The sequence below is a fragment of the Grus americana genome, chromosome Z (genome assembly GCF_028858705.1).
Source record: "Grus americana isolate bGruAme1 chromosome Z, bGruAme1.mat, whole genome shotgun sequence".
In the NCBI taxonomy this organism is placed as follows: Eukaryota; Metazoa; Chordata; class Aves; order Gruiformes; family Gruidae; genus Grus; species Grus americana.
The window spans coordinates 40618027-40752908 of record NC_072891.1 but is presented as its reverse complement, the minus strand read 5'-3'; the positions used below and the strand labels follow the sequence as shown (position 1 = coordinate 40752908).

General features: G+C 39.7%; 1 protein-coding gene across 1 annotated transcript; it reads left to right on the top strand.

Annotated features, from left to right (window-relative positions):
- The first annotated feature begins 40102 nt into the window (after positions 1 to 40102).
- TMC1 (transmembrane channel like 1) lies at positions 40103 to 112863 on the top strand. The gene is made up of 20 exons (XM_054809942.1): positions 40103 to 40273; positions 49263 to 49328; positions 49461 to 49833; positions 56361 to 56501; positions 71930 to 72020; positions 73277 to 73358; positions 80120 to 80226; positions 81507 to 81605; positions 85414 to 85556; positions 88298 to 88442; positions 90472 to 90666; positions 97725 to 97904; positions 98124 to 98276; positions 99690 to 99818; positions 103442 to 103509; positions 106405 to 106644; positions 109170 to 109295; positions 111207 to 111285; positions 111390 to 111525; positions 112480 to 112863. Exons 1-20 carry the CDS (start codon positions 40234 to 40236, stop codon positions 112746 to 112748), a joined length of 2862 nt encoding a protein of 953 aa, XP_054665917.1. The 5' UTR covers positions 40103 to 40233; the 3' UTR covers positions 112749 to 112863.
- The last annotated feature ends 22019 nt before the right edge of the window (positions 112864 to 134882 follow it).

Below are 134882 nucleotides of genomic sequence, written 5' to 3'. Positions count from 1 at the left end.
GGCATGCTCTAACATGGGATATTTATTGCAGGACCTGCAACTTCAGTCTGAACAGATAGAAATTGTAATAGAAAATATATTATACAGAAAGGCTGCATCAAGAAGCTACCCGTGTATTTGTAACCAACACGCACAATTACCCATGGATGAAAATGGCATTTTAAGAATGCAGAAGAATTACCCAATTAGAGAAATCTTTCAGTTTCTGTTACAGGAAGGTTTAAACAGCAAAAGAAAATCTCAGATTTTGACTTGCAGTTATTTTCTTTGTAGGTTGTTGTTAGGGTTTCATAAACAGACTGCATGAGATGTAGCAACATTCAGGAAAGCCTGTTTTTCCTCCGTAACGGTTCGGTCATGCCTCCACTAGCAGAATTCTGTCCCTGTACTTTTGTGTAGTTTTTCCTTCCGTTTTAATAGCTGCTCACCATCCACCCCAGCAGCCATGCTGTTTTATATAGAGCTGCTTTGAAAATTTTTGAAGATACTAAAAACTGCCACCTTTGCCAATCTGCTCCTTTGTTGTGGCATATGACAGGAATGATGTGCCAAAAGTGGAAACAAGCGGAAAGAGACTTAAACATATAGAGAAGTTGCCAAGGGCATGCCAAGGAGGTAATGCCATGAAATGAGACAAAGGCTGCACATTTAAAAAAGTTTTCTAATTTGGGAGCCAAAGAATTGGTGGAAGTCTGTGTGCAACTTTTGTAAAAGGACTTGAAAGCAGTGCTGAATATGTGTCAGGAATAAGATTGGCCTGGCAGTAGAAGGATAGGTGAGCTAATAGATCTTTTCTCTCTTTAATTCTTATGATTTGTATTCCATCAGTTGGCACATGGTATAAGGAGAGGAAACTCGGTGCCTGCCAAATTGATGCAGTTTTACGGATGGGATTGTTTTCAGCAGTTAGTTCATGTCTGCCAAGAACCACTTGCATAAAGTCCTTAACTCATCAAACATGGGCACAGTTCGGTGTGCAGGGTCTCATTGATACAAAGGGAAAAAAACAATCCATCTTTTCAAGAACTCGTAGTCCTCCTTCCTAAAGTGTGCTGCAGCATTTTGTAAGCAAAGTGGTTGTACCAGCCCTGTAGCGTTGACTCCTTGCACTCAAAAATCACAGGATCTCTAAGCAGTTGTGCAACTGTAATATACTTTGGCTTCTTTGGATGTTTGTTCTGGCTTTAAACTTTGAGTGTCCACAACATTTTTACTTTTTTCTTCTTCAGGAGCAACAAAGGCTAAACTTTTTTAGAAATAGCAAGGATTGCCATAGTAAATGCATACACTGGTTAGTAAATATACATCGTAAAATCGGACATGATTCTGGGTGTACAATTCATGTACCTGCATGCACAAAAGAGATGCTTAGAGGCCAAATTAGGCTGTTATGTAGACTTCTATGCGATTTGGAAATGCAGAATAAGAGCTATAATTTTAAGCATGGACTGCTGGCAACCCGGTCAGTCCTTGTATTTTAACTTGTGTTGATGGCAAGAAACATTATTCTGGATCACTGAACCTGACCTGAGGATGGGGAAGAAAGAGTGAAGTCACAGGATGGGATAAGAGCCTGCAAGGGTGTGCAGAATTAGTTGGCATTTGTACATCAGGCACCTACACTTCAGAGAAGAGAAGCCATTGTCACCCACGCTGATCTGCATGGTACCCGGTGGGACTGGGAGTCTAACCACAGCTCCCTAACGACTCCTCAGGGCCAGCTAGGGATGCGGTCCTGTTGTAATAGACACTGTGTGACACAGCTCGGGTCATGTCTGCCTGGGTGGCTAAATCCTAGGCCCAGCATCTACAGCATGCTTCTCAGTCTATTAACATGAGATGCCAGACAGACAGGTAGCATTGCATCTTTTGAGACAAAAGAAGACATGGCTAAGTGTGTTATAATCATTTATTGTCTCCCAGGAGATGCCTCTCACTCATGTCTAGAAATTCTGGCCTCTTAATATTCAAGAAATGTGCATATTCAAGCAGTGTTTACTTTCTCAGCAGGTCCAAGGTTCCGCTGCTGCAAAATTATCTTGCAATGACAGGGTGTTTAAATGGACAAATAGCAGGCAAGGAAGTAAGCAAAGTCATCTGGGTCACTAAGGTGGCGATGACTCCTGTCCTACCCTTCCATCAAGCTGCCGGCTTTTCAGGTTTTGAAATAAACTTATTTACTGACTCTTCTGTAAGCTCAATGTCCATGGATTATCTCTTCTATTCATCTCAGGGCAGATACATGTGTCAAAATTTTTCAGTTTCCTATGCATACTGATTCCAGGCTGAACTAGTCTGGATGTTAAGTATACTTTCCAGGCATTTCAAATTATAATCTCGTCATTAAATTCATCTGGAGAAAGACAATAACAGGAAATAATCACACGAGGAAACTTTACTGCACGGAGGACAAAACATCTCATTAAATCACTAGCTAAGATCTGTGTTAATGTTATTTCTCTTTTTGTGGAGAAGTGGATTTTTTTCCTCCCCCTTCCATCCTTCTTCTGTGGAAGACTGTCCTTCTGCATGTTGCAGTCCTGGATAGACTTTATCCATAAGCAGAATGTAAGGCTCAATCTTTAAACCCAGCTCTTCTGTGCAACATAGAAGGGATATTGAGGCTGATTATTCATTAATAATTTATTTCTCCCTTGACAGCTATTTTTAACACAAACTCTGCAAACACTTGAGAATATAGAGCAACCTAGAAAATGAGTTGTCCCATTGAAGTTAAAGCGATAACTTCATGAATAAAGTAGGCTCATGATACTGTCTACAGACTGTGCTCTGTGACATGGGTTTTGCAGATATGCAGCCTTAAGTCCTGCTCTGAACAGGTTCTGGTTAGAATGAAGCGAAAGCCAATTTAATCCCAGTAAAACTACAGCTGTATCCCTTCGAGGTTTGAAAATTGGTCGGAGACTTTTTGGAATTTTTTTTTTATTTATTTTTCCTGACCTTTACTGGGCCCTGACACAACAGGATGTGGAAAAGCAAAACATTAGGTCAGCAATAATTTTTTGCACCATTTTGCTTATGTTGAAAATTATTATAAAATTTGCAAGTAAAACCTCTTCAGTCATCTCTTTCCACTTTTAAATTTGGAGCACTTCTTTTGTAATACATCCACAATAAAATCTTTGGTTTTCAGAGGTCATTTTTAACCAGTATAAGTAGTCCTTACGGTCCTAAAAATATTTTGGAAGTCTGCTCAAATCCAAAGCTTTTCTATTGAACGTAAAAGCAAGGCTGTACTCCTTTAAACCAAACTTATGAACCATCAACAGAGCTCACTGGTAGGAACTATAATAGCCATCTTCAGCTATTTAGACCAGCAGTTTTCCTATTTAAATAGATGTAGTAAAAGTGATGATCTAGGCTGTAGGCTGACCATGTGTACAGGTGGTCCAAGGACTGGGGACCTTAAGGCACTGGACAGCCGTTTCCTGGGATGTGGCTCTGGAGTCGAGACACCTCAGCTTCTTGCCATGGCTTGCCTCAGCCAAGTGCAAGGCATCAGCAGGAGAAAGGAAAATGTTTTCCCCGAAACCTGATTCTGGCAACTCTCAGGACTTAGAAACTCTGCGGAAGAAGTGGCAGCCTTTGGCTGAGTCCTCAGAGTCTTGGTTTGCAGGTATAAATTTGAGGTTCTCAAAACTATTAGAACTGCTGTCAAGGCCATTGATGCTGTGAACTTTGTACAAAAAGCAGTGGGGAGAAACTTGGGACTCCTGTGGTGTAATGCTGGGCTAGTACTAGCTAAATTGTGGACATGGTTTTCCAGCTCATGCTCTAGTTTCTTAAGATGGTGAAGTTACTGTAACACAAGGGAACGGAAGATGATTTAAAAAACCCAAACAGAATTCATTCACCAAGCTGCAATGTTTGAATCACCAGTGCCCTGTATGACAATATCCTCCACCTAATCCATTAGGGTGTACTGACTAAATCGGTGCATGCACTTAACAGCAAGTACCGTCAGTCTGTCTGCAAGCAGTGAGTAATCAGTATCACAGATATGACACATCCATATTACTTTGTAAGAGTAATATCTTCATCCAATGTGAACACACTGACTATGTCATGTTAACCTAGTTAATAATTAGTCAAAACTTGTTTGTGCCTTACCATATTCCTCCTGAAGCAGCTCATTGAATTAGCCTGCATTATAGATATTGACCCGTTATTTCTCTAATACTCACATCATCCCTTGAAATAACAATAACAAAGTTCCAGTCTTGTAATGAACATTAATTTGCAATTGATATTGTTGAACAACCAGTTCACTGTCCAAAACAGCTTCTTTTTTCATAGTTGGATTTATTGCTTTTGCTGTACTGAAACTCCTGCAAGTTGCTATTTGGGTATGCTCAAATGAGATTTCATTGCAAAGTAGCAGTTCAAACAGAATAATGTCATTTTGACATTTCTTCTGGAAAAATCAGACATTAATATTTTTATTTGGAGAAAATGTCATCTTCATTGAATTTACGTTCTCAATCTGGGAAGTTTTCAGCAGGAAATTTGGACCAGCTGAAAAGAAGACAAAATTCTTATTTTTCTCCTTTCCTTCCAGTAAGGAATGGGCATCAGGGAGTATTTATTTCCTTCCAGTGATATACATAACTTTAAGAGTAAAGGAAAGAAGGTACTACCACAAGTGATAGGAGCATTTGTGTGAAAAGGTGGTTTTGCATTGACCTTGCTGTACACTGAACTCAAAGACTATTCTCACTTCAGCTGGCAATTAGTTACAGCCTTTGTCCTCCTCCCATTAAAATTTGGGTCATGATTTTGCCTGCATGAATAAACATTTCAAGTGTAACAGTGGAACAGTGGTGTCCTGAGATGTTCTGATCTCAGGAAGAAGATATCTGTCTCAGGTAGCTGGAACCAAATTCATTCAGCTTTTAACTTGAATTAGCTTCTGAGTTCAGTGGTGAAGTGAGGTAGACATGAGCAGACTGATTCTCGGTGACCTGTGCTGCAGCAGGAGCAGACCATGAGGTGGGCTTAGAGCATTACAGGAGTTTTAAGTAATTTGACATACTCATTACAGCTCACCTTTAGTACTGGGATGTGAGAGGTTTATTAATGCTGTGAAATAATTTTCTGCCTGTGCCCACTTCTAGTGTTTTCCTTCTTAAAATTCATAACGAAGACATGTTAAAAGAGACAGAATATCTGCAGAGGAATGAATCTCATTGATGAGGTCTTTGAATCCCTGCTACCCAGAAGTCGACTTGCAAAAAACTGATAAAATAGTTACATCCTGCAGTTTTAGAAACTGTTTAAAGCATTCCTTCTAAGAAGTTTTAGAGGTAGGCTTTTTTGTTTTGGGTTTTTTTGGTTGGTTGGTTTTTGTTTGGTTTTTTTTTTTTTACATTTATGCAGGGCAGTTTCACTGGGCACAGTGCTAGTTTTTCTGCAGCTTTCTCTGAAGTACTCGTTTCCAGCAACGAAGACGTCAGTGAGAAGGTGATAAAGTGACATGGGCAGAGAACGAAAACAGGGGAGGGAGAAGAGATGCTGAGGAAGATAAGCACCCTTCCAATTCCCCTTGTTTCTTTTCCCTTCAGTAGCTGTGAATTTGCAGGAAACAAGTAAATATATGAGAAACCCCAAAATAGCCTGTCCCAGTCGCCTCTCCTTGTCTTACTCGTGGGCCGTACCAAATGTCCGGTGCATGAACGTGACCTGAGGGGGATGTGCAGGCTGTTCCCCAGGACCATTCCCACCTGCCACCCACGTGTTTCTGATGGGCTAAAGGACAGGTCTCTTTGCTTGGCTGTCCCTGTGCCAGCCCCTGGTAGAAAGGTGCACGAGAGCATGTTGTTTTTTGATGGTGGTAACTAGGGAGTAACCTTAGCCACTTGCATCTGCCTCCAGCTCCAAAACATGTGACTGGTAGAAACCTGTACGGGGTTCGCAGGGTTCAAATAAACAAGTTTCAGCTCATGCACTATATGTTAGTCAGCTGTCTTGAGGGAAGTTATTTACAGCTAGTTCTGCCTACCTCTTGGCCTCTCTAGCCTTCTGCCCCCCCTTCCTCAAATTCTTGATTAATTTCCAAGGTATGACTAATGCATTTCTATAAATGCTTTGGGCTTCACACCCCAAGTCTTTTACTTTGATGATTTGTTTCATCATACTCCTGTTTACTAATGTTTTGGTCAACAAGAGTTGTTTGCTACCTGGGGGGAATGCAAGAGTAACAATGGTTTAAATTATTGCTAATCAAGTTCCAGCTGCTACCTGATGGGAAAGATGAGAGATTTATTATTGTTTATTTAATCCTTGTGAGACATCAGATGCTTTGATGATGGGCATCAAGCTAAGAGCTCAACTACATAAACAGTGAATGAGATTAAAGAATGGTGGTATTAGGGATTAAAATGTAAGACTGTACCCTTCTGCCAGTAAATGCAAATCAGTTGTCAGAACAGTCGCAAACACTTTCTGTTGTTTCACTTAGACTTGTCTAGGCCAGCATTCATCAAGAGATCTACCACTGTTACAGCTTCATTACAGTGAGACTCAAGCTTTATAGTGTAGGAGAAATGATGTTATTTAATCATTCCTAGCCCTGGTTTAAATACCATTGAATCCTGTCTGGTAAACTGGGTGGCAGGCAGCACAGGAAAGCTACGCTGAAGAGACACAGAAGAGAAGCTGTCAATACTGGAAAATGGCCGGCTGTGGTGTCTCCCATCTGCAGCCAACAGAAAGGGCAGGTTGGGGTCTGGCAGGGGTTAGTAGCTGGTACGAGGCATCTGGGGAAGTGCAAAGGAGCCCTTGAGCTCCCTCTAACCCTTGGAGAGGCTCCTGTGGGTATGGGGTGATGGGTACGACTATGAGTGTGATCTAAGCTGGAGTTCAGGATCAGGGACTGGAAGGGTCACTAGGGCACTTTATATTCTTCTTCCTCTACTCTCTCATATGTGGCTGAAGTGAGAATCTTCATCCATCCAGCATGTGCATGAACATTTGTATTCTTTCTGTGCTCTGTCACCCCAAAAGACATTGAAACCTCGCTGAGTTTTTCATAGAGACACGATCATTAACATGATTGTATGGAGGTCCACAATGTCATGGTGAAGATATTGTGCCGAGAATATGGACAGACCAAAAACTTGTGGAAAAATTAATTAATTTCAACACAAATGAATAATGTGTTGAAAGTCATCTATCCAGCTGAAAAAGCAGGTGGGCATAGTCTACTAACAGGAATTTTGCATTGCTTCTCTAATCTCAGTATAGGGAGATACAATACTCCAGGGAGGATCTGATGAACACAGGAGAGAAAGCGAGTGAGTCTGGAACCTCAGCAAAGAGGAAAAGGTTTTAAAGACCACAGTAATTGACAAAAAGCACATTTCTGCTCCTGCCAAGATCCAAAAAGATCAGAAAGCCATTACACCAAGAGGGTTTACTATGCAACATCCCCTTTGTTGCAGCTGCTGTTTTATCAGTTGTCATTCCCAGATATGAGCAGGTAAATTCCTTCCAATTTTTACATTTCAACTGGCAAGCCCTAATTGGCTCAACTTTTCAGTTATTTCTTTGCAGACATCATAGAGCTACTAAGTAAAGAACACTGTTAATAGCAAGTGAAGCTTCATTTGCATTCTCCAAAAAATGTATTAAAAGCCAAACAGTGTTTGCAAAAAAGGAACTATAGTGAAGTCTCTGCCACATCTACCCTACCTTGTTATTCTCAGAGGCAAATCACCCTCAGATAGGGTACCCAGACATGAGAAGAGGTGGATGATATGGTGGGAGGACCCAGAAAGGCTCTGGAGTAAAAAAGGGGCAGGAAGTTATAAAGAGAAATAAGCAAGTATCTGGCCACATTGCCGTTCCTATTCTACCTGAATCATCTTTACCTTCCTCATCTTTACAGGTGATTCTATGAAAGCCTTGCCTATGGAGGAAAGATGTTCCACTTAATCAACTAGGGACAAGGGTCTTATTTTGTTCCGAAGGATGAGGCTGTGAAATGTACTGTTAGGATGTCTCCAGTCTACTTTTTCCTCCTTCCATTTTGCATCCTTGCTTATTTCTCTTTGAAGTAAGTCTTAGTCGATCTAAAGTGAGGTGCAGCCTGGATGGAGTATGAACCACTTCAATGTTCAGCTGCTTTGATCTCATTCCCTGTGGGCTACAGAGCTGCAGGAACAGAGGTTATTTCTGGCCTATTAGTCTTGGCATTTTATTCCACACGCATTGTCATGACTTCCATGGGAAGTGGGTACTTTTTGGTGTAAGCAGCAGCAGCAGCAGCAGCAGTGCCATTTGGCCCATAGTCTGTGGAATAGTGAAGTAAGTGCATTACTTGAAATTCCTTTGTCTTTGTGACCTGGGCAGCCCATTTTTCAAGTGGCTTTGTTCCTTCCCCTTTATACCAAATGACACCTAAACTTGGATTGCTAAAGCAGTGGAAGTGCAGGGAAAAAAACCCAACAACCTAACCCCCCCCCAAAGGAAACAAAGTGCTATAGTTCAGCATCACTTGGCTTTTTGCATAACTGTGTAAGGACATCTCAAAAGATTGCACAGACAATTCCACTTCTCACTGATCAATGAAAACAGGTAGCAGAGTTACCTGAAGTAAAAAAGTGCTCCCATTTTCTGTAACTGCATGTTATCGCACCAACAGCTCTAGAAGATAAGCCTCGTCTTGCAGCCTGTACGCTTCTGTGTGTTTGTGTTATCATGACTGCATATGGCGCTTTGGCAAAGAAAACAGACAAGATGCATGGAAAGTAATTCCTCTGGGGTCTAAAACTTACCAATTTTCTTTCTTTCTCTTTCTTTCTTTCTTTCTTTCTTTCTTCCTTCCTTCCTTCCTTCCTTCCTTCCTTCCTTCCTAGGTCACAATCATGGATGTGAGTTGTTAAGAGAGATGTAAAGGCATAGAAGGTAAGCATGTGAATCAATTCAAGAAGTTGTTAAACAGACGACTAGCGTGGATGAAGGAGTAAAGATTTTCTGTGAGATAAAGTGTTTTGTGCAGCCAGAAGGGGGAAGAAGAGCTATCATAGTAGTAATCACTTTCTACAGAGCAAATTTGAAAAGGGAACAGAAGGTGAGGGCCGCACGTACTTGAACATCACACAGCAAAGCTGGAAAGTTTCAAACAAAGGTAACTTCCAGATAAAAGACCAGGGAAACAATTTTGCAGTGATGAAGGACAACATGGGTGTAGAAGAGGCTTGAAACAGATTTGTTGTTCAGACATAACTAAAGTCAACAGTATAGTAGTCTGTCTTTCTCCCATAGCTCAAGACAATAACTCAAGACATAGAAAATGAAGTCTGAGTAGGACTAACAGTCATGGGAGATCAGCAGAGAGATAGAAGTGGAAATCATGTCAGTGGGTGAGAAGCACTGGCTGAAAAAGAAAACTGAAAACCCTTTGGTGCTTCGCTGAGAATGGGAGAGGAACGGGTAGGAGAACCTAATGAAGAATCATTGCAGTCACTTCACTGCATCTTGTCACGATGGACTTAGTTCTACTTATTTCAAAAGTAGTGCAGAAAGGAATGCCTGGATTAACCAATTGCATCTATGATTAGCCTTATGTTTTTAATTTTTTTATCATAGATTCTGCTAGAAATATTATGATATTATTACAAATAACTGCTGAATTGAAAGATTCAAGGCCAGGCTGGATGGGGCTTTGGGCAACCTGGTCCTGGGTCTTTGGGGTCCCTTCCAACACAAACCATTCTATGATTCTATGATTCTATAATTCTTTTGGAACAAATAATTATGAAGTTGTTAGAGGGGAGAGAGAGAGAAGGGGGAGAGATAAAAAGATACTAGTTCTAACTGCTTGAACCCTAATAAGAGTCTTACACTTGTGTGAAAATATTTATTAGTGTTTTTGTGCACTCCATTATATTACTAAGCTATATATCCTAATGGTCAACTCTGTTGTTTTCTGGACAAGAAAGGATTGCCAAATCAGCCATTTATTGATGGTAGTTAGTAGGATATACATATTTTAAGCTATGTAAAGAACTGTAGTGTACCACAAATGTTTTCAAGAATAAATGGGCTTAGACTGCGGTCTCCTCAGGGTGGGGATTTTGTGGTTTATGCTGTGCTTGCCTTAAGAAGCCTTTGTAAAGTAACACGTTCACCTGTGGTGCTACTGAAGTACTTGTAAATAATCATCTCTGTATCTTAGTGAACCTTTTTTCATCAAAGACTTCTGGCTATTAAATGACTGAGTTACTTTATAAATATGTCCTACTCTGGGGAGGACTTTTTCTTTTCAGTAGTGAATTCATTGTTCAGGATTCACAGCCTTGAGGACTGCAACTATTTTGTCTCCCACAGAATGATGGATAATGGAAAACAGTAACTGCTAACCCTACCTGCTTGTATTTTTACATGGTTGTATTTTATGGTAGTGCTCTGACCAGCTTTAGTTGATAGCGAGTGACTCTCTGGAGGTGCCTACAGTATACTGTCCTCTTAATTTCAAGATTCTTTTTCAAGAATTGGCTAATCTATAAAGACCTGAAAGAAATGGGTTTATATTATTGGGGAGGACCTTTTTTTCTGTCAGTGCTTTTTCCTGACATTTGTGGTAGGTGGAGTGCTTTGGCCAGCACCTCCTGGGGTCCATCATCCGCAGAAGCTCTGGGTCATCTAAACTGGGGACTGATCACTTCTGAACATTTCTCTGCCAGATGAGATTATTGTTACCAGCTTTTTGCTACCATCTACCAAGCAAAGGTTACCATCCAAAGGCTTGTGCCAGTAGAAGGGATCCCATGAGATGTGAGTTATCCCTGTCAGGAAAAGTTAGGTAGGTCAACTCAAACCACCTGGCTGGATAAACCAATTCTGAAATGGACAAGGGAGTGCTCCTGTAATCCTTTTTCCAACAGTGGTTATGGCTGGCAGAGGATGATAACAACCGATCGTTGACTAGAACACTCATTTGCCAGCTAAGCATCTGTCTAACCCCACAGCATATTTAGTTTATTTGGGTTTTTTGCTTTCCCTGAGGGATCTGTGCATCAGGTATACCAAACAAGAGCCTTCCATATATGAACTATCCCCGTATGATGTGCATTTTCTGCAGTCTTCATGACAGCTTATTCATACTTACTTGCATTTGCCATATTCAGCCAAGCTGAGAATGAAACCTGAGATAAAACACTCAAGTAGCTCATGATGGATTTGCTTGCCAACACAATGCTTGCATAAATTAAATGCAGGCTAATAATTTGTGCATTTGAAGTCTTAGAAGAATGATGGAGGGAGTGATGTAAGAGCTGAAGTCCACATGGAGACAAACATATTTTTATCAAGCAACCACTTACCATCACACTCAAGGCTGGGTTTGCTGAGAGTCTGGGCAGGGCAACAAATAGCAGAAGCAATAGTTTCAGTATTTACCCAAACCAGTCATTCTGAGTTTGACCTTGGGGCCCTTTCTGTTACCATTGCTTTTCTTGTCAGTGTTAATAAACAGTTGCGTAGCCCAACGGCCCTGATAAACAGGCTATCATCAGAAGGATCTGGTATCGAAAGTATGAGTAAAGATGAGGAAGATAAAGATGATTCATGTAGAACAGGGAGGGCAATGTGGCTGGTGGCTGTCATCACTGCATTTCCACTGTACAACATATTGCCCTGGGCAAAAAGCATGGCCTTTTGTTACCAATATTAGCCTGTTTCATTCTGCTTAGGTCTGTTGGGTTTTTTTTGCTTTGCTGCGTATTTTTGTTATGACTTTAAAATATTTCTTAAAACATTGGGAAAAAAAGAGTCCTAATACAGTACCATACAAAGACATTACCTCATGGAGGAGAAAGAAGGGATAGTTGCTATAGCTCTCTGTTCGATGTTAACCTTATCTCAGAAGTTTGTCTCTCAGAAACCAATCATCATTGTTTATTTGATGGTATGTTGGGAAAAAATAGGTGTAAGGCACAAGGACATTTTTAACTGCTGTAGATGATTTCACTGGATGCCAGACAGCAGAAAAACAATTAATTTACATTGTTACATTTTCTGGATTACTAGCTATAAGAAGCACCCATTTTCTTTGCAGTATGACGTTAGATTCAGTTTCTGAACAGTAGATAGGCAGTATTTGAGGTCAAAACCCCAATTTGTAGTGCCAGTTGTGTAGCTTTTGTCCTCTTTAAGGTGCTACTCGTTGCTTTATTGCTGTCTTACTGTGATCACCCTTTTTCTTTAACAGTTCTCTTTCCTGCAGAGTAAATAAATAATAGATCATCTGGAAATTATATTTTCTCTCCCTGTCCTATGTGTAATATTTAGAAGAAGCTTCAACATCTTTACAGTTTTTTTCAAATTAAAGAACAATCTGGGTTTTCAGAGTGTCATTTCCTTGAAATCCTTGAGGATATTCAGTTTTGCCACTTGGAAAAACATGTACACATTTTCAGAAGACATGCATAACAATTTTCAGGGTTGTTGATTGGAACTGTTTATAACTGCAGTTGTTTTGTGGTATGTAATCAGATTACATTTCAAGTTTTATTCTGATTTTTTTATACCACCTGTTACAGACCCAAGCAAACAATAGAAAAAAATAAAGTAGTTCTTTAGCCAGTTGATCATGATTACATTTGCACAGCAAAAACTTTTCCTAAATAGTCCTTGGGAATGAAAGAAAAAATGTCATGTAATGAAAGGTAGTTTTCATAAGGAAATTTAAACTGTGACTTGATGAACATTTCTTTTAGCAGTGGTGCTGTTGTTAGAGGATCTTAATGCCTTGCATTTATTCTTATCCTGGTATACCTGAACAACCTTAACGCTGCCATTCGTTGTCACAGGTGCAATGAGCACCCAACCAAATGTGCCTTTATGAATGGATTTAGCTCAATATGGTTACGTACACTCTCAGTTGTAAAGATACAAACTGTTTGTAAGGGCATGCAGTGGGTTGGATTAGGAAGCTCATTTGGGTCAAAAATTTGAAGAAAGAAAAAAATATTTCACAGGCAAATCAGCTCTATGAGCTGTAGCAATTGAAGGGGTGAAGCAAGGTGCTTCAAAAGAAATTGTTATTTTTTTAAAGTCCTTCAGCAGATTAATTTCCCTATGGCTGAATTTTGCCCTAATACTTAGTAAGGGGGTTTAAGTGCATTACCAGCCTATTTCATACAGTGATTGGGATAGTTTCTGTGTCCCTAGTGAAATATGGTAGGACTAGCCAATGGGTACCAGATACTGCCTGGAAGCTCAACATGCTTCTGTTGAAACAGTAAATGGTAATGTTTTGACATACACAGTCATGTAATTTCCTTGTCGGCTTTTTTGCTTGTGTGCCCAGTGAAGGTAGTAGACAACACACACTTCACAAGATTTCAGCAGACCCTTCTGGTGTGAGCAGGAGTGAATGGGACCTTGTCCAAACCCTGTCCCAATGTGTCTCACTGCCTCCATGCTGTCATTGGAAGGGAGGTGTCCTTCACAGGGGCCTGAGTACTTCCATGTCCATGTGAACAGGACAGAGAGAGCACAGAGTCCTACCTGCATGGGAATCCCTTATTCTACCCCGCTCTTGCAGGTTTGCTTGTGATTTCTGTTCTCCTGAAGCTGATTAAAGACAAGAAAAACGGTGTTACTCCTTGGTGCCACAAGCATAGGCAAATAGTGTAAAAGACTAACATGATGGAGACAAAGGATATTATGCTGATGCACTTCAACTGTTGTAATTATATATATCAATATTTCATTATTTGTTTTGTGATCCTTGGATGGAAGATACTTAAGAAATATGGAGAAAACGTAGCTATTCTCCATCTATTAATGAAGACTGTTGAGGTGAGGTAAACTTTAACATTCTGTAATCTGTTTCCATAACTTCCTTTTCCCTTTCCAAGGAAAAATAAAGCCTAAAAAAGTTGCACCTGCTGTAATATACGCTCAGCAAGCTAGAAAATGGGACCTGCTCTGCCAGAAGTCCTGTAGCACGTTCATTTTACCCTGTCCTCTTTGCCTTTTCGGTCTGCCACATAACTTATTAAAAGAATGATTAACATAGCTGAGGAGTGCTGTTGTTGTCTTTGACTTTTTCCCCCTTCCATGACTTAACGCCTCATTCTAATAAACTTCTGAAGTAGCTTTGAAAACCTGCCAAGAATTCTTCTGTTCCATGATTAATAAGTCTATTTTGGCAGGCACACGATGTCATGCAGGATTGCATTTAGACTGGATGTATTCAGATTTGATTGTGAGATCACAGACACAGTGTAAAATTCCTTGAGAAAATTTTTTGCTTATTTTGCTGCATGCTGAAAGAGACACACAAATCAGTATCTGCATTTTTAACTGGGATTGCTAACTGATTCCAGCCATTATAATCAGAAATCATTCTGAGGTCCAGAGAAAGTCCTGAGGGTGTCTACCAGGGGAAGTTGCCTCAAACTGCCGCCTGAGAGTCATGGTGGAGGGTGAAACCTCCAAACACAGCAGGAACTAGGGATTTGCTGAGTAAGACTTCCCAGGTTCAAATGAAAAGCTTCTTACTCTGCCTCCTGCCTGTGTATGTTCTACCCACCATGGCAACATGGCTTTGCACATCAGTTAGCATCTCTGCGGCTGTTCAGTAAAGGTTTTCAAAGAATTCATGGAGCTCAGTGTCACATTAATTTTCACCTTCACTACTTACTGTGTAGAAATTACAGGGAGGAGGATGCGGGGATGAGGTGTTGACACAGTTTGTAGCTCTGCCTTGGCTCTTACTTGCATTACAGGGTCCAGAAAGTTGTGTTCCTACAAGTGCACAGCAATCCCTCCTTTCTGAACAGGTTCTTCAGTAAGTGGTGCCCACCTCTTCTGTCAGGTTGCAAATCTGAGTATGGATTTCTGTGAGCTAAACCAGAGACACATGGTACATAGCTGTTTGTTAGCAACTCAGTATGCAAAGTTACTCAAAACAGATTTCAGCCTGGATTGCAAAGGTCTCTCTTCTGTCCTTGGCTTGACTACTCTGGATTTTGAGCAGGATTCATGAAGTGTGGGAAATGGTTATAAAAAAACCCCCAACCTGACATCTAGGGGTGGGAATGTTTTTGTGGACAAACGTGAATGAACAGGCTTTTGAGAGAGATTCTTACCCTCACAACCATGTAACAATTCTAAAGCCTGTGTAGTTGAAAACCAGTTCAGTGACTGAGTTGATCCTGTTCTTAAAACAAAAGGTAAAGGTGTTCTTTCTGGAAGCTATATTCATAGAAAGGCATTTCAGATGGCTCTGGAGAATAAAACATTGGAAATTTGCTGTGCTTTCTAATTCACAAGAACACCCTTTGTTTCAGCTGTTCTTCTCCGCTGGCTTAAAAGAATGGCTAAGTGTATAGAACTTCATCCAGCACTGCTTTTTGCTAAACGATGGTTATGATCTGTACATTCTGTACAAGTTTCATTTGTTAAATACAGTTAGGTGAAATGCACAGTTTTGGGTCCCGTTTGATGCGACTGCTTTGGCAATGGGACTGTGATAGGAAGGATGTGAGGTGCTTCAATACTAAATAAGCTTACTATGAGGATATGAAAGGCTTCCTTGCTTGTGTTGTGCATTTGTGGCCCAGAGAGTTGGAATTGTCATGCAGTATTCCTCAGGTGTGCACCACTTCCATACTTTGCTAGTGTCCTTACAAAGTGTGCCCTGTGTGGATGGCATTACAAAACAGATAAAGCTTTAACAATTACTGTGATTTCAGTGAAATACACTTTGGGGAAATTTGACAAGTTGTTTGTATGAATATTTTCACGCACTGGAGGTTTATAGCTGCAGCTATAACCAGTTCTAAAACAGGATTACAATTTGGGGATAATTTCTCCTGCGTTAACTCATGACTTGGTAAAAACAAGAAAACAAAGCTACAGCTTTGGTCTGTGATATCTGAGTCAGTGGGTGGAACAGTTTTGTTTATAGGTAGAATATTTTATTTAAGGACATGACACAAAAAAACGTAAAGTTTTTTGACTAATAGGTGGAATAATTTCCTTAGGATGCTGATGTGAGTGAAAGGAAAGCAGAACCCTAACTCTGTTTACCAGTGGAAGATGCTTACAAAGGAAAGCTGCAAAGTAGTATAGCTTGATAATTTCTGCATTTTCTTGCTTTTATTGAATGGGGAGGAGGAGGATAGTGTGGGGTGAAACTCTTAACATCCTTTTTTCCAGGCTCAGTAATGCCAATCACTGTTCTCACTGTCAGCTCTTCCCACACAGCTGATGAGGGACAACAGGAAACTGAAGGATAAGGTATTCAGAGCTGCACAGTCTCTGTACGGCTCGTGCCACATGACATTTTGCTATACTTTTCAATATGGTAAAGGACTCAGCCTTTTCTTTTTTTTTTTTTTTTTTTTTTTGGTATATTGTGTGTAGGTGGACATTTCTTATATGTAACACTACAGTGCAAAATCTGAGCACACAGTCTTCTTCCTAACAATTAAGGGCTTTATCTCAGTGCAAGCAGAAAGTATTTTAAGAGCATTACGAGAAGGCTTGTTTCAGGCAGATATTTTAACTAAAGTTTTCTGTGCCCTAACATTGGGCACATTACAAACTACTATCCCTCTTTTATCTTAGCAGACAAAGTGCCTAAATTAGATAGCTGAAGATCTGCTGAATAAAATCAAAAGCATGTGGTTTTTCAGACATTATAAAAATCATGTATTAAATGCCATCAGGCCTCCAAGTCAAAATCGGTAGTCTAAAAAGGTCACGCCAAATAGGACACAAGAACCAAAAGATGCATCAGATGACCACAGATGTATCAGTCATATTCAGCATGAATACTTAGAAAGGAGGGAACTGAAAACAGGCTTTTCACACTGTACGCTTTTCAGACACAGCTGTATTGAGACAGACAGCCAGTGTCTGAGCCCTGGTTACCTGTGATGTCCTGTGATGTGGGACCAGGCTTAGTGGAATGAGTGACATATAAGTGTGTGCACAGCATCTTCACCTCCTGCAAGTTTTGCTGAATTCAGCAGGACTCATTTTCCAGGTCATCTAAATCACCCCAAGGTTATTGACTTCAGCAGAGCCCTCTTCGTGTCTATGTCATGTAGTACAGCGTCTTGGCCTTTCCCCTTGTTTCAGCAACTAATCAGCAAACTGTTCTGGAGGGAGCTCTGCATTCATCATTCACCTTTCCTTCCTGCTCACCCCCGGTACAACGCGGGGGGACCCGGCTGGTGTCCGCCTTGCGCTGCGCGGCAGCGCCGCCTCCCTTCAATGCTCCCGCAGCGCCGGCAGCCAGCGTGAGGTGGTGTAGAGGGGGAGGGAGGGATGACAGCAGTTGCCGTGCTTTTCCTCGGGTTAACACTGACCTCAGCTTTTGTAATTTAGTACAAGAGAAGATGTATTTTGCTAGCAAAGACTTAATAGGTAACAAAAGATTGCAAACGGCTCATGATTTTAACGCTGTTCATCCAAACTGTAAAGCTGGCTTTCTTGTTGAAATGAAGAATCTTTGCATTGCCTTGATTGAAATCAGTAGTACTACATGGATGTAAAGCCATGTAATGGAAAGAAGAATCAGGCCCACTCTTTAAAGAGGTGTATAGCTTCTTTGGTAAGGACCACTGGCATATTGCTTTTGCAATCATTCATAAATAGGAATGCTTTGGCTGTTAGGCAACATATTGAAAGCCAGAGTAGCAGCATGGAAACCAGACACTTTGAGTGCCCCCCCGCCCCGCCCCGTTTAGTTAGTATGCAGATTCATTTGGAACATCATCTGATATCAGCTCCGGGGGGAAAATATTTTCCTCCTTTGAAAACAGGTCAGGAGGAAACCTGACATTTCCTTGACTACCTGATTGCTGTGCTTGCCAGTCTGGACAGTCTTACTCAGAATACCTTCTGGGAATGAGAAATAAAAAAAGTGCTAGAGGGGCCGGGAGTCCTTACTCTGCTAAATTCATTTGCTGGTTTCACATTTCTGCTTTTTTTTTTTTTTTTTTAATTCACAAATGACCGTCAGGCTTTGCAGCCACAGTGTTGTAAGCATCTGATTAATTTCTTGGGTAATCCAGAGAAAAGAAGGGAAGTGGCTGGTTGGAGAGAACTGTTTTTTACTGATTGGGGAGATACTGCAAGGTGTGGCTTTGATGACAGCTTCAGGGGTGACTCAGCAGACGCTCCTATTGTCGCTGGGTTGAAAAAAGCAGCTGGTGTTTCTCTATTTTTGTTCACTTCATCCAACTGCATCAGTGAAATACCCTGTGATAATATGAATGAGTAATTTCTTACTTTGTTCAATATTTGTTTTGAAATTCTGATGCAGATTTGAGCATCAGGCTACTCCTTCTTCCATGGTGACTTGATTTTAAAAACAAATGCAGAATTGTTGAACACTTGGTTTAAAGAGTTACAGCAGGCAACAGCCCTGATCAAACAGGAACCTACTTCTGTGTATTTGAGAGTAGGGTTAGCCTCTGGGACGGCTCAAGAATTTTTTGTGTGTAGTGCAGCATACATTGGAGCGATGCTCTGGCTGGAGTATCAAAAAGAATAGTTTGTGGCCTCCAGGCACACAGAGCTACAGCATCCATACATACAAAAAAGCAGGGAACTTGTGTTTGTACACATACATGTACCTACTTGTGCAGTTGCAACAAGTGCTTTCTTAAAATAGTTAGGCGTCAGGAAGCGATTTTGGAAGGCTTGCAAAGTTTCAAGCCCCAAGTCCTCAGTGCTACCCACCTACATAGAAGGAAAAGGAATGGATTTCAACCTACTGTGCACAAAGGCCATGATAAGAATGGAGCTGCACCCACCAAAAGATGATTTGAAAATCTACAGATTAGGGCCAGCCTTATTCTCCCTGTCGTCTAAGTTTCTCTGACCTGAATACTCCATCTCAGATAACTTCCCCTCTCTCTCCTCCCTGCCTGCACTACAAGCAGGTGATGTGAGATGATGGATGTGAAAGTCACAGGATGCTAGCAGCTGACTTGTCCAGTTCAGGACAACCCTTGCAGCTGTTTGGCATCTGTGACGTGCTGTCCTGTGTGGACCTGAGGAGTGGGGACAGCTGCCACCACACTCCTTTCAGCGCTCTGCAGCAAATCCTGGCAGCCTGAGGGAAGAGGATTAGAGGAAAGGCAGGTGTCTAGGACCACTAATAACACAACAGGGTTTGCTGTGTTGTTAAACTTGCTGGGCTTACTTCCTGCTGAAGGGTGGCTGTTCAGGACAGCTGAGGCAAGCTCTGTGGTTTCCTAAGTCTGCCTCTGAAGGCGATGGAGGCTGATGCAGTAACACAATTTTTGCCCTGCCAGCAAAATCTGGCTGACCCCAAAAGGAAAAAGTAGTCACTGGTGTGGCTTTGCTTATATTTGTCTTGCAGTGAATTGGTACTTCCTAATTACCCCAATCAGTAGCTATAGCTTCCTTTAGGAAGGCGAACTGACCTGGTGCGTGCTGCAGCTTTGTGAGTCATGGGCTTTGCTGCTCCAAGCTACATTTATCATGGATGGGTGAATGTGCTTAAAGGGTATAAGGACCCTGTTTAAAATGGCACGGTTCTGCTTTCTGCTTGCAGGGCTCTGTCTTGAAAGGTTTCATGATCTGCAAACAGAAGGAGAGTAAATTTTCTGGAATACAGCCCTGGACCAAAGAATTCAGCTGTCCCATAAGGGCTGCCTAAAGCAAGTGATTGCAGACATTCCTTGAGTGCACTGAGCAATTCCAGTGTCTCCTGCCTCTTTCCTCAAGTCGACCTCTGACTGTTACACAAGAAACACGGGCCAGGTGAACACAAAAGAGTGACAAAGACTTGCTGGACTTGGAGGAAAGACATGTGCAGATCAGAGCTCTGTGACAGAGGAATTGCTTATTGCAAGGTACGGAAAGGAGAGAGGAACTGAAGGAGGGGGAAAAAGGGGGAAAGGGAGGGTAAAGATTTAGCCATGTGGTACAGGATTGTTGAAAAAGGAAGAGAGCCAAGACCAAGAGGAGATACGGGGTGAGGCTGTGTTTCAGTAACAGCGTTTGTGTAAGGACATTAATTTCTATCCCCATGCTACAGCATGCATAGCATAAGCACCGTTATACCATACTCAGGAGTGCTGGGATACAGCTCTGCAGGGGTGGGAGGTGCTCAGCCCCTTCCCCGTCCAGTGAGTCTCAGCTGAGGACACCTGTTCAACTTGCAGTCAACAAGACTTCACAAAATGCTTAACTAACCCTGAGCCTCTGTACCCGTGCCACTGAGTCTCAGCCAGGAAGACCACCCAAGGTCGAGAGAGCGGGACAGGAGCAGGAAGGGGAGAAACTGTGTGGGACTGCAGACAGAGGCCCTGGCAGCAGGAGTTTTTCCAGTATCCACATTCCGACTCAGGGCATTAGAAGTGAGCTTTGAAAAATCATGTTGCCAGCACACATGAACGTCACAGTGTGAAGCAGATTGCTTTAGTCATTTTTTTGGCATGTGAAACCCCAAACTCCCCCTCGCCCCCTATAGAAGAAAAGAACATTGTTCATTAGCTCAGTAGATGCTGGGATTTTTTCTTCTCTTTTTTAGCAATCAATGAAAGGAAAAGGGCAGCAAGACTGAACAAACAAGAGCCAGCCTCTTAATTCCCTGTGGCAAAGTGTGGCTTTTACTCTGGGAATCATGTTGTCTCTGTACAGAGATCCCAATAGGGTCCAAATAGCCCCTGCTCCACTTTTCAGTAGGCATCTCTGACTGTAACTCGTGGTCACTTATCCTAGTGTGTCCCTGCAGGATCTTGCTGTTACTGCCTTAGGAAAGCTAACAGTAGCTCCTTTCCTCTCATACTACACCACCGTGTCAGTGGTATCAGTCCCATCAGAGGTCTGGATTCAGAATATTTCTTCTACTGATGTGAAATCATTTTGTTGATTCACTGCCAAGCACAAAAAATTAGCTCAAATTGACTCTTCCAAAATAAAGCATTTGAAACTCTTTCACATCTATGCTGATGGCTATTATCGAGCTCTTACCAGTTCTACATGCAAATTAAAGAAGTCACTTAGAAAATGAGACTTTGGGAAAGCTAATGTTTGTGAAGAGGACGGAAAACCACCCTGCCATGCCTGTGTTGTCAGTGAGCTCCATGGCAACTCGATGGCAAACCTTCAGCTGGCTCGTGCATGGCACAGCACATGGCAGGACTTGGCAGAGGCTGGCCGTGTCTGAGATATCAGCCCGGTGTGGCTAGTCCTCATGATTTATCAAATCATGAGTGCAATGCATCAGGCAGGCTCATGTGTTTGCAGTCTTTTCCAATATGGGTGTTGGTGGGGAACAAAAGCGAGGCTGGATTCAGCATGAACAGAGGTGCTGGTTCATCAGGCTGATAGGGGTCAGAGTGAGGAAGGGTGCCAAAATAATGCACGGGCCGAGGGACACATCCATGCAAGAGAAGTCGCCTGAGGACTGGTTAATGCACAGGAACCACGTCAGGCTTAGGAGGTCTGTGAACTGAAGAGGGTTAGAAGCTGCGAGGAGGGCACTGGGGGAACAGCCAGAGATGCCTGTCTTCCACAGCTTGTGCTTATGACCACTGTTACAGGCAGGATGGGTCTTTGGTCTCATCCAGAAAAGCTGTTCTTATTTATGTATATGCCAAAGTACACAACTCATTTTACAATAACAAACCATTACAAGAATGGAATGTTACTTTGAAAAATACCCTAGGAATATTTTTGAAGATGACAAAAATGACAGAGGATCTTGATTTTCCTGATGATTTTTTAAAATATTGCTCTCTTACTCACTCTTCTAAAATGCTTCTAAAATGCTTATATGTAGATGAGGAATGATGACATTGCTGGGGGTGGTGTGTGTGTCTATCATGAATAAGGATTGGCCTTTGTCATGGGGAAACATTTTAACTCAGAATTTTTGTATGGGCTTTTAGCATAAGTCATAAGTGTATGGTCGTATATTTTTTAGGAATTCCATGGGTTAGAAGGAAATTACAATACAAAAGTAGGTGGAATGGTTTCCAGAGGCAGTCTCTGCCTTTGCAACAAGTGTTCCCACACACATTTAGTACCTGTGACTCACCATCGAGGCTGATATTAATTGTTAGTGCCAGTGCTTTTATGAGAGCTCACTGATTTAGTGTGGCTCAGTGTTTGGGTGCTCAAATGAAGAAGTCATCTGGAACTGCCTCTAACTGACTAATTCCCACTAGTTTCAGTGGGTGTTAAGTGCCCAACTACGTAAACATCCTCTGTGAATCTCACTGGATATTCTGCATTTTAGTGAATGTCCTCCTTTGTGCTCTGTGTTCTGTCCTGGGACAAAGAAAAGGTGTCTAGAGGACTTCATTTGCTCTCACACATGCCTCTGCTATGGAAACTGTCCTTAAGAAGACCTTCATAACCTTTGCTCACCAAAAAGTGATTTAGCTGAAGTCTTTGGGAGGGCATTGATAGTCCAGCACAATATTTTCTTAGCTCATGAGGCAATGAGCAACCTAGCCAGACTTGGCATCGTCTACAAGGGTGGCACAATTCTCACATGACAGATGAGCGTGATTAAAATCAGGAAGGACAACTTCCATTTTTAAATCATGGGGCGTTGTATCAACAATAGCACACGTGAGCTTTTTATAGCTAGCACTGATCAGCGCAGTTAATTAACGTAAATGGATAATGTCACAAGCTGGTAATTAGCATGAAGCATGTTTTACCATGGTTGTGCTCCTTATATTGACTAACAATAAATCAGAACAAATAATGAGAGAGCCATTATATCAAATTTGTATTTTTTGTTGTGACAAAACAAAACTCACGTGCTGGATTGTTTGCTGTCTAAATTGTAAGAAATTGGAGGCAGAGCAAAACTGATAACTACTGGTTACGATTTTGTTTTGGGGCTTTCTGCCAATTAGAAGGACATTGCTTTTTCTTAAGCCTGCCTTCTATAAAAGAAACTGAGAGTTGGTATAATGTCATCACTGACAATATTACACTATCTGTGTGCTCTGCACTGGTTTGACTAACTTAGCAACAGTAGTGATTTAATTACTCTGAGAGGCACTGAATCCAGGTGTGTACCCTTGCAAATGGTGTGTGTATATGAATAAGTTCTTTTTTAATGGTATGGTGGGTTGACCCCGGCTGGAGGCCAGGTGCTCACCAAAGCCGCTCTATCACTGCCCTCCTCAGCTGGGCAGGGATGTAATGAAAGGCTCATGGGTCAAGATAAGGACAGGGAGAGATCACTCACCAATTACCATCATGGGCAAAAGAGACTTGGGAAAACTAATTTAATTTATTACCAGACAAATGAGAGTTGAGTAATGAGGAATAAAACCAAATCTTAAAACATGTCCCTTCACCCCTCCCTTCTTCCTTGGCTTAACTTCACTCCCAATTTCTCTACCTCTCCCCCAGCAGCACAGGGGGACGGGGAATGGGGGTTGTGGTCAGTTCATCACACGTTGTCTCTGCTGCTCCTTCCTCCTCAGGAGGAGGACTCCTCACACTCTGCCCCTGCTCCAGCCTGGGGTCCCTCCCACGGAAGACAGTCCTCCACCAACTTCTCCAACGTGAGTCCTTCCCACGGGCTGCAGTTCTTCACAAACTGCTCCAGCATGGGTCCCTTCCATGGGGTGCAGACCTTCAGGAGCAAACTGCTCCAGCGTGGGTCCCCCACAGGGCCACAGGTCCTAGCAAACCTGCTCCAGCGTTGGCTTCCCATGGGCTCGCAGCCTCCTTCAGGTGCCTGTACCTGCTCCAGCATGGGGTCCTTGTGGGCTGCAGGTGGATATCCTGGTTTGCCATTAGCTTGCTGAGAATCAAATACCTCATGCTTATGACATTTGGTAAGTAGGAACAAGATTAGTCACTTAAACATCTAATGGCTAATTGTTTTCTTGGATGAGACTGCTCATGTGCTTCAGGGTAAGCATGTGCTTTGATGTTCACCTGAACCAGGGTCTCCACTAGTCATCTGGGCAACCTGTAGTGCAGTCTGCTAGCTCTGGTTGACAATGGTTCTTTGTAGCCCATGAGAAGGTGACTATACTTTCTGAAGGTTTCATTTCATACTTACAGAGTCTCAGGAACAAAAAATTACATTACTGTATTCATAATTCCTAAAAACCCTCTGTGAAATATAAATAGAAGATGGAAAAGTAGAAATAAAAGAAGAAACAAAGGGATTGCAGTATTCTCTTACTCATGCTGCACCAGTGTAGCCAGGCTGCAAATTCTCTGGAGGAGGAATGCTGCCTATAGCTTGTGCACTGCAACCTAGTTTGTACAGATGCGGTTTTCTACCGCTAGGTCTCAAGGTGGTGATGTCTCCTTGTGGCAGATGTGGAAGCAAGAGCCCGTAGAGGTGAGATGTTCTGCCTAAAGTCACCCAGCATTTCGATATTAGATCCAAGTCTCCCAAACAGTAGCAGTCCCTTCTCCATGAAGCAGACCAGAGTCACTCCCAAATATATTCAGGGGTCTGTGTAGACAAATAAATAATCTAGCAGGATTTCTGTCTGGATGAGAAAAAGAATAAGAAGCAATGAACAATAGCAAGTTGCAAAAAAAAAAAAGCAGAAGTGATAACTTGAACACATCTAGAATTCTTGGAAGCTCAGAGTCTGATGCACTCTCAATTAAAAATAAGCATCATCGTCCTATTAATGCATGCCAACCACAACTATTCTGAAATCATAAGTCTAAACAGCAACACATAGAATGTTTACATATACCTTCTAACACTTACAGTTTTAAGAACATATTTGTAAGCTTATTATGGGGGCTATTTTTTGAAAGAGAGTCTATGTTCAAATGACTGAATATCAATGATTTTAGGAAGAAATACTGAATATTGTGAAAGTTCAAAATAAGTTGCCAGCATAGCAATGTTATTGCTGGCTACTAGTTAAAAAGCAGGGATGGAAGACAGAATAGGAATAAAACAAAATAATTCATGTCCATGCCAAAATTGAATCAAACATACATATCTTCTGAGTTCCAAAACAAATAATTGCTGTTCAGTTTTATTTGCATTCCTCATTAGGATAAAGAAATACTAATATAGTAAAAGTAAGACCACAATTTTTCTGGCCTGCCTTGAAGATTTGGAGATCTTATAAATTTATCTGTTCTTCTAACATTTAAGGTTTCTTTGCTGATGAAAGGGGCTTGTTTGGTTAAAAAGAAAAAAAAAGCACCAGTTCAGAACTTTTGTCCTTCACCATGACTGTTGGGTTTGAATAGTGAACCAAAGGAACTTAAAAGTTACACGTATTATGTCAACTTATAATATGGAGCATATACAATTTGAAATACAACTGTTCCCCAGAGCTAAACATAAGGAAGTGACCCCTTTTTCTACATCAGCTGTACAAGTGAGTTCCACCATACACAGGGATAGGTGTGACACATTAATTCTTTGGGAAAAATGCATATTTTCTGGTAATTGAATTTTTTCATTGTGGTATGGGTCTTTAGTTTTGTGTGTAATTGGAAACATGTAGCCCCGTTTACTCTGGCAAGTAAAATATAACGAGGGAAGGAATCTGGAACATCATAAAACATGATTGACCTTTGGGGTAGACGTGTACGTTTTCATTTAAAGCCATCACCCTGTGTGTACTAGTCCAGTGACAGGCCAGCCTCTGTCTGCTGGGGAGCAAACCCTTTCCACAGATGGGCACATGAAAGATGTTGCCTCTGTGCTTTTTATGCCAGAGAGGCAGATCTCCCTTTGGTCTGCAGTTCTGTTCTGCAGAAGGGGCAAGCGAAGTGTCTTTTTAAATTTTTGAAACACCTTTAAAAGAACTTGGCCATAATCTGTTCGAAACAGAAATGTGCTGAAGTGCCACAATGAAGAGCTCCTTTGTGATTTATGAAGAGAATACCCTTAAATAGTGATTCCTAAGTGAATTGGAAGCACGTACAACTGATCATGGCTGTTGCCAATATGTCTGTGAAAAAGGTTGTGTTTGGCAGACCAACTTGAATTAGCTGCATTTTGTGGTTACTGGTTGATGTTGTCACCGAAACCCAGGAATAAACCTCGTAACACCAATGCAGTGTTAAAAGGCAGGCATTCTTTATTGCAACGCTGGATGCACGGGGGATAGCTCCACCCAACGTGCATGCCAGGTGATCACCAACACACAGGTTATGTAGGATCAAAATATACATGTTCATTATTTTCCAAGAAAAGGCAGTCCTATGATAATCATTTCTTAGAATCCGTTTCCATATTCTCCTCCCCATCACGCACGCTCAGTGATTTGAGTCGGTGGTCCTCAAGGGGTCTCTGGTGGTCATCAGTGGTTTCGCACCCGTGTCCGCTGGATGACCCTCTTCTTCCAGGCATCATTGTTGTGCAGAATCATTGTTGTGGGTGCACTTGTCCATAACAACTTACTTCATAAGATTAATATTCCCGAACCTATTGTCCGGTTGGGTAGGGACTGTACATGGAACATAGCAGCATTGTACCTTGCCATGGTCAGTTAGCTTCACTACCTATTACCTTAGTTACAAACTAATTATCTCAACCTGATTCTATAGTTTCTGTTTCACAGCCCCTATCCCATGGTTCCAATGTTAGTGCCTATATTAAAGGATCTATGAGAATGTCATCTGGGTTAAACATGCTTTCATTTACAGTACTGAAATTGAAGACTACTTTGTATATGGGTGATACTGCAGAGAGCAGAACATGACCCGAAAATATACATGCATATCTCCAAGGCAGACTTAAATGAAAGTCCTGAATTTGAACATCATAAACATTTTAGTGAGACTCTGATGCAGTAATTAACTTCATCTCTTTCCTTCTTATGACAAAAGTCTGATCTCATTTCCACAGTTTACTGTTCTTTAGGGAACATAGGATTTACACCAGTGAAAATAAAATTAAGTTCCCTAGATCTAATAGCTTGAATCTCTGAAAGATTTTGACCCTGTTTCAAACACAGACTCATTTAAATGACTTATATTCTGCTCTGTGTTAGAAGAGAGGACAATTTAAGTCTGCTTTACTTGCAGAACCTTTCCAGAAAGCGCCAGAAAAAAGCTCTATCTCCACACCACTGCTCAGCTTCTCCATCTTAAATTAATGTATTGTTTTTACATGAAGACAATGAAAAATACTCTTCCTAATTAGAATAAGATGAAAATTTAAAGGAAATTTAAGCCTTTAGCAAGACCTTATTATTAAAAAAAATAAAAAGGCCAAGACATGAGACATTTTATAAAGGGGCTTACAGAAGAAACATGATACTTGACAGAAAAACTGATCTACTTTTTTTTTTATTATTATTTAGCTGTTACATGAAGTATGACATTAAAGAGATACTTAGATTTTATGAGAATTTTTGTGTCAGTTTCTTCATTGATGGTCTCAGACCTTCTTGGAAGGATTCAGTGAAGTCTGGGGCTGCTCCAGTGCTACCTCTCCACCTCCAGGTAGGTATGTAGCCGGGCACTGCAGGCTGCATGCTCAGTGCATCACTTCTGCCCAACCACTGCTGCCCCAAGGGAGAAAAAACATGGTCAGCTGTAATTTTGAACTCATTGCTGTTGGCAAAAGAATGCCCTTTAAAGAAGTGCTACAAAAAGTTGGATCCTGTCAGAAGACAAGAAGGGTCTATGCATTCAAAGCACAGCTATCCTCTGGTTATTTTTCTAAACCACTTTCCTCTGTTAACACCTACTCTGATTTGCACATTGACTTTGACTAACTGACTTTTGCAGCTTGCCCAGTTGAGTGGTGAAACTTTGGTGATTCAGGGTAGAGGCTGCAAGGGCCTTCCAGCACCTTGGGGACTGTGGTGACCTCCAGGAACAGACTTGTATGGATTGATACAGAGATGCCTCGTTCCTGCACCTGCATTTGCAACATCCCTAAGAGATTCAGATTTCCCCCTGCATGTAAAAAGCAGCACACAGCAACCCATAGGCATGTACACCAGCAAGTTTTATCTGTCTTTGACAATCCCAGGAAGAATGCTACATATTCTTGAGTGCCAGTTACTGGTACTATCCTTACATCATATATACAGTCATGCTTTTCTTACAAGCACTTTCATATTCACTCCTTCATAATAGCTTTCACTGCCAGCTTTGGTTGTTGGGGTTACTTTATCCAGGACTGCAGGGTAAGTTATTCACCATGCGTCCCAAGGAGGACCATCATATTGTCCACTGCATCCAGGACCCAGACTCCCAGAGACCTGCACCCGGCTCCTAGACCTACAAAGTCTTCCTGCTAGTTCTTAGACAAACACCAATACATATCTCAGCATTCTAGTTCTTCACTTGTAATGCTTCTTCCTTCTCCTTATACTTTCTGCTGCCTTTTAAGGTATCTTGTGACAGAAACTCACATTTTCTCCCTACAGCAGCGAACAGTATCTCTGTAGCCCTCAGCCACCAACTACCACTTTGCCCATGATTCCCTCTCTGTTTATAAATAACAAATCTAGGAGGGAGGGCACCTTTCCTAGTTGTCTCCCTTAGTACCTGCATGAAGAAGTTACCTTCAACACACTTCAGAAATTTCCTGGACCTGTTTGTGTCTGCTGTATGATATTCCCAGGTGATGTCTGGGAAGTTAAAATCACCCATAAACATGAGGACAGTTGATCTAGAGATATCCCTTAATTCCTTGTAGAATAATTCATCAGTGTCGTCATCCTGGCTGGGTGGTCAATAGTAGACTCCCACAACAACATTTGCTTTATATGATTTCCCCTTCATCCTTACCCAGTGGCTCTCAGCCATGCAATCACCAGCTGCAAGTGCCATACAATCCAACCTCTCCTTTATGTACAGCACCACCGCCTCATCTCGCCTGCAGAGCCCATAACCATCCATCGTGGCACCCCAGTCACAGGACTCATCCCACCAGGTTTTGCATATGGCAATGATGTCATAGCTCTGGGACTGGGCCAAAGCTTCTAGCTCCTCTTGCTTATTCCTTATATATCTTTATATACTTGAATAGAAATCTTCACATGTCGTGGTGAGGATGGGAGTAATAGTCGTAGATTTGGAGGGATGATACTGGTAAATAAATTTATGTGACTGATTATTATAGGAAAACTGAACTCTATTTAAGAAGAGGGGACGTGAATGGCAAGGTCAGTATATTTGAAAATACTTATTTACTCCTGTCCACCTGCTTGTCTCTGAATTTATGTCTGCTCTGTATCAGGATGTTGGTACATATTGTTCCTGTAAGGATAAGTTCACAACATTATTTGTAGATGTTTAAGTCTTACAGCCACATTTAGGTTTTTGATTCTTGTGCCTTCTGAACATGTGGAGATAGAGCTATGTTTCTACACCTGCTTTTTCTCCCAGGTGGAAGAAGAGATGGTATAAAGCATATATATCTTCTTGCTTTTCTTTCTAGTTCACATTGTTGAGTGGTGCATTTTGTGCAGGTCAGCATCCATTTACTAGTAGAAACAGCCAAAGAAATGAGGTTTGTCTGTAACACCAAAAGTGGACTGTCTTCAGAGCCTTTATCTCCTGTAGCTAGCTGCAGTTCAAGTGTTGTTCTGAGCTTGTTTCACTTAAGCCATACAAACACACTGAAACAGAAAGGAACATGGTTTATGTCGCTGCCAAATTGACCAAGAATTGTATTTTGTCTCTGCCTTCCAAATGCTTGATCAATTTAAATCTAACAGGCCGTGAAAGTAGGAGCATAGCTGACATGGTGCAAGTTTAATGTGGTTTAATTTCGTGCCCTCTCTTTTGCTGCTTCTAAGCAAAACCTCTGTTGGGTGGTCGAGACCGCGATTTTTCTTTGCATGTTTTGTTGCGAATGGAGCCCTTCCTTTAAGGTGCGACTGATTCACAGGCATTGCCATCTGCTGATAGCAGCTGAAACTGCAGCTTCTTGGGAAAGGTCTTCACGGCCTGGAGTTTCTCACAGCAAATTGTAATCCAAATAGTTTAACAAAACCTCTGTTTGTCTGCCTGCCTGCCTGCCTGCCTGCCTATCTATGTATCTATCTATCTATTTATCTATCTATCTGCCTTCCTACCTACATCTATGTATCTAAAAGCTAGAAATGTCACATCATCCATCAATACTGTCTATTTTTCCAGCTTTGCATATTTTTACAGTGATATGTTTTGAAGATGTATGAAGGCTCTTTCCTGACACTTTTCATTACTGTGATAGTCAAAGAATGACAGAAATAATAAACTAACAGTATTTCTCTACTTCTCCAGAATTAGGAGTATTAAGTCAATAATATAATTTGACAGATATGCGTGTGTGTATGTGGAGAGCTGAAATTAATGGGCGAGTGTTGCATCACATAATAAAAACAAGTATGTGCTAATAAACCTGTCATATTCTTTCCCAGAATTTGACCCAGTAGCCTTGGCCAGGACTGTGTGACACAGCATGTTAGGCACAGAAAGTGGATACTGAAACCTCCAAGGCATTAACAAACATTAGGAGGGAAAGAAAACAAAACTCTTTGCATGCCTCATGCTCAGCTACCTCACCTCCTCTTGGGAATGGCTGGAAGGCTGACCCAGGGTTTGGAGTACAAGGACCGTCACTGATATTAAACCTTTGATTGCGGCATTTTAGCACGGCGATGTTGGAGTCATCTCTGCTCAGGAATGCAAGAGTGTGTTATTCCAAGGATCTCCCCTTAATAAATGATAACACAATGCTGCCATTTTCAGGAACAAGGATAAGGGTATTCTGGAAAAGCTCGTGCAAAATTGACTTTGTCTTTCAGCAACCACCAAAGATTATGTGAAGAAAAGCTCACTTGCAGGTCATAATACATATAGTTTTGTATAATTTGTTCAGTAACTGATGATCTGCATTTTGCCCAAATAATAGTAATTCTAAGACAAGCTTTAGTCTCTGCTACATTTACTGATGTTTTTTCAAAGGATCTTTGATGTTGCAAATCATTCTTTGAACGGTGCTTAACTTACTAGCTTTAGTTTTAATGAGAATGTGATTTTATGGTTTTAAGCATGTATTTCAAGCCTCAGATTGTGTGTGCAAGGTTGGAGCATACTAGTATTTTTACTGGCATTGTTGCTTGTACATATGTGTGTATTTTTGCAGGCCTTCATGTTTTGTTTTCAAAACATTTTATCTTATTTTATACCTGGTTTGTTTTATGTTCATTTGATACAAGCATATTTGTTTCCCTCGTCAGCTGAATTGCTGGATCTCTCAAGAGATCATCAATAGTCTAGGAAACCCTTAACCTGCAGTTAACTTGTTAAAACTTTAACCTGTTGTACGAATCTGTCCAAGTTTATTATTTGCCAAATAATAAAACTTATCACTCTTCAGCAGCTGTTGAGCAGGCCAGTAGAGAAGGAATGAATAGTTTCAAAATCTTTCCTAAAGAAAGGTTGTCCAATTATCAGGCTGATATTATCACTGACACTGATTGACGTCCATTCTGGCACATCAGCTCCAAAACTAAGGCTGAATGTGTATGGAAGTTAAAAAATAACTTTTCACTCATATATTTATATTCTTGTAACAACTCTGAGGCAAATGGATTTTATGGGAAGTTTGCCATATGAGTAGTTGAAAAGACTCTCAGTAGTGCATTTTTGTTTTTTCCCCCCCTTCATGAAAACAATTTTCTTTCTATTCTTTTAGTACTAGGCTTTTCCCAGTACTGCAATAAAGACTGCTGCTGTGCTTTAGCTTGTTTGGCCTTGTCCTCTCAGGATAGTTATTAGTTCCTAGGAGAAGGGACTTATTGAGTGCATTGGAGGACTATAGGCAGTGTTATTAATAGTCTTCCATTCAGTGGCTGAAGAATTTGTCATTGAATTGACTACTTGTTGTACTGTTCTTCCCTGGACTCCTGCTTTTCATCTGGATTGTATTCACTTGATTATACAGGCACTGTGAAAGAGAGAGCTATGAATAGACTGGTTCCTCTGGCTAAAGGCACCATGCCCCTGGTCATTCTGTAGAATTTGGGTTTTTACCTCAAAGTTTTGTCATTTTGCTGAAGCTTCACTTTCAAGAGTTTACTTTCAAACTCCTGACCATGAAGGAACATGGTTCTGGTGCTCTTTGCTCTATGATTTCCCTGCAAAATGCTAGCTAGGGAATGTGCAGAGCTCACTATGATCCTAGTGTCTTCATGAGACATAGACAGGTCTGATCCAAGAACATGCAATGGTCAAAGTCCAAAGAGAGGAGTCCCTGAAGATGATTACAACCTTTCCACTTCCTCCGGCATGCGCAGTGGTAAGGAGAGTTTTGAGCTGTGCCACCTGTGCCTGCTAAGTCCTTTGCAAACAGGCTGGCTGAAAAATGCAATGAAATCTTGGAATGGAAAGTAGTCATTTTATGTTCTCTGAGTGATAACGGCTTGTGCAAGTGTTGTCTGGTCTAGTAGAGTACATTAAAGTGGACATGGTATTTAGGAAGACCTGATCTGTGCTTTACATGGGGCACTGATTGCTGTGCAGTCATAAAATCTCGGGATTTTGGTGCTCCCAAGTACATCTCGCCTCAACCAGTCTGTGCAGGCTAAGAGCCTTTCACCCCTTTTTGGCTGCTCCAGATGCACTTACTATTCAAATGAGTACTTCAAGACATGTAACAATTAGTGTTTTTTAAAAATCTCATTTTTAGAACAGATAAGCAATAAAGAGTTGCACTGAGAAGTAAATCTGGAGTCTCTCCATTGAGTGCAGCCACAGCTAAGTAGAAAATGCAATTATCTGAACAGTGTGCCATTCATCAGCATAACAGGTACTGTGAGCAGTCAGACATAGCCAGCTGTGTGTGATATCGGATGTTATTAAAGAAAGCAGCTGTATTAACGACCATTCAGTCAGCCATTTGTTTTGGCTAGGATAAAGATAAGAATATGATTCTAAGCAGAATCATCTAATTCTAAGTAGCATTATTGTTAGAGGAAATATATACACATAAATCTTCAGATGAACTTCCCAAATGCTTGTGGCTACAAATTTTCAGAAGTGGTCTAAAGAACAGAGCATATGGATATGTAGAAACACTGCTAAATATTTTCCTTTCTAATGAAAAATTCATTTGGCAGAATTTTAATGAATGTTTAGTAATTTAAAGCTGGTTTTGAGCTTTTCATAGAATCATAGAATATCCTGAGTTGGAAGGGACCCATAAGGATCATCGAGTCCAAGTCCTGGCTCCACACAGGACCAGCTGAATCAGAGCATATGACCAAGAGTGTTGTCCAGATGCTTCTTGAACTCAGTTAAGCTTGGTGCTGTGGCCACTTCCCTGGGGAGCCTGTTCCAGTGCCCGACCACCCTCTTGGTGAAGAACCTTTTCCTGATACCCAACCTAAACTTCCCCCATAGGAGCTTCATTCCGTTCCCTCGGGTTCTATCACTGGTTACCAGAGGGAGGAGATCAGCGCCTGCCCCTTCACTCCCCCTTGTAGGGAAGCTGTAGGCCGCGATGAGGTGTCCCCTCAGTCTCCTCTTCTCTAGGCTGGACAAACCAAGGGACTTCAGCCTCTCCTCACATGTCTTCCCCTCTAGACCCTTCACCATCTTTGTTGACCTCCTTTGGACACTCTCCAATAGTTTGATGTCCTTTTTGTACTGTGGCACCCAAAACTGCACGCAGTGCTTGAGGTGAGGCCGCACCAGTGCAGTGTAGAGTGGGACAATCCCTTCCCTAGACCGGCTAGCAATGCCGTGCTTGATGCACCCCAGGATACGGGTGGCCTTCCTGGCAGGCTGGGCACACTGCTAACTCCTGTTCAACTTGCTGTCGACCAAGACCCCCAAGTCCCTTTCAGCATGGCTGGTCTCCAGCGTCTCATCGCCCAATCTGTGTGTATAGCCAGGGTTGCCCCTTCCCAGGTGCAGAATCTGCCACTTGCCCTTGTTATACCTCATGTGGTTGGTGGTTGCCCAGTTCTCCAATCTGTCCAGATCTCTCTGCAAGGCCTCTCCACCCTTGACGGAATCAACAGCTCCTCCCAATTTGGTGTCATCTGCAAACTTGCTCACAACACCTTCTAGTCCTACATCCAAGTCATTTATGAAAACATTAAAAAGAACTGGCCCTAAAATTGAGCCCTGGGGAACCCCACTAGTGACTGGCCTCCAGCCTGATGTAACCTCATTTACCATAACTCTTTGGGCCCAACCTGTCAGCCAGTTGCTCACCCATTGCACTATGTTTTTGTCAAACTGTATGCTGGACATTTTGTCCAGAAATATACTGTGAGAGACAGTATCGAAACTTCTACTGAAATCTAAAATGTGACATCAGCTGGCTTCCCTTGATCAACTAGATGGGTGACCTTGTCACAAAAGGAAACTAAGTTTGTTAAACAGGCCCTTCCTCTAACGAACCTGTGTTGGCTGTGACCAATGACTGTGTTGTCCTTCAGGTGTTTTTCGATAACTCCCAGCATAATTTTCTCCATAATTTTATCAGGCACTGAAGTGAGACTGACAGGCCTGTAATTACCAGGGTCTTCTTTCTTGCCCTTCTTGAAGATTGGAACAACGTTTGCCAGCTTCCAGTCAACTGGGACCTCTCCAGATTCCCAAGACCATTAAAAAATAATTGAGAGAGGTCTCGCAATGACATCAGCCAGCTCTCTGAGCACCCTAGGATGAATCCCATTGGGCCCCATGGACTTGTATGCATCCAGGTGGAGCAGCAAGTCCTGCACAAGTTCAGGGTCAGCTGGGAGTTTATTGTTACCACACTCACGGTCCTCCAACTCAGGGCAACTGGGGTCCCAGAACCCATCATCAGTGTTGAAGACAGAGGCGAAGAAGGCATTAAGTGTCTCTGCTTTGTCTATGTCCCTGTTTGTAAGGTGACCTTTCATCGAGTAATGAGCCAATATTCTCTCTGGTCCTCTTTTTGTTATTAACGTACTTAAAAAAGCCCTTTTTATTGTTCCCCACAGTACTGGCCAGCTTCAACTCTAACTGAGCTTTGGCCACACAAATTTTCTCCCTACAAAGTTGAGCAGCATCCCTGTAGTCCTCCCATGTTGCCTGACCCTGCTTCCGGTGACCATACACTTTCTTTTTCTGCCTAAGCTCTAGAAGAAGATCCCTGTTCAGCCAAGCTGGCCTTCTGCCCCACCTGCTGGACTTGCGGCATTTTGGAATTGCCTGTTCCTGAGCTCTTAGGAGGTGGCCCTTAAAAAGTGACCAGCACTGATGGACCTCGATGTCTTCAAGAGCAGTTTCCCAGGGGACCTGACTGATTAGTTCCCCGAGCAGCTTGAAGTCTGCTTTTCCCACATCCAGGGTTGAAGTTTTGGTGGTAGTTTTCCTCCTATCACCAAAGATTTTAAATTCTACCACTTCATGGTCACTATGGCCAAGATGGCCACCAATCGCCACTTCCACCACGAGACCTTCTCTGTTCATGAGTAACAGATCTAGGAGGGCTCCTTTCCTATTTTAATAAAACATTCTGGTTAATGATGGAGCAGGATAGATTCAGTGATCAAGAGCAATTTGGATAAATTCCTCTAAATCATATATATTACCCTAATTTCTTACAATCCACATTAATTGACTAGAAAATTTTAAAAATTGGCTTCTTCATGAGACTTGTGATGTCTCTGAACCTGGTGATCATGTTTACCAGGAGAATGTAAAGCACCAAAGGGTAATGAAAAGTACATCCTGGTGTACTTTTGGCTTACCTTCCAGTTTTCCAGAGAAATTTGAAATACAGTATTTCAGAAATGTCAGAAAAGCTACAAAGGGCTTCAGAAACAATAATTTCAGAAGTATTTTTGGAATTTCATGTATTTTTTTGACTTAGCTTTTAGATTTCATGAGCTGCTCAGAGGCCTCTACCCAAATAAGGTTTTGTCTGCAAGTAGATTTAAGATGTAGCTGTTTTCTCTGTAAATACCAGTGCAGCATCAGAGCAAAATTATTTGTGTTTGTGTGACACGGCATTCCCTAATAAGCGTTCGAGAGCTGAATAGGTTGATTTGGGAGTTAATATTCAAAAAGAATGCGAGTCATTTTTTTTTTCGAAGAGAATGTGAAAATTTCTTGCATTAAATTAATCAATCTGACTTGTCATCTGACTGTGCCTGCCAGTGTCACTGTCACCACCCTGCTCTGCTCGCACTGCTGCGGGGTGGTGCCCCTTGGGGAGGTGTTGACCCCCATCCCGCCTCAGCCCCCTCCTGGTGCAGCCTCCCGCCGCTCCCAGACACGATCAGCATAATCATCCACTCAGCCGTGAAAAGATGTGGGATAATGAGGATGGTAGGCGCAGACTTACCAGTTAATGCTGTTCAGGCTCATCTAACTCATTTGGATGCAGCAGGTTAGGGAAAGATCGACAGTATTACATTACATAGAACAGGCGTTTCCACTGGCACAGCTACAGTGCCATGACTTCAGCTTGTTTTTGCATCTACTTCCAGAACTGCCTGATTATAACATGTGTTTCAACAGGCCAGAATATACATTTAGTGTGCCTCAAAACAAAATGACATTTTAAAATCCCATCCTGAAAACAGTCACCTTTAGCAACAAAGTCTGACGGAAAATCATTTATTGCCCTAATTTCGCAGTGTGTTTAAAAACTGATGGAAAATGTACCTTGAAACATGGAAAAATCAACATTCAGGGCATTTCGTTGTGCTAGAAAGGATTCGCAGCTGAAGTGCAAACGTGGCAGGAAAGAAATTACAGTGGTTATTTCTTTGTGAAAAGGTTGTGGCACTGTAGCTTAAATGTTGATTACAAGCAAAATTGATGCTTGCGGATTTACTGATGCACCAATGTTTGTACCAAACCTAGTTATGCCATCATTCTTTGGTGTCGTCTTTATTTCCTTTGGATGGATTTATCTGTTTGGCAGATGGCTATCAAACTGGTTATCAGTTTAGAGGTATGAGGAAAGGTATGTGGACCAATACTTTCCACTTCTTTGTTACAGGTTTTTCCGTGAGTTTCAGCTGCGGTAAAGAGATAATTGTGTATTCCCATCCTCATCTTTTGTGTACCATGCATGCTTCAGCACTTTGAATATATCGTAAGTGTCTCTGACAAGGAGATACAGATTTTAACAAAGAAACAAATACGTGGCATATTTGCAAACAACATAAATATTTTGCAGTGTTCAGCAAATTCGTTTATGAATGAGCCCAGTTCTCTGAACCTGTCTGCACAGGGGCCATTTTCATCATTTATTATATATTAAAACCATTCTGTGTTGTTCTGATTTTATTGTTATTAAATTGAGCTAAATGAAATTAAAGACCTTTTTTTTTTTTTACAAGAATGGTATGCTGTAAAGAGAACCTTGTGTAAATGAAAACTGTCCATACTCTTTATGCAGTCATTTATATTTGTGCTAGAGAAGCAGGGGGATGCTATGAAGTTAAATTGGTACAGTATGTCCTCAATCTCTGCTTAGTGTTTGGTCTCCAAGAGTAAACAGAAACATAGGAAGTAGCTCTGTGCTTTGTTATCCCCAGTGGCCAGTCTGTCTTCAAAGGTTTGCACCCTCTTTCTGCCTCCTGACCCTGGCTGCCCTTTCCCACATCATGTCACAATTTGACTCCCCCTTCTGTGCTAATACAATTGTTTGTGGGACCGTGCTGTGGATGGGATCATTGCACTAATCTGACTTAAGAAAATGATTATTTGCTTTGATTAGCGACCCAGTTTACAGCCCGATGGGCAGTCTGGTGGTACACAGATGAGGGCAGCAAGTGGTGGAGACAATTAACTTCTGCAGCCACAGAAGTAAACCACAAACCAGACTGGATCTGGCTTGTCTACACTAAAAAGTTACACTGTGGTAAAAGTATTTAACTAAATCTGATCACTGACTGAGTCAGGAGACCTTGATAAACAAATAAAATAGAGTTTGCAATTCATCCATACCGTAGCAAATGTTCACCCAGAGACCACATTCAGACTGTGTATATGATCTTATTTTTTTTCATTTATCTATCTTTTTAATACTATCTTTGCATCTTTGATATTCATGTAATGTCATTTTTGTTGGTAAGATTAATAAATCAGCTCTTGATGTATGTCCCTTGCCTTTTTATATATCCAGTCAAATAGCCAGTGTGGCTAATAAATGAAAGTAGAGGTGTTGAAGCGTGTCCAAAGAAGGGCAATGAAGCTGGTGAAGGCTCTGGAGCACAAATCTTGTGAGGAGCGACTGAGGGACCTGGGGTTGTTTAGCCTGGAGAAGAGGGGGCTGAGGGGAGACCTTCTCACTCTCTACAACTACCTGAAAGGAGGCTGTAGCCAGGGGAGTGTCAATCTCTTCTCCCAAGTAACAAGTGATAGGGCAAGAGGAAATGGCCTCAGGTTGTGCCAGGGGAGGTTTAGGTTGGATATTAGGAAAAATTTCTTGACTGAAAGGGTTGTCAAGCACTGGAACAGGCTGCCCAGGGAAGTGGTTGAGTCCCCATTCCTGGGAGTATTTAAAAGACGTGTAGATGTGGTGCTTAGGGACACGGTTTAGTGGTGGACTTGGCAGTGCTAGGCTAACAGTTGGACTTGATGTTCTTAGGGGTCTTTTCCAACCAAAATGATGCTATGATTCTATGATTATTAACTTAAATTTCTGATGCAGACTTATACAGTTCCATCAAGATTATGGTCCTGATTTGACTGCAACTGCAAAACATCTTGTTACAATGCTTTCACTGCTTCTTTTTGCAAGTACTTGCAGAATCATTAACTTGATTGCCATGCTTATCATTTGTCCCAAGATGTTCTTCATCCTGTTGTTAAAGTACAGAAGTCTACCAACTGAATTTTTAGAACATTTTTTTTTTTTCTGAGTTCTTAAAACCATGGCTTATTAGACATGGTCTAACTGCAGATTTTCAGAGATGATTTGAATGTCTTTTTGCATTAGAAGTCCTTCTCAAGTATATAAAAGCACAGGAGCTAGGATGTTATATAATGACTAATATGACAATGCAGTAAAGGAAATAATAATAGTTCAGAAAACATGTTTTATTGCCAAAGATGTAAGGCCTCTTATAATTGTATATGTAGATTTAATCTCTTTGGGAATATTTGAAACACAGGAAGTTAATATTCTAACAGAAATAGGGCTAAACACCTGGATGTATTTTATCTGTAAATTGAATTTCAAGTCAGTCCAAACAACGCCCACAAACTTTTTCAGCATTTTTAAAAAACCCACCTGATGCTAAAGGTAAGGCAATCAGCATCACAGGATAAACTTCCAGATAAATTTCCTTCAGACATCTGAATGGCAACTCCAAAGAAAAACAACTGGCTTTCATTGTCATGTGGGCAAAAGCACCCAGAAACCACTCAGGAACTTCTGAGAATGTGGGGTATTCTGCAAATGCTTACCTCTTTTTTTGAGCTGGGTCACACTGAAAGAATTCCAGATGAGGAATACTGGGGAAGCTATGAAGGAATTATCTGGTTAAATACAGATTGAGAATTGCTTTTTATGTTTTATTTGTAGCAAGATATTTCAAATCTTTTACTTCCAAGCCTGACCTGTCTTGTTAATTAAATTTTTGCTTTGTTTCACCATTAAGCTTGTGTGATATTGTAGATAAAAGGTGAATCAAAGTAAAACTGGTAAACTTAGAATGTAATATCTGCAGAAAGGTAGAAGTCGGGAGTCTTAATGGAACTGCAAGGAGATGCAAAATATAAACCAGCGGATATATTGACATCCTGCTCCGTTTCCTAAGATGTTTTACATCAGTATCAGGCTGTTAAAGCTATGCAATTTAAATATGTCTAAGGTAAAAGCTATCTTTCATGAGAAAAAAGAAAAAAAAATCCATGTAATGACCTCCACATGCTGAAGTGTAGACCTATATACAGCATCAGAGTGTGCCTGTGTGGACAATGTGCAACATCCTTGCTCAGTAAGGCACTTCAGCATTTAAACATTAGTGTGAGTCATAAGTATGTACACTGCAGGAGACTTTTTTCAGTAATAATAATAATAATAATAATAATAATAATGGTGAACAACTTCTTCCATTCTTTTGACCCTAGCATGCCAATTCTAAATAGTAAACTAAACATTCATGAAAGATTAATCCCTTAGGAAATTAGTATCTTCTTATATTTCAGTCAGTGAAACTTCACCAGCACCATCCGTTCAGTGACAGACGGGACAATGTTGATGAGGTACACTTCGTCTTGAACCACTCAACCTTCAGACAATCTCTTATATACGTAGCAGCTGGAGCAGCCCTGTGAAATACAGTCACGATGCCTAAACATGAAAAGCCAACCACAGTTGAAGGAAATGGTAATTACAACTAAAATTATCCATCTTAAGCACATATTCATTTTCTGCATGTAGCTCAACAGTGTGAAATTTTTCTTTTCTTCTTGTTCTTTCTAATGCAAAATCTCCTTTGTCACATTTCATTATCTTTTGATCAGAAATGTATTTTACTTGGCAAAAATGTATTTTACTTGGCAAAAATGCATTTTACTTTGAAAGCAGCTTTACTGTGCAACTTGGCTAGGTGTAGCATAGCAGCATGGCTTTCAATGGTTAGCAAATCAAAAGAGTGCAACCACAGCCCTCTAACTTGTCTTACATTGATATGTAGTTTATAGGGAAGATCAAGCAAACAATGGTATTTTGTGGCTTCTGTAAGCTGCACAAAGGTAATGCCTCCTTTTCTTATTGCTTTCAGTATTTGGTATGAAACGTCAAACATTCTTCATAGTGATTAACGATATTTCTATACTGATACTACACTATTCTGGATGTAAGAAATGTTTTTGTAGGATGATAGTGACTAATGACTTATTCTAGCAAAGTGCAAGGCAACTCTTTAATATGGGAAATGCTTTCAATTCTCATGGGCAATACTGCTTTTTCCAAAATATGGATCTTTTTCATATGGAACAGGCATGATATTTCTGATCTTCAGCATGGAAGAAAATTGCCAGGAACCTTATTATAGACTGTTTTCTGCATGAATTCATTAGGTCTGGCTAAGTACCATGGCTGATACTACTAAACAGTGCTTTCTATATTTTTAATCCACACTTGTAACATGCAATAGTAATAAAATGCTTCCATAGAAAACATCAGAAAGGACTGCTTAGCATTTTGGCAGAATATAACATGTAGTTCATTTTAAGAGTCCATCCTATTTTCTTTCCTTTTGTTGTCTGAGCACCTTCATTGTTTTATTCCCACCATACTTTTCTACAAGTCCATTTACTGACCAATTTAATTTTCAAGCCATACATGCTAATGGAGCTCATTTTAATGAGAGAGGCACAAAATTTAATGTAGCATAGCCAAAATATTTAACAGCTTCAGCAGAATTTTCATCTGAGTAAGAAACAAAATAAGCATGACCATAGAACATAGATATTTTAATAGGCAGTTCTAATGAAGAAATTCTTAGAATATCAAGGTTCTAAGTTTACCATAAACATCTGCCTTCTACTTACAGATATCTGACTGAATTGACTTATCTTCTGATTCAGTGACTTTATTATTCATTCAAAGTACAGAGGTTAGTATTCACACGGTGAACAAAACCCACACATCTTTGAACTGGAGAAGGTCGAGATCTTTAGGTTACAGAATCATTATCACTATTTGACACATTTTGCATGACAATTTATCCTGTACATAATTTATAATATCTAACTACCTTAATGACAGTTATGAGTATATTTGGAGAGGAGATTGTGTGAGTAAATTCAAGACTGAGTCTTGGTTTAAGAAGACTTAAAAAGCTGGAGCTCCACTATAAGCAACTATGAGACACTTTCAGAGTGTGGTTCTGAGTTCACTTTTGACTTAAAATGTTCCAAGGGCTGGGATTAGCACAGAGCTCAGGTACTAATGTAGTTGCAATTTCTTTACAGGAAGTTTTGCATCATCGTTGCTGACTGTCCTGAGGAATATTCTTGCAAAGAATGGACCTCCTCAACAGTTGCAAAAAAGCAGTCTAGGGCCATATGTTTTCGCTTTTTGATATCTTTAGCTCTAGTGAAGCCCTGGTTTGGCCATTCTTGTTTCATAACAAATATCTTCTGCAAAATCTATGATAGCAGAAGATGTATGGTTCATTACGCTAAGTTCATGAATGTGAATTCATTGTTCTAGGCTTCTCAGAAGATTTAGGGCACAAATCTTCAGAGTAGGTGTTTAAAAGAGATTAGATCAAAAGTGCCTGTTATCCTCAAAAAATCACAAAATCATAGAATGGTTTGGGTTGGAAGGGACCTTAAAGACCATCTGGTTCCAACCCCCCTGCCATGAGCAGGGACACCCTCCACTAGACCATGTTGCCCAAAGCCCCATCCAACCTGGCCTTCAACACTTCCAGGGAGGGGGCAGCCACAGCTTCTCTGGGCAACCTGTTCCAGTGCCTCACCACTCTAACAGTAAAGAATTTCTTCCTAACATCTAATCTAAATCGACCCTCCTTCAGTTTAAAGCCATTACCCCTTGTCCTGTCACTCCATGGCCTTGTAAACAGTCCCTCTCCAGTTTTCCTGTAGGCCCACTTCAGGTATTGGAAGGCTGCCATAAGGTCCCCTTGGAGCCTTCTGTTCTCCAGGCTGAACAACCCCAACTCTCTCAGCCTGTCCTCATAGGAGAGGTGCTCCAGCCCTCTGATCAGCTTCGTGGCCCTCCTCTGGACTTGCTCCAATAGCTCCATCTCTTTCTTGTACTGGGGTCCCCAGAGCTGGACGCTGCACTCCAGGTGGGGTCTCATGAGTGTGGAGTAGAGGGGGACAATCACCTCCCTTGACCTGCTGGTCAAAGAGAATCTGTGGTGAGCTGGTCAGCTGTAGGTATCAACCTTAAAAGAGCTACCTTCTCACAAGATAGTAAAAAATACAGTTGACTTCAGATCCACTAAGAATGCCACATTTGTAACTTGAACTTAAACTGTTCTCTCCATATTAACATGTGTTCTTCCCATATTAACAGCACAATCAATGAATGACAATAAGCTCAGTAAAGTACATTTCAGAACCTGAAAAGGTCAGATTTGTATGATCTACTGCAGTCTCACGCTTCCCAGAATGCATTGGAAAATTAATATTCTGATCCTAATTCTTGCAGTAAAGACTGCAATGAAAATGAAAAATTGCCGACCATCAAGCCAACTGTGTGATGAAGACACAATGTAAATGTGGTTTCTCCTTATTGTTTTATTACAGTAACCAATGGGTCCTACAAGCTTGTCAGATCTCTAGTTTCAGGTAGGACAAAGCACTGCATGGTTAGGTCTTTGTCTGGCACATGTAGGGAAATGTGGGTGTATCCACATTGATAGTGTAAGACACAGTGGCCTGGAAAGTTTTATCCATGTTTTCCTGAAGAGGGTGAAATGCAGAAGGGCTTCTCACTGAATTATCTTCCTCCTCTGCTTTCTGTAGGGTTTATAGTAGCAAAATCAGATTTGGCCGAAAATTCTTGCACTGAAATTGTGCAATAAGTTTATTTATCTCTGAAGAGGAACTTTGCCTAAGAGAAGTCCGGACCCCCAAACTGAAAGACAACACTCAAACCTCATGGTGTTTAAGTACAGCCTGGAAGGAAACTGGAAAGAGGAGAGTGTAATCAGATGATGTGCGCAATGGTAGCCACCATGCAAACTCGATCTACGTGAGCTTAGTCTCTGTCGTTTTAGTAGAATATTTGTAATATTTCCTTACCAGCGGAAAACAAATAAGCAATTTATGGATGTGAATTAGTGGATTCCATTTGTTCCCTGTGGTCCCCATCTGCAATTTTCAAATGTTGACTGGTCTGCACTTAGTTAGGCAAATTCTCTTTAGTAACAATCTGCAGAGAGGGAAAGCTTATTGCCTCTGAGGCAACTTCCAGAAACTCTTTGGGTGTTGAAGTCTGCAGGCCACAGCATATACATTAAGACTAATAAGCCTTCCAAGGCACTAGAGGCTTTATGACATGGTACGATAAACATTCTGCCTACTTTAGTATTTAGAACATTGCCAATTCAGGTGCAGAAAAATAAGCACTGTATTTGCTAGTGTGAGGGTAACTGAATATGAATTGTTATTTTATTTCATAAATTCATAGCTATTGCTGGACAAGACTTTTCATTTCGGATTGTGATTTTTATTTTAGTCCGTTGGAAGAAAAAAATTGCAACATTAACTGGGAACAACATAGAAGAAAAATCACGCATGGTCTCAAATACTGTTTCAGTTGTTCTGTAAATGCAATTTTTATTTGTAATTTCTGTGTGTCAGGTCTCCTTTTCCCATGCCCAAGGTAGGCCAAGCTGTTTTTCTCAATGTTTTGAAATACAATAAGAGGATGTGGTCTATAATATTAAGGTCTCAAATCCTGGATGTGGAAGTCTGCACCAATTCACTCTTGCCATAGACTTTCTGTGAGACTTGGTATTTCTGGTGTGTTTCACAGCTGTTACTTCTAGTGATATTTATCCTCACAGAAGTGTTGTGAGACACTTTCATATTTATATGATCACAAAGAATAGAATGGAAACTATGTAAATACCTAGAACTGAAAATTATATACAATTCTTCCTATTATTTTTTACTAATACTTCAGGTGCATTTGTTGTCTAATATGATCTTGTATTGCTGACATTTCTACATGTTGGGCACCCAGTTTATTAGCTATCTAGGCTGATGTCTTTCCAGCACTGAAAAAAGTCTAGCATGGTCCAGTCCAGAGGAAGACACAATAATTTCTTGCATGGCTATGTCTGCATATGATCCATTTAATTGGCTTGACAATTAATTAATTAATAAAGTAGAAATTTATTTTAAAACATATACAAAAAGTCCGATTTTTTTTTTAATTACAGATTACTTTGCATACCAGCATGCAGAATTTTTCAGTAGCAGTCAGTTTTACATGGTAGTAATGTGAGCAGTAATATTGCAAAAGTGGGCCATATTTTACAGAGCAGTTCCAAGAATCATTGTCCTTCTCACAGTGAAAAAATCAAGGAAACTTTGTCAGTATAAAAAAAATTAAAAAAACCCCCACAAAACACGAAATCTGAATAGTATTCTCTGATAGGTGATGTACAAACAACTTGGGAAAATAAGGTAAAGATACAACAGCCCCCACGGTCTGCTAAATGACCACCTCATACAGCAAAGACTCCTGTAGTTTTATACATGTTTTTTTCTGTCCTTAATTTCCTCACTAGCCAACATGTCGACATTTTGAGCTCTCTCCTGAGCTGTGTGGTGCTCTGTCTTCCCTGCAGTGTCTGACTTGCAGGTTAGTCTCAGCCCATATTCAGGACACTGTTCTATTGTGCCTATAGTCTAAAACATAAATAAGACTTCAAGTAAAATGATAGCTTACTCAGATTACACTTTCCCTGCCCTTAGTTTAGAAAGATGAGAAAGTTTCCCTTAAACTACTGTGGAAAAAAAATCAGAAAGTGATTAGGTGTCCTAGAGCATAAGGAATTATATATATGTAATGATACATGTATCATTTGCGCAGGATGATGTATTCTTGAAAATGTGACATCTGAGCAATAGTTTGGTCTGGGTCACATAAACTCAAATTAGCTGACTCAAAGCCTAATAACCTGGTATTAGCCCTATGAATATGAATACTGTGAAGAAATTAGGTCCTTTCAACACTTCTCTGGAACAATGAGTAATTCTAGACAGTGCTTTAGTGAGACTTAGTTGATTCTAGTAGAGGATTCACTGAACTTTTGATAAGCGGGATCACATGAAGATCTGTTTAAAAAAGCAGAAGTATATAGACCTAAAAGGATCCCACATAGTGATGATTTTGTTCCTGCATCAAAGACTGTACATTTCTATTTTAACAAACCAGAACATTAAAAATGCTCTTCAGTTTTCCCATTAGATGATAATACAGTGCCTGAGGAATGCACTTTGTTTCTTTGTGTTGTGGTCTATAGGAGATCATTTAAATTTAGTGCTAAACTACATTTAGATTTAGTGTCACAATGAAATGTAATTTGTATATCATTGAAATGCTTCTCCAGTAAGTCAAGAAGACAGAGTTTGCCACAGGCAGGTAAAGTGCTGGGTTATGAGCTGCCTAGCCTCTTGCTTTCCTCTTTGAAAAGTATTACAGATTTAATGATCTGAAATAGCTTTCTAATAATAATAATGTTAAACACAGTACTGATTATTTATCTCTCTCATTGCCCAAATACCCAACCAACTAACAACGCTGGTCTGCAAAACCCCCAAACGCAAAAAGACAGTTATTAATACAGTTTGTCTGAATTACCAGTCTCCAGGGGCAGCTGCACTGTGTGTGCGGTGTGGGGTGGCTATGCACGGGCATGCACTGCTCAGAACAGACCTCAGGGGTGGTAAAGCTCCTTCATCCCCCCGCCTCAGCGATTTTGTTCCTCCTAAACAGCACCAACTGCTATCACAGCTGACACAAGTGAGTAACTTTTCTTTCTACCCTGAGCTTCAGTTTTAATGCTAGTGACACAGCTCATGACATAGAGTGAGAGGAAACTGGAGGATTGGAGAGTCCTCCTTGGCTTCCAGCTTCTTTTAAAAATAAATTCTAGTATAATGCTTTCTGCATCATATCCCAAGACCTGGGAGGGACATCTTATTCTGTGGATACACAAGAATGAGAAGGACAAACCTCTAACATTCTTCATATCAGCATGTTTCATCTCTATATGAGCCATGGGGCTGTGGAGGCAGGAATGTTCTGAAGTTCAGTTTGAAGCTATAATTTTAAATTTTTGCAGAAACACCTTTTGAAGCTGCACTTGTGCTTGTTTGGTATGTCTGTAGTACTGACTACCCTTCTAGCTGCATGATTCCATGTAAATCACTGGTTATTTTTTTCTAGGTTTGTTTTGTGGCAATATATACTTCTGTTCGATTTTACCCTTTTTCTTCATTTCTTCCTTTCTTTCTTTTTTTTTATTATTACTCATATGCCTGAGCATTTAGATGAAAAAAGACATAAACACGCAGGAGTTACTATTCAGATAGTAGTGTTCCCTGTACTTTCTTCAATCAGCCTGAAATCTATTAATTACTTTAACACTTTATTTTACCTGAAATGTGAGATTCAGACTAGCACATCTGTTGCCCTTATACTATCAGAATTAATGCAAACCCAACAGCTACCTTCTGCCCTGCTTAAGCCTCTCTGTTACACAGTCCATTGTCACTTTCACTAGTATGTCAATATAATGTCAGCTCGGGCACGCTACACTGTCACTGCTAATGCATGTTTCAGTGTACATGATAAACCTCCAGCTGTTTGCTTGTTGTATGTGCTCACCAGAACCTGCAGTGAGGCCAATCTTGTACCATTTAAGTACTTCCTGGGGAATTTCTGTTTGGCTGGAGGAGGTCAGCAAAAGCATTAGTTGCAATAAAAGACCATGCCCTATTGTTGCATGCAAAGTATCTCTTTAGAAGTGTCTGTCTTCATCTTTGCAAGCTTTCAATAGCAACGTAATGATCTTTGTCAAATGGAGATCCTGTTACTGTCAGCAGCAGAAGGCATATGTCCAAACAGAACAAAGGAACACTTATTTTCACATTCCACTGATGATATCAAATGATAACATTTTTGCATAGTCTTAAAAAATTATTGTGCAGATGCTGTGGAAATGATAGAAAATGTAATTACAGTGAAATGTTTTGTGGAGGAAACTTAGACTTCCTACATATATTCCAGTTTTAAAACGCCTGTCCAATTCTGGATAATAACCCTTTGTCCATTATTGCACACAGTGAAACAAGACTCTAGATTCCTTCTTGTTTGCAGCCTTAACATATTTTACTGCTTTTCTTTGATACTGGGTAAAGCTAAGAAGTTGTGCCTGATAGTTAGCTACAGCAGTCCCTAGATAAATCAATTTGTGTATAAATTTTCAATAAATCACTAGTGGCTTAATACAATTTACAAAAGGAACTAGGGAACTAGGGAATGGGTAGAGAAAGACAGAATATAAAGAAAAATTCAAAAGTATTACAGATGAGCAGAGAAGGAAGATAACTAATTTCTTTTTGCCTGAAAAAAGCAACTATAACATGATCATGACATGTCACCTGTCCTGTCCGTACAGAGGCAAAATTAGACAACACACATCTGGAACATATATGGTATATAGGAGTGGAATGACTGCTACCTATTTCTATTCATGGTAATATTCCTTAGTCTTATCATTAGTGTCCTACTACCGTGTATTTCTATATACTTCACTGATGTGTCTCAGGTGGTCTCCCACATGTACAGGCTCAAAGATACCTCAAGAGAGCCTGTTAGCTCCTGGCTTCTTAGGTGTTATTTGGATTGCTTCTGAAGAAACATTGCTGGTGAGTACCACTAGCAGTTTCAGGAGTGACCCGTTAAATAATATGTTCATACCAATATTTGCAGTGAGTGTACTAGTTAAATATTATGTTTGATATAATGTGTATGAAAGAGGATTTTTCTTCTTCTTTATATGTGCATGATCCCAGGTTCGAAGTGTACCAGGCAAATGAATTGGATACTTTCGTGGTTATTGATGAGTAGCAGAGACAACATCTCTTACTGAACTTACCGAGGCTGAAATACTTAAACAAGAGATCAACCCCAAACCAAAGATATTTCTGAGCAGAAATACTACTTGCTTCTGTAAATAGTCTCTCTTTCTAGGGCCTCCAATGTTTTCATAATCTTCTAAGTGGTAGAAGAGGACTGTGGTACAGCATAGGAGCAGGCTGGGTCAACTTTTGTCACTATGCTTAAAGATTTAGTTGCTGCTACTGAGAGTACATCTCCTCTTTCTTCTGGGATAGTGCTCTTCAGCCATGCTGAAGCTATGAAGCTTCATGCTTGCCAGTCAGTCAAGTCAGAAAATGATTCTTTTAATCTTCTTTAATCTCAGCCAGTGCTTATCTTTCACATGTTTAAGAAAATCTCTGAGAATTTCCTGAAAAGCTTTTTCATCTTGCTTGTTCTTTCCCTCAAATTGTAGAATATTGCTATCATGTTTCTTTTTGAGGGTCCTCCTCTCCTACATATTTCTTCCATGAGAGGGAGTTCTTCCCGGCATCACTTTGAGGCGCACAAATTTGAGTGTGGAAGGAAAGCGTAACTATTTTTCCTGTCTTCATCTTATTTCTTGAAAACTATTTACCATGTTCCAAAAAGCTGGATTTGTGAAATGGTGTAAGGAAGTACAATGCAGTAATTGCTAAGAATTTCTTAAAAACCCCTGCATTCCTGATGACTGATCCACACTTCACGTGCACTGGCCTCTGTTTTCACCCCACAGATGGCAGTGATGTTGACAATGAAGAAGGCAGTGAAGCTGAGAATGAAGAAAATGTCAAAGGAACAGGTCAGTAGTGTGGGTTGCTTTGAGGCCCCACTCAGATGTTTTCTGATTATCTGTATGAATGGAGAAGGAGGAAAGGTCTCCCTCTAACATACTGCCTTCTCTCAAATGTTTTTTTTTTTTTCTCCATCACAGGAAAAGGGGGGAAGAGAGCAACACCGAGAACCAGAAGGGGACATGCCAGAGGGAGAGCCAGGCGTGGTGGTGAGGAGGATGAGGATGATGAAGATGGGACAAGGAGAGCTGGGCATCGCAGACACAGAAACCGTAGAGGACGGGGACGAGCAGCTGGAAATGAAGGCAGTGATTCTGATGGGGACCCTGCAAAAGCCAGGAAGAACCAGGCAAATCAGAAATCCAGGGAAGATGATGAAGAGGAGGAAGATGAGAAAGGAGGTAAAAGTGGGAAAGGCAAAAATGAGAAGAAACAAGACAAAAAGCCTGATAAGAAAGGGAAAAAAGAGAAGGCTAACAAGAAGAAAAAAGACAAAAAGAAATCAGGATCTGGGTAATTCAGTATTTTTTTTTTAATATAAAACCATGGTTATCTTAAATAAAACCTGCTTTCATTTATAGCTGTGAAATACCAGCAGTCATTAACACTACCTTACTTATTGCAGCCCAGTTAGAGCTGGATAGATTTTATTTTTTTTTTCCTGCAGTGAGGAAGTGCTGGCTGAGTGAAATGGAAACTTTCCACAAAGCCGTATCCACTCTGGTGGAACGAAGTCAGAGGTTTGTCACAGGTCCAGGGTGGGACCTTGGGTAATGACTAGCCAGGCCCTTCTGGGACTGACAATACCCTGAGAATTAGGCCAAATCTGGTCTGGCAGAATCGGAACTGAAGCCAGGGTCACCCTTATTATAGTTAAATGTCCTGCGTTTATAAACTGTTCTCTGGAGAAACGGAGTGAAAGTGACAGAGGAGAGGAGCAAATGGCAGGGAGAGGTGATAACAGGTGAGATCTCTCCTGTTTTTTCCTTTCCCCAAAACTAAAATCCCCCAAGCTCCAAGCTGATAAACCTCCAAAAACGCAAGGTCTAGTTTTAGTTCCAGTGCAGAACTGAAATCTTGATGCTTTTCAGAAGCTTGAGTTCGTGTTTTCCAGCCAGGTTTGAGCCAGCTTTTTATAAAAGATCAGTGCCAAAATTTCAAGAATCCAGAAACAAGGACTGAGATGGGATTTTCCAGCCTATCTCCCACTCGCTCCCTCTGAAATACTACTGTTCACTTTTCCAAAGCATTTAATGCAACCTGGGGTCTTTGAAAGACCCCATTGACACGGAGCACTTAAAAAAATTATTGTGTATTTTTCTGCCATCCTGCATTCTGTTGGTCCCTGTCCCTTCTTGGAATATGGAAAGGAAAGAACCCCTTGGAATGGCGTATAATGGAGCAAATGGAGCTAGGCATGCTTATCTCAGTGGAGAGGGAGAGACATTCCCTTTTCCCCATTTAGCACTTGCTACAGCTGTTTGCGTTCCCACAAAGACATCACTGGACAGCACAGCAGGAGTCAAAGGAAAGAAAAAAATACAGTGAGACATGCTGTTGCATTAATTTGTCTGTGATCCCATTTCAACATACTTCTACTTCATTTTCCTTCCCTACAAGAATGCCTAAAATCTTCCCTTGTGTTGGCTCTTCACTGTGGTGCCGATTATACCCCTCTGTGCAATTTCCCATACTCATAGCAACAGTCCTGAATGTGTCAATCCATGTTCCTTTGCTTATTGCTGTCTTCCATTATAAACATTTATTGAGCATTAATTAAAGAAAGATCACTGAAAATATAAAATTGAATGAGGGCACGATGTTTTTCATTTTCTTCCAAAGTTCTTAACATTAAAATACATGTGTTTGGGCTAAATAATTGGAAATTGCTACCCAGATTAAGACTTTGTTCTGGAAGCAATAAGCATAACATTTGAGGAAAAACTGAGGATGCTCTGGAAGATACCGCAAGGACATTATATTTTTAGACTTTTAGGAGACCAGCTGAGAAGATTGCAGAGTAATAAACATAAGAATACTTTAAAAGATTTAACCCACCCCACCCAAAAAAAAATAATTAACACCAACAAAAATAATGTAAGAACAAAGGAAAATAGGCTGATGATAGTTAGCTATGATTCAGATAAAGGATTTGTGAATCTTCAGGACAGAAGAGAAGGGTGGCAGCATAGAAATATAGTCTGTCTAGCAAGTCCATGAGGACCTATCACAATAAATGCTATGTACTGTTTAAAAGTACATCTTGCTGACGTAGTTTTTTAATTGCCAATGCATTTCAGTATGAAAAAGCATGATAAGAGTAAAATAAGCAGTTAAAGGAAGAAAAAAAAGAAAAAGAAAAAACCCTGAAACAGAAAAGTAAAATTAAATGTAATATTATTCCACAGGGAGATAATAATGTATTTGCTGCTGTCATTGTGGATTTGCTAAACTCTGTAAACACTGCCCTTTTTGGCTGGGTCACAGTACAAATCAGTAGAATCTGATGTTGTTACTCTCTTTGTCCCCCTATTTTTCACCTTAAATCAGGAAAAGCTCTTCATGTGATAATTGTTCTACATAAAGGACATAAAGGAATCCTACACGATCTCTGTGTTGATTCTCTCTTTTTTTTTTTTTTAACCTGATTATTTTGATGTCTTTTAATCTGTGGTAGTGACTTTCACGGGGTAATTCCATGGTGAGAGGACTTATTTCTGGATGAGTTTTAGATCTTCGGCTTTTAGATGCTATTGGTTGTTCCTGTGGTTGATTCTTACCTGTTAATAAGGGTGTGAGGAAGGCCTGCTCTACACTGTTCATAATAATCATCCCGAAAATATTAGTATTAAATTGCTCCTTATAGTCTCACTGTGTGGAGATCTGTGATATTCCTAGACTGAAAAGTTATTTTGTTCTTTATTGGCTTGTCTAATTGTAACTGATTGGTCTTAGAATCTGTATGCAGTCACTTGAGCTACAAATCCTCGGAGAAGGAATCTTATATTCTGCCTGGCCTGTGCAATTTCTGATTTTACTGTATAGGTCTATATGTGAATAAATCAACTGATTTTCAGTAGGATTACTCAAAAGTATAAAGCTTATGCAAAAGTCCAGAGGTACATGGAAGATTAAGACAGGACAGGCACTGCATCTTTCAGCTAGCAGGAAGATTGCTGAAGACCACTAAGTGCCAGGGGATGTTATGGGTATTATCAATAAACAATACAATTTTCAGAAAAAAGTAGGAAGAAATGTAGTGAAATTTATTCACTTGTCACTCTAGACTCTTAAAGTCCTACTAGTCTTTTTCCTGAAAACATTCAAGCTCCAAGAAAACATTTTCATCTTGATTTTTACCTCTATAAAATGGCTTTTACAAAAATCATGAGAAAAGTAGATTGCATCCGTAAAGAGGAGATAAAACTAAAATCAAAACACAGATGTACAATATGTGCATAAAACTAAAACACAGATTAATAACATTAGCAAGTTCATTATGTGTGTGATTTAAGGAAGTGCCATTAATTTCAAGAGCTCTGCTGACAGGAAAAGGTGCATTGTGTGCATTGAATTGGAACCAAGGAAGATGGTGGCTTGATGTGAGAATATTTAGTGATGCTTTATACTCCGTGTTAGCTTGAAGGTCACAGTGAACCCTTCTGGCCTTCAAATGTACGAATTACAACTTTTCATGAAAGGCTGAGACTTTCGGTTGCAAAAGACAGAATTCTGATTTCCTGGCTTGAATCTCAGGGTTCAACCACTCAAGCTAAAGGAAAAAACTGCTGTAACTGCCTGAAGTTTGACTGTGTAGTGCAAACACTTTTGAAAGAACTGATTTCTTAAAGATGCTTAGAAATTTCTTTTATTTTTTTTTATTATTTTCCTGGTTTCAAAGGAAAGTGAAAAATGAAAGATGAGATGTGTTTGCAAAGACAAATAAAGCAGTAGTGGGCAATGGGCACAAGAGCCAATATTATCCCTACTTTACCTCTTATGTTCTGCTCAGCTTCCTTTCCTCAGTAAACTCACTGCATTAGCACCTACCACTCATATTTCCAACCGCTCTCACTGCAGCCTCATAAAATGGTATATTTCAGTTTTACATAACCCAGCAATCTTCTGTCAAAGGATATCCTCAATACTGGTCACGTTGCTGTCTGCTTTGTAAAATGTAAAGCAGCTGATTGTAACAACTAAGGATTTAAAGATCTCTCAGATCCAGTGTGGTGGGTTGACCCTGGCTGGGGGCCAGGTGCCCACCAGAGCCGCTCTCTCACTCCCCTCATTCACTAGACAGGGAAGAAAAAGTATAACGAAACGCTTGTGGGTCGAGATAAGGACAGGGAGAGATAACCCACTAATTATCGTCACGAGCAAAACAGACTGAACTTAGAGAGGGAATTCATCTAATGTATTACTAAGCAAAACAGAGTAGGGGAATGAGAAATAAAATCAACTCTTAAAACACCTCCCGCCACCCCTCCCATCTTCCCAGGCTCAACTTCACTCCCGGCTTCAACCTTCCCCCTCCTCAGCGGCACAGGGGGACGGGGAGTGGGGGTTACGGTCAGTTCATCTCACGGTGTTTCTGCCGCTTCTTCATCCTCAGGGGGAGGACTCCTCTCATTGTTCCCCTGCTCCAGCATGGAGGCCCTCTCATGAGGTGCAGACCTTCAGGAGCAGACTGCTCCAGTGTGGGTCCCCCATGGGGTCACAAGTCCTGCCAGCAAACCTGCTCCAGTGTGGGCTCCTCTCTCCATGGGGCCACAGGTCCTGCCAGGAGCCTGCTCCAGCATGGGCTTCCCATGGGGTCACAGCCTCCTTCGGGTGCCTCTACCTGCTCTGGCATGGGGTCCTCCACGGACTGCAGGTGGAATCTCTACACCCCCTCATCCTTCCTCCATGGGCTGCAGGGGGACAGCCTGCCTCGTCGTGGTCTTCACCACAGGTTGCAGGGGAATCTCTGCTCTGGCATCTGGAGCACCTCCTCCCACTCCTGCACTGACCTGGGTGTCTGCAAAGTTGTTTCTCACATCTTCTCTCTCCTTTCTCTGGCTGCAAAAACTACTGCTACTTTGTGGGATTTTTTTTTTTCCTTCTTAAACATGTTATCCCAGAGGCCCTACCAGCATTGCTGATGAGCTCGGCCTTGGCCAGTGGTGGGTCTGTCTTGGAGCCAGCTGGCATTGGCTCTATCAAACACAGGGGAAGCTTCTAGCAGCTTCTCACAGAAGCCACCCCTGTAGCCCCCCCCCTACCAAAACCTTGCCACGCAAACCCAATGCACCCAGACTCCTTTAATCCTTCTATTCTTCTTAAAGTCATGACTCTTTTTGCATTCTAATGGATCAAAATTGTATGCACAAATGTTTCTATTGACCTTCATCCATTTAACTTAAGTTTTCATATAGTTTTCACTTGCTTGTTGGAATACTAGAATAACAATAAATATATCTAGTGTTCAGTAGCAGTCTTTCTTTCTGTAGATTTATATTTTTGTGGCACTGTTTATTATCACATGAAGTCTGAATTTTTATGGGTTCAGCTTTCTAAATAGCTTTTGAGTCTTTAATAGCAGGGCATTTGATAACTGTGATAACCTCTTTCTTTCCTTTGCTAACTTACTCCTATGTGTCTGAATTTTTTACGCTGATCCCCTGTAGCTTTTGCAATAATAATGTGTATTTCATGAAAACTAAAGATACCTGACCAATGAGAAATTTGTATTTTGCTGTATTGCAGAATTTTGCTTTTATTGTATTTGTTTGTTTTGAAACTCTTCATAAATATTCTTGCTGATAAGCCCTTTTGTCCTTTATATCATACAAATCTTTAACTACAGCTGTGCTATCTGTTTTGGTAGAAGAAAAAGTTTATAATTCTTTTGTTATCCAGACGATAGAAATTATATAATTAGGTGACTTAGGTAATGAATCGTTCAGCTCTGACATCAGATTTTGAATATCAAAATCTCAGAAAGGTGAATGATAAGCAAAACATCCTGAAAGCTGCTTGCCTGATAAAGCCTGAATGAACTGTTCCCAAAACAAACTAGAAAACTATTTTAAAAAAACCTGCAGTACATTTTCAAACATTCAAAACAGGAAAAAAAAAAGCAAAAGAAAACACCACAAGAAACAAATAGAAATGCTTCAAACTGCTTTTACTAAGAGTTCACTTAGTGATAGTCATCACTGTCAGATTTTGAGGGCAGGAAGTCAGAGTCTAATGGTTTTCTTTTTATCATTTTCCTGTTTGCTGGCATAAGAAGAGGAAACACCTGCTGCTAATGATTTGCTATATGCCATTATCTGATATGTAAGATTGCGCACAGAAAAGGGTGTTTATGCAGGTTTTAGGAAAGTGGACATCACCTTAATAAGCAAAGATGCCAAAGATACTACAAGCCACCGCATGGATAAGAAATTCAGATTACAAACACCACACATCTGGAGATACCATTACTATTGCATCTGCTTAGTCCGAGTGCCAGGACACATCACAGCCTTGCTGAAAAGTGGCTTTGAATCTTTCTTATCTCTGAAATGTTGTTGCCTTGATCCCTTGATGGGCTGTCGTCTGGTGTTTAAACTTGCCTTTGCTGTGTCTGTGGTGTCTGTTCTCTCTCCTGTGGCACACTGAAGTGGGGTGAATAAGTTCATTTTTATGCCTGCAGTTACAGTGTCCTCGCTTGCCCATTGTGATTTTGAGTTGGACTCTTCGGAGGCTGGTTAGTCCTGCAGGAACAATCACTGGCTGTCAGACACTTCCCTAAGAGCGCTGCCCGCTCTCCATGGGATGGTCCGGGTGTAGTGCTGGTTCAGCTGCGGCTCTGCACTTTGTGTGCAGGCTTTGCCTTTCGTACTAAATTAATAACAAGTCTAAATGAACTGTGTCCTCCCTTCTGTGCCACAATGAAGGCATTTATCTAGGTCTCAAAGTTAACAAGAATTAACACCAAGTATGTGCTTCGGTGAAAACTTCTGTCCTTTCTGAGTTTTGGTGACAGTTTTTGTTCCTGCTTTTGTTTGAAGCTCTGATTCTGACTCTGAGGAGGAGCCGATTACAGAGGAAGAATTGGCCAAGTTAAAAGAAGAGGTAGAAGAAAAAAAGAAACTAATTGCCACACTACGAAACAAGCCATGGAAGATGAAAAAGAAGTTGTCTGTCCTGAAGTATGGTTTGATTTCCATAGTGAATATATGCCATCCTGCTTTGCACTTTGCACTGTTTTTCTGAACTTTCACTTTATTTCTAGACGTACTGACACAATTAACTTCGTACCACCTCTAATCTCTCTTTGACAGGGTGTGCTGTCACAGAAAGTGGAGATAAATGGCATTGCAGATCAGTGCTTTCTTGTCTCTGTAGATCTGAAAGCAGATATGAAAAACTCAGATTTTTTTCTTTTTTAAGTTTCCATTACACCCCTCGCAAAATCTGTCATTTTCTTCAGTTAGGTTAATGTTGGTAAATTCTTCTATTGATAAGTTTAATATCTCATCCAAGAAAAATGATGCAATTTCAGGAAAAACCTCCAGATTACTGGAGTGGGAAGAGAGGATTTATCTTTCTATTCTAACTTTTTGGAAAGAAAAACAGATTTTTTTTTTTAATCTTATGAAAAAGCGAACTGATTGGAAACTGAGCTCACATTTTCATGCATTTTTAGATATGACACATATGAAAATTGTATTTTTCCCTAGCAAACCTATCACTACATTTTCATTAAGGCTAAAAATTAAGTTTCATTTACAGTTAAATTTCCACCAGCACAGGAAACTGGGTAAACACAGAAAACTATATTCTTTTGCCAAAACTGTTGTGGTCCTCTGTTTTGAATAACTCATTCATTGCAGTACTGCCTAAACACCAACAAAACATACGGTCATGTTTCATTAGACACATCTAACAGAGAAAAGATGGTCTCTCCTGCAGACAGTTTTTGATATAGATGGAAAACACAGATGTAACGGTAGGAGAGAGCATATGAAATATGGTGTGGAAGGACTACAAAATTTTGCTTCCAGAATGCAAGGTCATTTCAGGCAGGATATGTTTACAAAGAGGAGGTGGGAGGTATGTTCTGAAAGAAGGTGACATGGAAGGGAATAAAAAAGACTACCTAGGACATGTAAAGTGGAAGCATTGCAAAGGTGAGAGAAATTTCAGAGAAAATAAATGAGCAGATTAGATAATCAGATAACAATTACTTTGAGCAGATTAGATAATCAGATAACAATTACTTTATTTTGCATAGTCTATAACTGAAGATGCCCATGTAAATAAAGTTAAAATTTGTTGTATTCTTACTATGAACAGAGCTTCTATTTTTATAGCCATTCTTCTATCCCAGCATTCCTAGCAATTACTTTTTCCTAGGAAACTTGCTAGCCTGGTATGGCCCTCAGACTATTACCCATTATTGCTCTTCCATGTGGGTGGCAATGAAGCTGCAACACGTAGTCCAAGGGCAATCAGAAGAGACTTCTGGGCCTTGAGGCAGTTCATAAGGGAAGCCACAGCACAGGTAATTTTTTCCTCTATCCTTCCAGTTACGGGCAGTGATATAGGAAGAAACAGACAGATCCAGTCTATTAATACATGGCTGGTATCATTGAGAGAATTTTAATTATTTGAGAACGGGATGGTCTACACAGCACCAGGCCTGCTGGTGTCCGATGGGATTCTTGTCTCTCAAAGTGGGAATAGGGTCTTTGCTCATGAGCTAGTAGGGCTGATATTGACAGAGCTTTAAACTAGACTTGAAGGGGGAAGGATATAACATCAGGCTCGCCCATGATAAGCTGTGGGATGATGCACCAAGGTTAGAGGGATGGGGTGCTAGTGAGGGCCCTCAGCCTGTTGCTCTGTGATGTGCTGGGTACACTGGAGCACACTTGAAGTCTTACAGAGAGGAGCCAGTGGATCCTAAGGTAATAGGAACCAAGAAGAAAACACTGGGGAAATACCTCAAAGGAAGGAAGATGTGTTCCTCTAAAAAGATGATATGGCTGACAGCCTGACTGAAGTGCCTCCACACAAATGCATACAATAAACATGAGGAACTGGAAGCCACCATGCTGCTAGAAAGCTACGACCTATTTGCTGTTACTGAAATTGTGTGGGACGAATTCCATGACTGGAGTGCTGCTATTGATGGCTACAGGCTGTTCAGAAGGGACAGGCGAGGAAGGAGGGGTGGAGGGGTAGCCCTCTACATCAAGAAATGGATAGATTGTGAAGAGCTGTCTCTGCAGAATAGCCATGAGCAGGCTGAAAGCTTATAGGGAGGAATTAGAGACCAAGAAAACAAAGAGAACCTTCTGGTCAGCATTTACTACAGGCTGCCCGATTAAGGGGAACCTATTGACAAAACTTAGTTCAGCTGCAGGAGGCATCACGCTGGTAGGCTCTCATCCTGCTGGGGGACTTCAACCACCCTGACATCTGCTGGAAGAGTAGCATGGTGAGCAATCCAGGAGACTCCTGAAATGCATTGAGGATAACTTCTTAGGCCAGGTAATAGACGCCCCTACCAGAGGGCATGCGTTATGGGACCTGTTGGTCACCAACAGAAATGAGCTAATCAGAGGCTTCAAGATTGGAGGCAGCCTGGACTGCAGTGATCATGCACTGGTGGAGTTTGTAGTCCTGGGGGAAATGGGGCAGACAAAGAATAAAGTCAGAACCCTGAATTTTAGGAAAGAAAAGTTCAGCCATTCAAGGAATTAGTCAAAGAGACCCCTGGGAAACTGCAGTCAGGTACAAGGGACCAGAACAGAGCTGGCAGATTGTTAAGGATGCTTTCCACAGAGTGCAAGAGCTCTTGATCCCCATGTGTAAGAGATCAGGAAAGGACAGCAGGAGACCAGCATGGGTGAGTCAAGACCTGCTGGTCAAACTAAAGAGCAAGAAGGAAATGCTCAGGCAGTGGAAGCAAAGGCAGATATCCAGGGATGTTACCTGGTTGTGTAAGGATGGGATCAGGAAGACCAAGGCCCAGCTGGAGCTGAACTTGGCAAGGGACACAAAGAATAATAAGAAGGGCTTCAACAGGTATGTCAGCCAGCAAAGGAAGGTCAAAGAAAGTGTATCCCCTGATGAACACAACTGGCAAATTGGTAAGAACATATGAGAAGGCTGAGGTACTCAACAACATTTTACCTCAGTCTTCACTGGCAGCCTCTCTTCCCACACCTCTTGAGTAGATGAACCTCAAAGCAGGGACTGGGGGAGCAAAGTCCCTCCCACTGTAAGAGAACATCAGGTTCATCTGAGGAAACTGAACATATGTAAGTCTGTGGGACCTAATGAGATGCATCCCAGAGTCCTGAAGGAATTGGCTCATGTAGTTGCCAAGCCACTCTCCATGATATTTGAAAAGTCATGACAGTCAGGCGAAGTTCCTGGTGACTGGAAAAAGGGAAATATTGCACCCGTTTCTAAAAAGGGTAGAAATGAAGACCCTGGGAACTACTGACCTGTCAGTCTCACCTCTGTGCCTGGGAAGATCATGGAACAGATCCTCCTAGAAGCTATGTTAAGGGACACGGAGGACAAGGAGGTGATTCAAGACAGCCAGCATGGCTTTTCAAAGGGCAAGTCTTGCCTGACCAACCTAGTGGCCTTCTATGATGGAGTGTCTACATCAGTTCACAAGGGAAGAGCTACGGATGTCATCTATCTGGATTTCTGTGAGGTCTTTGACACGATCCCCCACAACATCCTTCTCTCTAAATTGGAGAGAAAGGGATTTGAAGGATGGACTGTTTGGGGGATAAAGAATTGGCTGGATGGTTGCAAGTTCGTGGTCAATGGCTCAATGTCCGTATGGAGATCAGTAACAAGTGGTGTCCCTTAGGATTCCGTATTGGCACCAGCACTGTTTATTACGTTGATCAATGACACAATAGTGGGGTCGAGTGCACCCTCAGCAAGTTTGCAGACAACACGAAGCTGAGTGGTGCAGTTGACACGTGTGAGGGAAGGGATGCCATTCAGAAGGACTGGACAGGCTTGAGAAGTGGGCCCATGTGAACCTCATGAGGTTCAACAAGGCCAAGTGCAAGGTCCTGCACCTGGGTCAGGGCAACCCATGGTATCAATACAGGCTGGGGGATGATGGGATTGAGAGCAGCCCTGCAGGAAGGGACTTCTGAGTACTGGTGGGTGACAAACTGGATGTGAGCCAGCAACATGCACTTGCAGAACAGAAAGCCAACTGCATCCTGGGCTGCATCAAAAGAAGCATGGCAGCAGGTCAAGGGAAGTGATTTTTCCCCTCTGCCCCACTCTGGCGAGACCCCACCTGGAGTACTGCATCCACCTCTGGAGTCTCCAGTACAAAAAAGATATGGACCTGTTGGAGCGATGCCAGAGGAGGGCCACAAAAAAGATCAGAGCAACGGAACACTTCTCCTATGAGGGAAGGCTAAGAGAGTTGGGGTGTTTAGCCTGGAGCAGAGAAGGCTCTGGGGAGACCTTATTGTGGACTTTCAATACTTAAAGAGGGCTTATAAGAAAGATGGAGACAGACATTTTAATAGGGCTTGTAGCAATAGGACAAGGGGTAATGGTTTTAAACTAAAAGAAGAAAGATACAGACTAGATAAAATGATGAGGGTGGTGAAACATGAGTTGCTTTGTTTCACAGAAGCCTAGTGAAAACAGGTTTCCCAGAGAGGTGGTAGATGCCCCATGCCAGGAAACATTCAAGGTCAGGTTGGACGGGGCTCTGAGCAAGCTGGCCTAGTTGAAGGTCTTCCTGCTCATTGCTGGAGGAGTGGACTACACCTTTAAAAGTCCCTTCCAACACAAACCATGCTACGATTCTATGCTTGATATCAGCTGGTTCTCTCAGTCTGCTCATATGACATTGTAAAAAAGATGTGTTTGAGGACAACTGGCAAACATATTTGCAGTGAGGGTAAGTGGTGATTAAGTACAGATAGAAGCCTCTAAAACCTAGAGTACTTTTTTACATAACATGTTTTAGCTCAGCCATTAATTGTGGGTACGAATCAGGAGTCCCTCAATGAACATCTGCAGCCTGTGTCATCCTCTCCAGGTCAGAGGGAAAGGGAGTATCAATCCTTTCCGGCCTTAAAAATCTACGTTACTGTGAAATTTTGTAATTGGATGAGTGCTTGTAGTCATCCTCAGCGAATGCCAAATTACTGCACTTTTTTTATTTTCTGAGGTGGTCTTTTGCAATTAACTAATAGTGAGTTCTCAAAATCCTGCTCTTATTATCTGCCTTTTTATCTTAACAATTTCGTTATTAACACTCAGGATGAAATGGTCATTGTACATTCAACATGGGCAGCAAGTCTACCTAAAAGTCCACTAGTTTATTGACTTTTAAATTCTTATGTTTATGAAACCTGGACTGGGAGACTAGACATGCATTCAATTTTATTTGCTGACATCAGAAGGTTTATTTTAGTAAAAAACATGTATCAATGTGCTCTTATGGCAGTTTGCAACAATATTTTTGTTTCCTATGCTTTGCTACCGCCCTCTCTGAAGTAGGCTTGGAAGCATATTATCAGCTTATTTGCCCTAAAAATAATGTCTATTCCAAGAGCAAATGACAGTTATTCAGATTAGCTTATTTATTTTGAATCTACTTTTATTAACCGAAGAATTATGTGTATTACTATGTTTCTCTGTCAAATAAGATTCCAAAAATAGTCACCTTTTATTCCAGGCAATCCCATTCAGATTGTCACAGTTCTCTACAGAGTAATGCAATCTCAGCAGACAAAATACATAAATCCATCAAACAGCTGGGGAAAAAAAAAAGCTAACAACTAATATTTGGTCACATTTTTAAATGTGTGAGCTGAGAATTAGGAATTTAAATCTGCATTTAGCATCTTAGATAGACGTAATGGAATTTGGAAGCACTCAGTACATTTGAAAAAATCAAACCTCTTTTAAAAAGGGAAAACAGGAAGACCTGAGGAGCTAGAGGCTGGTCACTCACCTCTATGCCTGGTAAGATCCTCCTAGAAACTATGCTCAGGCACATGGAAAACAAGGAGGTGATTGGTGACAGCCAGCGTGGCTTCACTAAGGGAAAATCATGCCTGACAAACTTGGTGGCCTTCTATGATGGGGTTACAGTGTCGGCGGATAAGGGAAGAACAACTGATGTCATCTACCTGGACTTATGCAAAGAATTTGACACTGTCCCGCACAACATCCTTGTCTCTAAATTGGAGAGACATGGATTCGATGGATGGACCACTCAGCGGATAAGGAATTGGCTGGATGGTCGCACTCAAGGAGTTGCGGTCAATGGCTTGATGTCCAAGGGGAGACCAATGATGAGTGGTGTTCCTCAGGGGTTGGTACTGGGACTGGCACTGTTCAACATCTTTGTCAGCAACATGGACAGCGGGATTGAGTGCACCCTCAGAAGAGAAGGCTCTGGGGAAGACCGTATGGCATCCTTGCAGTACCTGAAGGGGGCCTACAGGAAAGCTGGAGAGGGACGGTTTACAAGGCCATGCAGTGATAGGACAAGGGGTAATGGCCTTAAGCTGAAGGACGGTAGATTTAGATATTAGGAAGAAATTCTTCACTATGAGGGTGCTGAGGCACTGGAACAGGTTGCCCAGAGTAGTTCTGGATGCCCCCTCCCTGGAAGTGTTGAAGGCCAGGTTGGATGGGGCTTTGGGCAACCTGGTCTAGCGGAGGGTGTCCAAAGCCCCTGGCATGGGAGGTGGAACTAGATGATCTTTGAGGTCCCTTCCAACCCAAACTGTTCTGTGATTCTGTGATTCTAATATGTCTATTGCTTAGGGCCTGGGACAGTGGTGATATTGTTTCCTGCATAACAATTTTTTCATTCCTCTCTGTGGCTTCTTCCTCACTTTTTTCACATCTCCAGACCTGCAAAGATCTATGATGTATCAAGCTGAGATTAGAGTCTGACAGTGCTAATTCAGCTTAATTTCAAACTTCAGAGGGACACTCTGCAGCAGAGCAGTATCCTCAGTCATGGTTCTTGAGACAATAATCAGGGGCTGTTTGAAATATATCTTTCTAGAGACAAGGATGTAAATTAGAAATTAGAGGTGATTTAATTTACCAGTGCAACTCTCTTAAGAATGCCATTTCAGCAATGAGTATCTCAGCCAGGTTTTGACAGAAGGCATTTGCTACAGAGGAACTAGTTCTGCATCTGTGTTCTAAAGTTATTGTTCATTCATGCACTTGCAGAACAAAAGAATGAAGGAAAAGATTAACTATTGTACAAAGCAGTTACTAGAGCTAACTAGAAATCATCTTTACCACCCTATACTTTTTTAGCTATGAAAAAACACTCCCTTGGGAGAAACTGGTTTTGAGTCATGAAAACAAGGGGATTGTTTCAACAATTTAAAATTTATCACTTTTTCAAAACACAAAATTTGGTGGAAATTAAATCTTTCCTCAAAAATAGTTTGTCTGACCAATTAACACTTCGTTTAAAAAAGTAATATTTAGAATGAAAAGTCCTAATCAACTCTAATATTCACTCTTCTAAACAATATGAAAAAAGTATTTTTTTGGTCTTATTTTAACATGAATATGTAAAAAATCCTTGAGTATTCCTAGGGACCATATTTTTTTTCAATTTTTGAAAAAAATAGGTGCTAGTACAGAACAAATATGGAAGTGGGGTTTGACTCAGAGTAAAGAACATTTCTCACAATGCGGAGAAGAAATATCCCACAAAGTATGTCTGTATGTGGAACCTGGAAGACAAAGAATAGGAGAATTTCTTCTTCTACCTCCAAGAGAGGTTGCATCCCCCCCGCCCCCACCCCCCATCCCATAATACTGTAAAATTTGTACAGGGGAGGAAAGAGATGACATAGGGAAATACTTGCTATTAATAACTGTTGAAACTGTTGACCAAAATTTTCAACAGCAAGAGATGCTAATAGAGTATTCAAAAGTCACTTGTTATTGATTTGCAAGTTTAAGGCACTTAAAGACCATCTGGTTCCAACCCACCTGCCATGGGCAGGGACACCCTCCACTAGACCAGGTTGCCCAAAGCCCCATCCAACCTGGCCTTCAACACTTCCAGGGAGGGGGCAGCCACAGCTTCTTTGGGCAAGCTGTTCCACTACCTCACCACTCTAACAGTAAAGAATTTCTTCCTAACATCTAATCTAAATCGACCCTCCTTCAGCTTAAACCCATTACCCCTTGTCCTATCACTCCATGGCCTTGTAAACAGTCCCTCTCCAGCTTTCCTGTAGGCCCCTTCAGGTACTGCAAGGATGCTATAAGGTCTCCCTGGAGCCTTCTCTTCTCCAGGCTGAACAACCCCAACTCTCTCAGCCTGTCCTCATAGGAGAGGTGCTCCAGCCCTCTGATCAGCTTCGTGGCCCTCCTCTGGACTCGCTCCAACAGCTCCATGTCTTTCTAGTACTGGGGACCCCAGAGCTGGATGCAGGACTCCAGGTGGGGTCTCCCAAGAGCAGAGTAGAGGGAGAGAATCACCTCCCTCGACCTGCTGGTCACACTTCTTTTGATGCAGCCCAGGATATGGTTGGCTTTCTGGGCTGCAAGCACACATTGCTGGGTTATATTGAGCTTTTCATCAACCAACACCCCCAAGTCCTTCTCCTCAGGGCTGCTCTCAATCCATTTTCCTCCCAGGCTGTAGTTGTGCTTGGGTTCTCCTGACCCATGTGCAGGTCCCTGCACTTGGCCTTGTTGCAGGCTGGGGACATAGTGGTCCTTGCTGTTGCAAGCATGAGTGTGGCTCGAGTCCAGTCTTTTTCTCATTTCCAAGACAAATATTCTCCTTCAGAAGAGTTTTATTGTTTTCATTTTCCTCCTGCTAGTTTACGTGGTTTCTGAGTAATGTCATTGTGCCTTTTACATGGGAGATGATAATTTGTGCACATTTCCTCTTGACACCCAGGGCAGCACAAAATTACCTGAAAAGCCATCAGATGGTAATGACCATCAATCATTATTTACAAGACTGATATTTAGAGAGGGAAGTAAAGCATTGAAAAGATTTTTGGGTTAGAAAAAGGTACAAAAAAATGCAACTCATGGGCCACAGCTTCAGCTGTTATGCATTGGAAAACCTCCAGGGAAAGCTACCCCAATTTACCTCTAAGGATCTGATTTTGGGGACTGCATCCCTGTCTGTGTATCCTCCTGGCTGGCTTTTGCACTGATATGAAGGAAAGGAGAATGTTTAAAAGCTGTGCTGTTGTGTTTGGCTCTGCTATACTAATCTCACTCCCCTTGTTAGTGCACATACAACTTTAGCAAAGTTTTGTGCTATAAAATAGCAAAGACTATTGACAGCTATGTGATTTATATCCACCAGCAAAGCCTATTATGGTACTGTATAATCAGAGAATTGAACACAAGAATCCAGAAATGTGCCAACAGTAGTCTCACTTTAACGTTATACCACAAGCCAGTTAGCAAACTATCAAACCAAGTGAAAGGACAATATTTAAAAAAAAAAAAAAAGGCACTGAATTGTCAAGCTTAGGCTTTTTAAAGGACTTCCAATTAAATACAGGCCATAAAGAAAGCCATGAGAACTTCTTGGTTTTTTCTAAGAAAAACAGAGCAGAGCAGAGCAGTGTTCTCTTCATCTGCCAGGGACAAAATATAATGTGGCAATTTTTCAGTATTTTTTAACATCATTTATTTTATTGCAGGACTTAGATTACCCATCAGGACAGATGAATTGGAAAGAGAATATTTTACAACTACACAAAACCCAAAGATACATAAGGTGCATGCGTGGGATGGTGGAAATTTCTCATCTTTGAATGTGTTCTTTGTACTCCAGTGAATCAGTATTTCATCTCCCTTACTGTGAACATACTGGCAGTCCTGGAGGCCAGCCTGGATGTCCTCAAGGCCAACTGGGTATTAAATAACACTATAATTTGCCCATTATTACTGCTGAACTGCTTTTCAAGTGACCCGTGCATGACAACAGTTGTTTTGTGGTCATTTTTTAGCCAATATTTTAGGACTTGGAGAAGTCCTGGGTGATCAATATTAATGTGACATTTCTTTTTAATGAGTTTTTCGATCTTGGAGACTGAAACCTTTCTGAACTGTGAAAAATTTCTGAAAAATGTGAGCAATCCACTTGAATCCTGTTCATTAACAGCAACCTCTGAGAGCTGTAATTCATCCTCTCTTTACCACACTGAAGTTCCCGAAGTACTGTACACCAAGTACTTTGGAACCTGTAACTCCACACCTAGTGTTAATAATTAACTCAGTCTCCTCTGGGACAATAATGCCCAGCCCCATGCAACATTTATTAGTTTCTTGTATTTGTAATTCAATTAATAAGGTTTCTCTGAAGCTTCTTTAAATTCACAGTTAGCTGACGGGGCACACTTTGGCCTATCTTGTGATATAGATAATTTACGTACAACATATGATACCAGTGATTACAAAGATCAGTTTTGTTGCTCTGCGTTGTTTTTGACACATCCTCATGTTAGTGAGGTTGCATTACTTCCAAGTAGGCGTGCATATATATCTGTATGTGGTTTTAGCTCTTGTCGTGGTTTCTAAAAGAGTTCTATGGGTTTAGGACTACTTTTTATTGCTTGATCATCCTTTCTGTCCTCACATTTTATTATTAGCATAAAAGAAATGGAGGAAAGGATAAAGTGTGGCAAAAGTCTGCAGGGATGTACAAATAGAGGTCTTTCAATACGATAGTTTAGACATCAAGGTAGAAACCTGAATTAAGTAACATATTGTATTATATTTAACAAGAAAGAGCATGTGTCACAGACATAGAAAGGACGTTGCAAGCCTATGCCCTGACTTAATGGTGCTAAGTCGTTGCTGAACTTTTAAAGCCAAGAAGTTTAAGTAGAAGTCAGGGAAAGGTCTCAACCTACAAATCAAAGAGGTCAGGAGTAACCCACTGGGACTAACCTGTGACAGAGCTGATGATGAGGGAAGAAAAGCTGAGGGGGAGAAAGAAAACATGTTCTGTTTGATGGCTCCAGTATCATCTGGTAGTTATGGTTTCTGTATTACTTCCTTGCACATATCTGCATACGTGTTTCTGCCTCATTACCCATAAGCTCTCTTTCAAGCCCTGCTTCTGCTCTAAATTCGCTCTTCAGATATTTCATTAAAACTCTTGTGGGAATTTTTCATAGAATCAAGTTGTTATTGAGATTTCCATTTAACTACCAATTAAATAAGATCTTTAAGTCATGCAAATATTCATGGATGCAGCTAACAGATAGCCTGCTATGGGGCAATTAATAACTCCTCTGTATATTTCCATGTGGTGGGATTCCCTTATAAGACTTAGTCTCTCTAAACGAGTGGTATGCAAATGCTATTTAGAATGTTACTGATAAAATCCACCACACACCAAAATGTAAGACATTCTTGTAGAACATCAAAGGTAACTTGATTTCATTTATTCCAGCAATGAAAGAAGACTTTCATTCTTTTCTTTCACAAAATATTTTTTTTAAAAAATCTCATTTCTTTCAGTTGCATAATAACCATAGAATCATAGAATCATTTAGGTTGGAAAGGATCCTTTAGATCACCGACTTCAACTGTAAACTAACACTGCCAAATCCACCACTAAACGATGTCCCTAAGCACCACATCTACACGTCTTTTCAATACCTCCAGGGATGGTGACTCCACCGCTTCCCTGGGCAGCCTGTTCCAGTGCTTGACAACCCTTTCAGTCAAGAAATTTTTCCTAACTTCCAATGTAAACCTCCCCTGGCACAACTTCAGGCTGTTTCCTCTTGCCCTATCACTTGTTACTTGGCAGAAGAGACCAACACCCACCTCACTACAACCTCCTTTCAGGTCGTTGTCCAGAGCGAGAAGTTCTCCCCTCAGCCTCCTCTTCTCCAGGCTAAACAACCCCAGTTCCCTCAGCCACTCCTCATAAGACTTGTGCTCTGGACCCTTCACCAGCTTTGTTGCCCTTCTTTGGACACGCTCCAGCACCTCAATGTCCTTCTTGTCATGAGGGGCCCAGAACTGAACACAGTATTCAAGGTGAAACATGAAGTAGCTTCACAAATATTGCATGCATGGGTCCAACTGGTTTTATGCTCTGGTCTTGCATGTGTAACTCAGTTGACTGCATGCGTAACTACCCAGTAAGAAGTTTAACTGGTATCAGTTCATCATCTGGTTTGTTTGTGCTGCAGTGATGAAGTTGGTCCAATGCAGGCCAAAGGAGTGAAAATCTGAGAAAAACAGATTATAAAGCAGTAGGATTTAGGGGCAGTTGATCACAGTTCTGTAACCAGTGTACACTGGAGCAGGTCGGTGTTGGGGAAGAAGAGATGCAAGGAAAAGGGAAACTTCAGCCCCCGGCAAAAATCCATGGAAGTATTCAGGAGAGTCATCAGCATTAAACCTGGAGATCTAGATCACCACCTTCAAAAAGCAGTGTCTTGGTTTATCTAAATACTGCTAATGCTCTAACCTGAAAGTTTGCTTGATGGAGAGTCCTGGAGGCAGACAGGGATAAGAAATACTATTTTTTTACAGTAAACCTTATAAAAAGACATTTCAAGCAAGTGAAGAGAAGGCTGGGATTAAGACTTTAAAATAAACATTTTTATGACTTTCATTGTGGAAAGTTCCTTCTTGTTTTGGTTAGCTTAATTTTATAGCAGAACATGTTCGTGGAGAACTTTTGTGTTCAGCTACAGATGCAAAATGTGTTTGTATCTGCTATGGAGGATTTTTTTATGTGTTAATGTTTTCATATTATCCCCTTAGATTTCTAACTTGTTGCTTCACTGTAAAAAAAGACAACTTACAATTTGAAATCTTCATATTCTGTAGCATAACTGCACGTAATTAGTGACTGAAAGCACAGGTTTTCTACAGATCTGCAGGTTTTGATTTCAGTAGTTTCTCATGAACAAGTTCCAATGCTTGAATTACCTAGTGATAGAAGTGGTGGTAGAAGGTTTTCCTCTTAAGTCCAGAATGCTGCTTTGGGAGATTGGTACATGTCCAGTTTATTGATACTCTCTGCTTGTACGGTACTTCTCCAGCACTGACTGTTGAGTTTATGAGGAAGCTGCCATCTGCTGTTAGGACTGCCTTCTACATCCTGACAGTGCAACAAGATTTTAAAACCTGAGGACACACATTTAAAAGGGCCTCTTGGACACTGGATTCGTGAAGCTGAAAGAATCTGTTTTCTCTGACTTATTTGAGAGTATGAAATTTAAGAGTAGAATTTTTCTGAGAATCAAAATGAAGAATGAGGTGTGAGTGAGTGCTGAGCCAGAAAATCTCTGAAGGACTCAGAGTGGCTTGGAAAAGAAAGAAGGCTCAGTCAATGTTAGCTAAAGATCAGACTCCAGAATCCAGAATACAAATGTGATCTAGAAGCACAGAATTGAGAATAACGGATCTAGAGCCTTAAAAAGACACTGACTCAATCCCTGAGGAACACTTTGAAGTGGTGAATAGGTGGGATGTATGGCTGGGGTGGTGGCTGGGTATTTTATCTTTTTTATCTGAATCTGTGCATGCCTTGTGCCACAGGGAAAAGGAAAAAAAAGAATGATGGAATTGAGATTCATGTCATTGTGTGTAGCTTTTTGCTTCGGCCAACCTGTGTCTTTGAAGGAGATAACAGGATCTCAGATGGTGGGAAAAGGCATGCTCAACTCCTGGGGAGGTCAGGTGAACGGGCACTGGTCCTGATGCCTCGCCAGCTGGGTTTAGGTGTGCGCACTTGGAATGTGAGAGTGCTCAGAGGGCTCTTGAAGAGGGAAAGTTCTCAAAGAGTGAAAACTAAATTCAGTAGCTCAACGTTGCACCATCTTGGGCAGTGTAGAAACAAAAGGCTGTTCGGAGCCTTGGTACTGCAAGCTAAAGAGACTGGTACAGTGGGTGCATAGTGGGGAAAGGTTTTGATAAGTGTCCTGTTTTTTGGCTGGGATATAGTTAATTTTCACAAGAAGCTGGGAGGGGACACAACCAGGATAGCTGATCCAAACTAGCCAAAGGAGTATTCCATACCGTATGATGTCATGCCCAGTATACAAAGGGGGCTGGCTCGAGAGGAGGGGCCATTGCTTTGGGATGGGATGGGCATTGGTCTCTGGCGGGTAAGCAAATTGGATCAGCTGCTTTGTATGTTCTAAGTACTGTTGTTATTTTCCTTTTTCTTTGTTATCCTAGTAAACTGCCCCTATCCCAACCCACACAATTTACCTTTTTCTTCCAATTCTCCTCCCCACCCCACCAGGGGAAGAGGAGTGAGTGAGTGGCTGTGTGGTGCTTAGCTGTGGGCTACTACTAAACCACAACATTTCTTCAAATGATAGTACAAAGATCACCCTAAGCATCTGCATTTACTAAAAATACACAGTATTTTTAAAGATGTTGAGATTTTTAACCATGAGTTAAGAGAAGTTGTGATGCAACTGGTAGCCGCCTTCACACATAATTTCAATTCTCCTTTATCACAGCTACACCACTATTCTGCCAATGCTGCTGTCAGATTTTGCAGTTTAACACAATACTTTTGCTTGCTTACATAAAATATGCTAGTAGAAGATATAAGCATGATAATTGATTTCACTCAGTGAACTTATCTGTAGCACTTCTGGACAGACATGCAACACAATTAACATTTTCCCAACGGTCCACCTTTTCCCAAGTGTTTAGAGTAATACAATATACAATATACAATGCTTTGCAATCATCTCGTATAATGATGAAACAGTTATAATCTTGTGCATACACTGACAGCTAAGAATTCTTACTGTTTTCCAGTGTTTAACTCAGGACATTTAGCCTTTAGTGCAAATTTTCCCAATAGATACACATGTGAAAGTCACACCTAATGGAGGAAATGTTAGTATGCTTTTGATCTCATCTGTTTATTGTTTTAATCCATAGACATTATGACTTTTTAAAACAATTTAAAAATCTTCCTTTCATACTTGTATCACCAGGGTATTATTTACCTTCCATGTCTTCATAAGCAAAATTTTAGTCTTTTGGGGACCACTGAAGCTAAACTTCTAAGATATGATTCTGAGAATGGTACAGTTAGAGGTGATATATGCAGAAATTCTGAAGAGTTGAATTCAATCTAGTCTTGAGAAGGGTCGACACAGGGGAACCAGGCTCTAGTGTATACATACCTCCAAAATAAAAAATGAAAATAAATTTTCCATAGGTAGCTGGACAACAATTTATATTTGGAACCAGGAGGAATAACAGTTCGTAAGTGGCACAAACAGGCAGCAGCAGAACTGCAAAAGAAAGTCACCGTGACTAAAAATATTTTATAACATTAACTGAATATAAGCAGATCTCAGAGCTCCAAATGTATTTGGATTAGAGCAGATGACTGAAGTTGCTTGTTCTGTTTGCACTACATATGATTAATCTTCTGTGAAACACAAAATCTCAGAGCTTTTCTTTCTAAACATTACTAAGGGAACAAGATTATACAAAACTCTATGAGGAGTTAGAACACATAAAAAATTACATTGCTATGGTAGAGACAGTATCATGTTTACTATAGCATCATCTATATCTCTCTTTTGCCCTCATTTTCCAGGGAAGCCCAGCTTTTTGTGGAAAAGTTTGAAGGTGCTCTTGGAAAAGGAAAAGGAAAAAAATTCTATGCATACAAAGTGATGATGACCAAGGTAAATTTATTATTTTACTAACTTTGTGTAATGCAAATGGGGAGCCTTTTGCAGATTATTGCTATACCTATCCATCTTCCAAAACAGAGTTCCTTGTCTTTCATTGCATTTTAATACTTTTATTTCCACTGCTCTTGCATGAAAAGATTTCTAATGCAAGCTCACAGTTTGATTGAGACTTGTCATCAAGACAAAAATCAACTGTTTTGCAAGAGTTTGCAAGAGTTTAATATCTTGTGAAAGGTAATTTCTCTTGGCGTAGATTGCATTTTTCTGTGGATTGAATCCCAAGCTCAGTCTTTCCCTTGAGACAGCCCTCTATGAAGGATCAAAAAGTGTCTTTTTGCACAACAAAAATACTGGAGGCCTCTCCACTGAGCCAAGGTTCCAGGGCCATGTATATCCTAGGAAGCAACACGGCGCTGTAGGATTGTGGCCGAAAGGTCTTTCAGCGGTTGTTGAGGACCCAGTGTCCGCACAATATGCATTCTGGCAGGTCTTTGGGCTAAGTCCTGTGTAGTCCAAGGACTAAATACCCAGTAGCAGTGGATGTGGATTATCATGCTCCTCAGGTAGACTCCTCAAGTCCATCTTTTGACTTAGCGTTATGCTCTGGCACTGGTTTACAGTGCAAATGTTAAGTGTGGTAAAACAGGGATGGTTTGGGAGATTCCCTTGAAAAGCACGCTTGCCCCAAACTAAAATGCTGATGAAGACTGATGCTAAGAATATTTTGCTCTGGCCAAGTTTACCCTCAGTTAGACTGGATTTTCTGCAAGCAGTTGTGTAGTCACATCTTGTAAGCATTAATGTGCAAAAAGAATAATTAGGGTTTCAAACACAGCTGAGCACAGGAAGTTCAATTAGAGCAGTTATGTTTATCCAATAGAAAAAGTACAGGCTGGAGTAATTGTAATTAAATGACACAGCTTGAGCTCCAGATATGAATTTTGAATAGCAAAGGAAACAACAAATTAAATTCTCAGAAACAATTCTAAAAAAAATAATAATGGCATGAAAGGAAGCGATTACTTAATCATTCCTCTTGTGGAAGAAATAGGGACTTTGCACAAAGCCAGTAGGAGACATATGCAGAACAAACAAAAGGAGATGGACCTTCATAAGATAGTACTTCATTGCGGTGGGCTCTGCCAAAGAATACTGTGGATGATTAAGTTGTTACATTAGGTCAAGAGGAAATTGAGGATCTGGGCACTGAGATGACGGTGGTTTTTTTAATCTGTGACCCTTTTCAGAAATGGATGAAATTTCAGAGAGATTTTGAGAATTTTAAGACAGCCTGCATACCATGGGAAATGAAAATTAAAGAGATTGAAAGTAAGTACTTATGGAAGGTAATAAAAAATAGTATCTAGTATCATATTCCTGATGCATGTCAAAATGGTAAATTACTTTTCAATACTTTAGAAATACATGTCTGTATTCAATGTGTAGTATAAAATCAGTGAGTATTTTTCATTAATATTTATAGAGCTTAATATTGTAGCCAGTCAAAAATTTCCTTGAGAAAGTGTTAGTCACCTTACAGATAAAAATCCTCAATATACAGGTGACAGTTCAGGAGCCAGTGTTGAATTTAATCCTGGAAAAGTGGAATTGGGATTTAGCTACTGCCCACCTTAAGTTTATTTTGTCTGTATTTATACTAAAATAATTTCTGTGATGTTTTTTCATCATATTGAGCCTTAAGTAAGAGGTATTTTGGCATTATTTCTCTCATTTTCAGTCATATAATACAACACAGAGAAAACTATAATGGTCTTAGATGTTCCCATATATTAGGCATAAATATAAAAAAAACAGTGTAGTTAGTACTACAGGTATGTTTGAGAGTAGGTTTTTGGCACAAATCAGCTTTAGGTTTCAGTTCCAGTGATGAATTTAAACTGCAGCCCTCTCTTTGAAGGAAATTTGGCTTAACTGGGTACCCGAGTGAGGCCCTGTCACTCACAAAAGGCAGATGAAAGTGCAATAGAAACTGATTTTAGAGAAGCTGCCTTTGGAAGAAGCCAAGAAGCCTTTTGTATCAAAAGGCAATAACCAGAACAGTGGAAGAACACAAAAATGATAAATTGTACATTTTCTGGAGTTCTGGACTGCAGAATAACCCTTGAAGAGAATTTATGTAATGTCCTTAAACATATGGTCTACAGACTGCTGAACAGATCAGATTATCTACACACTTGAGGTGGAGTTTAGAAAGAAGCTGCTGCATATGTCTAGATAAAATCAAACTTAGCAGCAAAATGCACGTGGTCTCTTACTGGTCTGGACACATAATAGACATCTTGAGGATCTGTGAGAGCGACAAGTATCTACAACTATCTGTAAAGGAGTAGTCCTGACACAAGCTGTTCTGCTAGTAATAACTTCCAACAGACACATTTCTTGTAAAATCAGAATGTAAAAACAGAACAGGGCCATTTCTCCAGTCCTGCTTTTTTTATCTATTTATTTTTTCATTTGAAATGAGTAACGTTTTTGCTGTCACCTGGAAGGTCCCAAAATCACAGCGGGATAGTACCTTTTTATAATCTCAGGGGGTAATCTTGTGAAGTTTACTCTTTTTCTATTAATTTTTTTTCTGTTCAGCATATTGCTAAGGCAAGCTGCAATTGCTTTTACTTGCGGAAACAATCCTCTGTCTGAATATTGATAATTTAAGAAGTACAGTTAACCACAGTTTGGTCCAAAACTTTATTGTCTAGAATAAGGCTTGATTTCAAGGGAACAACTCTGAAATATTGCCGAGGAAAATAATTTTAAGTCACAATTTATTTGATTCTGGTTAATCCAAGCAGTAGCTCTCAGTGTGTACCTCATATTAGTGAATTTGTACTACTTAGATCAGGGTCATCTTAATGATGACACTGATAAAGCTGTCAAGTCCCAGGAAAAAAAAAGGGGGGGGGTTAGATATTAGAAAAGGAGTGTTTCCAGACGTCTCCAAACAGCAAAGACCTGATTCTCCTTTGACTCCTAGCACCAATGGCTTTGACTTTTGGAGGCCAGTTCAGCCCCTTGTAAAATGACAGTAACACTCCTGACTTAAACACATGACATCAGATGATGATCAGGATGTGCCTGATACTGCTTTTAAAGAAGTTGGCAGAAAAATATCTTTGGTTGCTGAAGACTTTACATAAGACTTGCTAAAAGCAGCACATTGAACACTTTAGAGAATCTTGTTGGCACAGGCAACACCTCACATATAATCGCTGGATCTTTCAGTCCACTCAAAATACTCAGGAGTGGTTGAAGAGAATGGTTGAACACTAGACTTGGGCACCAGGATTAATACTTAAAAAGATGCTTTGTTGGATAGTATTGTTTGTGGTGAGTCCTTAGTCATGTTAGTTCCCACGGCCTGCAGTCTTATGTGGCAAAATATGGTTGCATGAAGGAAATCAGAGAGAAGTGTTTACATGGCAGCTCATTTTTGGAGGAGAGAGTACAGTGAAACAAGCAGCAAATGACATCAGATTGTGACAGGTAAAGTGGGCTGTTTGGACCACTTTTGGAAATCTGATGATGCAAAATGTGCTGGTTCAGTTCTCCACTACAGAGCTGGGTCTGTACAACTGCTTTCCATGTCTCTACACACTTTAATATTTTTTAAACTAGTGTTTCTTTTGTGATAAATTTTCCACCAGCACACATGCATCCTCCATGATCACTGCTAATACTATGCTGTAAGCTAGTTTCTTTCCAAAGGCAGGCACTAAGCACGGAAATGTAAGTATTAACAGGGTATAAGAGGTCATGTCAATAGCACCTAAAAGAGAGGCAAGAATTTATGAAATTTCAAGTTCTTTTTGAATCTTGCATGACCACAGCTAAAAGAAAGAGTAAGCAGCAGAAGCATGAATGGAACAAAAGCCTCACACTTATGTGCAGACTGCTCTGTAAAGGGAAACTCTTCATTTTGGCTAAATACCTTTGTGTGAGGAAATAGTTTATGGTCAGCAAACGTTAGCTTCCAACCAGTTAACTTCTCAGTCATCTCTGTGCTCTTACATTAAGGTAATTTGCATTTTATGATCTCAAAGTGAGCTCTTTATAAAACAATCCCAAACAAACAAGGCAGTAACTGTTCACAATAGAAAATGGGAGAAGTAAATATAATTTTCTAACCGCTGAGAAACACTAATGTTTACTCTTCAGTCCTTCTAAAAAACTGCACCTGAACAACAAAACATGACTTGTCCAAAAGAAAACAGTGTCAGATCACTAACAAACTTTGCTCTATAAATTAGCATTAGTGCAGAACTATCATGATATCTACTTTGAAATCTAGAGGATCAACAAAGCAAAAGAGATCAAGCCATACATTGATAAAATAGCAATGATTAGTCTTATTTGTGATGCAGTTCAGGAGTTAACATGTAATAGAGGCTCTTTTTTAAAAAACCTGATGATTATACTGTAGCGTTGTTGGGTGATGGTCCGTTCTCAAACATAGCCAGGGTTGTAGACAGATTGCAAAGGAAAAGTGAATTATGGTTCTGTAGCGTGACAAAAGATCAATTAGGTGCTACTGGGGAAGATTTCTTTGACTTAAAAAGAAAAACTGTACTGGTAAAACAATATTAGATAACATAGAAATTTTTCTGTCATGCAAACTGAAGAGAATAGGTAGCTGTGCCACCCTACCACTGCCAACTGATGCAGGAAACTTAATGGGAAAAACAATATTGAAATAAACACACTTTCTGAGAACAACAGAACTGCTAAATTCACATAAAGTCAATAGAAATAGTCTAGCTTTGGGAAAAAAAGAGGTCAAATGAAGAATGTGTTGAACTGGGGTAAGTGGCACACATGTGCCTGGCAGTGCTACTGAACTGAAAAGTTCCTTGGGCCATTACTTATACACTAGAAAGACCTGGGAATAAAATGCTTCACACTGAGCACACTCTCTATATCTGGAGTTGTGTTGGTATGCCTGGGAACTCAGTAGGTGCAAGACACAAGTTTTATCAAGCTTTTTGTTTGTTAACATAGTTTCAGCTTGATGGGGAAATTTAAACAGACTTCAGGAAGAGACTGTTGATAAAAAAAGGGCTTCTTTAGGGTGTGTCAGACTAATCTAAGAAGGAGATCAACTAATATTATAGGTAAATCTGACTGTTCCTCTCTGCTTTGAAGAAACAATTCTGGTTTTATTTCAAGGCCACTTGTAGATACCCAAGAACCACCTTGACTATATCAAGTTAGATAATTCAACAGTCACACTAATGGGCCTTAGAGGTGCTACAGAAGAATATAGGAAAAATAAATAAATATTGACTATCAATCATTATTAATTCACTATTAATATTGGCATGAGAAGACACAGCCCTGATTTAAACTTTCATACTGTGTCTTAAACTACAAACTTGTATTAGCCACACATTTAAACTTTATACAGGTATTGTTTCCATGGGCCTATGGATCAGTAGCAAGGGTTATGTTAATGTTCAGATACTAAAATCCTTGAAAGTATTTTCCTTTCTGTGATAATTTTAATAAACAATGTCATCTAATAATAAAAAATAAAAAAAATAAAGAAATAGAGTAATAAAAAGAAGAAGGAAAGTACTAACTACATTAAAGCCCTGGAGAGAAATCTCAACTTTAACCTCTGCCTTATTTTATAATGGTGCCCACTATAACAAATATAGCCCTTCTTATCACAGCCCTCTTCAGTTGGGTCTGACTCTTCCAGGTTGCCAGCTATCTAGAAAACCTAGCTATCAGCATGAAGCTCTGGGCTATCTCAGGTAGGCTTCCTGCTTCAGGATGACAGTCCTTTCTAGCACAGGGAGCCCAGATTCAGAATAACAGGCATCAACCTTTGCTGTGCTGCATCCTTGTGTTGGAAATAGGTGAATCTGCTACTGGGGTTTTGATATTTAAGAGAGATAGAAGTTGATAAGTATATGAAGTATTTATATTTAGAAAAGAGGTGCTTCTTTTCCTTACAGAACAGACATTCAGTAATATCTGTACATAAGGACTTTACGGGAAACACACACTGCTGTGTTGGGACAGGATGAGCATCTTCATTCCGCTATTTATACTATACATGCCACTATGCATACCAATGCATAGTATAGTGAAGCTGTGGATGTGGGAATAGATGGCTAAAGTCTGCTTTAAAGTATTACTTTTTCATTCATACCTGGAGCATGCTGCACCCCAGAGTGGATTTAAAACACTGGTGAAACTTGGACTGGTTTTGTTCACAGATGGTGCAGGCCGTTGGTACCATTTTTTATGTTCCCTGTTCCCCCCTGTTTGGACCTACCCATTCTGGAAATGTAGTTAAGGGCATCCATAGCTAAATTATTCTCATCCCCAGCTAAGCTTTTCACTCATCAGAGGTTTCTGTTCTTGCCTCATTGGTGAAAGCCCATGAGCAGTCTATGCATTGCTACTTGCAATAACTATAATGATGCACGTAATTCCAATGCAGTGTCAATGCAGATGTTACAGATGGATGCATGGCAGTGATTTCATCAGGATAACTGACACAAGAACTATAACTAAATGTGTGTAAAGAAGCTGTTCCCGAAAGAATGGGGATATTAGGATTCAAGCAGAAGAACTTATACGCCACGGAGAGGTCTACAGTATCAAAATTCTTGAAATCAGGAATCTTCCTACTTTCCTGCACTTCATTTGTTTGAGTCCGTAGCATCCTCAAAGTCATAGTTGGCTTGTAACTGGGTAATTGGCATATCACAACCAGACTGACTAACTCAAAGTCTCTTGCTTTATTCCTCTACCCAGAATTCCCAATATCTACATCACTGCTAAATTGGCAGCTACTTCATGCAAAATTTTAAAATTGTGGTTTCATTCTGAATTGTGAATTAAGCAGATTTTGAAATGCTGAAATCCTTGACAGAATGGCTTGTTCCTCCCCTTGCACAGCCTCAATAAATGCCTCTTACTGGTCAGTCTCTGTTTATACTCTGGGGTTATACCAGTCTAAGTGTATTAAATTTTCTACTGATTTTGTTTTTATAGTAAAATGTGCATATATATGCTCCAAATAGCACCAGCCATATTAACCTCATTTTACAGAATGGAAGAATCTGTTACAAGGCTTGCAAAACAGTTTGGAAATACCGATGCAAACTCCTCTAAACAGACAGGACTTACTTACCATCAGAGTGCATCAGGCTCCTTAACTAGACTGTCTGTGAAGAAACCTGTTGAAAGGTCACTTTTATTCCATTGAAGCACTGCTAACAGAACTGAAATCTGGTATTTTGCTAACTCTGACTGACAGGTGAACACAACTGCCAGCTGTCCTATATTCAGCAGAGCGGTTCTGCAGCAAGCAGCATTTAGACTGTTATTTCTGTTTGGCCTGACTTGCAGAGTTTTGGACAAATCAGGCTAGTGATTGATGAAGTTAGTGCTCACTGCTTCCCCTGCAGTCTCTTCTTCTTCACACAGGTCTGGGTCAGGGGTTTAGAGTGGGTGGAGTCCAAGGTATCACCTGTGCACCTGGTGATGGGACTGCCTCCACACCTGGGTGCAGGTGGAACACATAGGTAGCAAAGTAAGGGAAAGAAAGGGTGCAAACACTTCCAGATCTTTTTGTTCTTCCCTAGTGAACAACTTGGGTGAGCACTCCTATAACAGCACTTACAAATACCTTGTGCCCTTGAAAAGACTATCCCCACTGGCTAATTCTGTGCTGCTTCCTATTAAAACTGGGCTGGTGCTGGCTTAACATGTCAAGAATGCTTACAATCCACATCAGACAAAGAATAAAAATGGAAGTGTGATTTGTTTTGAATCCTGCTGCTAGAGGATATATTAGCAAATATAACAGCTTTTACGTGACCCTAAATACCCTGTATGAATAACACTTCTATATTTGTTTGTTTCTGTTTTCTCTGCCAGGTTGGTGAATGTGAGTATGCAATCTGGAAAAAAATTGTTAACATTATGGTAATAAAGAAAATGAAAAGCCTCCCCCGATTTTATTTGAAATAAACTTTGAGCAACTTCATCTTAAGGTAAAACAGTATAAGAGGACTAACTTAACTGCCCTTTTTTCACATCTCATGTTTTCATAGGTCATTTTGGCTCATCAGTGGCATCTTATTTCATATTCTTGCGCTGGATGTATGGAATAAACATGATTCTCTTTGGACTGACCTTTGGACTTGTAATGGTACCTGAGGTGGGAATCTTTTTAATTATCATTGAGAATTGTTATGTAAATTTTTGTCTTTGCAGTGAGATTTCATAGGGCTGGACCTTTTAATAAATTTGTAATCTCTTTATGCTCCATTTAAAAATATTACAGTGTACTAAGTCTGTAAAGATGCACTTTCTCTGTGGACAGTTGTCTCTACAGAGAGATGTCTTGAAATAGATATGACAGAAAAATATATATAGATTTGTGTCCTGAAAGTGTTTTCCCATGGTCTGGGATGGTGCTAAACTTTTTTTTTTTTTGTCTATGGAGAACTAAGGAGAGGAACTGAGACTAAGAGGCAGCCAAGTGGACTACATTGGCTAAAATGTGCATTACGATAGAGAGATACATTCCAGACCTCTGAGGCACCATGGATCCTTTCCAGTTGCCTTAATACCCACATGCTGATAAGGCCCAACAGGGCTGTAAAGTCACAAGACAGACCCCTCATGTTTTGTGCTGTGTGCAGCAGCACTGTTAATCATGCTGCTCAGAGAAGATCTAATTCAGGCAGAAATCACTTCTGTGAAATGTAATATTTTTCTAGTTCCTTTGAGCCACCACACTGTCTTCTTAAGAAGAGGGCTTATATGGAATTAAAAGTTTTGTGCCATCTCCCTGATTTCACTATTCCACATCCTCTTACTAATCTAGTAAGCCGATGGGAAGGAGTCCGGTATGAATTTCCAGCAGCTCCTAGCACAGCATTTCAGTAGCATGATCCATCTTCCACTGAAGCTAAAACAGAAAACACCCAACAGTTTTCAGAGTAAAGCCTGGAAAGGACGTCATGAGGACATATACTGTGTCTGAGCAAGCATTTTGCCAGCAGCAGTGAGAGTCTCAAAATCCAAAAACTGAATCCCTAGCATCTTCCCATACATTTCAATTCAAAACCCAATAAAGTTCATAATGCAAGAAAAATTAATCTTCTGGTCTTGTCTGTAAGACAAACACCACTCATCAGAGGAACTGGAATTTGGACTTCTCTGTTGCCTTTGCATGTAAGAGGCACAGCTTGACAATGCACTGATACTAGTGGAACATCACTTTAAATTTAGAAAACACCATTAATGCATACTTTAGGCATAGTTTCAATTATTGATGTAAGGAGCAATGAAAAGAATTGGAGAATTAGGTCATCCTCACTAAGGAGTTTAGGGGCATAAACCAAATCTTCCTAAGAAATGACAGATTACTGTCCCTTCCCTTTGTTGGTATTTTGCTTTAAAGTGTAAATTGCTCTCATTTTTTGGTTCCAGGCTTTGATGGGGAAACCCTATGGCTCTTTACCTAGAAAAACTGTCCCAAGAGCTGAAGAAGCAAGTGCTATGAACTTTGCTACTCTCTGGGATTTTAGTGTAAGTGCATAAACATGCAACACTGCATATTCACTTGACTCTTTGATTATTATTATTCATTATTTAATACTCAAAGATTTAATATTAAATATTTAAGGAAAAAATGGCAATAGAATTAATTTACTTCCTCCCCCACCCCCAAGTTCTGAGTATAGATGTTTCCTTCATACAAAACATATAATGAAGCTCAATGTCCACACACGCATTTCAGTATATGTAGCAATCCAAAGACACATGGGAAAAAGTCTCAAAGCTGGGTTCACATCCCTGGATACTGACTTTCCATTTCTTGTGAGTGAATTTGGTCCTCTGTTTTTGTATGATTAAGGTTCTGAATTTGAGGATGCAGTGTGAATTAAAAAAAAGAAAAAAAATTCCGATAATGTGCTTTGTAGGCTTTTTATAAAACAAAGAATGCTATATTTAGTTTTTCTCAGTCTTACAGAATATGCTGATATCTTAGCTTAATTGAGAAGCATGTCTTAATTCTTTACTGTTGATGTGCTGCCCAGTCTAGTGTGAGGTTCTATATCTCCTTTACTGGAAAGATAATGGTATATTCCTAAATATATCATACCGCTTTTTCTTCCTGAAAACAACAGTTTTATCTACTTTGCACGTGGTATGTCTCTGCAGTCGGCCTGTTCATATAAAGATGATACAACTTTGCATAAAGCCAGCTGATAAATTTGGTGTTACCATATGTGGCTTAGAAGGCTGTTAGGTTTTTCTATGGCATGCAGTCAATGTCATCAGAAGGTATTCTTCGCCTGTGAAAGGGTGCGACCATCTAGTTCATATTTTCCTTCAGATTAATGGAAGAAGTATCCATTCAACTAAGTGTGATTTCTCCCTCAATCTGCTGCACTCTTTCCCTTTTGTAAGAAGTACCAAGACTTTTAGTGTGGAGAGATCCCTAATCTTGTGACATGCAGATCTCAAACAGGATCCCTTGGTTTGTGGCTCGTTACCTTCATGTGGAGACTCAGATGCTAAATCTTGGTCCTTCATTTAGCTTCTTTGTCTCTATTTTCAATTTTCAGCTATCAGTGGAGGAAGAATCAGGTTGTAAGATGACAGAACATAAAAAAGAACTGGACTGGATATACCTATTTTCTCATTTACAAACAAATATTTCAGGCTTATTAACTGTAGACAACTGAATTCAAAGAAAATAATATAATAACAGGCAGAAGTTACAATGTTTATCTGTCTCTTGAATATAAAGGTATGTAAAGTGAACAGATTACTTTTGTTTTGCCACACAAAGTGATGGACACTCCTTGGATACAGAAGGATAGAAAGATCTTTCTAAAAAGCCACGTATGTAACATTTTGTAATGACTGCTGCATAAAATGTCATTGCGTCTGGTTCATCAGGAATTGTATATTTGAATAAGGGGAAGTATATATATAGACATGTAGCTCGGGAGTTAAATAATGATGACAACATTATAAAATTAGAACTTAAACCATCAGGGAGATACTGGGGAAAAAGGAATCGCAGTAACTTGAAGATTTTGTAAAGAGAATAGAGACTAGAAGAGCTTTATACAGCAAATGGGAACAAAGTTTTTATAAGAAACGTATTTGAGAAAAGATGAATGAAGACAGATGGTGGAAAGAGAGGAGAAGTTTATAATAACTGACAGAAACGGGATCTGACAGCTCTGAAGAAGAGAGTAAATAAAGAGTAGCAGTTAACACAAGGAGAAAATGCAAAGGTAATAAACACAGAGCAGGGCAGTGAAAGAGATGGATCCCCTGAAATACTGAGGGGCAAAAAGAATTTTCTTGAGGCATGTCAGATTGACAAATACTCCTTGAAGATAATGACATCTTTAATTAAACAGCACAGTTCTTGTATGCTACTAAGTAAGTTACCAATAAATGAACCCACGTCAGCAAACATTATTTCATCCTAAAAAAAGCACCAAACCCCACCAATACTTAAGACAGTAAAGAAAAGATGAGCTCAACATATCTTTTGCTTTTTTTGCACTTGAAATTGTACTCATTTTACTGACATGTCAAAGAAAAACGGTTTTGGATTTTGATGTATTTTACTTGGAATTCAGTTTTAACTGAATTAATAAGCCAAACCTTAGAAAATGGGACTCTCAAGGCTCATTTCAATAAAGCGTTTGACCAATATTCTTATCTCACTCCTCTTTTATGTTAGGCTCAGAAAGGAGTGAAAGAGATCTTCCATGCACGCCTACCTTTACACAGCTAAATGTATTTCAAGTCTCATGGTGAAATGAAGTAGGCAAAACCCAGGAAACAACATACTGAATGACATGCAGTGGAGGAATTATCTCTGACTTTGCAGAACACAGTGACTTAAAAAGCATTTTAATACTCTGAGGGATCCAAGAGGCTCTCCAGAGCTCTGTTAGGCTGTATTGAAACCTGGTCTAAGATGGAATTATAGGAAGCTTTAATGAGCAAAAAAATTGCAAAAGACATACTATTGAATTTGAATGTGTCCCGACTGGTGTTGATGTCTTACTAGTAATTGGCAATAAATGTGTTCTGTAACAATATTTCCCTTATTGGAGAAGAACATACTCTTATCTGTTATGTGTAGGCATATCTTTCAAAGATAGTCTGGTATGAAAAAATATTGAGATATGTTGACTACTAAATCAAGACATTTTTAATAATATTTCTGTTTATCATGTATTACTATTTCATTTTCAGCTTAGAACTACGAATTAGGTTTTCCAGATAAAACTGTGACTCATTTAATATATAATAAGAGCCCCAGTAAATAAAATGCATGTTTTGCAATAATACAGAAGAGAAAGATGTTATTTAATTTAGGTAAATGAGTGTCTGAAAAGCAGAAGGGAAGTAAACGGCTTTTTTAATTCACAAAACCTTCAGCTTACAGTATTAGTGTCAAAATAATGCATGGTCTATCCACCAATTACATGGTCAAATACTCTGTATTTGACTTGAAATCATTACATCCAGCTGGAGCTTTGCCACTGCTGTACATATGCTGAGCTGTCCTTGTAGAGGCTCTGGATACAGTCGTCTTCTAGGAGATGAGTTTTTGCTCTAACCTGAAGATTATCAGGAAGCTTTAGCTATTTGGATCATTTTAGGTACCAGCAATTGCTTAGAGTCAATCATGTATTAGTAAATTATTTTGAAAAATCAGCAATCTGACCTATAGAAGAGATGGTAATTCTCAATAAGATTTTTAGCAAAGGAGATACTCTTTGAATTGTTGAGGAAGAAGGTACACCTACATTGCACTTTTTACAGCCTTGGAGTCTTAAGTGTTAAAATCCCTGCGTACTGAGTAATAAAATACATAAAATGCAGCTAACTAACGGTTAATGTAGATTCAATGATCACCCATAGAAACATTGCTAGACAGAGGAGGAGTATGAGAATTTTATATGAAACAGGCTATGCAAGTAAATTTGAGAGATGAGAAAATTAAGTTAAAAGTATGTCATTTTATCTGCAAGTAATTTGTAAAACAAATTTTGGAAACTGAAATGTTTTTGTCTTTACAAAAAGAAGTATGTGGATGAAAAAGTTTTGAATCATTAAATCGTAGATGGAGTGCCCATGATGAGCTTTAAAGATAAAAGGTTTGAAAGTTGACATGAAATATTCTGTGTTTCTAAATGAAAGGAGAGATTTTCCATCCTGTGAGTTTTATTATAGTGATGCTTACAACTGTTTTGAATGCATTGAAATTAATGTTTCAGTACTTTGCTATTGGTACAATTTCTGATTACATGCATATTTAACAGACGTGACTTTATAATTTTTGCTGACTTTTCAGGGCTTTGCACAGTATTCTGTACTCTTTTATGGTTATTACAACAACCAGAGGACAATCGGATGGCTCAAGTTCAGGATGCCTCTTTCATATTTCCTTGTTGGAGTTGGGACTATTGGCTACAGTTTTATGATTGTCATTCGAACGTAAGTTCTCGTTGGCTCTGAAATAAAGTACATTCAAAAAGGCAGATAATTCCACTGTTGACCACTGAGAATATCTTTTTTAAAGTATGATAATTGTAAGGGCAGGACAATTCAAGATCAAGTGCAAGGTAAAAGTCATGTAGGATTCCTTCAGCCTGTATTTATTTATCTATTGTTCTGCACCAGCAGCTGTGTTGCAGTGCTGTGGAAGTGGAAAAAATCTTTACTGAAATAACATAGCACTTCCCTCCTGTAACTTCAAAGTGAAAAAATGAATGCATGAAGTCAGGAACTGAGGTGTCAGCCCATCTTTTTGTAATACTCTGCATCTAGCAGAATGTCAGCTAACATCCAGGAAATTCAATTGTTCTACCTTTAATGATACCTTATGTGAGTTAAATTCTTTCAAGAAGGAAGAAGATGAGACAGAAAGAAACATGGCAAAGAATTCTACGTGTAACTCAGAGTCATCAGTAAATGATCCTCAGCAAGACTGTAGTGGTTAGGTCACATTTGCACAAGAGTGTAGAAGAATTGTCTTCTGTCTATTGGCTACTGGCCATAGTAAGGGTTTAATGTCCCATGGAATGCAAAAAATAATCTCCACCAGTGTGAAAACTAAGTTTAATATAATGTTAAGAACATAATGTTAAAACAGTAGGAAGCATAAGTGAAACAGGACCTAGGCAGTACAACTGGTGATACATTAGCTTTTTGGCTCTCAAATTCTGTCTTAGGATCAGAATTTAAATGAAATAAAATTATTCTTTTATAGCCAAATTCACTATTGGAATAAACTGTGATAATTCTGATCGTTTCTAAGGAAATAGGCCGCTAACGAATATAATCTTTAACAGTCTTGATTCAAGCAAGGTGACCACCTACCACAATAATATGATTAGCTATAGTGGTGGCTTTAAAAGATGCCTAGGGTGAAAAAAAATCGGAGCATTGCAGGTCAAGATTCAAGGACACTTGTGAATATAGAGAAAACGGCAGTTAATCTATTTCCACAGTTTTGTGCTGAAGCTGGTATTTTTCACTTGCATGAGCACTAGATTAATTCATGGTCTATTTGACAAATATTACATAGTTTCCTGCAGAGGGCAAGAAGTGCTTCAGAAGGAAAAAAAAAAAAATCTTTTCAGTTACATACATGTATTTTTGGAGAAGGAACAAACTACTACTATAATGAAAAAGTAATTGATTTAGTTTGAAAATATATTTTAAAATACTTTTTAATAATGTAACTGTGAATATTTCAAAAAGTCTTAGCCTCAGACCATTGTATTTGAATGACTGTCATCCAGACCGAAAAACCCAATTCCTTTTAGCAGAAAATCCCTGTGGCCCAAAAAAAGGAATATCCTTGCGGAAGAAATACGTTGTACATGCTAACTTTCCATCTAGCCATGTGACACTAATGCTGATCAATATTTAGGTAATCTTATGAGCAGTTCTTGCAGTCTTCTGTTTTGCTGTTCTCCAGAAAATGACATAGTGGGCATAGGAACTAAAAGCAGTGTAACAGGAGATGGTACCATTTTTCTGCTGTTGACTGAGATCTGGGAAAGGGAATGTCTACATGAAAGAGGTAGTGAGGATTATAAGCACTATTATTCTATTTAGGGGAAATATTTAGATTTAGGGCTCTTCTCCACAGCTTTTCCAGTGCATATCATAAAATGGAAACATTTCTGGTCTCAAAGAAATGATATCCCAAACACAAGACTGTTCATTATTTCATTAGGAACTGTTGAGAAGGAATTACCTCAGCCTAGAAACCAGCAGCAGGACAGATCCTACCAAGAACCTTTCACGATCTCTGTCTCTTCTGTATATGAGCACTAAAACAAAAAACCTCTAACCCTAATACCAGTTTATGACAGCTCAGAAGGGTTTTCTGTATTATTTACGTACTATTCTCTTCCTAGACTTGAGAGTATGCATTTTACGGGACTATTAAAAAATGTGATATGTAGAATGTATTGATATTAATAACATAACTCTGCTGCATTAGTGAGCTTTGAAATAGGTGTTGCCTTTTCCAGATCAAGAATTCAATACAATACCGAAAGCAGAATGGTTTGTACCCTACTAATATACTCCATTCTTGTGCTTAATGGTTTGAATTAAGTGATAAAGTATGTAGAAGCAAGACCACTATTATTACATGAATGACAACACTTTGAAATAGAGAAGTTAGTAGTCAAGAGTAAGTCAAATCACTGAAGAAATAATTTAATGCTTGTGGATGCTGTTATAAATCTTGTTTCTAAGTGCATAGGATATGAAAGGAAATATAGAAAGCTATATTAATGATACTTTTGTATGGTATAACCAGGTTTTGTTCTGGCTTTTTATTTTAGAATTCTTTTTTCCTCTTTGTGAAGTCTCTAATCAAATCTTTTGCAGTTCAGGATGCTCTGCAGCTTTCTATTTGACAGATATTCTTGAAATTGTTTTCCTATAGAGTTTCTTACCCAGCAGAGTTTCTCTGAGGTGTTAATGAAATAAATTCATTCTTTCTCATCAAAATGTGTGTTGTAAGCTCATAAATTGTCTACGTATGAAAATCTCTATCCTTCTCTCTTGTTTCAGACTGAACGTTGATTGACTGCAATAATAATATAGGTTTTTTTTCAGAACAATGTGTAGAATTTAGGAACAATTTAAAAATGATGCTCACATAGCAGAACTAGTTATAACAAGGTCTTCCTGCATCTTTCTGGCTTTTGTAGAATGGCAAGGAATGCAAATGAAGAAGGTGGTGGTGATGATACTAGCTTTAATTTCAGCTGGAAAATGTTCACAAGCTGGGACTACCTTATTGGCAATCCTGAGACAGCAGATAATAAGTTTGCTTCCATCACAACAAGCTTTAAGGTAAAATAGAGCTCACTAAGGAGAGGTAACTTGATTTGTTTTTCACAATGGTGTGAATCAGATGGAAACACGGTCAAGCATTAACTGTGCCTGAGGCCTAGAAGCTTAAACTAGAATTGAGCAGCTCTATATGCTTCTGAGTCTGGGTCTTTGTGCCTTGCCATCTTAATTTTTCTTTTTGATTGTGGAAGAAAAAAAATTAATGGTATCTTTTGTGTCCTCTGTGACTGCAGTAGTAGTTTTAGAAAAATGAAAAATGTAAAAATAATCTTTTCTTTTTTCTCATCTCTGATGGCTTCCAGTTTCTATGGTGCTTGCCTGAAAAACTTTTTTTTTTTTTTAAAAACACTGATGTCATTTTTCCAACCTCACATAATCATCTTCCCTTGCTACACTGAAAAGATACCAAAAGATAAAGCGATAGGATCTTCTATAAGGGGCTATTGATCATGTCAGAAGAATTGGCCTCATAATTTTGAGTGTATACTTGCTTTTCTCTAAGAAAAAGATGTTATTTTCCTTGCATAATATAAAGTTTTTATTTTCAAACTAATTATGAAATATAGCCCAATTTTCAAGACAATACAAAGTGTTCTTAGGCCTCTTTTCAGTTTGTAGAGTATGTTGAATTCAAGAGCCATTATGTGAAGAATCTGGGGCAGGATGCAAGATGCACTGCCATGAAAACAGTGAAGGGGATATATTCTATCAGTTGAATGTTAAAGAATGCATTTCTGCACTGGGGTCACTGGGACACAGCAGTGCAGCATGTACAGGAAAGTTTATTTGTCAGTGTAATAATGTACAGGGAATACACTGGCAAGGTGCTGCCAGGTGGTGAACAAGATGCTAGACCTGTGGTCACACTAACATACAGCATGGGAGCTGGAGGACCAAGCACTAGTTGCACCATCCAGTCGCACAAAACACCCTTCCTTTCTGCACTTGTGATATACCCAATACACCATCTCGCCCTGCCCACCCTCCCAATGGCAGACATAAAAGATAACTCTACTCAAAGGCAGTAGAAACAAAGTGTGCCAGGAAAACAAATATTGAAGAAATACTTACTGAAAGCCCTGAAACTGTGTGAGCTTTCCCTGCCTGCCTACTAAGGTCAGTTGCTCAAAGCTATTTGGAGAAGAATACAAATCAGTTGAGACAGAGACTTATTTTTGAGAAATAAACTCCTGAAGCTTTACCATGATCTTTGCAAATGAGCAAGGAACCTCAGAAAGAAAGGGTGAAGTCTTGGCTTGGGTGAGGTCATGGGAGTTTTTCTCAACAGTTGCTGCAATCCCCTTTCATTTATGCAACAAACACAAGTCATAAGAACAGCAGAGCCATGCAGAGTAGTTACAACGTAGGAGTTCGGCTTCCCCTCTGGGCAGCTGATCTCTGTACCAAAGTGAGAAGCTGTAACCAAACTCCCTTTTCACAAGGACGCTTCAGAGCAAAAGCTCTTTCTGCTGGCAAAAGTAGGAGTTGGAGATTATAGTTATACCAGAGTCTTAATATTTATTAGTCCTGGCCAAGGGTAAATGTGGGGCAAAAGTTTTATTCTGCAGTCTGAAGCTGTGCACTGTTTGTCTGTTTTGGGGTTCCTATATCTAAACTGTCTTTTTATTCCTTCTGACTAGCTGACTTTCAGAATAAAACTTTTTTGCTCTTTTTCTTTCAAATGCACATTTTAAAGTGTGACAGTTCCTTTTCTGGCAACTAATCGCACATTTATCCTGTTGGGTCACTCAGCCTTGTAGCATCTCGCAAGCTGACTGAACATGCTGGTTTCTTTTTGGCACACGAGTGCAGGTGTAACGAGACTCAGTGGGGACCCACTCAATGGAAGCAAAGCGAACTCTAGGGATCCAAAACCTCAGGGTCTGCCAGATTTTATGAGACAATATAAGCTCATCTTAAAACATGGTGCCCAGCTGTGCATTCACATCTTCATAGTTTATTTAACTGGGGAAGCAATGTGAGGTCTTGACCATTAAAGTACTCATTATTTTCTTTCTAACAAGTGCAGGAAGCTATTGTGGAGGAGCAGGAGAGCCGAAAAGAGGAAAATATTCACTTGACTCGATTCCTGAGGGTTCTTGCTAACTTCTTAGCCCTATGTACGCTTGCCGGGAGCGGCTACCTCATCTTTTTTGTTGTCAGAAGATCCCAGAAATTTGCCCTGGAAGGTTTGGAGAACTACGGGTGGTGGGAAAGAAATGAAGTTCGTGCTAGCACATTTCTAAAATAGATATGGTTTGAAACTGTGTTCCCCTACTCTGCATGTTGCCTTTTTTCTTGAGAAATTAAGTACTTTGAGTGTGGGTGGTAAATGTCTAACAAAAGAGTCGTTCTTGCCTCTCTGCTTCCTGCTTCATTAAAATGATTATTCCTTGGTTGGTTCTTTCAAATGTCTCTTTGCATTTAGTTTTCATTTGAGGTCTTTACCTTTACTACTCTGTGCTTTTAAGATAGTTTTCCAGCCACTCTATGGACTCACAAGATCTCTTCAAGGAGCCTGCTCTCCTGTTGCCTTTCTCCTGAGAGTGGCCCAAGCAAAGTGACTGGTGTGTGGGCAGATCCAAAGTTGTTTGAAGCTTCATGGATAAAACTCTGCAGTGTAGCAAAAGGATGAAACTCATGCCTTCCAGTTTCAGCTGCCCGAGCCCAGAATCCAATACTATTTTTTTGTGCTTTTTCTAGAGCAGATGCAGCCCTGCCTGATAGAGGTGTATAGTGAAAGTGCTTGTGTTTCCTACAACAATTCAGTAAGCACCTGAAGTCAGCGTTGCTGTATGCAAACCTGGGCAGGTTTTACTTTCTTAGCAAACACACTGTAATGTATGTTGTAAAACTAGCTGCTTGTTGCTTAAAGCTGATCTTCTGAGCTGGAGTGTGAAGTGGACAAATACCTGATTTAAGGTAAAGCAAAAAGATGTTAGCCTCACAAAGCTGATGGGATGGGTGATGATGGAATGAGGAAAGTCGATCCCTAATTTTCAACACCAAAACCTGACTGATAAAGTAACGTAACAACCTCTTGCAATCAACCTACAGAATCCAGAGAAATCGGGCTCTTGAGATTGGGCTAAGTTACTTGATAGAATTTACTACATTTTGATTTGATGGGAAGTAAAAGCCGTGTACAGAACTGCTTGGCTTAAAGCAACACGAGCTCTAAGTGTGACAACAGACCAGCAGATGAAAGCAGCTCAGGAGAAATTCAGTTTTCTCTCAGTTGAAAGGTGTGGTAACAAATTTGTACTACAAGAACAGTGCTACCAAAAGCTGTTAGCTTAGCTTATGCTGGAATCTGGAAAGTAGTTAAACATATGCACGTTTACATTCGTTGCTTTACTTTTGTTTGCTTTACAAAAAAATACTGCTAAGGAAACTCTTTATCACAGAACTAAGATCTGGAGCAGATGTGTATCTAAAGGAGACCGAATAAGGCAACATCGCCATTATTCGGCTAAAGAATTTTTCCTACTGACAGGTAATAAACGTATTTGTGAGGTACAAAATATTGCTCTTGATTGGCTATTATTATTTAATTTCATAAATATATTTGACTTCTATATAGCAGTCATTTAAACTTTTTTCTTATTTTCTAAATCAAGGTCTCTTATGTTTGTATCATTAATAAATGAAATGAGATTTTGATCAGAAAAAGAAACCACGAACACTTCATGTACTACTTAGAGCAAACTAAAGTGAGGCTCATATACAATTCAAGTAACAGTATGTAAAAATTGACATTCTTCATAAAACTATTAAGCTCCTCTTGTAACAAATTTCTTTTCATCACACTGGATGTATTAAGGGATTAAAAAATGTTTACACATAATTATGGTGTCTTTGGAGCAATCCAAGGTAAATACATTTTAAATCATCTGTTCCTGAAGCTCACAGTCTAATAAAATGCCACTAATGGCTATGGACAAGACCTTTTTCTCTCTGACTATCCTCCTTTGCCATAATGTTGTAAATTTTTAAAAATCTGTTTTCATATCAGCAGTACCTAGCTCTGTCAGATCACAGTTCAGAGAAAATTGTCTAGTGTGTCAGGGAGAGCAGGAAATTAGTGGAAATGGGCAGACTGGGACTGTTAAGGGATTTCATCAGTCTTTGCATCACTCCTCATGCATGGTGGCAGCCTGGTGGTTGGTCACGGATGAATGATGATTCTGCACCGTATGACAATTTCCCCATGACTGTGGAAATTTTGGAACAATGGAGAATAATGCCACTGATTGTCACCTTGCATAATGAATAATGCTGCCGTGGTAAAGTCTTCTAAAATTGGATCAAAACTGCTGAACAAGATTGACTTTTTTCATTTGATAGAAGATAGTTTGCAGAGCTAGAAGGTAGTAAGAGCGTGTCTCTGGTACTGAGGTACCCTGTTTTCTCAAGTACATTCATGTTCCATTTAAAAATAGAGCTACTTAAAAGCAGGTAAAACTTATGACAAGACAGACTGATTTCTCTGAATTAGAATCATTAACAACATTAGGGCAAAGAGGAGATAAATTTTACACATCAATTTTTTTTCCAGCAACAAAAAAATATAGCTTTAACATTTCAGACCTTGCAAGCTGAAAAAACCCCATAGATCTTTTGCCAAAAATATCCTGCTAATTACTTTAATGTTCCTAGTAGTGGATATGTAGTACCTTTATACTGACGTTATTAAACCATATTGTCAATGCTCTGTTTAATTCTAGAAATCATCAGGCAGCTTTTATTAGTATGAAATATAAATTTTTATTCTAATTTCTTTTAACAGTATTTAATAGAAAAATAGGTCTTTATTAGTGCTTTCTACAGCACATGCTGGAGAAATCTATGACTACTGCAGTCATTGTTAGTGGAAGATAGGATTTATTTTAGCTAGACTACTTACTCTTAATGAACTTATAATTTAACCAAAAACCAATCAGTGTTCAATATTTAAAGTTGTGTGGGCAAAGTTTAATATGCTGGGGGGCTGGTGTTTAGATGTGATTGCAGTCACAGAATTTCTTACCAGATTCATAGCAGCTGGAAAAGCTTGTGTAAGCAGTAATTTTCTAGCAACCAGAGTCACGCAGGGACTTGGAGTACTTAATATCACAGAGAGGTAAAAAACCTGTGTTTTGAACTAGAGTTTTAATAATTAGTGGGTGCCTCTTGGTTGTTCTTCCTTTCTAAGGGAAAATTCTATCTCAGTAGAGCAGAGAGGGCTTTTGAGATTCACTCAGCATATAGGGAATATAAGACCACATTGGCTATCAGCTGTAACTCTGCCATGTACATATGCTGGCATGCTGCCCCTCTTCTGGCAGATCATTCCACTATTTTTAAGTCACACAGCGCAGTGAAATTGTCACTGTAAAAGCAGTGGAAGAAAATCTGTTCCAGCACCTGAGCTTCAAGTTGACAAGAAGTCCAGAATATAAATCAGCTCCTTTCTGAAACCAAAATAAAGTGGCTAAAATTCAGTGGATGATTTCTTTGTTCAGCAAAATCTTTTAGAAGAAACTAAAAAGTATAATGGTAATATATCTATAAAGCTATATGATAAATGTTTCTGTTTTGAAACGTAGAACCCATCATAGTTTTTGGATTTTGAAAACCCAATGTGCTACATTTTGACTCAGTAAAACATTGCATATTTGGTTGCAATAATTTCTCACTTTTCAGCTTTGCAAGTTTCTATGCCGCATTTCACCTCTTATCTTAATAAAATCTTTTGTTCAGAATTAGAAATGCTCTTGAGATGGGAGCATGAATAGTCAAGGTATGGAAAAATACAGATAGAAAGCAAATGAGAAAGAATATGCTGGCTTCAGATAAGTGGTAAAGAAGCAGAACATAATATAAATATAGAAATTATTGAATGTTCAAGAGAAAGAAAAGCAGTGACTACTGTCCTACCTCTCCCATGCAGCAACAAGGAAACTTTCAATAAAGTTAGCAGGGACTATATTTAAAAGTGCCCAAAGGACATACCTTTTCTTCCAAAATACATATTCACTATGTCTTCCAGTATGAGAAATAAGGGACATCAAATGAATTGAGTAGAAGCCAGGTTCAGAAAAAGCAAAAGAGAGGGAGTGGTAGCTGGTGAGAGGCAGTGCAATAAATGCAAAGAATTACATTCTTCTGAAGGAAGACTGATCTAAGGCATGAAACAGAAATCCTCTGGGGGTTACTAAATACATAAAACAGACACCTGACTGAACAAATACCCAAACTGAATGTAGTTGGAGTCTAGGGGTTATTATTCATATATGTTTGTCCTGTTCTTGCTCATCCTTGGGCATCTGCTGGGCTAGGCCAACCTTTGATGTGACCCAGGACGCATCCTCTGTTGCAGACTTTGGCCCCTGGAACTTGTTGCCGCAGGAGGATAAGAGACACTAGAGTCAGTGAAGATTCTGATTTGAGAGTCAGCAGAATCACAACAGAACCGAACATTTCTATTGATAAACAGGATATTCAGCCTGTTACGATATGTTTGAAGTTTAAGAATTCATGATTGGTTATGTTGTCTGTAGTTGACTCCTGCAACTTTGCCATCTTGGGTCATATTGGGCATAAAGTCTTTGGTTTAATGGTGACTAAGACAATATTTGTTATAAACTATGTTAGATGCCTTGAAGACTTTAAGAGAAAATAGTTTACACAGTTCATTATGAAGAAAATATAACCAATATTTTGATCACCCACATCTTATCATCTATAAGTACTAAAAATTAGGAATATCCACAATTCTCATAAGAGGAAAATTATTCAAAGCATTAACATATGAAACCCAATACAGCTGTTAATATAATAAGGTAAAAGGTGGCAGGAGATTCAAATAAAAATTCTACCTTTTTCAGTTATAAACCCAAGTGCTGCAAGAGATGATAGCCACGAGTTTTTGGTTGACTGTTTCTTTTTTTAAGTGTTACGAGGTAACAGTGCCTTCTTGTTATTTTGACAAGGTAATCCTAGTTAAAAATAACGCTATCTAAATACGTAGGGAACATCAGTGAATTCCTGTAATCATTAAAAAAAATCTACATACTTCTTACAGGGTGCCACCAGCCATGCACAGAATGCATTACTGATTGCCTACAAAAGCAAAAATCTGGTAATTCTGTAGAACTCATTAAAAACCAAGAATAGAAAAACAGTAAAAAGAAAGCTTTTTTTTCTTTTTTTTTTTTTTCCCCTAAGAACACCAGTCTCATGGACTAAACTTTTTAAGAGTGGGAATATATATATTTGTGAGTGAATTTTTTTTTTTGCATTGTGCCTTTCTGTTGCCATATTATTTCTGAGAAGCAAGAGCAGTCCTAAGTCTTTTGGTAGCAGGAAGTTAGAAATGTATTAAAATTTATAATAGTTCTAGCAAAATGGGTTCCAGCATAGCTGAGAAATGCTATTTTCAGAGCAATGGGAAGACTAGAGTTCTGTGAACAATTAAGATTTTTTTGTGACTAAATAAATTATTTTTACTTAATTGTTTTAATATAATTCATCTCAAATAAACATCTTTATGTTTTCCAACAACCTTTGTGACTTAGATTGAGACAATGTTTTCTGTTTCTTGTTTGTTGTTTTTAATCCCTTAAAGACACACTTTTTGTAATGAAGATTCGGTTTAAATTGAAATTGAATAAGTGCACTCTTAAAATTTTCAATTATTTCAATTTTTGGCTGACACAATGAATTAGAACCAAAAGGTTCTAATTGAAATAATTTTCAGCAGTCATTTAGGAATGTTACATTACTAGAATGCCACACTTGTCCATAGAATTTATAAGTTATGTTGTATTTCAAACTTTCTATAAAAGCTAGTTAACTTTTTTCTCAATTTTCTTTCAGTAAACTTGTTCCATTTTCGTACTGCTAAGATGATGAGTTAATCTTATTAGAGGTTTCTAAGAAAATCAGGCAGAAAGAAGTAGGGTTGATTTGAACTTGCTTATGCAGTAAGGACATGAGATCTGAGACAGACTGGAGAGCTGAGCAATCATCAGCCACATGAAATTTAAAAAAAGCAAGTGCCAGATTCTGCACCGGGGATGGGGCAATCCTGGTTATACATACAGATTGAGAGGTGAGAGGCTAGAGAAAGAGATCTGGGGGTTTGGGTTGGTGGCAAGTTGAATATGAGTCAACAGTGCGCCCTGGCAGCCAAAAAGGCCAACCGTGTCCTGGGGTACATCAAGCACAGCATTGCCAGCCATTCGAGGGAGGTGACTGACCCACTCTGCACTGCACTGGTGTGGCCCCACCTTGAATACTGTGCACAGTTCTGGGTGCCTTAGCATAAGAAGGACATCAGGCTGTTAGAGTGTGTCCAGAGGAGGGTGACCAAGGTGATGAAAGACCTCAAAGACAAGACTTATGAGGAGTGGCTGAAGTAATTTGGTTTATTCAGCTTGGAGAAGAGAAGGCTGAGGGGTGACCTCATCGCAGTCTACAGTTTCCTCAAGGGGGGCAGCAGAGGGGGAGGTGCTGATCTCCTCTCTGGTGACCAGTGATAGGACACGAGGAAATGGAATGAAGCTGCATCAGGGGAAGTTCAGATTGGACATTAGGAAAAGATTCTTCACTGAGAGGGTGGTTGGTCACTGGAACAGGCTCCCCAGAGAAGTGGTCACAGCACCAAGCCTGTCAGAGTTCAAGGAGCATCTGGATGAGGCTTTTAGTCATATGGTTTAGTTTTAGGTAGTTCTGTGAGGAGCAGAAAGTTGGACTCGATGATCCTTATGGTTTCCTTCCAACTTTATATATTCAATGATTCCATGATTCCATGATTCTGTGACATCTAGAATTAACTTTGGGTGAGATCTTGCATAAATTTAATTTAGTGCAGCATTTTTGTAAGAATGTTTTTTATACAACATCTATGTGTCTATTTGGAAGATGTGATAGAGATGTAGCATAAAAGAGTACTAGGAATATGTTTTGCTAGGTTCTCTGATAGTAAAGGTTAAAATGAAGGTTCTAGTCAGAATAACTAACATTTGATTATTTCAGAGGTTTAAGTGACATGTAAAATGAAAGAAAGATTTCATATATCCATCGGCAGTAGATTACAACTGACTTTTCATCCCTTTCTTCCTTTTTTGAAAACATCTTGTGACTCCTAGAGTGGATTTTGTTTTTCATTAAATCAAAAACCAAATAAAAATCAGTAATGGAAATACACCCTCCACCTAAATCAATAATAATGAAAGAACTTGCCTCTAACATTTCACTGTAAACTTCTTTTTTTTTTTTTTTTCCCCCCCCTCTCAGGTGAACATGGTTATGTCACTTTTAGGAATGTTCTGTCCAACTTTATTTGATGTAATTAGTTCTCTGGAAAACTACCACCCTCGAATAGCTCTGAGATGGCAGCTGGGACGAATCTTTGCTCTTTTTCTGGGCAATCTATACACTTTCATTATTGCCCTAATGGATGAAATAAATCTCAAGGCAAGATATTTACTTCTCTTCCTTATTTTTAACATGTAGCTGGGCAAGGATGAGGATTTCCAGCCAGTCACAGACGTGTCAGTGAAAGACATTCTTTTCTTTCTATACTGTAAATCACATCCATGCCTGAGCTGGTAATGGGAGTCTTGGAGTAGAAAAAGTTGAGAATTGGCAACAGGCTCATGTTGGTTATTTTTCCTGATTTATTTCTTTACTTAGTTGGAAGAAGAAAAGATAGTCAAGTATAACATGACAATATGGGAAGCCAGTCTGTACAATGGTACTATTCCAGAAAATTCGACTGCTCCTCCAATACAGGTGGACCCTGCAGATGTTCCCAGAGGGCCATGCTGGGAAACAATGGTAGGACAGGTAATGTAACTGCTTTCAGCTCAAATTTGAAAATAGATCATTATCTGTTACATGATCATATCTAAACCCTCTTTATTTCTGCTAATAAATAGCACTAAGGTGGGAAAATGTGAGGAAAAGAAAATGTGTGACTGTTTCCTGAGCTAAAAAGTTGAGAAAAAAATTATTTGAGTTTCTTTAGACCCTGTCTAGTAGGGAATTCTTTCTTTTGGTAGTTGATAACATTGAAAGCATTTATTTTCTTCCCTTCCTTTTCACTATTGTCTTCATTTACCTTCCTCTTCCTCATCCCATCTTTGTTTTACAAAACCTGTTTAACAATTTTGAAAAGTTGGATTCATCACAACCCCTAATAACTGTGGTAATTCTGATTAGAATTTTGATCAGGCAAAATCCGTTTCTGACTACCACAGACCTATAGAAAATATAAAAAAAGGAGTAGCTCCACAAGTAACTACATGTAAGATAGCTCTTACAGCAGTGTAAGGCATCTCTGTCTTTAGCCAAGTAACATAAGGCAAAAGTACTATAGTGGTTTAATGGCAAATCTGCTCAGTCATTTTATTTGATTCAGTTGAACATTTATTCATATTGACCTATTAATATAAAATGTCATTTCCAAAGAATTTTCTAACAACCCCCTTTCCTCTGTTTGATTGTACCCCATTGTTGTTTTGTGCATGAGAAAGAATTCACCACTGAATCACGACTTTTGATGTTGCTCCATCACTCTGACAATCTCACCATCTGGTTATCTCCACTCCTGACTAAGTCACCAGCAGGGAGCAGACATGCAGGAAAAACAGCCCCTCTATTTTTTTCACTGATGCTGAATAATAAGCTAAGAACACCAGGAGTTCATCACCGCATTAATTTTCTCCTTAATTTCAGATCAAGGAGAGTAATAGCCTTTTCGGCTATTGGGGTAAGGCCTGTTACGGTAGAGTTTAGTGGGATTTACTAAATAAAAGTAGAGGAATTAGAATTTCCATTAGGATTCTCTTCTTTCCTCTCCATGTTCACTGGGAGTTGGTGATCCTTGAGAAACAAGCCATTCACTTTTGGTTTTGGTTTTGTTTAATCTTCCTAAAGTCAAAGGGATCTCAAGCAGTTTAAAATATCAGCTCAGACTTCTGTTATAGCAGCAATCTTGGCTGGAAGCCTTTCACAGTCTAATCATACCCTGGAAGTCTCATCTGTTAATATGAGCTCAAATTAGAGCAAAGGATACCTCTAGCAAATAAGGGGCAGTTTTTCTCAGGACATTTTTCAGAATTGGTGAATGTAGAGGAGGAGAGTCTTTTCCATGTTGAAGAAAGGTAAGCGCAATTAGGGTTCTAGTCCAGTGTTTCATTATTATTGTAATTATTAATTGCTTAAATATATTCTTAAAAGAAAATATTGCTCTAACAGGAATTTGTGCGGCTGACAGTGTCTGACACGATGACAACATACATCACAATTTTAATTGGCGATTTCTTGAGAGCTGTCTTTGTTAGGTTTTTCAATTACTGCTGGTGCTGGGACTTGGAATATGGATTTGTAAGTATCTGGTTTGCTATTTGAAATGTCTTTGTCAGATTATCACTTCACATTTTTGTAGTAAATTACATTTTCCTTTCAATCCTACGGAGTTAACTGTTGGCTAGACTTATCACTTTCAAAATCCCTGGACAACATTGTGTTAGTTTTTCTCAAAATTTGCTTATGTCTTAATATTTGCCTTATTCTTTAGATTAGTAACTTTAGGATTATTTTTTTTTCTTTATTTGATGATGTAAGAAAACTAGGTAAACATTTTTCACACATTTCCAATTTGAAGACTCATTTCCTGTTCCATGGAATGCAATCTCACTGATTTCTTTCGGATTTCAGATAGAGTCTTCTAGCATACCGGAGCATCCAGTTTTTGTGGAGCAAAATAAGAAAGAACTTGTTCTAGAAATATTCTTATCTATATCTTTCGCTAGCATTAGTTTAGATTAAATAAAGTTACTAAGTCCCATAACAGAGCTCTTCCCCTGGGAGTTGAGACTTTCACTCTTTTACACAGATCTGAGCTAGGTTAAATTAGCCAGCTAAGATGCCTACACTTTATGGTCTGATGATGCTTTTTCACCTGTTAAGCAGTAGTCAGGGTACTGGAAAAGCTTGTGAAGCTCCTGAAGCCTCTTTTGTACTTGCTCAGAGGTATGGAAAAGAACTAAGTCATTTAAAGCTATCTTGGGTACATCTGCGTAAACAGCCATCGTAGCTCTTCTGCATTCTTTGGTCCTCCGTTCCTCAAGATTTTACCTTCATACATGTAAAAATTTCTTGTTTTACTAAAAGCAGCCTCCTGGGAAATGTAATTTTCCAGACGAAGAGAAAGTTTTGGTGTTTTCTATAGAAAAAACAGCTTTCTGGTATCTCTGCTATAGGCTGGCTCCTATGAAATTTCAGCCTTTATAGCAAGGGCCAGGTTTCTTCCTGTTAATTCTATGGTGTATCTTGAACAGGACTGGTGTAGGGTTGGAGACAAAGCCTACCAGCCTGCCAGGTTGTGGACAAACAAGTTATAACCCTTGCAATATCAATATCAAATGCAGGAATGTGAATACAGCATATGCAGAGAGCCAGAATTGCTTGGGGAACCATGTATTTTCATATACTTAAATTGCATCTGGAACTTCCTCACATTTTCAGATGTTCCACAGCCATCACAATAGCTAAGGCTGGATATGGGGAACACATGAATCATTGTAGCCAGCACTACAACTGACAGGAAATAGCTCAGACATCCTATTTTCCAAAGATGCTGAAGTGACAGTCTGGACTTTTTCCCTGTCAGGATATCCATGACCAATGAAAGAGCCTGAAAAGAGCCAAGATCAATGAAAAAGCCTTGGTTCAGCCATAAGGGAATAGTTATTTCTGTATCTCATGCCCCTTACTCCCTCTAGCAGTCATCTGTGTAATTAATACCTGGAAAGTACACATTATTCATGATCTTTTAGTCCACCCACTACGGTGAATCATGCAAGTCACCAGCTATGGTGAAGCAGAACTCTTTTATGAGAAAGCGGATTAAACAAAATGTGAAAATGCAAACCCGTATGAATAATATGCTTCAATCAGACATTTAGTTGTAAACCAAATGTTTACAGCTCCAATTTCTTACCATAAAGTTTAGTTCTGGTGCATATGCACACAAACTAATAGGTATCTGTGTATTTAAAACGTTGCTCAAAGGCAGTGTATTCAATATTTGCAGAAGAAGTATTCATGAATTAGAGACTAATAAATAGGGTAAAAGAAGAGATGTGAAACTGATTAAAGATTTGGAAAAACAGAATGAAAGCGTCAGATCAATAGTTCAGCAATATAAGACTAAAGAATTATTTGTTTACAGTATTTATGTGTCTATACTGGAAACAAAAATTTATGATACAGTGCATTCTTCAGCAGACAAAACGATAATGAGAGTGAGACCATGGCTGAATCTTGAGGTAAAAATTAGAATCAAACACACTCAAACTGAAAATAAGATATTCATATGTGGTGGGTTGATCCTGGCTGGAGGCCAGGTGCCCACCAAAGCCTCTCTATCACTCCCCTCCTTGGCTGGACAGGGGAGAGAAAATATAATGAAAGACTTGTGGGTTGAGATAAGGGCAGGGAGAGATCACCCAGCAATTACCATCATGGGTTAAAGAGACTTGGCTTGGGGAAAAATTAATTTAATTTATTACCAATCATTCAGAGTGGGGTAATGAGAAATAAACCCAAATCTTAAAACACCTCTTCCCTCCTCCCACTCTTCCTTCTTACCAGGCTCAACTTCACTCCTTATTTTCTCTACTTCCTCCCCCCTAGAGGCACAGAGGGATGGGGAATGGGGGTTGTGGTCAGTTCATCACGTGTTATCTCTGCCACTCCTTCCTCCTCAGGAGGAGGACTCCTCACACTCTTCCCCTGCTCCAGCGTGGGGTCCCTCCCATGGGAGACAGTGCTCCATGAACTTCTCCAATATGGGTCCTTCCTACAGGCAGTTCTTCACCAACTGCTCCAGCGTGGGTCCCTTGCATGGGGTGCAGACCTTCAGGAGCAGACTGCTCCAGCGTGGGTCCCCCATGGGGTCACAAGTCCTGCCAGCAAACCTGCTCCAGTGTGGGCTCCTCTCTCCATGGGGCCACAGGTCCTGCCAGCAGCCTGCTCTAGCATGGGCTTCCATGAGCTCACAGCCTCCTTCAGGTGCGTCCACTTGCTCCAACACGGGGTCTTCCATGGTCTGCAGATGGATTCTGCTCCACTATGGACCTCCATGGGCTGCAGGGGGACAGCCTGCCTCACCATGGTCTTCTCCATGAGCTGCAGGGGAATCTCTGCTCTGGTGCTTGGAGCACCTCCTCCCCCTCCTTCTTCACTGACCTGGGTGTATGCAGAGTTGTTCCTCTCACATATTCTCATTCCTCTCTCTGGCTGAAATTGCTGATGCATTTTTTTCCCCCTTCTTAAATACATTGTCCTTGAGGTACTACCGCCATCGCTGATTGGCTTGGCCTTGGCCAGCAGCAGGTTTGTCTTGGAGCCAGCTGACATTGGCTCTATCTGACATGGGGAAAGCTTCTAGCAGCTTCTTGCAGATGCCGCCCCTCTATCCCCTCCACTACCAACACATTGCCATGCAAACCCCATATATCATCAAGAAAGACAATCATAGGAAACATCTATCAATGCTTAAAAAGGATTCTTCAACAGTGTAACTGTTAAACTTAAAATATGTGAAAATAGTTTTATAGTTCAGACAGGGATTAAATCACAGCAGCCTCATGGCTCGTACTGTATCAGAGGACATATTAGATGACCACCACTAGCCACTCCAATGGAAAATTTATGAATTGTTTTAAAATTTACCCAGTACACAGAACTATTTTTAATTCTCCATCATCTGAACAAATCTCAAAAAGATTTTCAGTAAAATACTGCAAGCTGTATTAAAATCTACCTGTTGACCTTGAGTCATATTAATTTGTTGCATGATTCACTGACAGGATGCAACAAGAGACCTTACAACATAATGCCAATGTGCTGCTGCTCTTGGAAGTGACAGTTTTTATCTACTGTAAGTCATCTTAAAACCCTTTGTGCAAGTCTAATGAAAGCATCTGTATTATTTCTTTCAGCCATCATATTCTGAGTTCGATATAAGTGGAAATGTGCTGGGACTGATCTTTAACCAAGGCATGATCTGGTAGGTGTGGCAAAGCATGTTGCATCTGCAGGACTGCAGGATTTAGCTGTATGTGTGAAAGATTCTTCTGAAATGCTGATTCTGTTCCACTGCTCTAGTTTGATGGAAGTGTAATGCAATATATATCAAACCCTGGTACACTGCCATCAGTGGGACCACTTCAAAACTAGTTCTGGATTAAGATTATGGGACCAGATGCACCAGGATTGTGCAATGGGCTGGTAAGACCAACTAGTAAAAGGCCGCATAGGTGAATCTTATCTTTTTGTGGACTCCTTGCTAAAGCAAGCACCTGGCCTGCACTAGTGGTTTTTTTTTTTTGAATTTCAGCCTTTCAAAATACCTTACCACTCTTTCCCCTTGTGTCCTGTGAAAAAAGGCCTTAAAACAAATGTATGTACACTTATCTGTCAAGGCATATGAACGTGCATAAAATGCTATTGCTGCAGTATTAGTCCTTAGCTCTCAAGAAGAGGTTTGTGTTTCATCCCATTTTTGAACTTTACATGAGTGGTAAAGAATACGATTGTGTACAGTCCTCATGCAAGATGATCAGTCTTCCACAGGAATGTCCTCCTCAAGCACTGTTGACTTTTCAAAGTTAATTCTTGTTAAGGACTAGTTTTTTTACCTTTAATATGACTTTGCTGATCAGACTTTTTGCTTGGCGACAGCCCTCACTTCTGTAAAACCCAAAGGTTGTGTGTTGTGTGTATGTCAAAGAAATGCTGCAGAAATACAGCAAAAGAAGAGGCTGTAAATATTTTGTAGCCCCAGCAACCAAATCCTGTTGGAGGCATGCCCTGAGGGCCCGACAGCAGAGCCATGGGCTTGCTCAGAAGGAGGATATATTGCTGGGGAGGAGCACAGCACCGCCTGTGACCTCGTAGTGATGGCATGCCATAAGAATATGGCTGGAGGGAGTCCAGCCCTGCTGCTGGCATGTGAGGTACCTATATTGTGTCCTGCACCTTAGAAAAGCAGCTTGTGTTTGCAATTGGTATGTTGCTATCTGCCTTAGGACTGTCTTTCTACTTTCTAATAGGAAACGTTTCTCAGGCTGCTTTTCATCAAAGTGATGAAGCTGCAGCATAAACTCTGCTTGCAAGTTTATATGCAATTGATGGCACTAATACTTTCTACTGCTATAATTAACACTTTGGAAGATAGATTGGAAATCATTCTCTACCTGCGAGACGTTGAGGGCTGGGTGAGGGAGTCGATTCCTAACAAAATTTCTATACACACCTATAATTTTTATACTTCATCACATGTACAGACTGCGCACTTGTAAGCTGCCATGCACCAATGTACACATTCTGGCACAGAAACTGTGACTTGTGATTTTGTGATGTTATGTAGATACAACAGACTTCTGCTTACTGCTTATTGGAGGGTTGGAACCACATTTACATGCTAACTGTTATTTGCAGCGCCAAGTAAGGCACTAGAGCTGTAGTGTTTTTCAGAATAATGTCTGATGATTTAAACTGAATCAAATACATCAGAAGAATTTAAAAAGTTGACATTTATAATAAACATACACTGCCAAAACCATGTTTATCATTAATACATACATAGGGTGAATTGGTTTCTGTTCTATCTGAGCTTTACAGATTCTATTGCACATGCTTGTGCTAATTTGAAACAGAATAAAAAAGAGTTTCAGGTGCAGCTGGTGAGCTGGAACTATCACAGAGCTAGAAGGGATACAAGAGGTTTGTATGTGTGCATTTATTTTTGTGTACGAAAGAGAGACCATGCAGTTATGAAAACTCTTCTCTTTGTGTTTTCACAAAGGAAGTGGGATGCAAATCATTTGCAAGTTTTCTCTGTATTAATAAGCTTTGGCAAGAATTTGTCTACCATATAATAAATGTTATACTGGAATATTATGATAATGGCCATAAGTTATCCAGATTCTGAACTTGTTGAAATTGAGGAGCATTTTGCAACTGATTTCCATGAGGGTAAGGAACAGGGCCATGAGGTGCTCTCTCCCTTCAACCACAGACTAGCAAACCCTTTATCTTTTAATTGAAGATATAAGAAAAGAGGTTAGAGAGATCTTAATATAACAGAGTCTGTCATAATATATCTGTACTAGAAAGGTCTTTCCAACCATGTAGATCTATTTCCTATTTTTTTAAATAGAAAAACTGAGGCACTTAGAGGCAAAGCAGCTCAGTCCTGGTCACTTGGACAATGATTAAGGAAGAAGTAGCTTCCTTATCTCTTACATTCTGTATCATTTAGCCAGGCAAATGAAAGTAATTGCTCTTCAATCAGCATGGCACAAGAAACAAGGTGTGATAAAAATAAAATGGTTCCAAATGTTTCACTGTCATAACCATGCAACCATACATAATAAGGAAAAAAACAATATTTAGCTGAATCAATAAACAGTTTGTTGGAATGAAACACTAAATAACCATGGTAACGGAAGTAAAATAAATGTCGACTAAGCAAAAATATCCTTCATAAAATGGTGCTAGTATATTAAGGAAAATAATAAAGAATAAACTAGATTATTTTGGTAATACTTAGCTTTAGGGCTATCCTTTATTATACAACACAAGTGACACGTCACCTGAACTAAAGGGACAAAGTAAGAATGGATAACGTTTAATTTAATTTGCAGAGAAGGAGGGCTTTGTAACTTTGAAACAAAAAGCTCATGTGGAGAATTCTATCCATACACCTCCAGTTCTTCTTGAAGGAAAACTGAAGAGACAACACCAGTAAAAAACATATAAAGATGGTTTAATTAACTTGATTTCTGAGTCCAGAGTGTGTATGGCTGCAAAGCGCATTGACATAGGGAACGGGTGGCATATCTAGGAAGACAGAAGTCCTACAACAAAGTGGCTACTCTTTTCTTTGCTTCTTTTCTAGGATGGGATCTTTTTATGCTCCATGTCTCCCAGCGATCAACGTGTTCCGCCTCCATACTTCCATGTACCTGCAGTGCTGGGCAGTGATGTGCTGCAATGTCCCCCAAGAGAGGGTCTTCAAGGCTTCCAGATCCAATAACTTCTACATGGCCATGCTGCTTTTCATCCTCTTTCTCTCCACGCTGCCTGCTGTGTACACCATTGTCTCCATCCCACCATCTTTTGACTGTGGTCCTTTCAGGTTTTTTGCATTTTACATCCATCTTTTGTTACCAACGTAATGAACTGTCTCATCTCATCACAGTGAATGATCCAGTAATGAAAAGAGTTTCTATAATAAGTGTTAGCACCTGAGAGGCTGAGTGCATATTTGTGCTGCATTGTGGGTAATTCCTGAAGCTAGGAATCCTAGAAAACTGAGTAATTATTTAGAAAGTTTTATCTGAAGTGTAAACCAGAAAATATTTTCTTTTAGTTAGTTGTAATGTAAAAAATTGTCATTACTGCTGTAATTAAGCCAGAAATTATTCTTAAGGAATAGAGCAGTGATCTATCTGCTGACTTGAGAGTGATGTCTTTGAGGAAATGTCTACTTATGCCCTGTAGAAAGGTCATATCAGAACGTATGGGAGTGTGCTAAATATATGGTGGTGCAGTCTTTGACAGCTGTGACTCTCTCCAACTGACACAGTATTTCATGCATCTGTATTACCACTCTGAACCTGAACCTGTTCCTGAAGTCTTCAAGATCTCCATGTTCATTAGCCCCTTCTAAAAACTTAGGCCTTGCCTAGCTGGTGCAAACATGTGCCTTGCATTTAAGCTAGCTTAGATGTTGCCACAGTTTCTCCATCTGTGAACACTGTCTGGAAGTCCAGGATTGTTTTCATCATATTTACTTGCCAGGTAGCATGACATACAACTATAACGAGTACACAGCAACAGTCAATATATGAAATGAAATTTTTTAAAAGAATTTAGTCTTTGGTTTTGAACAAAATATTAGCAAATCAAGAGTAGGAGAACAGTAAAAGAGATGTTAAAATGAAAGATTTGAATAATATATTTCTGTTGTGAGTAAAATGATATCTGCATAATCCCCAGTGCACTTTGTAAAGGAGCAGAACTCTTGCCACATTAACTTTGGCCAAAGGCAAAATATTTTGGAGATTGTTTCTAGCCACCTGCAATAGCCACAGTCACCTAAGAGGGTCACTTGCATGAAATGCCAAAAATTCTGATGAGATAGAAAATTGCTTGAATTTATGGAAGCAATGGTAGCAAAGCAAGTGATGCAAAGTAAGATTTTTTATTTATCGTAGCAAAGAAAGGGCAGAGGGAGACATCTGCAGTCAGATCTGAGTAGCTGCAGTTATTGAATTGGATATTAAAGTTGGTGAAGGCTCCAGAGCACAAGTCCTATGAGGAGCAGCTGAGGGAACTGGGATTGTTTAGCCTGGAGAAGAGGGGGCTGAGGGGAGAACTTCTCGCTCTCTACAACTACCTGACAGGAGGTTGTAGCCAGGTGGGTGTTGGTCTCTTCTCCCAAGTAACAAGTGATAGGACAAGAGGAAACGGCCTCAAGTTGTGCCAGGGGAGGTTTAGGTTGGATATTAGGAAAAATTTCTTGACTGAAAGGGTTGTCAAGCATTGGAACAGGCTGCCCAGGGAAGTGGTGGAGTCACCATCCCTGGTGGTATTTAAAAGACGTGTAGATGTGGTGCTTAGGGACATGGTTTAGTGGTGGACTTGGCAGTGCTAGGTTAATGGTTGGACTTGATGTTCTTAAAGGTCTTTTCCAACTAACCTGCCATGGGTGGGTGGGGGAACTGGAGAGAAAGAACTGGTCTGAAGAATTCTACCTGCAACCTTTTTACATTACCAGGAAGAGAACAAAGGTTGAGAAACATGAGTTAAGAAAAATACTTGGTTGTCAGAAATGCTTTAGAAGAACTGAAAAGTGGTGACAAGAGACCTCAATGACTGGAATATCAGGTGGCAATTTGGTGACAATTCCTTTAATCAACTAAAACTACCAGTTAGTCTCAATACACATAAAGACCCATTTTGCTAGTTTTGTTCAGGTAAGAAACCTCAAAGCCTATATTGTAAGACACAGCCAAAAGCAAAATAAGCAGGAAGGAACTTTTGCAACATCTATCAAAATGCTTCTGCAAGACAAAGAATAATGTTAGTGGTCTAGGGAGAAAATACTTTCTACACAAGCTGGCCATGGAACAAGTACGCATGAAAGTTATTAGATTGCTGTAACAATAAGAAAAATCTAAAACACAGCCACTGGCTTCTATAGCATTTGTACACAGCAAAGAGAGAATTAAGCTGAATAGTGCTGAACAGAAACCAATTGCAAGTAGACCATTTTTTGATTATGAACCCTACAAAGATTGGATTTGAATTTTTCACCAGGACTTCATAGAGCACAAATTGCACTTCACTCTTTGGTTAATGGTATGGAGTTCACAACTTGGTACAATGATTCTTTGAGGAGTAATCTTAGTGGTAACTACAGGCAAAATCTATTAGCATACAATAAAAGCATTGGTGTTTATTTTCCCCTTAAAATACATAAATACTATTTTAAATAATATTCCTTTCAGAGTGTCAAGTTTTTAATAATGTTAATATATAGTTTATTGTCCTTTTCCCAGGTTTGATGTGATGTGATTAACCTATATATTCATACTACTTCATTGACATTGCCATAATATTTGTATGTGATACATTGTCAACTTTTCTGTTTAATAGTGGGAAGACTAGAATGTTTGAAGTCATATCAGAAACTCTGGAGCATGACTTCCCTTCCTGGTTTGGGAAGGTATTTGGTTATGCCTCTAACCCTGGACTCATCCTACCTTTTATATTGCTGATGGTGTATGTACAGAATATTAACTCAAAGCTTGATTAATCTAATTTCTGTTAAGTTTCTTTCACTCAGAATCTTCACTGCCTGAATATCAATTAAACATAATGCTGATTGTCCTGTGGTGAGGGACCTGAAGAATTCATGAGCCTTTTATTTGATCATAATTAATGTGCTTTTGCCTTTTTGTTCAATGGCTTTCTTTTTGTTTTTGTTACTGCTTGTCGAAAATGTTGTTGTTGCCATGATAATGATAATGACAAAGCTATTAAAATGCACAAGCCTGTAAGGGATCTGAAGTGCTGTGACTTTGATCAGCTTGTCCAGCAGGCAGAACAGCACATCGTAAATCCTTAGCAAGTTCAATAGAAACATGACCACCATGAAGCAGAGTTATTTCCCAGTAACTTTCAGTGAGTCTGATGTTCAGTGCCCTGGCCTTTCCTTGACAAAAAAATATACTCTGTGCTATTGGGACAGGACTGTGAGACAAGGTGTTCGAGATTTTATGAAATAGGGCTTGTAGAGATTTTTTGTAAATCAGTACCTAGTAAAGAATAATGAAAGAATATTCTTTCTCAGAGACTGTACTGAGTCCTGCTTTATAAAGGTATTTTAAACTGCTGTGTACATATATTGGATTATTTAGCATACTGCTGAACTAAAAGTTAATTCTATGTAGAGATAAGCTGGGATTTAACCCTGTATTGTAGAACTGCCAACAAATATAGAGAAGATTACAGAATACAATAGAAATTGCAGAAGGATTTTACATGAGCAAAATGAAATTCTGAGATGAAATTTTGCCAAGGTTCACTTAAATAATATTCTATTTTAACCCTTGGCTAGAAAAATAAAGAATCTAGACTGCCCTCTGAAATACATGGTCAGCTCCTACTGATTTTTTTTTTTTTTTTTTGACTGCTATTCCTTTCTTGGAATGGTCCAAGGCAAATATACTAAAAATAAATAAAGAAGAGAAGAGAAGAGAAGAGAAGAGAAGAGAAGAGAAGAGAAGAGAAGAGAAGAGAAGAGAAGAGAAGAGAAGAGAAAAGAAAAGAAAAGAAAAGAAAAGAAAAGAAAAGAAAAGAAAAGAAAAGAAAAGAAAAGAAAAGAAAAGAAAAGAAAAGAAAAGAAAAGAAAAGAAAAGAAAAGAAAAGAAAAGAAAAGAAAAGAAAAAAAGAAAAGAAAAGAGAAAAGAAAAGAAAAAAAGAAAAGAAAAGAAAAAAGAAAAAAGAAAAAGAAGGAAAATACAAGGGAAAATGAGACAAAACAGAGAAAACAGCATATGCAGATGAATTATTTACTGCTTAGATCAATAAAAGACTTCATATCATAACTTCTCTAATTAAATTGAGATGGTGAAAAATAGTAATTTCATAGAGTTATTACAAAAATAATACAATACACTGAAAAATGAAAATTGCATTATATAGTTAAGTTTTTGTTTAGTAGAAGGAGATCATAATGTAAAACAAAAATGAAACCCTATGCTTTTGGCTGGGTTTTTTTTTTGCAATACTTGAGTTTGCTTACTATATTAGTTCAAAAGTTTTTACAATTATGATTTACTCATTTTTAAGGTATGTCATACAAGTTAATTAACTTGTTAAATTATTCTTTAGAAAACACTTCATAGAGAGGCATAGCTTCATGGAACATTTTCTTTAACTGTTATAAGATTCAATGTGGAGTATTAATAAACAGAATAATTTCTTTCAACTTTTTTTTCCCTTGAAATAACAGGACCTTCTTTATACATTGTTTGTTGTCAAAATACTACTACTGATTAGGCACAATAAATGAGGAAAAGATACAGATTTTATATCAGCATAACTCTAGTTGTTGCTATAGGAATTTTATAAGAATCTTTCCATTTAAATCATTACCTAACAAGAAATATTATTTTTCTTTAAATCTAGCCTGAGTATTTATTATCTCAATGCTACATCCAAATCCTACAAGGAAGCTAACTTGGAACTTAAAAAGAAGCTACAAAGTGTAAGGAATAGAGAATTATTGATTTTTGGTTTTACTAAATATTAAAGAAGCCATTCAGCTCACTGAAAGATGTGCTCTCTCTCTCTCTCCCCCCCCATCATTAGCAAGCAGAAGAAAACAAAAGAAGAAATAAACAAAAGGCACAAAAATCAAATGAACAAGAGGAAAATCCATTTGATACAGAACCATCACAGCCAAAGCAAAAAGGAGGCAAGCAAGATGAATCCACTCCAAATCAAGGTAAAGACTTCCGAAGTCCTCAAGAAGAGGAATTTATGTATGCCAGATCATAGTCTTCCTCACTACCATGACAGTTCCCATTGCCATAATGTCCTGAAAGATATTCGCAATACTGAATCACAAGTATTAGCTTAATCTCCAATCCATTTTTCTTTCTTTGGCTTGTTTAAGAAATACTGTAACGTTATTTCACCCCAGGCAACACAAAAGTAAACAAGCCTGTAATAGAGCAGTAATGAATCACATGATCCCAGCCCTGCAGAAAAGAACACTTAAAGCCTGGTCTAAATGTTAGTGATCCCTCTTACCTATCACAAACCAGCTGGGTCCAAATCTTGCACCCTCCTATTGCATTTCACTGATCCAGGACTGCTCAGGACAGCGTTTGTCCCCTGTGCCAGGTTCACCGGGAGAAGGTACAGTGAGAACACGCTATGGTAGTACAATCCTTAACAGAAAGCCTAGCCTGGTCAGGAAGGTTTCAGTCTGTCCTGAAGGATTTTGCAAGCTGTTTCCTTTCTCCTGAACACTGCTGGACTTTCTCCATCATGCATGCATGCTATACAGCCAGTGTAGGTTTAAGCCTAGCAGAGAAACCGAGATTAGAAATGTTTGTCTTTCAAAGAACCAAAGTGCAAGGCATGTCTGCAGCTTCAAATCCTGCCCGCTTAACTTTGAAACTGCTACCTTCATCGTCATTTATAGATGATATATAAGTGCATCCAGCTACTTGGAAAAAGCCTCCACTTTCCTCCACTTGGGCCTTGCAGAAAGGTCTGGAGGGAAAATGCAGTGCAAAGACTATGATTACCCCAGATTTCATGCTGTTGGCAGGGGAGGCCCCAAACTTCCCACCACTCTTCTGGAGTGGACAGGTGGTTGCAGGATTGCCCTCTCAGGGAATTTCGGGTTTGCATGTTCATTTTTTAATTCTGTTCTCCAAACACATTTCAGACAACAAGAAAGGACAGGATGGAAATGAAGCAAAGAAGTCAGGCCAGCCACAAGACGCCAGCTCCTCTCAGGCACTCCAGCATCCGGGCCCTGCCCCAGATGGCCACTATCCCCCGCAGAGCAGAGGAGGAAACCTTCCTCCCCCATCCATAGCTGTGACGAGGCCACCGGGGCCCAGGGCTTATGGAGTGCCAGGCTATCCAGCTGGAAATCCAGGCTTCCCGGGGGCACAGCCAGGAATGCCCAGGGGCCCTCCCAACTACAGATAAGCAGCCTCAAGCACATTGTGGTATGATGAAGGACGCTAAAGGACAGAAGAGTGTTCTTGACCCCAAATATGCTTCTGCAAATGCAGAACCCTGTTGTGCTCATTATAAATCTTCATGTGCGTACAAGCTACCCACGCACTTCATTTTTTTTCAGGATATGAGGCTTCAGAAGAAAACACTGCATATGTCTTCTTGCATTTGAAAGCATTGCAAAAATGCATTACCTAATAGGTTAATATCCATGGGTTACTGACTTAGGGATATTTATTGGAGATATTTATTAGAAGAATGAAAAACTTTTTGTATTCAGTTGATTAATTTCTGAGAATCCTGAATGTGTGTACCTAATGTCTTTTCCTTTTTCTTGGAAACACAGTTCACTGAAAAGATAGCTTTGTACAAAGTATGTGGGAATCAGCTATATTTAAACACTGCTTGTCTTCTGCAGGTCAAATATGATTGCCCAAAGATGTCAGGTTGTACTCAGGAAAACTAGAATCTTTTCAAAAGCTGGATGATTACCTCTAAAGTCTTTGGAAAAGTATTAAAAAGGTACAAGAAAAGCAATATTCTGCCTGTTGCTGTGAAGAAAATGTAACTCCTATTACAGTACCACTTTTAGCTAATAACAGTTTTATCACATTCTGAAATTTAAAAAGTCAGAGTGGTGAAGAAATGCCTCCTGTGCAGAAAAACATACTTGAGGAATAGAGGTAAGACAATTAAGCAATAATTTCCCCCAAATACTCACCAGGATTGTGTTATGGCACAGAGCCACTTATTGTTGCATAAGAATATATTCTATTCTATGTGTTGTATACTTGGATTAACCTCTCTGGAGTCCCAGGTGGAACATTTCCTTAGTCTGATAGGTCTTGTGGAAACACAGGATAAATGCAAGCCCATGTGCGAGCTGATGTTACTTATTCCAATGAGACAGCTTTATTTTTATGATCTGATTTTATTTCCTTCTCCAGAATTTGGGCTTTGATAATTATTTTAAGATTCACAAAATTAATAACAACAAAATTAGTCAACTGACTGTCTTCTAAAAAATAAATGCAATTCCATCGGGGGCGTCCTGTATAATACAGGTCCATTTTGTACAGTAGAAAACCTTTAACCATATCTCAGTATAAAACAAGTCTGTGACATCACAAAACAACTTCCATGTAATTAAGTTGTGGAACTTACTGAAAAAGGCTTCCCAACAAACCCAGTATAGACTGTGTATCCCCATAAAACACAGTGATCCAGATGCAATTTCTAGCTCAAGCAGTCTTTAAGTCAATTGCCAGAACCTGGGAGGATAAATCAAGGGAAAATTCACTTTATACTTGACTTGACTCTTGTACTGCTTCCATAAGCATCTTCTATCAGCAGAGATTACATCTATTATCTGCTATTAAGATATTGCATCAATCAGACCTTTAGTGAGCACCAGCATGGCTGTTCTGCATGTAAACACTGAGCACGGATAACCAAATTAAGAGATAAGTGTGTTGCAATAACTACAAGTTATTTTCTGGCGAACAGACTTGAAACGTGTTGTTACTAAGGGAGAGGACAAATGAGTTAAGACTGAATCCCAAGATGTGTCTGCATCTGGGGTGCAGCAAGTCTTGTATTTTAAATTAGAGAAAGTACAGCTAAGTGCAGTGTAAGTTGTTTCATCTTTCTCAGATAAGATTTCTAATCTATGGACTTCAGATATGTGGAAAAAGTAGAGAAATTCAAACTGTCTTTTAATTTGAAATCTTCCTCTAACGTGATTAATTTTTAAACTGCATATGCTTTTAGCCCAAAAACCTTTAAGATTGTCAGTAGTCTTATTGAAGTTAAGCATGGGCCCCAGTGCTCTAGGACTTCCATGCTTTTAAGGCAAACTTTTTCTTACAAGCTGGCTCTGATGTGTCATGAGACATTGTTTTGCATAGAGGTTTTATCTCACTGTTTGTTAACATTTCATAATAAGAAAACACTGGATATTCCTTAGAAAATGGAAGATTATTCATAGAACAAGTGAAAAAACTGATTTTAAATATCCTTTATGGCTTGGTGATCCATCTGAGTTTTTCAAGGGATGTTGGAATAAATTGGAGTTGTCACTGTTTTTGATGCAGTCTGGTTCCCTGAAATGTAGAGTGCGGTTTATGCTACATACACAGATCTTACTAAGGACTCCTTGTTCTGTTAGGAATGAAATTTTTCTGTGGGTATTAAAGGCTTTCTCATTATTAGCAGGCCTAGTATTTCAATCTATGGTATTGCTTTACATCATGAATGGGAGAGAGACACAGCAAGGAACCCACCAGCTGAAATGATTCTGAGGAACTTTCTGTTAGATCTGTATACTGTATTGGTTTTCAAAAATAAATGTGTTCTCAGAATGCACCTGTATATACAGTGATGACCATGTAATAACCAACATGAATAACAATAACAAGACTGGATGTTGCTCACATCCTGTGGTCAGTGTCAGACTGCTGTGACTGAAAATGAAATATTTATTCTTATTCTTTGGTACTTCTAAGTAAAGGTCTTTCATCACTGTGTTTCATGAAGCTGTACTTTCAGTGCTTCCTAGCTTAGTTCTGTTTAATTGCCTGCCATCTCAATCATAACATAACATTGACTTAGCAGACAAGATGTGATACTATACCTTTCAATGTTCTATACTAAGTTCACCTTTAAGAAAACATGCTGTTTACTTGGTAAAAGTAATTTTAAGATTGTTACAATAATGTTGCATGATCAGTTTTCAAGTCAAATTTCCTTTCTGTACAACCTTTCTCTATCCGTCCTATATTGTGAGCCTTTCAGTTAAAATTTTTTGCCTCTGCTTTTTTTGAAAAAGCACCTCAAGCAACCTTGAGGTACCCACACACCTACTCCTCCGAGTCTTGTACTGTACTGAACAGGTAACAAATACTCTTGACAACAGAAATAATACTGTAATTCAAATTATTGCAAAGGACCTTGCTTATAGAAACTGAACATATATTGTTTTCTTTGGTGACACATATACAATTTTCTTTCTTCTATGTTGTTAGACCTCAAAATTGTGCTAGGGATTCCTCAGAACTCTATTACACAATTACTTTCAGTGAAATCAAGGCTCAGTGCATCTTACCATGTATCAGTGCATCCTACCACCCATCAGTGCATCTTACCACATCTTTCTCTGCACAATTTACACGCTGTCTTCATAGCATTTGGCTAAGCATTTCATATAATTTTCTGTGTAATAAAAGTGCACTTCGCTATATTACTGTACTGGTACAGAGGGACCTTGAAAATATTTTGAAGTCACTGCCAAAGATTTAATTTCTCACTGATCTGTGAAAATTATAATTACTGTAAAATTATGGTTACTGAATGCATCTCCCTTCTCCTATTCATCTTTTTTTCTGCTATTGAATTAAATAATTTTACTCAATGACAAAGTCCTACCCTGGGACACTGCAATGCTCTCAGATGAACAGGAAGCAAAACGATGAAAATAAAGTCCAGACTTGACTGAATTCACAGCAAATGAGAGACAGAACTTTTTACAACACACCCTTTTCAACACTAGATTTGTGGTAGCCAGGACCTAAAATAACATGTTTAATACATGAGATAGTAACATCCATGGAGATCTGTGGAAATTTAGAGCTGTTGTAAAGCTGATAGAGGTTTAAATCCAAGGAATCATTTTATTGCCGTACATTGTTTAAAAAACCCCACAAAATGATCACTCGAAAATTAGATGCAGTTTTTATCTGTGCTGAATCCTTTGCTTCTCTTTCTAGTCCTCTGTGAAAAAACAGACTGATAAACTTCAAAAGCAGTTAACATCTGCTCTGTTTGTCCTTGTTGAAAAATGAGGCTATATGAATTCACTATGAACTTTATGCTGTCCATGCCACATAACCACTCTGTTTTAATTCCTTGAAATCACTGAATGGACCAAAAAAACCCTCCAAAACCCCACCACAACAAAAATGATATGGTGACACAAAAAATATTCCCTTACCTCCTGTAGAAAAGGTCATTATAATCTGAAGAGCACCCATGCCCAGTGGTTACAAAAAAAATGTATGAAAAACAGTATTTCTTTAAACTGAGGAATAACCTGGGGGTCATGACAGAAGGCTCTGTAGAGATGTGGCAAACTCTGTTTCACTATAAAGACTGGACTAGAAAAATGGTTGTGTGTGATTGCATTGTATAACTACTGTTACCTAGCCGGTTATAAGCACACTCAGTGGTAGCTGTGCTTCAGGTTAGTAAAGTCAGGTGGATAACAGAATGCATACTTTCCTGTGCATTGTCTGTTTTCTCCATCTGTTTCAGATCAGCTGGTACCTCTAATGCACTCATGAGCCTAGTTATCACCTGGTAATTGGGAAGCAGCGCTCACCATCGAGGTCTGTGGTTACATTCCGGATGTGGGACCTCACTATAGCGTAGTCTGGAGAGACAAAACACGTAAGCGCCCACTGCCTGTTCTGTCAGTGTGAGGGAAAGGACGCAGTTCTCGTTCCCCTGGCACAGGGAGGCTGTGGTAGTCCATGGACAGCTGCTGCTACGCCCTTTTGGTGCACCAGCTGCCACTGGGAGAAACTTTGTCGCTTTTTATTGCTCTGCCTGATGGGTGGAAATAAAAGTGTTTCAAGGGCATTGTGTCAGGGGAAAAGGCAAAGCAGAAGGGTGCAACTCCCTGGCAGCCCGGCTGTGGCTCAACCTGCTAGCTCAAGAGAGCATGATTGCAGCAGCAGGCCTCTTCCAGAGGGACATCGTGCAGATGGCTTTGCAAGCCACGGCTGGGGACTCAGAGAGCTTCCTCTGACAGCTCAGTGATGCTGCCTTGCAGCGCTGGGATGGGAGACCCAGCTCCTTGGGCCACAGGTGTGTGCAGATGAGCTCTGTCTCACATGGTTGATTCAGGCAGTGACGCTAAGGCTGTGCAGAAGGGAAAGGAGACCAGGTCAGAGTCACTAGGATGTCATAGTAATGGTTTGTGAGATTCAAATGCCAGCGTGGCTGCTTGTCAGATATTCACAGAAATATTACCCTGGGTGAAACTGGACTGTGTGAAACCGCAGGGCTTTGGCTGCTGCAGTCACTGCTTGGGAAGGGAGCAGGGGCTCTGAACGAGGGCTGCCGCATCTTGATCCCAGCCAGCTGTTCTCCTTTGGTCTCAGCAAAGGAAACAAGTCACAGCCTCGCTCCCCTCTTTCCTGTCCTCTCTTAGTTTAGCTTCTTTCACTCAGTACCACGAGGAAGAAGCTGTCTCTCCATGGCCGTGCTCCACCACATCCAGCCACCAAGTCCTATGTACAGCTCTTATGTAGATGCTGTTTGTGACAGGTAGCCATTTCCCTAAACAGCAAGGTTATCCAGGGAATTCACAGGTGTCTATTAACAAAAGCCACAGAACCAAGATATTTTTATGGCAGTAAGGTTTTGTCTTATTGCCTACATGCTGTGGGAGGAAACTGTGTCATAAATTACAGATCTTATTGACAGGTTGCAAATAGAAATGTTGCTAAAGTTAGGAGCCAAATGTACTACCAGTATCTTATTTGGGTATAAAGATTCTCAGTGGAGTATTTGCTTGTGTTTACACTATTAGAAGATTTTGAGGTTAGTGTAAAGAGCTGAAAGATGTTTGGCATTAATAATAATGCAAAGTCAGAATAAATATCAGCTCCCTGCATGACTGGGAGCACCTGAGTATACTGACCTGCACTTCAAGGGCTGATTCTTTTGTCCTGCTTAGCGTGAAGGTCTAAAGAAATTCCACATCAGAATTTTTTTCTTTCCTTTGAGACATAACATCTCATCTGCAATGCATAGTCATAGAAAGCTGTGAACCACATCTGCTGAAGTGTTAACAAAATAACAAAAAAAAAAAAAGAAAAAAAAAGAGTATTACATACTTTATCTGAGGGGGGTGTTTTTTGTCCTTGACTTTTTGTTGGAAGATGTCTAGTGTATTTTTACATACTACTCTGTGCAGTTAATGTCACATTGTGACATTATGTACATTTTGAAAAAAATATTGGTTATTTAATTTTGAAATTGCAATAGAAAGAGAATTTCCAAATTTCTGCTTAAATCTATTCTTATCATGTGCTCATTGCTATCATACACTAGTGAGGTTTGCAGTAAATTATGTTTATCACTTCCTATTTGATTCTTTTGTTAGTGTACTCACCAGCTCTCCATGGCTGTGGGGAGAGCTTTTAATATTTCAAACTTTTAATTCATTGTGAAGAACTTCTGAAAAAATAGAACCAGAACATTTTTTCCCCTCTCTTTCTTGGAATTAGATGAGAAAAAAATTCCCAATATGTAATCTGTAGTCAATAATAGTTACAACCTATTATCTCAAAACACAAAACAATTATACTTGAAATATATAAATTGCATAATTCGTAGACAAAATTATTGGCAATCAAGCTATTAATTTAAAACTTTGAACTGACTACAGAATTGTACCTGTGCTTGTCCCAAGTGATTGATTCCACAACTGAAAGCTACTTTTATGCAATGAGCTAACCAAAATAGAGTCAAATGGCTAACAGCCCATTAAAACCATTAGTATGGATCTCTGGTAAGGGATGAGTCTTAGTTTTTCCACTAGATAAAACCTTTTTTTAAGGCCTGGAAAAATGAATAGAAGAAAGAGAAAAAAGTTTTATATAATAATTGTAGGGGAAAAAAAATCTCGTAAAATACTTTCAGAGGTTCTCAAAGTGTGAAGGCCAAATCTTCAGCAAAACACCAATATCCACTGGTAAGATGATATCAATCTAATACATAACTTATAGAGAGTAACAATTCTATCCCTGTAGTGTGACAGTATGAAGCACAATTTCATTGTAATCAACATGAGATTACTTTCTTGCTGACTGATCGTAGATGTGATATTTCAAAACCTTTACGTTTTCTTTCTCTCTTCCTTCTCTTCCATTAAAAATTTTTTTAAGAAGCAGTTTCTTTTTGTCAAGATCACACTCAGTCCTACCTAGCATGCAAAAGCAGGCTGACAGCTCTGTCTGTGCCAATGCTGCCTTCATGTGCTGGATTAGCATCATGCAGATGGGTATTCTCAAATTGCAGGCTGTGCTCTCACTAATTTTGTCTGCTAAACTAAAATAAGCTCCTTGGCACTTGGCATTTCCTCTCCTCAAATGAACTTTGCTGCACGCCGGAAAGCAAATATTCTGTCATGCCCACACACAGAGGAAAGTGACGTAACATGCATTGGAAGTGAGATACTTTGGGGCATGGTGGTAAATGACTATAAATAGCAGTTTTCAGAGAAACAGTGTCCACTGTCTGCCTGTATAATTTGAGGTTATTTTCATCACCAGGCAAGACTAGGAATAAATGTAACTATCTCCTTCCCTCCCTATCTACCTACCTACATATAAACAGTCTGTATTCTAGCTTCTGTGACAATTTAGAAAATGCGACATCAGCTATAATAAAGCACACAAAGCACATTAAGTGTTACCATCTGATTTCCTCTCCTGCTTCAGTATTGTTTCCTAGGGTTTTTCCGAATCACCTGTGATTAAGGCAGGTTGTAAAGGCAGCTACACTCTACCCCAGTCATCCCCTCCACATCAGGGTGCTGGTGGCACTGGGAATCCCGATCATCTTTGTGGCCCCCATCTTCTAAATATTGCTTTAAATCAGAGAGGGAGCCTGATCCAATTCAGCAAACTGAGCATCCAGATAGGAAATCTCTCTCTGTCCTGCTTTGTACACCAGTCTGTGGAAGAATTATGAGTTAAATTAAAAAAACCTAAGCCACAAGGAAGCCACAAAGAACTTTTGTTTATTGCTGGGCTGTGTCCTGGCAGATTTCTTCAGTGAAAATACAAATGCATCACTGTCAGCACAGAGCTGCCTCTGGCCTTTGCTTGGTCTCTGGTTTGGTTTCACTTTGTAGCAGGCTTTTAATGATAATTTAGTGGAAGGGTGCAGCAGGCACAATGAAGAGCAGACAGGTACTAACGAGAACAGGGAAGTAATTTGCCTTTTCTTCTCTGTGCAGCGATGTGGTGGTGCAGCTCTAGCGACAGCCCTGGCTGTAGACCCACGGCCCCAGTGACAAGGTGACCTGGCCACGCACTGTGGGAAAGCCCCCACCCAGCAGAGGTGGGATCTGTTTTTTCTGAGACTGCAGCAGTGCCTACTTGCACCATGGCGAGAGGCTTCCTGCCCTTTCGCAGCCCTGCAGCTGCTACTCCCTTGTGCCGTGGCTCAGCCCCACACCTGGGACAGGGAAGGCACATCCATGTTTCCTCTCCGCTCACGCTGCGTATCTGGCTGCTCTCTGTGAAACGCGAGGCTGGCAGCCCCTGTGTGTTAGGCTATGCATGTTACACCTATTACACATATTACTGTGCTGGGATGGTCATGCCCTGGCTGCTGAGGCAGGAGGGGAGGTTTCCTGCCTTTAACAAGAGAGCAGCCCTGCCAAGGAGTCTTTTTCTGACATCAGAAGTCCTCCTTCTTTTACACATGGGATCAGCTCTCAGAGCTCGATGTCTTGTTTACATAATTTCATATAGGTCTCTCTCTCTTTTTTTTTTCTGCTTTCTTTTGTATACAATGTGCATGATTTAGTCAACAATGAAAATTTCTTTTGGACTGCATTTTAATGATGAAACCCTGACGATTCCAATTACATTTTTCTTTTTTCCCCCACATCTAGATAGTGATTTCTTTGCCTGCAATCTTCTCCAAGTCATTCCCACATGGGAGAATACAGCATTTCATTCCTGTTTTGATGAACAGTGGAGTGAAGCCCCTGTAATCTTGTTCTTGCTCTTTATCTGCTGTTTCATTTTACAGTTCACAGCAGAATTTAATTGAGTCAGAGGCTAAAATTGTATTTACTTACTTAACGTATGCTTACCTCACTGCCTTAACTTCCCATACTCACTTCCATGCTGCAATTTTGCAGAATACCATTAGAGAAAAAAAGACATTGGTTGTATGTAGGGTTGTTTAGGCCTTTAACTGAGCAAGCCCAGGCTGGATAGATTTACTTTTGGAGATTATATGATATCATTGACATGACTCTAACGTTTTCTAAAAGGCACTCATTAACTCTTTGAATACCACCTTTAGCTTGTTTCTTTGTTAGACGGTCCCCCTAAGCCAAATTAAATTTGGTTAGTAAAATCCCTTTTGTATTTTTATATTCCGGAGTGTTTGAGCTAGGAGATAGTTTATCTCACTAGTTCATCAGCTTTAACTGAAGAGACAAATATGTCACATTTTTCTTACCAGTATCTGAACTTAATGAAATCGTGTCCCTGAGTTCTTCCTTGTCTTTCTCTCAACCTTCAACCCTCTCCTGAAATTCTGCTCTTTGCCTTTTCTCCTTGGTAACTGTGGACCTCGCTTGTAGTTTAGCTTCTACTCCATTCTATCACTGCAAACTATAGATACAGAGATCATAATCCAGCATTTAAGTATGAATTTAATAAATAGTTCACTGACTGCAGAAAGATGCCTTGTATACTCACTTTAATAACTGCTGAATTTAAGTTAAAGTTAGCTCATGAAAAAAAAAAAAAGAATTATTGCCTTCATCTGCCTGGTCACTACGTTTTCAGCTAATTTTTCTTTGTCAGACTTACTGACTGCATCATGTTCTAAGCTATATGTAAACTTTTTGGGGTAGACTAGCCTTTTTATCTGTTTGGGATGCTTCTACTGCAGAGCTGCCCCAAATCTGACTAGAATCTTTGAGTGCCACTAGTAAAGAGAATATCTAAGTGTGTGAATACTTAACCATTAGTTTCACACCGATATGTGCCATCAGATATGAATTAATCTATTACCTGAATGCATAATAAGCAATGGTTTTAAAGCTTATAGTGAAGGAAAAAGCGCCTTTTTTCTTTCCTTTGCCAGTTCCCCCCCCCAAAAAAAAAAAAAAATTAAAAAAATAATTTAATTGTGCCTTGGTCTTTTCTCCAGCAGAGGTCACAACAACATAAGATATTGCTCTGCATCCATGTCAGCAACTGCCTCAGGAAAGGATAAATCCTTACTATTTGATCCTGTAAAAGTTGACAGAACTAAGGCTGCTAGTAGAGTTTCAGATAAACTGGGAATTCATGGGAAAGCCAGAAGTTTACTTATGCAATGTTTGGACTAATGCCAATAGTACAAGCTTTTCTGTGCTGTGACTATCTAAAAGGAACAAAGAATTTAATAGGCTGTCTAAAATAGTGCATGGGAAAATTAAGTGAAAAAAAATCCAACATTTGTGTTTTTCAGACATAATAACCGGTAGTAAAACTGCTTGGGAATGTCTGTTGGATTCTGTTTCTAAAAGCAGCATTGCTGAATCATATAGTGTGACCCATAGGTATTTTGCAGTTCAAAATAGTCCATCTATTCTCTCATTTCAAACAAGACAATATTTAACACTTGTTCAAAAAGCCATCTTCATTTGTAAGTACATAGAAAAGGCAAACTGCAAACTCATCAAAGTGAGTTTTCATTTCAGGAGCCTCTATTTGGGAAGAAAAATTAATACCCTCTGTCTTACATGTCTTTTTTAAAGTAACTGAGCAATGACTTTATGTTTTGCTCGATAAGTGCATAGATATGTGGCAATATTCAGATAGAAAAGCCTTATCCAGAATAATTTGGGAAACTGTTTTGCAAAGCAAAGATGTTTGGACAAACTGTAAATTGTTATTCCCTCAGTGCAGGTAGGGAACAGATATGCAAAGAATCCAGCAGTACTCCGTATCATGGAGCATTGGTAATGACCCAAACACCACAATAATGAGAGATCACATGCAAAGAGATGATTAAAGAGAAAGCTACAGCTTTTATATGCTGTAATAGAATAGGGTGGAGGGAGACATGGTCCTGCCTCACACAAGCTGCCCACGTAGGTAAGTATGACATAGCTTCAAAAGCTGAATACCTCAGACTATACCTTTCAGTTCCCTAACACAAAACAAGACTGATGTGCAGGAAGGATCTTATTTCCAACGCAGTGTAAGGCAGAGGGGCAGCCAGGTTCTGTGTACAGCAGTGATATATCCAATCTCCACTTTGTTTTTCAGTTAACTACAACAAATAAATGTACAGTGGTAAACAATACTCCCTTTAGATGGCCTCTAGCATTCCACTAGAAAAGGCAAATATCACCTTAACTCTGGCTACCACTGTGCAACGTGGAGTAAGCTCTTTCTGTCTGCTAAAAGTCACACGCACACTAAAATGCTATGGGGATCTCACAGCAAGAAACAAGGAAAGATAACTCCAGGGAAGTATGAATACAAAACCCAGCATCATCAGCATAATTTTCTTCACCGTATTCATTGCTAACAATATTTTATTACTTATGTAGGATTATTTTTCCCTGTTGTTTTATGAAGTGCCAGAGATACATAGCAGAATTGCACATGCTACATTTCAAGTGTTAGTACCATCTCAGCACATGTAGTGAACTTTGGTTACATCCCTGCAAAGCTGCAGGAGGCTCTGCTGCTTTAAACTGCTCCTTTAGTTTGACTTTTCTTTCTAGGGTTAGTATACAAACAAATGCATGGCCATCCAAAGTGACTTAGTTGAGACCTCTCTGCTGGATGGTCAAGGAATTAGTGGATACTTCTCCCTTGTCAGCTGCACCTAGCTGAGAGATACAAAGCAAGGAGCAGTAGCTGAAACCACAAACAAAGAGGCATTTAACTTCCATTTTCATTCCGTGTATTCAGAATTACAGAATACAGATTTTCCCTTTCTTGCTGCCTTGCCTGCATTTATCTGAAGATTTTATGAAAACATCTTTCCGCTAGCAAAGTTACCCTGCTAACCAAATGTCTACTAGGGCATGCATAGACCTGCTAAAGACTTGATTGTTACAATTGCCAAAAGCCAGGTCACCCAGTATATGTCTAAATTACACTGAGAGTAACAAACTCAGATTCAGGCTTAAACCCCAGCAGCTTTAAGCATGTAAGAGTTGCACAGCATGACTAACACTGCGTAAACAGTCAGGCCACTGCTCCCCTTTTTCTGTCCTGGGGTCCTGGTGGCGAATAGATTTTGTTGTGCAGGACTCCAGTTTCAAATTTCTGGTACCAGACTTTTTCCCAGTATCTTTTCTCTCTCCAGGAAATGCAGTTACAGCAACCTGCTCTTGTAGATGCCACTTTATCCTTTTCTCCTGTTCCACTTGCAACGAAGCTTCCTTGTGCGAGACGTAGCGCCAGAATGACTTCAGAGCCTAGAGATTATAGGGGCTATTCCCTGCAAATGCAGGAAGCGGGATCCTAGTCTGTGCTATGTTTAGTTGCCCCATTACTCTTGACTATTTTGTAATTGTTAGCTCGGTGCTTAGCATACAAGGTTTTGCAGATTTCATGTTGTCATGGTTTAACCCCAGTTGGCAGCCAAGCCCCACTCAACCGTTGGCTCACTCCTGCACAGTGGGATGGGGTGGGGGAAGAATCAGAAGAGTAAAAATGACAAAACTCGTGAGCTCAGATAAAGACAGTTTAATAGGTAAAGCAAAAGCCATGTGCACAAATAAAGCAAACCAAGGAATTCATTCCCCACTTCCCGTGGGCAGGCAGGTGTTCAGCCATCCCCAGGGCAGCAGGGCTCCATCACGTGTAATGGTGACTTGGGAAGACAAACGAGATCACTCTGAATTTGTCCCCCTTCCTTCTTCTTCCCTCAGCTTTATATGCTGACCATGACGTCATATGGTATGGACTATCCCTTTGGTCAGTTGGGGTCAGCTGTCCTGGCTGTGTCCCCTCCCAACTCCTTGTGCACCCCCAGCCTACTCACTGGTGGGGCGATGTGAGAAGCAGCAAAGGCCTTGGCTCTGTGTAAGCACTGCTCAGCAATAACAAAAACATCTCTGTGCTAGCAACTCTGTTTTCAGCATAAATCCAAACTATAGCCCCATACTGGCTGCTGCGAAGAAAATTAACTCTATCCCAGCCAAAACACATTCCAAGGTTCTTAATATGCCCACTTGGATGCTGACAGCTCAGGGCACCTCCTGGGAATGTTCATGGACAGCAGGATGCCTTCCAGTTAGACTGCGGCCCTGAGCAGGGTAACTTCTATGCTACTTGGTCAATCTCCTAGGAGTTCACTGGTGTGTTCTAGGAGGAATTTCAATGAAGGGTGAATAAAAAAAAAGAAAAAAAAATTGTGGGTTTTTAAAATGTTTTAACCCAATTGTACTGAAGTTCTGCACATAATTTATATGGGAGTGTGGCATAAAAAGTGTGACTTTCTCCCAAGCAGATAATGAAATAAATAATATTTCAGTCCTAGGACCCTTCCTGGTTCTGCAGTAACTGTATCATTGTTCATTCATGTGTTTCTTATTTCACTGACAGATGAGGCGAGTTAAAGTAATGTTGTGCCATCACCTCCTTGAGGCTAGGAACATTTTCTTTATATAAATCCTTCTGCAGGTAGTCTTTTGACAGATGATTTTTCTTCATATATAGGTATAATTTTTTTTTTTTTGAGGAAGTGTTTGTATTGCATTATGGCAAAGGAAAAATGTATTTACAGTGAAGAGAAAACAAGACTCATCTGTCACAAATGTCATAGCAATATAATCACATTTCACAGATAAGCTATAGCTCAAAGTCTTCTTGAGATCCACATTAATAACTACATCAAAGATTGAGGTGAATGGCATCCTACCCATTAGTAAGTTATCTATGTATGGCTCTGCTCTTTATGTAGCTATTTCTTAAATATTGACAAGGGAGAAAATATAAAAAGCTGAAACATAAATTAAATTAAATAAATTAGTTCCACTAACCTGGCTACCTAGGTTCTCAAATGGCTTCTTCTCCTTTGCTAACTACAGAGCATCACCGTAAATATTACCGATGTCTGAAGGCCACATGGTGGCTTTTCTGCCTTATGTACTCACATTTCTTTTAAGCCTAATCTTAAATATGAATTCCTTGAATCTGGCCATTATGCTGAGTTTGTTCTATGCAATTTTTTCTCCTCAATTCTAAATTCTTCATATATATTCTTCATATATCTAGCCTCCTGGGATATGTATTCCTTAAGGAAATATATAAGGAAGAACTATAAAGCTTAGGAGCTGGGCTTTTTAGAAGACGACCGAAAAATGTCATGGGGAGGGGGAATGTTTAACTCATTGTCACTTTCACATGTTGTAACCAAACATTAATTCTTACAAATGCTAAAATATGATAAATGCCTTACTTTTCCAGCCTATTACATAATATGAGATATTTTCTTTCCCTTTCTGCAAAAGATTCACTGTGTTTTTCTGCATCAAATCCCTATTGACTTTTCTGCTAGCATAGACTTGTGCACCCTCAGCAAGTTTGCCGATGACACCAAGCTGTGTGGTGTGGCCAACACGCCAGAGGGAAGGGATGCCATCCAGAGGGACCTTGACAGGCTGGAGAGGTGGGCCCATGCGAACCGCATGAAGTTCAACAAGGCCAAGTGCAAGGTCCTGCACGTGGGTCGGCGCAATCCCAAGCACGACTATAGGCTGGGTGAGGAATGGATGGAAAGCAGCCCCGAGGAGAAGGACTTGGGGGTATTGATTGATGAGAAGCTCAACATGAGCCGGCAGTGTGCCCTTGCAGCCCAGAAAGCCAACCGTGTCCTGGGCTGCATCAAAAGCAGTGTGACCAGCAGGTTGAGGGAGGTGATCCTGCCCCTCTACTCCGCTCTTGTGAGACCCCACCTGGAGTACTGCGTCCAGCTCTGGGGGCCCCAGTACAGGAGAGACATGGAGCTGTTGGAGTGAGTCCAGAGGAGGGCCATGAAGCTGATCAGAGGGCTGGAGCACCTCTCCTGTGAGGACAGGCTGAGAGAATTGGGGTTGTTCAGCCTGGAGAAGAGGAGGCTCTGGGGAGACCTTATTGCAGCCTTCCAATACTTAAAGGGGGCTTATAAGAAAGATGAGGACAGACTTTTTAGTGGGGTCTGTAGCAATAAGACAAGGAGCAATAGTTTTAAATTAAAATAAGATAGATTTAGATTAGATATAAGGAAAGAAATTCTTTACTGTTAGAGTGGTGAGGCACTGGCACAGGTTGCTCAGGGAGGTTGTGGATGCCCCATCCCTGGAAGTGTTCAAGACCAGGTTGGATGGGGCTTTGGGCAACCTGGTCTAGTGGAGGCTGTCCCTGCCCCTGGCAGGAGGTTTGGAACCAGACTATCTTTAAGGTCCCTTCCAATCCAGATATTCTGATTCTATGATTCTATGTCTTTTCTGTGGACATATATATATATATATATATATATATATATATTCTCCCTTCTCAGAAAAGATTCTTTATTTAATATCTTTGCTCCCGATTTTTCTTTCAGGCTGTACCTTTTAAGCCCCTAAAGGTTTGGGGAGATAAAATCTTGTCCACCTTATTCACTGGAGTCCCTCTGCCTTCACCTAATTGTTATGGACAAGATTTGACCATGGCACTATGGATTTTGCTACATGGTTGAAGTCCATGTGCAAACATATGCTGCCACTCACACTCACTGATTTGTGCATCAGTACTTTAGAGCAGCTAGTTTTCTCACAGACACCATAATGACTAAAAAGTAAACAGATATTTTCTGTTTAATCATGTAATGTCTTATTTATACAATGAGAATTTTAGTTTTAAATATTTAACTTGTTTCTGGATTCTCTCAACTGGTGTGTTCTTTTTTCTGTCCTCACATTTGTTATACATTTCCCTGGTTGAATAGCATTATTAAAAGTCACACCTTCAAAATAATTTATTCTATGCAGCATTCAAGAGAGAGATTAGTTTTAAAGTTGTTAATTTGGTTTGTTTAAACATTGAAGAACCGAAATGCATCTTTCAGACAAAACATGGAAGTTAAAGCAGTAATGTCACGCAAGCGGCCATGAGGCAGTAAAGCACCAGACCGTGATGAATAAGTGGTTCTTCTATTCAGAGCACAGAAATACTCACAGAAGATGTTTACCTGAATCACATGGATATCCAAAGCTGTCAAAATTAATGCTAGTGACTGTCAGCCCCTCTAGAAGTCTTCAGTTTAAAAAGTCTCTTTGTGGATGAGACTAAAATTTTTGTACAGGCTATAGAGTGTTCAGGCTGGTCTCTGTCCAGTCAGTGCTGGCATGCACAGTGCTGAGTGCTTGATTTAACAGTAAAAAATTACGTCAGTCTCTGCTAGATTGGGTGGTTATGGGAAGTTTCAGTCTGCTAGGAATTGATCACTTTAATACACAGCCAGCTTCTCCCATACAGATCTTCATATGACATGAAGGAACTCTCAGTGTGCTTTGAATCTCTTCTTTCCAACTGCAATAGTGACATAAAACTACACAAAAATCTCCATCAAACTGACTCACCCCACTCTCCCAGGCAGCTGCTTGTGTGATAAGGAAGTAGGCATGGAAGGACGCCGTGAAACTGCCATGACCTTAATCTGGACAGGTATGTTTGGTGTGAAGGAGAAGGCATATGTATTTTTCTTCCTATATGTCAGTATGTCAAAGTTTTTTATTTTCATAGTCTCCTTTTATCAAATAAAATTCTGCCATGTTCTGTTCCTGTAAATACACTCGATAATATGACTTACATATAAGCTCATATTTGTATAAAGTTGCACAAGATTAGTACTTAAATGTAGTTTTATGTAAGCAAAGTATTTACAGAAAAAAATAAGAATGGAGCAAATAGGCAGTAAATATGTGCAACAGATATGTCTCATAAAAAATTAGTCATTTGGTTAAATAAAGTTTAAAAAGTGTCTTCCAGTATCCATAAAGCCACATACTTAAGCAGCCCAATTTCGAGCAGTGAATAAGCCAGTGGAGATTAACTATTCAGTCTACATATTCACGGAGGCAGGGAAAGGTGACAGATAAAATGTTGAAGGTTTTGCAAAGGCTCCCTTGTTTAGTGGTGGCTAGTACATCACATACAGAAAAGAAAACAATAGTATGTGATTCCTGAGGTAGCAACATATCTTCAGACATTATCTGTCTTGTATCAGTGAATACTGTAATGCATGGACATTTTTCCTTTTGTTAAAAATAATTAAGACCTCTCTGAACAGAAGTATGGTTGACACAGTGCAGGCTGAGGAAACATATTGTGAATGAAATACATACCTTGCTTTGTTGAGTGTAAGGTTTAGGTTCCTAGGATACTTTCTCATCGAGATTAACCTCTCCTTAGTGTTAATGGCATCAATTGTTTGCTTCTGTTTGTTTACTGTTGTCTAGAGAGAAACATAATGAAACCCAACTTTTCCATCAACAAATCAGGAAAATACAGGATATGAAACATGCTGTTTATTAGACTGTGAAGTTTCTTTAGCTCTATAAAAAGTACTGGATTTTTTTACCCATTTCTATAATACCACAGCTAATTGTCCATGTAAATAACTCCACAACTGTATTTCTCAATCATATGGGAATTATTTATTACGATATGGAAAGCTAATTTCATATTAAACACCTCTTTTACACCTCTGTGTTAACAGGTAGCCATGGAGCACAGGGGAGTGTGCACATCAAGAGAAGGAGGCTGAAGTAGTAGAAACCTTACTGCTTTTCCCATTGCACATTAGATACTATAAGGGGAGACTAACAAAGAGGCTGTATGTGGGGTTTTTTTGCTGAGGTGGAATTTGGGTATGGGAGCTGGGAGTGCTCTTCCCTTCTGCCTCCTTACTGTTACTTTGTGATTGCTCTCCCTCAAGCTTGAGAATAGGCAGCCAGGCATGCAGAAGGCACTTTGTGCACAAGAGCATCTGTGTTGTTCTGCTGTTTAGCTTGGTCTTGTAAAAGATGTCACCTCTTTCTAATCATGTTGTTTTGCTTTCAGACCCCCACAGACACAACAGCATTGATGGCAAGTGCTTGTATCTCTTCCTCCTTCAGAATGAATCTCCCTCATGGCAGGTGGATGTGTGGAGCTGACTGCGGATTCTTTCTGCTAGCTATGGATAACCTATGCCCAAAGCCTTCCATATTCAAAACCAGAACCTCTTTATTGCTCAGGACATTAAAAACTTACATTTGTTTTATTTTAGAGAATTTTGACTTGGTACACATTGAAGAAATAGAAGACACATTTTCCCTGGAAATTCCCCACTAGGAGAAAACAATAGGTTAAGAATATTGAATAATAATTAGTATATTAATATTGAATAAGTGTTTACAGTATATATTCATCATTCTGCTCTGCTGGATAAATATCTGTAGACAGATTATGATTTTCTTGTGTTCATTCATCGTCCAAATGTATGCTTGGCATTTTCCCTGTGGTGTGAACTTGACCAATGTGATGTATGCAAGCCCATGCATGGTGCTGAAAATAAGTGCTCTGTTCATTGGCAGTGAGGGTTTATAGAAGATAACTGGCATGGATTCTTTTCCTTCAGGATTTCTGGATATGGAGAAGGCCACAGAATCTTAGGTTTTTTTAAAGATTGCCATCGACACAGCGTATGAGCAGTGTCAAAGATTCTTTATGTAAGAGTCAGCTCTCTAGTAGGCACTGTGCTTAGCAATACATGCTGTTTGTCCATAATAAGAGTTCTAAAATATGTGTTGATGGGACATGCATGGGACAAATTTATAGTCCAAATACAATGTTCACATGACACATTTGTTCCTTCACACTCATACGGTCTTTCTTGATTCCTGAATATAGTTAACTGTGGTTCACTTTTTTTGCCTGTCAGACATTCTTCTCTTCCAAGGGCAATAAATGTCTCGTCTTGCTCAAATTTTGCCAGTGTCATTCCTGCTATCATCACACAGTGTTCTCCTCAGTCTAAGCATGGTCACTACATGTAACAAGGAGCTTTATTCAGAACGAATGTAGAATCCATATTACTGGAGTCACCAACCTGCAAGCAGCCCATAGGTAAGGCCTGGACAGCTTGCACCATTTGGGAAGGTATGATGATACAAAGACATTATTCTGTTTCCCACAGCTGGATTTGTGTTGTATGGATCATGTCACATTATCAAAGCTTCTTAATAGTCCATGAAAGAGGTACGGGTGGCTAAGGGATTTTTCTGTGCTGACAGTGAGAGGATGGTGCCCAGTTGCAGTGGTTTGTTTAATAACTTGAAATGTTTGTCAGAGTTTCTCAAATTGCTCTTTATTTCCAGAGCCATCTTGGATTGGGGTATATCGAACATTTGTAATTGTCAAGCTATTATTTAGTCATAATCTTATACTCCACATTGAACTATAAGCCATATGAGGATATAAACTAAAAGAATAAAGCCTCTCCTTGCTGCTGTCTCTTCCAGCTTGCTTGCTTCTAAATAACTCTCAGTACTAAATTTTTTCTTCAAAGAGTTAGCTCCCATCGAGGACAACCTCATTGTGTTTTGGTTAACACTTCTCCCAAACCTCTCTGCAATGCCTGCTAGTAATGTGTAAAAGCAGCTGTGGTCTCTTCCTCTTGCATGGACAATTTATTACACTGTGTATGAATCATCTTTGTTGCTACCCTTTGAGGACTGTTTCACGCGTTGGAATTTCAACAGTCAAACCACCCGATACTCAGTTCTGTTTATTGGATCTTTATGCCTGTCCAATTTTTCATGCAACAAGTGATTTATGTCCTTCCTACAAGACTATGCAGCATTTTATTTAACTGAGTCAGTTTATGTTGTGCTTCCAGATCTTTAGCTTTTGTTTCCAGAACAGTATATTCATCAAGCCACTGTTTTTCTCTCAGAATAGCAAAGGTTATACTTCAGTCCTGAGGGCCTCCCACTAAGTTCACAGGGAACTATTATTCCCAAATTTTCAGAGTCTTTTTTTGCTACTTTATTTTAAAGTGGACTTTTCCTAATAAGGAGTTATTTAAATCTCACTTTTCAGTAGGGGAATAGATGGAAGACAACATTAACACCAGGAGAACTGGAGCATAACTTGAATGAGAAGAGGGAGAGCAGAGGGATCAGGCAGGACAAATACAATCTGACAGCAAACAGGATGATGGAGGAGCTAAGGGAGGACACCTCATCTGTTAAAGCCCTTCATATTAACTCTTACAGAATTACAATGAGATCTTACAGTGAGATCTTACAGAATCTCAAGGTGATCCTCAGCTTTGCTTTCACTCGTCACATTCCCTATGCTATTTCTCCCTTATTTTCTCCCTCTTTTTCTTGCAGTTGTCTTTTCTGCACTTATCTTTTGTGCCCCAGATGGAGTATCCCACTCTCCTCCCCCGAAACCTTTTTGCCTGCCAAGATCTCACATCTTTCAAATTCCTCCCTAAAACCTACTTCATCAGGGAATTTTCACTCCTTATCCAAGCCAGATGCCTTTCTTGCTCTGAATATTTTTTCCATATCTTCTCTTGTCTGTCTTAAGACCTGGATATCTGGCAGTTGAGGATTATCAGTAATTTTCTTTCTTGAGACAGAATGAGAATTCCTTACAGCTTCACTATTTGGCTGAAATAGCCTGAGGGTCCCTCTATCCTGCTGTTGCTATTCAACAGCTTTGCCTTGCTTAAAAAAAATAGTGTCAGGGCCAGGGGAGGGGGCAGGGATGGCCTCCGTGATGGCAAGACAACAGCTTTAAGAACCCCAAGTTTTTAGGACTTTCTTTTCTGTATGGTATAAAATTGCCTGAAACAGATAACGTTCCCAGAAGACTGAAAAAGCATCTCCATGGTCATGCTTTCATGAAAATTAAAGGTATGCATTCAGTAGTGTTAAGGGGATAGAAATGTAGTTCACTGGAAAAAGAAATAGTCCCATTCAAATCTTCTGGGATTTTGCTGTAGATTATTTACTCAGGCACCTGCCTTGGAGAACTGTATGAAAAATATCACCATTTCAATCCAAACATAAAATATAAATTTAGCAATTTCTGCTGACTGTAGCTGTCAGTTTTCAGAAGCTTTGAAAGGAAGTGCAGCAAGTTCACTTCTCTTGTTAATTTTTGTTCTCTGTGAAATGCTGACTACAACTTCACAAACATTATAAGCAATATTTACATACAGATCAACTATTGCTTTTCTCATGTTTCATCCCAGTAAATTTCAGTGGTGCTGCTTTGGCATGTAAAATGAGTAACACAATAAGTGATTCAAGCCCAGAAAGAAAGGGCCTCCTTCGTTACCTGTGTAATATTTGCAGAGTTTAAGTCCTCATTTACTCCTGCCCAGACTGGGTGACAAAAAGCCACTGTACCTATGTGCAGATATATTGCAAAAGCATAGCAAAGATATTTCACCATCAGATGGAGTCTTTAATATGAAAAACACATTTACAAACATGCTTAATTGAAAAGGACATTTCTTGTACTCACAGACAGATTGTATTTGTACTAATAGTGTGTGCATTGTGGAGAGAAATCCACTCCTGACCTTCACTCTGAGTGAGCAACCAGGCTGTTGAGGAACAAATGGGACCTTATTCTGAAATTCTTCTAGGTTGGCCACTTTTGCTATGCACTATGAACTGATGTGCTCTTGTAAGGTAAACCATACTATGCAATTTATTGAACCCTTGCTTGCCTCCAAACACATCTCAAGTGCTTTAGGAAAACACACACATATTGAGTTCCTTAAACTTACTAGATGACAAAAGGTGTATCTCTTTACATTGGCATCTCTTGGGAAGTACTTCAGTATGTCATCAGATTAACCAAAAACTATATTTGGCTCCGATAAAAACGTTGGGGGTTTCACCTTGGTTGAGTGACAGTCTTTGCCTTCTTTTGCTCTTCTCTTTCTCTCTCACAGTCTCTCATGCGTAATATACACATGGAACACTTCTCTGAGTCAAGGCTTTTGAAAAAATGAGAACTTAAAGTCACTGCTAGATGCTACATTTTGATCACAATGAAACACTTAAATTGACAAAACAAAACCATCACTAGCTTTCTTTTACCTGTAAATAAGTGACTCTGCCAAACAACAACTGAAATAGATTTACAATATTGCTGAGAACAGTATTAAATTTATTTAGGCATCATAAAGAAGAATACATATATGCATGCTAACGTCGAGCTGATGCTTCTCCTATACCCCCCTATTTATGTTGGGTTTTACTTTTCCTCAGGTTATATTTCGAAGTCACTCTTTGCTTGTGAT

What these genes read in the sequence shown, in the direction of transcription:
- TMC1 (XM_054809942.1), top strand. Translation starts at nt 40,234, where the DNA reads ATGCCTAAACATGAAAAGCCAACCACAGTTGAAGGAAATG. An exon ending in TTTATGATTGTCATTCGAAC is followed by an intron (nt 85,557 to 88,297) that starts GTAAGTTCTCGT and finishes TGGCTTTTGTAG; the next exon opens with AATGGCAAGGAATGCAAATG. An exon ending in CCTTTTATATTGCTGATGGT is followed by an intron (nt 109,296 to 111,206) that starts GTATGTACAGAA and finishes CTTTAAATCTAG; the next exon opens with CCTGAGTATTTATTATCTCA.